Below are 135,249 nucleotides of genomic sequence, written 5' to 3'. Positions count from 1 at the left end.
GATCGCCCATTCTCGCAGGAGATCGATTCTCAGCGGACGGCGTCCGTCTCTGGCGATGAATCCGTCGATAATGCATCAATTTCAGACATAGATGAAGAGGAAATTGCCGCGATTTGCCAATGTACGAGGGGTCGAACCAATCAATGGGGTTCAAATCATTACTATGGTCGTCGCCGTGTGATTCAGGACTTTTACTCATCTTTATTTCAAGACAGTGTTGGTACTGTAGTAGAAAGTGACTTCATGAATGGGGATGACAATGACCTGAGTGTTGAGCACAACTTAGCGCCACCTGATAGGCCGCGCGTGGACGATGAGCATTCCACAATGTCTAATAGAGGCCTCCCTTCCTGGACGTATGCCCCAGCCTTTAAGCCAGTTACTTTAACTGTCGACACAGTTGATCTCGATTTGTACCCTCCCTATGTGAGAGAAACGAACTCTATCCTAGATAATGTGTTTCAGCAGCGCCCTGGTTTGGCAGGAAGGCAGTCTCCAGAAGAACGATTGGGCCGAGTGGAGGCTTTCGATGCCTTTTTGCCGCTCTATTTGTTAGAGAAACTTCGTTTATACATTAAGTACTCATCTCTCGCATGCGCTTGCCCTGCTCAACGGCTGAGTTGAAAGGCATCATTATTCTTCACGAACTGGCTGCATCTTACGGTGCTTGTGTGTCTACAATAACTGCCCCAGAGAACGAACCATTCTATTTTCAAAAGGGAATCTCGGGTAAAAGGTATAATGAGGTATGGAGTGCTCTATCCGGGACGAAAATTTTAAGGGAGGCATGCGAGCAGATGGCATATCGTTGGTTAAACAAACCGACCGCCGGCAATGCCCTGATCAATGAAATGGAAGGTGAGCTGGCTGCCATTAACGGAAGGCTTGTGAATGTGGAAGGTGTCACTATCTACTCCGTTGATGACGATCACAGCCGATTAAGCTCCAAAGCAGTTGTACAATTGACAAGCCTATCTATCTCATGTGAACAACCCCGTCAAGGCCCTCGGACCTGTCAACAATGCCGCCTGCTCCGCATTAACTCATGCTTTTATTGCCTCACACTACTCACGTCCGCACGAAAAAGCAATACATGTTAGGCACAGATTGGTCCAATTGCTTCAGGGTGTACCTACAGTTGGGGCCTTGAGGCCCACGGTGGATTCCTTGTTTGATGCCGACAGGGCCTGTAACGAGGTTGAGTCAATTTCATTTCTGAATGAGACGTTAGGAGCTAGCAGCATTGGAACGCATAAGCGTTCTTTAAGTTACCCATTTGTTTTTGGGGAAGGACCTATCAGAAAGAAACATATGGGATGTTTGTGGCAGAGAAGGGTCGCAGGGCGATATACAGTGCACAAAGGACACCTTGTGGGAGCAAAGGTCGTACTATTGAAGCTTCGGTCTAGAGAGAAAGCTACTCAGGCCGTATTGCTGCAGTGTACAGCAACGACCCTGTTAGATTTTGGGCACACCAGTACTGCCTCATTCCGAAGAATAGCTTCAGGCATAGATTTGATAGTGCTGCAGTCGAAAATTTTCAACTCATCTTCGACAATAGAGTTGCTCGTCCAGAAGGCAAGGGTGGTGGATACTTTTTGCGTAATCCATCGACGCAGGAAAAGGCACTATCAAATATTGCTGTACTTAAAGTTGTGCAGTTACTGGGGAGGCTGTGCCAATACACAGTGTTTCAGGCAGAAGACGCAGGGTGGTTCTTGGCCAGGGCATTTAAATTTACGTCAAGAACTGCCAGCAACTTTATTGGTGCTATTGCCCGGAACTATACTTCGAGTATATCTAGTTTATCTCACCTACTCCGGGGCGCCACACTACGGGCTGGAACACAACCTCTCACAAATGACATCAAAAGGCTTGAGGAAGAGTTGATGATAAAATGGAAGGGCATGGCGGCAACTATTTGAATTTCCAATCGTGATACAGATGTTGAGATCACGATCTGCACAGCTAAACGCTTTTTGTCAGCAACAACTACTAGTGTAGCCCAAATGCGCAAGGAGGAGATACTTTCTTCATTGAACTCTGTAGGCAGGCGGGAGCGAGTTTCTTTGCGCAAGAACGACCTGATATCTAGATGTATCTAACATCAGAACTGCGTTCGTCGAGGGGAGATATTTTTGCCTGTTCGGAATTTAGCACGTGAGAATGAGATGACACTGTACAATAACAAGGCGGTCAAGCTGAAAAAGGAGCTTTTAAAAGCCTCTTCAGAGTCCTGGGCAATGAAGCCCCCGGTTGCCACTGCAGGGATGAAAGAAGGTACCCTGAATGAGATGCAGGTGTTGAGGGCCTTACCACAATTTTTCCAAGCGAACCAAGCCTCAAATATCACTGTAGGTCAGTCTATAAATTTCTGTGAGAGGGACTCATACACAGTAAAGTATATCAGGAGCGTAGGCCTAATAGGCTCACCAAGCTCTGACATGATGGCCGATAGCACAGATGAGATTCTGGGCTATTCGAACAATTTTGAAGCACTCGTGGCCTCAATTGAGGTTAAGACTATGACCACTCCAAACATGATTCGCAATGCTAAAGATATAAGAGAAAGGTTTGCCACTTTCTCTATCTTAAAGAATATTGGCAGGAGCGAGGGCGTGGATAAGTACTTTCGTGAACTTATGCCCAGGACTGCCTATCGGTTTCAATGTATTCATCACGCTGCTACCCTCGGCATATCTAAAGTTCTATTCATAGTGGCGAAGGATAGCAGGGGGGAGTGGGTGAGGTGATATATGCAGTTCTTTTGCATATTTCGGAACAACTACGAAACTATTACCTCATGTTCATGGACGCAGTGCGTGTGAGTGCATTTGCTTGGGTCGGAAGGGAAGCCAATTTTATTCCAGCAGAATACAACAATACACTATCCGCCAGTCATGCATCCGATATGCATACTTGGGCGTCATTAGATAGTCTCTGCCACGCCTACAAGGACAGGGTCCAACAACACGGCCCCATTCCTCCGAGCATAATGATAAGGCCCATATTGCTTGTATATTGGAACGCCTTAAAAGGCGGTGTAGACGAGTTTAGCAGGGCCGTTACAACCCTAGCATACACCAACACCAGCGAACATCCTATTGTCAGCATTATAGGACGGCTTTTATGGGCTCAGGTTACTAACGCAGACGTAGTTCATCGCCTTGGAATTGCAAGGGATGAAGAAAAGTTGCCACCTGTAATGAAGAAATACTCTACTGGTGAAGAGTATAAAAATCTCCGCCATACTGTAACCGGATGTGAAACGTTTCGCGCATTTGCGCAAGGCCTTGCAGCAGAGTACAAGATTGAACAAAAAACATTTGTTGCCTCGCATGGTAATGGTAGTCGCTGCCAGAGCCTAGAGTCAGGGAACCGAGCTTTGCGCGAAGCACAAACTGCAGTTGTAAGAGCCCTCTATCCCACATCGGCAGTTAAGAAGTATAACCGCCTTGCAGATGCACTTCGCCGGCTTAATAGTGACCTTTCGCATGAAATGGTTAAAGGCAGAGCTACCTACTGCAGTCTATGCTCGTACTCTGAAACAATAACGTTTCGGAACAGGAAGTTCCAAAAGAAAGGAGGTTCAAAAATGGTACAGTGGTGTAGTTGTTGTCGTCAGCCATTGTGTTCGAGGTGTTGGGAGACATGGCACACACAGAGAACATTGGTGCGAGCATCAATTCCTGGCCATGAATTAATTATTCTGAGAGAGAAAGCACGTCAGTCATGCAGCTGAATATGAAACTTTCTAATATTTGAACAGCCCCGTCCCCCGCCCTCATCCGACCCCATTCGCCACGTCAACACCAACATATACGTCATCCGCTTCAACTTCCTCATCCATTCCGCACACTAATTATTGGCACTCCCACCCCCCACACCCACAGCCGTACCTTCTCACAGCTTCGCCGTGCACTCTCCCCGCACACGCCCCTCCTCCCCCACAGCCGTACCTTCTCAAAGCTTCTCCGTGCACTCCTCCCCCCCTGCACACGCCCCCCCGACAGCCGTACCTTCTCACAGCTTCGCCGTGACTTTCTTCTTAAGAAGTCGTAGAACGTCTCTTCGATGTTCTGTATTCTACGAATTTAGTAGATCCTCTTCTCGTAGAGAGAAATAGAGAGAATCTACTTCGATTTGGAGACGTTCTCCACCGATTTGGAGAGCATTTTGGAGAACATTTGAAAAATGTTCTCCACTTTTTCTCTTTGACGTAAAATAACTCCAGTCGTATTCATCTGTTGAAAATGATTTGACAATAGCTGGAAAGAGGGTCTCTGGGAAAACGTTTTCCGAGTCTCACAAAGGAGGCTAGCGGCGAAGCGAGCTCGTAGTATGCAAAAACTGATTTTTGAGGTCTTCAGAAATATTCTATTTTCAAGCACAGGGGTATTGAAGGCCCCCTGGCAAACTCACAGACGGCGGATCAATGGTGTACGAGTCCGCACTCCGGGCCCCCTGAAGAAAGCTTTGTCATGTGCACTGTACTGTATCTTCACATACTGTACTGTATCATACTGTACATAGTAATAATGAGAGCACCTCCGCCAACACAGTAGCAAACGAGCAAAATACCAAATTTAATCAAAATTGCTCATTAAATGAGGGCAAATTTTACCCACTAGTGTCTATTGGACGGACGTTTTGCACTCATTTGAGGCGAAATGAGCCTCATCTGAGGACCGAAAAATAACATTCTCACGAGTCAGAATATTAGTTACGCCCTGTCAAAGAGTTGAACATGACTGCTGTACCCCGTTACAGGCCGCCTCACTACAGCTATAGTTGCCAGCACGAATTGAAGTAGCATCGGTGCAGTCGCTATCAAACCATATGTCATGTAACGTTCAAGCTTTTTATTGTATTACTTAATGCATCAAGTTGAAATGCCTCGTAAACCAGTCACGGCCATTCTTTGGATGACAAAGAAAACTTTCGCTTCCCTCCTTCACTCCGCACTGAGAACAGACCCACGTTGACTTCTTTTCTTTCCTTTCGGACAGACAAAACACAGTCCTTGCTTTCTTTGATCCAACTCCTCTCCGCTGGAGGTACGCCAACGTTGTTTTGTGGGAGATAAATAAATCTCGCTGCCATCGGTCCGTATTTCCTCATCCATCGCGTCTTCACGCTCAACATGACTTGCACGACAGGTCCCTATGAAATCAAACGAATTTTGAACCATTGCAGTACCGAGTAAAACCCAAAAAGAATTCAGATCGAGTAAATCTCTCCCACTGTTTCCAAAATGATAGAGAAGGTAGCAATCCGTCAGCACAATTCCTAACAGAGTACAATTAATTCGAAATGACCACTCCTTAACCTCCACAGATTTTTCGAGGTCCAGACTATCCTGGCGAAGTCTATTGTGACTGTCAATGACCCCGGCTGCCGCAAAATAATCCGCGATCATCTCTGGCATCGAGATGCCGATATCAACAGGGCATGCTCCATTTTCGTGCTGCCTCCATCTCATGCGTTGCTGAAGTACTGTCGTTTCGACACGACCGGCTTTAGCAATGAAGTTTCGTCTGTTTCGATCAAGCCAGCAAACAGCAACTATCTTCTTATTTTCTCCGTTTGCTTCTACAGTTGACTCCAGATATTTAAATCTCTTTTAGCATAAAGCCTTTGGCTCCCAAAAAACCGCACTGGGAATCGTTTCGTCGCCGTTTTCACTACCCCAATAAATCGTAAGTTGTTCTCGAATAAAACTTCAGAAGCCTCAACTGAGGCAAAGTGACTATCAGCGCAAACAATTCTCTCCCGATCAGACCATGGTTTGCAAAGTTCCAGTAAGACTCCACGGCCATTGTTCCAGTTGACATTTTGCCGAACAGTGTCAGATTCTTTAGCAGATTTCACCAGCTTTAACCCGAGCATGATCCAGGATTTTTCGCAGGCCACATTTTGAATTTCCATGCCATTTTCTGGCTTACGTTCGAGTTTGACGTAATGAGGGCAGCCGACATCAATCCACGAGCCTCCTAAACCGTACCATCTGGACATGGACTCGTCTACACAAAGGAAATGAGACGGTATGACATGCTCTCTACGGTGAGCGTTTATAGCATCAACAAATTCCTCGCAAAGGCTCCATTGGGTTTTTTCAGTGTAGCAGTGGTCTGTTTTATCTTGACTGAATTGCAAAAACTTGCGTATGATCTCAAATCTTTCACGCGACATGATTGAGCCAAACTTCTGCTGTCCGAGAACAGGTGACAACGTGCAGGTACTCCAAAGATCTCGCCTGTTAGAAAACTTGCATCTCGTCATGAGTACGAGCGTACCAAAGAACTTAATAATTTCTCCAGACGTCGTAGGCCTATGACAATTTGTTCTTAATTTTTTGTTGGTGAGAACGACCATCCTTGCCAAATGTGGAAGTGGAAACATCAAAAAAATAGTCCAGCAACTTCATATTCTCAGGGGCACTGCCCTCCTGCATAAAATATCCTTCAGGCCCTCTTACACGGCCGGAGATTGGCTTGACTTCTCCATTGACCCAGTCGTCCACTGCGGTAGAATTCCAGCGCTGGTCATGGCATTCAAAAACAAAATGTTCGGCATCTTCCAATGTTGATGGTGACGAAGGGGGCAAGAATTCATCGTCGGTCTTGACTGTGTGTTGTTGTGGGATACTTGGGGCACTGGTCTGGGGATTTAACAACTGAGGCGGCGGGGTCCTGTTTGAGGGAGTTTCTTGAACAGCATTTTCGACAACATTTGTTGCTCTGTCGGCGATTTTCTGATACTCAGAATCCAAGAAAAAAAGGGGTCCTCCGAAATGTCTCGAGGCTGACGCTCTGGAATATAAGTTGGTCCTGACCGTACACTTCCTAGCGGTAACGTGACAGTCTTGGTGTTGGGTCCATACGCAACAAACGTTTTAGGTGCTTGTAGTTCCGCCCCTTTTTCTGTGAAACGATCACATAAAGGACTTTCCCATCAGCATTGGTCTTGTGAAGTGATAGTCCGAAGTGGTTTTGGCTACCGAGTGCTTCAGTACTCTTGTCGCGAGAGCATGAATGTGCGCTCCTCGCACTAGGCGCGGATCTGAATTGGCAGGGGCCATTTGATTGATTGTGAGGATTTTTTCTGGGTGTCGGAGCTTTGGATAGATCCTCTTAAATACAGTGCATTCTTTGTGCCTTCAAAGGACTTGGACATTGTTTATTACTCTTACTGTTACTGTTTCGCGGCAACTATGGGTTTCGGTTCTCCCTCTTTACGCCAGAAACAGCGACGGAAAAACGCCTCATATGAGGCGAAATCCTCAAATGAGGCGCATTGTCCAATAGACACTAGCTAGATTTCATCCGCAGACCAAAAAAGTGCCAAAAGTTATAACACCGCCAAAATTGCCTCGAACAAATCAGTCCGATTTGCTCAACTGACTCTCACCCGAAGTGCTATTTAACCCAGTGCTCCGGTAGTAGACGATTTAGGGTGTCTCAAAAGTTTGTGACGATTTAGCACATTTTAAGGAACACTGCTTCCAACAATTGAACAGCATCCTTCCACTGTTACGTCGTCACAAACGTATTATGATTGGCCGGAAGAAGTGGGATACTGTTTGTGTATCTCATTCGGTGAGTCTCTCCTCCGCCGTCGCCAACATCACAACTGGTATGGGATCTAGATATCAGTGAGACGCCCTTTTGAGACCACGGAGAGCACTGTTCTACCACCAGTCGCTCACCTCTCCCTCTTAAATGCACTTCATCTAGTTGTGTGTCCATCATCTCCAACATCACAAATCCCCACCTCAGAAAACCGACAAATTGACATTGCCATTTCGGATTTTCTTTCCATCATCCCCAAAACGTTCATGCCATATTTTAATGGCGGACAAGGACGTCTCCACAGACTTTCTGAGTCCCGTTCGTGTCCCTCCGCCTGTTGTACGCGATGGATTATGTGCAGCATCAGAAGAGCCGGACGAAAATATTAGTGATTCTGTGAACGACCTGATGAGCGCCAATCCGACCGCTGGTGAGCCAATCCCCAAAGCACGCCAAAAGGCTGCTGTATTAGTATGTGTTGAGCCTTCACAGTCACCGGTGTCTCCCGAGACTGCCTCACACGCCATGATCGAATTTCAAAAATCCCCCATTGCAGAAGACATTGACGACCGACATTGGAGTGGCACACAAAGATTCCCCTCCTGGCTTGGCGAATATTCTCAGAGTATGTCACGATTCAGCGGGCTGAAAGTAGTGATGAACATCCCATTCAGAGACAGAGAGAAGGAACTAATTTGTCCTATGAAACATTAGAATGGGGGCTGATACAATTTCATTTCCGGCCTCCATTGCTTCAGGAGATGATGTAGATGATATTGATTTCTCTTGCTCTTGAGTTTCCAGCAGCTCTTCATCCCTTGAACTTTTGGATTCTGATCTTATTGTCTCTACTGAAGAAGTGGCTGGCTTGCGACGTTCCGCCTTCATGAAAGACTACTTCTGCTCATCTGCTGAGTCTGGTCCCTCACTCTGTCGGGATATCCACAGCAGAATATACTATGACTATGACGACAAACGTTTTGTCGGAGGACCATGGGAAGACGTGCAGAATGCCCAAAATAATTCATTACGCTGCGCTGTGTCTAGTGCGGAACTTGAGGAAAGGGCCGAGTCCCAAAGAAAAGGCGGACTCGAGAACTGGACGTATGATAATCCATTCGCAGAAGTGTCAGTGCAGGTAGATGACGTTAACGACCTGCTTGAGAGCAGATTCCTGAAGGACGCCCATGTTATTTTGAAGATGAAATGAAGAGCTGCTTTAATGGAGGTACAGGAGGAGAAGTCGAGGACGACGAGGGCGATTTTACTCCGCTTGAATTCCTCCTATCATTCGTTTCGGATTGCTTGCTAGAAAAGCTCCGTTACAGTGCTACTCGTGTTCTACATTTACGATGGCACAAAGCTACAAAAGAGGAAGAGCTTCTCGGTCTCTTCATCCAGCATGTCTTATGTGCATTTTACGACGCCTCTCCAACAACTGTTTGCAACGACGAAGAAGGTGATTTTTTTTATCAAATGGGAATCCGTTCTGAAAGATAAGGTCAGGTATGGGGGGCGCTCTGTTGTCGACGGATAGGCGGGCAACGCACGACATGTCGGCGACAGGTCGGTGTCGCAGTGCAAATAGGACAATGAATCTGGTCACAGACGTCGAGTCCGAGATTGCGGCCATAAACAGGGAACTTGTTTATGTTCCTGGTGCGACCGTACTGTCGCTTGACGACGATCACCTCCGCATGGCGTCACGGGCCTGTAGCATAAACACCCCCAGAGATAGGGGTGTATGCACAGTTCGACCGAGACCCTTGTAGATTGGGAAGACGGCGGTGAAGCGGGACACCAGTTAACGACACTGGGCAGCGGGCCCGGGTAGCGTGGTAGAGCGGGACGGGGAGGACGCGGGCACGCGCGAGCGATTCGACGCCTCGACGGCCCTGCGCGGTACTATTTAACGATCCAGTACCCACGGGCGGAGGCGGAGCCGGCTCGTGGGCGTGCTGCGCGCGTCCTCAACCGGCGCTCGGTGCCGCTCTAAGGTAATTAGCAAGCGTTACCTTAGAATACGCGGGAAGTCGGACCTTGACGGTCTGTGGGTGACAAATCCGTGCTTGTCCTCCTCCACCGCCGCCGGTCCGCTCCATATTTAATATACAAAACAATCTATAATAACACTACAGTACCGAAGTACTGTAGTGGACTACTGTAGTACAGATCGGACCGTACTGTTATACTGTCAGCCATCGAAGCTGACCGTACACGTGTGTGTGCGCTTCCGTCACGCGCGGTACACGTGTGCACGTGTGCACGCGTGCGCCCTGTACCCGAGGGGTACACGTGGCTACGCGCAGTTATACTGTAGAGTGTCGGGCTCTGCAGTGTTGGATCCCGTTGTTGATCTAATCTAACTAAAAAGCCCCTGGGGGTTATACTACAGGGCCATGGTTGAACTGACGTATTTGCAACAGTTTGACAACCCGAAAAAAGGTCTCGGTCCCGTCGGTAACGCGCTCTGTTCAGAATTGAATCCATGTTTTATTGCTTGTCATTTCACAAGGTGCAGAGAGAAATTGTTACACACGTGGGAACGGTTGGTACAACCTCTACAGGGAGCATCCACAACGGGGGCCCTCCGTGCGATGCCATAGGCCATATTCGCTGCAGATCGTGGCAATAACTCTAAAGATACAATTTATTTTCTCTCGGACCTTGGCGCTACTTTGCTTGCAACACACAAGAGAGACTTGTGGTTCCATTTGTTTTTGGAGATGGACCCATCTCAAGGAAACAGAGAGGTACGAATGTTTCAGAAACGGGGTGCCGCGCTGTTTACTCTGCGCGCTTGAAGGGAGCGGCCAGGTGTGGCCGGCATGTGCGCGCTGTGGAGGATTGCTTATATCGTGAGCGTTTTCCTGGGCACGTGGCTGCCCTCATCCATAACAACCGCACGCTATTCCCGTCTAGGGCCTTCGCCATCGTTTGTAGGGAATCTTTTCGTGCGGATTCTGCCCTTCAAACTGGAAGGGATGATGACGGCATTCGACGAAAAGCTTCCGGGGTGCAGGGATGCCGGGAGGCCCACTCGGTCCTCCACTCGCTGGTTGCCCGTCGGTCTAGGTAGGAGTAGAGTGGATCAAGTTCTGTCGCGCGTGCGGGTCCTCACTTATTTTCCAGTCTGAAGACCCACTGTGGTTCCTTCTTCGTGCATTCCGCTTCACATCTAGAACCGGGCACATTTTTTTGGCTGCCAAGGCCTGTAATTACGTTTACCATATGAAAGGGCTTTCAGAATTACTACGTGGGGCTGTATTGATTCAAGGGGCGGCCGCCCCTTGCTGTACTTGCATGATGTCGTCTGTTAAAGCACCCGAGTGCCTTACCTGACGACATCATGCAAGTACAGCAGCACATTTGCGGCAAATGGGAAACCGTGTTAGAGATCATTGGTTTGAAGTTGGCAGATGCACCTGGGCGCACTTCGAGGACTACAATGGCTCGTAAGATTGCTGGCATAACGTCCACAAGGCTGAACAGTTGTACAAAGTCAGAACTCCAGGCCATGCTCGTCGTGTTGGAAAGGACTGTAGAGGGCCGAGCTAGTAAGGCCAAAATTCTCGCGGCAATGCAGTGACTCAAAGCAGATATTCAGGCCAACACTGTAGACCTGGATGTGGATGCAAGGGGGAGTCTGGCTGAAGACGAGGTATTACAGGAAGCCGCCAACACCGTAAGCAACGCGTTCCGTGAGGCGTCCTTGACCGCGTGGGTGATGAAGCCTCTCGTCTCGATGGCAGCGATGAAAAAGGGCACTAGAAACGAGGGTAAAATCGTCAAGGCGTTGCCTGCATTTATGATGAATAGCGGCGGGGCGTATCGATGCCCAATTGGAGCATCAAATTACGCGTGGGATGAAGCCTACGGTTTTGAGGTGAAGCACATTCGGCGCACAGGTCTACTAGAAAGCAGGCGTTGTAGCATGCTAGCAGATAGTCCGGACGCAGTGCTGGCGGCATTTGACGAGGATAAAGATGTCTCTGTATTTGCTGTAGAGGTGAAGACAATGGTTTCAGTAAGAACGATACAGGAGGCGACTTCATTGGCAGCACAGTACGGTAATGTTACATACCTGGAGAATGTGGGTGTGAACCCAACGAGCACGGCACTGTTCAAGGAGCTTGATCCTACCGGTGCCTACAGAGCTCAGGTACTGCACTACGCCTCAAACCTCTCCGTCAATGACGTGTTATATGTAGTTGGGACAGGTGGAAGCATGACTGAGGGTTGTATTCCATATATGTGCCATATCTGATTCTCCGAAGCACTCAGACACAACTATACGTACTCCATGGATTACGTGAGGGTATCATACTTTCGTTGAGTGGGTGAAGACAGCACAAAGGTTCGAAATGAATACCATTCTCTTCTGAAAAACTCTCACACCTCAGAACTTTACACATTTATATCGTACTACAATTTGAATCAGGACATCCGTGCAAAAGTAGAACAACACGGCAGGCCAATCCCTCCCGCAAGGATGATTCGGCTCACCCCTGCTGTCTATTGGAACAATTTGAAAGGGGGGGTCGACGTGGTATCTCGCTGTCTAAAAACGTTGGCAAGCCGCAAAATCAGCGAGAATCCAATAATGCTGCTTTCGCTCATAGACTTTTTGAAGCACGTAAGGCTGGAGTCCTTCCGGATGAGAATAGCAATTATGGAGTAATTTTAAAAGGCTATTCAGCACTGCGGCATAGAGTCACACAGTGTCAGTCGTTAGGGTCGTTCACGCGATTATTGGCCAAAGACTGGGTGATGAATTTTAATCGAAATGAAACCCCCGCAGACGAAGACTCTAGTGGAAAGGGAGGAAAGCTCGTGGCAACATTTTCCAGAAACGCAGCTGAACGATAAAATTTGGGCACGCACAAGGCTAGAAGGCTGAGCAAACGAACTACACACAAGCGCATCTCTGGTCCAGCAACTTATTGCGTCCTCTGCGGCTGGTCTTTACGTTCTTAAAAGATGGGAAAGTAAAGATCAAACGAAAAGGATCACGTCAAATACAGTGGTGTGAAACGTGCAAGCAGGCTATTTGCTCGTCTTGCTGGGAGGATTGCACAGCCGTGGTACCGTAAAGCGTTCAAAGCCGTCAGTTGCGGAGAAAAGAGCTTTTGATCTAAGCCTCCGACTAACATCAAGGGCAAGAAATGTGTAGGAGGTACTTTAGTCGCTGAGTATAGTTTTGCACACTGCAGTAAACGTTTCTTCCTGTTGAATTAGGATACCTAATTTAGTAGTTTGAGGCCAGTTTCAGTGAGCATCAGTTTATGGTGAAGCACTGCAAGGAGAGGTAGTGCACTTTGTGGTGTGATAATAAACTCTAATAAGGAAGATGCAGAATACTCATTCTAAAATATATTAATAAGCATGTACTACAGTAAAAAAAATTACACGTCTTCTATCTGGAATATTGTACTACGCATGACGAACACTGCTCTTGTTTTCCATAGTTCAACAATGTCATCATGGAAAACTTTTTGTGAGGTTTCTGGCCCAGTGTCCCAAGTGGCCCAGAAAGAAAAGAAAACCCCGCGCCACACCGGTTGTGTTCCACTCCGTGTAATAAAGGATATATCCGTAGAAGCAGAACAGGAAAGCGGTTCGAATGAACATACTTTGAGCTCTCAACTATGAGAACTGATCGAACTAGAGGAAAAGCCGCTCGGGGCCAAAAAGCGTCTACTATTTGGAGCACAGCGTTAAGGGAATGTTTTGTTTAGTACAGATGCTGCAATACGATTTGTCTATAAGTGGCGCTACAACTGAAACACCTCGACATTCGAGAACAACTCAGTCCTTCTTGCTTTCACCTGCGAGCAAACATGCACCGAGCACTATTCTGCTGTGCTGCATGTTTCCCGGTCTCAATACCACCATGGCCAATTCACTTGCAGAGAGCAATGCAAGTGATATTGCTAGACCGTCTCCAGACTCACTTTACCTGCCAATAGCTCTAGTACATACATCGAAGTCTTCCAAAGGAAAAAAGCTGAAATCTGCGCCAGACTCCAGGTAGACTCAGGCTGAATATTTAGTAACAGCAAAAGCGTGCATTGAAATCTCCTATAACCCAACTGTCGACACATAACTGAATTCCGGTGATCTATCGCATCCATCGGCAACATATATAACGAGAAGGGCAAGCCAGGCAAAAAGAGAGCCCCAAACAGTACGGTCCGTGACGGCGAGATGCAAAGCAATCCAAAACGAATTCATGCCAATCTCTGATGTTTAAGCTAGCGTTGCTCGTTCCGAACCGACCGTGATGTCGCCCGATGATACTATTATAATATCAACAAGCGTTTTCAATGACATAGGCATGGAAAAGGTTGATGATGATTTCAGTAAGCCGTTTCGCTTTCTGCAGGCCTGAGATGTATCATAAAAACCGCGTCAAATTTATGTCTGCGCTGAATTTCTGGCCAAACACGCATATGGCAGACCCCGATATCCCTGCGGAAGTTACTGCAAGCACAAGTGAAGATGCTACATCCTCGTTTCGAGTCACACATGAAGCAAATCACTCCATTTCGGCCAGCGCAAGACCAACGAGAAAGAATAGGGAAATGGAACAGATTCAGAACGAGCGGGACGCATCGAAGAAGCTGAAGTTGGCGGCAGAGTCAGTAGTGGCGCATGTGGAACGGAATGTGGCACTTAAATCATAACAAATTAGTGCTGTTTACAACTCCACCCGCCGGCTGCGAATACGCAAAATCGCTGGAATAATTTCTAACAATGACACATCACCATTAAACTCAATTCGAAACAAAGAAAATGCAACCAAAAAAGATGACGGCAACGGCACTGTTGAACTTTGACTCGTCGCAGCGCGCCAGTGCAGCGAGAGATAAGACGGCAGGACCGGCGTGTATCAGAATAACGGCTCTGTTCTATTACGACTCAGGACGTCAATAACGCAGGGATCGCCCACTAATACCTGCTGTTCACCAGCTGCTCTCTTTGGAAATATATGATACACACTGCGGATATCTTTGCCTTTTTTAAACCTCGTTTGCTGCATCCCGGATATGTTTCGCGTTTTTGAATACGTAGCAAATCATTATGGTGGTTGCGGTGAGGAATGAGGTAACGCTGCGTATTCCAGAAGGCCCAAAGCCTTTGGGCCTTCTGGAAATAACGGCCCTTTGGGCCGTTATTTGGAATCTGCGAAGTGTTTGTCGTGGAAATAGTTTGGGATCCGGTGCATTTGTACATGCACACTTTCACACCGAACTGTGTGACATCTCGCGGAACTAGCCTCGGGCCTCTTGTCCATCCAACATAAAGCCTTAACAGCGCCCCGCCTCCACTCATCCCTGGGCTACCTTTCTCTCTCAGAAATGCCCGGTCAGGGCATTTCCGAAGAGAGAAAGGTGTGGTATGTCCCTCTAGAGATGAAGCCATCGCCTTTGATATGCCCCTTCAAGAGCGCGGACGGGCACCTCGGTCGATGGTCTTCCTCTGTGCAAAGGACAAACGCACTCGTCTTCGGATCTACTGTGTAGAAAGGAGGCTTCCTCGTCGTCGATGTTACGCGCAGCGGGAAGACGTGGCCTTGGTTTGAGAATTTTTATAAAAATTAAGTACAACAAAGGACCTTATCTATATATACAAATGACCATCGCAGTATTCGTTCGATGGCACTGACCTTATTAAAAGTGAGACTCGACGGAAAATTGCGGGATGCAGCCCAGTTTATATATCACAGGCAGACTCGGCCTGTGATATATAAACTGGGCATTACCACACACTGGGTGGCTCCCAGAGAGCCACCCAGTGTGTGGCAATGGTATGGGACGGGAAAAGTAAAGTGCTTGACCCGCAAGAAGGCCGGAGAGAAGAATTTGGCGACCGTGGCGGCATGCGCCCGCCCGCAGCTGACAGGTTACGAGCGGTGCCCCTGGCGCTTCTCAGTCTAACTGGGCCGTCGCTGCACGGCAGCGATGCCGTGCGGCGCCGCAACGGGCCTGTCTTCCGCTCGCACGTGTCAGAGGAATTCCTGGCGGACGCATGTGAGCGCAGCACGAGTCTTGCTCCCTCCCACAGCAGGGCACTTCTTCGGTGCATACGTTACCCTCCTCCTCTTCCGCCGCCTCTTCTCTCCCCTCGCTTGCCCTTAAGCGCGATGCCGCCCCGCTACGTTTATGCGCGCGCCCCGCCACACGCACGCCCCGCCCACGATGCAGCCGCTCTCCGTTCACGCTGCGCTCACGCGTCTGCATGGGCACTACGCCGTGTTCCTGCCTGCGTCGACGCTGCTGCCAGTCGTGCTGCTGCTGTCCCATCAGCTTGTCGCACTGGTTGTCGCAGACACCTCTGCAGCTGTGCGGCGCTGCCGTAGCCGCACGAGCCGCGGCTGCAGGCCGACAAGTGCTCGTGCTTACCACTGGCTGGGTGCGCGTAGACGTCGCGTGCTGCAAGGCATAAAGCCGATGCACGGCGTCGTCAGAGGTGCGCTCGCTGTCTTCTCTTCTAGGGCCTGCGCCTGCCGCCCTTTGTGAAAAGGTGTCGGTCAGGTCGGTAGCAACGGCGAGGCGCTACAAATGCTGCGCCGGTGGCACCCCGGGGAGGGAGGCGACCCCCCCTGAGAGAGTGCGCGGACGTCCCCGTCGGCAGCAAGTGAAACAGAAGGTTCAATATTAGCGAGACACCCGTAGAGTTGAAGAGAGAGATGGAAGACACAAAGGAGAGGATGGAAAGGCTCGAGATATAGATAAAAACGGAGCAGGTAGTCAAGGGGTTCAACTTGGACCAGCTCATTGCCGTGCGTGAGGACGATGTCGAATACGGGGTGGCCATTTGCGGAGTTGTATGCGCTGCCATAGATGGATACGGTGTTCCTTTATGTCTCTTGTAGCTAGGCCCATCGACACCAAGTTGAACAATACACCAACCTTTCTCCCTTTCCACGACGTGTACCTCCCCGATTTTTACCGCCAATTGCACCGGTCAATTTATACTTATCGTATACACAGTAGATGCGCAACACAGATCCAAACTTGAGCGCTCCCAAGGAAAGAGCTGCCATATACGCTCCAAAGATAATTCATAGCAAGCGAGCGAGTACGAAAGTACTCCGACTCGTTACATATAAGTTTTAGCACAGCGCAGATGGTACCCACAGACCCTGGGGCGGAATTAAAAATCTTTCGTCGAAATGAAGCGCCCACATCGGTGTGACACTATATCCGAGTAATACGTTTCCACTTTGCCCATCGTTTTTGCGTCTCCTGAAACATTGTAGACAGTCCATCTCGATCCTCCAGAGACATGTTATTAAGAACAACGCAGAATCTCGTAACCTCCGTCATAGCTCCCGTTGTCCATAACCGCCTTGGATGGACAATGATGTGCCACTTCGCTTGCCAAACACAAAACGCCCTTTTCACGTCTTTCCTCCTTGCCCATTGACAGCTCGCCAAGAGCTTTTCCTTTTAAGTGACAGGATGAGAGACTGTCTGTAGAACGTATGGCCATTTTGGATATATGCCATCCGCAAGCCAGGGTGGGATGCTGCGCTTTTCACCTGCAATGTGTACTCTATTGGAGGAGGATACGCTCTACTAGCAATCCTAATGCGCAATGGAGAAGCATCCAGTACGTTAATATCGTTTCCACATCCAGGCATCCCGAAGAAATAATGCTGAATCTAAAGCCTACCGTCCGCTATAGGCTCCAGAGTTATGGCCGATACTCCTTCTTTCCTTTGGAACTGACCATTTTATGCAGTTGGGCAAATTTTCGAGGTCCACTTACAATAGTCAATACTACCTATCGTACATGGGAAACCGTGGACGGTGGACCGAGCAAGCATCTTTAGCATGTCATTATCTGTAGAGCTGCACAAGTAGTCGTCTCCAAAGCATTCATTCACAGCACTGCAGAATTTTGCTGGGCACTCCAACGCTGCAGATTCGCCCATGCGGATGCACTCGTCAGTCGAGTCTGCGCAGCAGCCGTACGGTAATAAGCGAAGGTCTGCCGTAGCCTTTTTAACAGACTCGAAACTTTTTCTACCTGTGCAGTCCTCTCGCTGCGTGAAGTATGGGTCGTGAGTTTCAATACGTTTAACAAGTCGGGTGAATACTGCAATAGAGACGCGAAAACGTCTGGAAAGTGCTCAGAAGAGTACACCGGGCATTCCTAAAAGTAGTCCAGATGTAGCCTGTGAGCTGCTTCTTCTCGATTGCGATTCACGTTTGGAGACTTTTCCGGGACCGACCCACCCCAGCGCCTCGCTTCTTCCTCCTCCTGACCTTCGATTCCAAGAAGTGTCTCTGTGATGCTCTCCAGTTGATCTTCCGCCATTTCTTGAAACCAGATCCCCTCCATAATTTGAGCCCTGGGCCTGCATGTCTTTTAACCGATGGAATAAAATGTCATATTTTCAGCAAATGAGCAAATTTTGAAATAAAGACCAGCCAAAAAAGCTTGAACAACTGTGCAATTACCTTGCCCTTTTACTAATTTGTCACACGCCTAGATGGAGATGCTCCAAGCTCAAGGATCGTAACAGTGGGGTGGTTGTAGTGCACTGTACACTATAGAGGGACAGCTGTCCCTACACCGCCAAAATCGCGCGCTCCGCCGCCACGGGTGCCAAGGGTACACGCGGACTTACCGGTCTACCCGTCGGACCTTACCGGTGGACACTTGTCACCTCTCCCCATCCGTCGGGCCACTGGGGCCCTACCTGGTCCCATCGGGGCTACACCCGTTCCATTCTAGTTGTTCTAATTAATAGTATGATTTAGCTTTCGCCATCACGGTGACGGGGACTAGATAGTCCAACCGATACTAGAAGTAAAGAGGCACGAAGCCTCGGGTCTTGTACCTTTGTTTCTGAAATCTAGTGAGTAGCCTCGCCTCGGTACTGGTACGTCCACACCGACCGAGCTATCTACCCCCTATACTCCCAACTTCCTTCCGCCGCACGTCGCCACCCCCGCGCGAGACCTACTGCACCGCCCTGCGTCCCGAATACGCCTACGCTAGCTACTGTATCGTCGCTCCCTTTTCCCCTTTCATTTGTTTCTTTTCTTTCTCTTTATTGCTGACAATCTTAGTCTACCCATTTACTGCACACGCTGCGCCCGTCTCCCGGTGCCGGTCATCATCGGGTGGTCTCCCGAAACACACGCGCTCGAACCGGCGTTGCCCTGCATACGGTCACGTTATACGTGGCCGTACTGCAGGACAGTGCTACGTATTGTGGCAAAAGTGAGAGTCTGATCAGGCACCTGGCGGAAGATAAATGGGTTGGAGTGAATAAGATGATCAGCATAAACGCTGAGCTTAGTGACTCCGATCTTTCTTCTCATGTTCTATGCCGCATTATGTACTACGCTGCTGTGACTCCTCGTTTACCGCATCTCATCATTGGCATACATGAATTGCGATATGCCTTCATTGCCACACGTTGCACTGCTCGCTTTCCTTCGCTAAACGGTTTTTGCGGCCAACGTCTGCACATATTCATTGCACGATTGCCAACCGTTCGCGTGTAGTTCTTAAGTACGTTTAACGCTCTTTTCTGCCGCTTCTCTGTCTGCTAGAGGGGTAGGCGTCCTTTTTCGTATGTTTGTTTCGCGTACATTCCTCTTTGTTCTTACTGAGGGCAACTGAAAATGTTTGATTCACTTGAATGCCGGTTGCTCCCATTAAATACTGCTATACTGTCAGACCGATTCTCACAACAGTACCCTGAAGAGCATCTCCATCCATGTTTAAATTTCATTTTCAATGAAAGTTTGCTCTTGAAGCGCTGTCCACAGGACAAGTCCGACTGAAATACGGTATGATAAAATCTGTTTACATTGTGAGTGGATTTTTGCCCATCGCGTTCCAAAAACACTGATTTGGAATACCATTCGCAAATTTTCAATCCATTTTCAACCATCATAAAATAACTCATTTTCCGCGGGAAACCAGAACAATAAACCACCTGACAGTGTCAAAGTCCGCATTTTCCCACTTGACATTTATAACGCATCCAAAAACACTCTCCATAACCCTCTTCCTCTTCTCTGAGTTCGCCTCCTCGTGCTGCAGAGGCCAAAACACATAATGGGAACAGGGAAGGGATATATCAGCAAAGAGACTGTTTCCGCGTGCGAGGTGTAGTGCAGTGCATGTACTCGCCAACGATGGCTTGCTGTAAGAGGGAGCAGTACGTACAGTCACCATCACGGAGTTCGAGGCCCTCTTTCGACCGCTCTGAGCTAGCGGACGCGCGCGACAAGCCAGTGAGCCCAGATCCGCCTTCGCCCGTCATCACAGGTACGTCACCTAGTGCCGCTCCGGGGCTTCGAGGCGTCGACCCGCTCTCGCTTGCGCGTCTGCACTGCCGATCCCGCTCCACCCCGGCTACCCGGGCCCGTGACTGGTTGCGTTGAATGGTTGTGATCTTCAGCACCGCGAATACGGGATCTCTGCGAGCTGCGCAGACACCATCCTCCGCTTGAAGGTGTCTCCGTATCAGGGTGCCGTTAGACCATGAAGCGGCATTTTAAAAGTTCCTGATCAGTGTTGACATTCTTCATAGCGAGCACGAAACGCCGTCGGAGAATTTTAGGATTCGCCGGTGTCTCCTCCTTTGGAAAGACGTTGTAGACGCCGCGTTCAATGAGGCCAGCGCGTTCCTCGTCCTTAGCTTCATCGAATATAGTGGAGCGTGCTCCGAGATCAGCAACAAGAATGAATTCAGGGATCAAAATGCCCTGTGAAGGGCTGGTGGGGAACTTTTCCATTCCTAACAGTAGACACGGTAATTCACTATCGCCCTCTGCAACGTGTGCTTAAATGGCTTGTGATGAATTGTATTTCTTCTCCTCTCCGTTCCAATTCACAAACATTTCTTTCCTCGTGATCTTCTTCACTTGATGCGGACCTCTCTAAGCCATTCCTACTTCTCTATATACCAATACATCGTCACTGAGACTGATTTTATAGCGCGATGCAGGAGGAAATTTAGATCAGAGAGCTTTCTATATGCGTATCTCCGCGGCAATCGTCTAACGCGCTGGATCGAGAGCGGCCATACGACCGCGACGATGAAGAAGTTTGAGGGTAACGACATCGAAGGCTGGGACCATTCTAAGTACCAACTTTGTAGGCAGATGTCTACGCAGCCCCAGGGTACCATTTCCAGCTTTCACTGCTAATCGCAGTGTACCTTCTGTATCGATTCTTTGGTATTGTGGTCGTCTGCTAATCGCAGTGTACCTTCTGTATCAATTCTTTGGTACTGTGGTCGTATCTTCCCAAATGTGCGACGCAAGGGGACATGGCATCGCTCACCGATCCCTTGAGAGTCTTGACTTTGGTCACCGGAATGTGGTGGCTCCATCACATACACATCGCTCATGTAATGCAACAACTTAGAAGTAACCACCGAGCCTTGATCTGCGCGAATACGAATGAGGTATACGACGCTAGCTGTGATCCAAGCTTCAATGAAAGCGTTCCATATGTTTTCACTAAAGATCCTTGGTAAACAGACATTTCGAAACCATGTTTTCGTGTCAGCGACGTGTAGAACAGGATTCCCTTCCCCCAGAACAGATCGGTATCCACTTCATGACTGACACCTACTTCATCGCTTGGAAGAGAGGCACGGAAGCGATTTGTTCGTAACTGCCATCGCTGCCTCTCTCCCAGCCGCTGTCGTGCCCCTATCCATCACCTCTGCGCCTCAACCAGTCCATGCTGGGTTTCGACCAGCCGCTACTACGTCCCGAACATCCCCCGAAACTTCAGAAGCTGGCATCGCCGCATCTCAAAATGCCCGGTTCGAGAAGGCCACCCGTCAGATTCTACACTCCCCGAAATGCGTTCCCAGGAAAGTCTTTGGAATACGCCTGCATTGACGAGAATGAAGTGGTTGCTGGTGCATGTCGGATGCGGTAGGTGTAATTTGCGCTGCTAAGTAGGCACGCAGTACACAGTGGATGAATGCTGGGTAAGGCCACAAAAATCCACCGCAGTTATGCTGGCGCACATCTACACTACAAGCTGAAGTACTTTTGGACGGTGTATGTTCCACGTCCAGGTACATGTCAGTGTGGACAATAGGATCTTGATAGGCCGTTTGAACGGAGATTTAGTATGTTTCGAGCTCTGCTTTCCAAAATATGCACTGCCCTCGTTGCTTCGTCAGAGTATATGGTACAAGGACTTTATTCTGGTGCTACTGGAAGGCTAGGCATTACCCCGCTGCTTATGGTGATTTGCGCATTGCGACAAATATCCAACGGCCTACCTTCAGACATCCGTAATGAATACTCGATCTATCCGAAACGACAGGCTCTTTATGGGTACAGGGATACTGAAACGTGTTGATGAATTCTTTGACAATTATTCTCTCGTGGCCCACTAACGAGGATACTGCGCGCATTGAAACGCATATGGCAGCAGTTAGTTTCCCGGGCTGTATTGGGTGCTTGGCCTTCGCGGGGTGGTGTTGGGAAAATTGACCCAAAGCCTTACAAGATATCACTTTCAGCAAGGGCAGAAAGTTGCGTTGAGATGGAAGTGGTGCGTTCTTTGGATTTGCGGACAGGTCCTTCCAATTCGGACTACCAGGGGGATTGAATGACCTTCACACGCTAGCGATGCTACAACCATGCCATCAAGTTCTGTAAGTATATCACCCGTCAAGCCAACCACCATTTGTAGTGGCAGGGCAATATTTTTATTGGTACTATTACCTGGCTGTCGGGATATATCCAGGATGGGTGATTTTGTAAAATCGTCTACGAAGCAAATAACCGACAACCGGAAACACTTCTCTACAATACAGGAGGGAGTTCGAATATGTGTAGAAATGTGTGCTATTTGGAGATATAAAATTCTTTATTCAGCAAGTGAGTTGTGGAAGGTTTCAAGTATACAATTCATTGTTCGAGCTTCTGCCATAATACAGAACAGGATAGTCAAAACGAGATGGCAAACATACAACGGGGATGGGTCAGGCCGGTGGAGTGCGATGTTTGATATACACGAGGACGAATAAGATGTTTTCCATCAATCTGTAGAGTCAGGAGATGTTATTATTCTGTTCATGGGATGAAATACGTATCAGATGACATACAAGTTAAGGCAATTCATCTCGAGCTCACTGCGGCTCTGGTGGATGATGTGTTGGGTAGCTAACAAGCAGCAGCACCCCAAAAGTTATTGCCGTCTTGGGCTGACTATCTTTCCCCATCCGGGGGTTTTCAATAAAATGATTTTGAAACGTAGTTTCGAAAGGTCTCTGTGCACAATGTGTATAGCTTTGCGCTATTTGTACTGTCCAGACGCCCTGTAAAGTTGTCACCGCGCCTAATAAAAAAGGTGCAATCACCCTCAAATACCTCCCTGTCTCAGTTCAGCCCTCGCGAAAATTCTCCATACTGCAACCGACCGGCCTGAGAACTGGTCCATGTTCTCAGGTGTCCAGTTTGGATCTGATTTTAGGACTAAGCTTTCTGCGAGAGCTGGGAATAGTCCCTTTATCATTTCAGCAGTCTCGAGATTCATACTGTCGTGAGCCGTGAAGACAGAATCCATCTGAAAGCAGCTTGGAGATGTCAAACATCGCAGCAAAAGAGAAGAAAAAAGTCGTAATGACCGCAATTTGGCGGCTGAAATGCTGCGAGAAGGGAAAGACTGCGAGATATGGCCTGTCTGCAAACTTTCAATTGGCACAATCTTTCCCCTGGAAAAGGCAATGTCAAAGCCAGACAAGAGTTTGCTCCAGAAGCTGCTTGATTCGAGCCGTAATCTCACCGGTGTGAAGCTGGCTTTGACAACGGAAGAGGAGTAATTGATCAAGGCTAAGGGAGTGAGGTTTGCGTTGAGATGTTTTCCTAGGGCCGTTCATGAGACAACGAGCATTATGGGCAAGTTGCTGCGGACGAACGGATAAGAGTGTTTAAAATGGAGTTCCGACAGGGGATTAATAAGGTCGTTGCGAGCACGAAATAGAGATAGTACGTTACGCACTTTTCGGAGTAGGGGAAATGAGAAGATCAATGAGGAGCAGTGCGAGCATGTAAAGACCTACGCTAACGACCTCAAACGCATATATGTGGATAACTACGGAATGGTTGCAAGCGGTGATTTACGTTGGAATTTGGATGAAACAAATTCGATGGAAAATGGGTCATAAAACGAAACTCTTCGAATACCGGTCTACCCGCCACGAAGAGTTCCTTGTGTCAGCGACTGCTGCAGGGCCCGGGAAGTATGTTTCAGCTTGAGTGATAGCCTCTGCCTCTGAATGATAGTTTCCGCCCTTTTTTGTTTCGGCGGGCAACAACTTGATTGCCAGTTTGTTGGAGCCACTAAATGATGATGTGTATCGCGATTCCAATGGAAATTCACACTGCATTTCGACTACAGGCTGGTTTCCAGGGCGCCCGCCGTTCTGTCGCACCGATAAAGAATCAACAGAAGCGATTGGTCCCGTTTGCACTACAGCATGGAAATCACTGTGTCGGAATAGTAAACGGTCTGGGCAGTAAAGTTTTGCTCTCACAAAATATGGACTTGTCGCCAAAGGGGTATGATTGGCATGAGAACTGTGTGACAAAACGAACAAAAGTTGTTTAAAGCCCTGCAAATACGTCCCAACTTATCCCCGTGCCAGCTTCGTGAGGGAATTCCATCACGCTGGAATTTGGGTGAAAATTAAGTGAACTCGGTGAATCGCCGTCTGTGCGTGAAAGTCACCGGCCACCTCACCGGCATGACTCAAATCTTCACCAACTTCACCCAAATATTCAATGACCTCACCCAAATCCTGACAAGCCTCACGCAAGCCCTCACCATGACACCGCTCAGGGACGCCTCAAAACCCCTCCCCTGTTCCTCGTCCGTCCTCAACTGCTCCCGTGTTCCCTGTCCGTCCCCAGCCCATCTCCTGTTCCCCCTCCGTCCCAGCCCTCCCCTGAGCCCATCCGGTATTCCCCGTCCGCCCAGCCCTCCTCCTCTGACCCCATCCCGTGTTCCCATCCGTCACCCGCTCCTTCCCTGAACCCATCCCGTATACCCTGTCCGTCCCTCGCCCCTCCCGTGTCCCCCGTCCGTCACCCGCCCCTCCCGTGTTCCCCGTATGTCACCCGCCCCTCCCCCGTCACCCTCCGCTCCCTGGATTCCCGCGACCTAGTCTCAAACACGCTTTCTGCGCCCTATCGGCGCCTGCAGAGCACATAGCACACACGTCTCACCGATTTGCCTGTGCCCTTACTTCGGAGCTCCGCCCCGCCTGTAGCTCCCACACTGCTCCTCTGCTGCTCTGTGACGCACGCCAGTACAAGACAGAGACTTTTTCTCCCTGTGTGGCGACCAACATTGTGATGACCAACATCGATAGCGCTGGTTCGGCTGTGTCTGTGTTTGAACCCTCTCCTGTCAAAGAGCAAGAAGCAGACGTGCGAAGGTCTGTTTTCAAAGAGTTGCAATGTAATGTATTTTTACCTTAAGTCACTACCTGCGCATTAGTTCACTTGCTGCCAGCAAGGGAGCTTCTTCGGGAGGATCTCGGACCCCGCTCTTGCGTATTGGTAAGTCAGTCTACTGGAGCGCCCCGTGCGTCGGTTTTAGACCTGAACTTCTCCTCGAATGCTGCTCGATCATCGCAAGATATCATTTTTCTGACTAGAATCTTTTCTGAATGCCAATTCTCTCAGCAGCGTTTACAAATTGCCTGTCTGCATGTCACACACCACTGTCGCATTCGTGCTCCCCCTTTCTTCCTGAGAGTGCGTCCGTTCAGCTTTAACGAATAGCTGTATGAACATAAAGAACAGTAGCTATCCTTTCCTTTCACTCTCTGGTGCGAACTGTATCCTGTCAATCTTCGAGCAACGTCTGCTGGTCGAGTATACTTGGATACCGCATCCTTGACGTACAAAGACACAGAATTGAACTGCACGCTCCTATTTCTACTTACATGACTTTGACGCTCTGAAGCTATACAATCCCTAGCAAGATGGCGAGCAAAACTGGATATTGTTGAGCATCTTGACACATTGTGTCGCACAGCGTTATAACCTTGCAAATAACCTTTCTTGTAGGTCTCAAAATCTGGAAGAGCACCTTGCGCTTTTGCCACAGAGAGGCGATATACTACCGCGGCGTTGTTCACCTGAGCACAGAGAGACCTTCCCAACACGCTAACAATTGGGTTTTCGGAAGCGTTGTGGTTTGCCAAATGTTTTAAAGCCCGACTAAACTCGTCTACACCCCCTTGACATGATTCCAAAACACCAAATTTGATGGACTTATCATTCTGGCTGGTGGAAGTGGCCCGTGCTGTCCGACCAAATGCTTGTAGGCTTAACTTAAACTATAAATAGATCCCAAGGAATACAAGTCCGTCGCATGTGTATTTGTGAGTAGCTCGTCGTAGTCTCCTGGGATCAGTCTTGCGGACTTCTCGACCCATTGAAAGCAGGAAAAGCGCAAGGATTCTAGAGAAAACTTATAATTGACGATGAGAGATTCATGAAATTCGAGAAGGACAGAGTAAATTATTTTCCCAACTCCCAGTTCGCTGCTCTTGGCAATCACTAGTAAGATCCGCAGTTTCCCGAGAACAGCACAATGATGTAGGCATTGCAATCTGTGCTGTGTCGTGGGAACCACATCACGAAACACACGTAGTGTTTCATCACAGCGACCAACAGAATTTAAGAGTAGAATCGGACCGTATTTCTCTCGGGTTTTCTCAGCTTTCTGAATAGTTCCCAATGCCGCCATAGTTTTAACTTCAATTGACCAAACGTTTATATCGTTGACATCGTCCTGAATCTCTGCGACGCCATCTGGACTTCTGGCAATAATACTTGAAGACTTTGAGCCTATCAGGCCAACAGAGCATATGTATTTCACACAGTAGCGCATCGTCAAACCACTAAAAATTCCCACAGCCATATTACGATCAAAGAAATATGGCAGACCTTTTAGAACTTTAGTTTCGTTCACGGAGCCCTCTTTCATCCCCGGAGTGCTTACCGATGGCTTCATAAACCATGACCCTAGAGACGCAGTATACATTGCACGACGAAATCTCCTCGAGCTTGCAGCTCTACGCTCCTGATGGGTAAGGTTGGTCTGCTCTGTCACATTAATTTGAATGGCACCGCTGATGAGACCCTGTCTTAATTCCAACAATTTCGAAACAAGCTGCGGGCGGCGTGTAGACGCAGGTTCCCTGTATCTTAGCGAGCACAGAAGGGATGACAGATGTCTGTCAGTGACTCTTCTGTTGCTAAGAGATTCGGGACTGCATTTCCGCAGCTCCTCGATGGCATCTGTAGTCGTGCCCTCGTCTGCACCAACTCGCTTTTGAATCCCAGCGGCTGTCACGTCATCCCATTTGAATTTGATGGTAGATTTCGCCTCTTCGGCGTTTCGTGGTAGTGCTTCTGTGCCTCGAATGACGATTTGCCCACGTATCAACTCCGAGATACCATAAGTGTGCTGGCCAAATGCTGCACAAAACCAGTTAAAACGCATGAGTGGTTTTTAATGTGAACATAAAAGCTCTCGCCAAGAACCACCCCGGGTCTTCTGATTGAAGCAAGGTCAGGTGCTTCACACCTGAAAGTGCAAAGCTGACTCGCAATTGATCCACAGACATATCCGAAAAATGGGCACTCCTGCTATAGCTCCGCGTTCTGTTAATGCTCTGCTCTACTCCAGTAGCACTGCAAATTTCCTGAAAGTGTTCAGCCGTTCTCTCACCATCGCTGCGGCGAGTCTTCCAGCGATACTCACTTTTTGGGATTAACGTAAACAACTGTGCACCAAACAAACTCGTATTGTTGTGGTACACTGCCGCCACACGTCCTGTAAAGCTTTCCCTGTACACAATCGATTAAATCTTTTTCCTGATGCTCGACATTGCTTTCGTATTGCGCTATAAACCGCCCTGCAGCCTTTTTCACTAATTCTCATACCCTTGTGTCTTTTCGATATAGGTCCGTCACCAAAGACAACGAATAATCTAAACTTCGCTTCTGCTTGCCAATTCCAGTGGAACCGAGAGTGTCATTCAAGAAATCTACAGTTGCCTCTGCATTTTAGCCTCTGTCAGCAGCAAAGAACGCGTCGCTCATTGGCTCTATTGCGCCTGGTGTTGCGGCGCCTTGCAACAGTTGGACAAGTCTTTGCCATACGTGAATAATTTTTTCTCTCGGCCTTGAGTAGTGACTGGCAAGAAATGCCGAGGTCAATGCAGATCACAGGGCGTTATTGACGGGCCCCAAGGCCTTCTGAAGAGTGCTAAGTTGGGCCAGGCTTGTAAACTGAGTAGGCGCTCGTGAACGTAACCGCTGATGATCGTCGTCTAAGCTCAGAATAGTTTGACCGGGTATGTAAAGTATCGCGCTGTTGATCGCTGCAAGTTCATTTTCCATCTCTGTAATGAGCTGGTTTCCTAACACGGGCCTATTTTGCCATCCGTCTCCCAAGTGGTGAACTCTTTGCCTCCGTTCCGTTGTCCCACTTAACGCCGACCAGATGTCATTGTACCGTTGCCTGCTTAGTTCTGTTTGAAAATGGAAGTCCTGATTCTCTGGGGCTGTTATAGTCGCCACGTTGCTTCCATATGATGCTGCCAGGACGCGGGTTATTATGACTTTTCTTATCTCGTTCACAGTTGTGGGAGAATTTTCCATGCCTTCAGTACCCTGTGAATATGTGCTTTGAGCTTACAATGCAAGGCGTAGAAAAACGTTCAAAATCCCCAACCTCGAGAACAAACTCTCTGTGACGATCTGATCTTCCTTTGCGGTGACCTTAATCTCTCGTACAGCGTTTTCCAAGACGCCATTCGCCTCCCGCACAAAGCGCTCCCCTAACACTTGATCAGCGTCGTCCAGCTTGATTTGTACGTCGTCAAAAGCAGAGGCGTACTCCCACCCAGTCTAACCACCATGCCGCTGTGCTAAAGAATGTGCAGGTGCGCTTCCTCAAAAATCGCGGTCACCCTCCGACGCGGCAGCAATTGTACTTGGCGTATGCCCTGCCAATCATCCCTCACAATTCCTTCTATGTCAGTGGCTTCCCATAGACTTTCCGTCGGCTCAGAAAAAATGGCAGACCAAAAGTCTTCAGTTGCGAGTCTTCTCACCACTTTCTCGTTTGACGGAATTAATTCTCTAACATTCGGCCGCTCACGAACTCCATCTCGGTAAAGTTGGTCTATTTCATGGTCCAAAATGACGCTTTCTGCTTGAGAAAGTGATTCATCAGAGCTGTGTTCATTTTCTCGAGAGCAATGGCCGTAATCCTTCCCCCCTTCATCTGCCTCAAAAACTGATGACAAAGGAGATTCCATTTCGTCAGAAAAAGGACAATCAGACCACGATAGGACATCATCTGTAGCACGCTCGTCTCGATCTAGGTGTATGCATACGTCCTCAGAAGAGAGGTCCAGCTTACGGCGAATGCCTGCAGCTCTATCTGTTACATTTTTTGCTTCCAACTCTGCCCCTGCCTCGAATCCATCACATTGCAACTCTTTGAAAACAGACCTTCGCACGTCTGCTTCTTGCTCTTTGACAGGAGAGGGTTCAAACACAGACACAGCCGGACCAGCACTATCGATGTTGGTCATCACAATGTTGGTCTCCACACATGGAGAAAAAGTCTCTGTCTTGGACCGGCGTGCGTCACAGCGCAGCAGAGGAGCAGTGTGGGAGCTACAGGCGGGGCAGAGCTCCGAAGTAAGGGCACAGGCAAATCGGTGAGACGTGTGGGCTCTGTGCTCTGCAGGCGCCGATAGGGCGCAGAAAGCGTGTGGGAGACTCGCTCGCGGGAATCCAGGGAGCGGAGGGTGACGGGGGAGGGGCGGGTGACATGCGGGGAACACGGGAGGGGCGGGTGACGGACGGAGGACACGGGAGGGGCGAGGGACGGACGGGGTACACGGGATGGGTTCAGGGAAGGGGCGGGTGACGGATGGGAACACGGGATGGGGTCAGAGGAGGAGGGCCGGGGCGGACGGGGAATACGGGATGGGCTCAGGGGAGGGCTGGGACGGAGGGGGAACAGGAGATGGGCTGGGGACGGACAGGGAACACGGGAGGGGTTGGGGACGGACGGGGAACAGGGGAGGGGTTTTGAGGCGTCCCTGAGCGGTTTCAAAGTGAGGGCTTGCGTGAGGCTTGTCAGGATTTGGGTGAGAGCAGTGAATATTTGGGTGAAGTTGGTGAAGATTTGAGTCAGGCCGGTGAGGTGGCCGGTGAGTTTCACGCACAGACGGCGATTCACCTAGTTCACTTAATTTTCACCCAAATTCCAGCATGATGGAATTCCCTCACGCAGCTGGCACGAGGTTATACAGCGGTGCGACGCATGTATCAACGAAATATTTAAGATTACTATTCGAACTTTGAGAGATGAACTTTGTTCTATTGAGATAGAGGAAACGAAGGCGATGGCCTTTAATTGAAAGCTGGGGGGTGTGGTGTACCGAGCTCTGTGAGAGGGCATTATTCAGTCATCATTCACCAGTCTGGGCCTGTGGCCAAGGGAATACAGGTTCTTGGCTAAGTTCAAGTATGAAAAATCTATGCACATGAACGGAATGAGGACAATGAAAGCACGTCTGTAATACAAGATAGGCAGGGGTTCCATTGCGCCAAATATCCATTCATACGCTTCTCCGCTTTAAGAAATTACAATTGTGATGTATTAGAGGTTTGGACCATCTACGACTATTGCACGCTTGTCAAAGATTTTGTCGGAACGTAGGACTGTGCATGCATTTTTACCTGCCGTGCCGCCCCTACATGCTCCCCATCAGGCCACGTGAAGCCAGTGGAGGAAACACGAGCTGCGACTGCCACCAGTATGGCTCTTATGTGGGTAGGTTTGTGCCTTATATGACAGAGGCAGAACTTATTCAGCACCTGAAATACAAACAAGCCGAACAATCTGTAATGCAATGGACACACTCGCCAACGAGGGCGTAAATCTCGCTATGAGGGAAAGCGGTATGTCCAGTCACCACCAAGGTGTTCGGGGCCCCCTGTCTGTGGTAGCTCAGAGGTAACGCGAGAATCGCGGGTAGAGTCGCGGTCAGCGCGTGAGGGGGTACTCGGGATGGAGTAACTAGAAGGAGTGGGTGTGGCGGTCGCGTCGCGGACCGCTATCGACGGCGTCGAAGAAGAACAACACAAGAAGGCAGAAGAAAGAAGGAAGGAGAAGTGTAGCGTAGAAACGTAGAAAATAGGGAAAAAAGTAAAGGAAAACAAGAAAAAGGATGACGACGAAGGGTGCAGGTACCAGACTTAGCCAACTAGATAGGAACCGTAGAGGATCCTACACTGCGGAGGCAAAACCGTGAAAAACAATAAAAAGTATTGTTTTTGGACGATAGTTTTAAAGAAATAACGAAACGTTGTCCAAAAGCAATGTTTTTAACATGGAAAACATTACTATTATTGTCCAAGGACGGTAATTAGATTGCATTAATAACAGTACTATTGTATGTGTGGCGGCAATACATATAGACCTAAGAAACATTCTCAATGTTGTCTATGAACGGTACATCGTCACTTTTTCTGAAACAACAGAAGTTTTGTTTATGAACATTCCAAATATTGTTTAAAAGCGAGGAAATGACTTGCAATCACAAAATTAACTCGTCAAATGTTAACGAGGCGGGTGACAGCATTTATGAGGTTTCCGAGGTGATTCTGATGCGGAAACGCAAGAGGCGAAAACTGGACTTGCTAAAAGCAATGCCTAGTGCCAATCGTCTCTTATTTATAGACGATGGTAAGGCCGTCAGAGCGTCTGACATGGGGAACGACAATGAAGACTCATCAGATGAGAAAGACCTTCATGGTATATCTGACTACGCAATGACCGTGTCATCCCGTTTGACCCAGAGTGTCGGCGTAGGGTGGGGTGCGTTGATGTCTTCACATGTGCGGCTTGTCGGGCCTCAACGCGTGATGGAGGGGTCCAAGCTGGAGGCTCGTGTTGATGGAGTGCCACTGGGTGTTGTGAAGAGGTTATCGTCCAACTGCGAGAAGCGAACAGGGGAGCAGTCTGAGAAGAGTGCTCCTGAGGTTTGCGTGATTGCGTATGGGGTACCGTGGAATGCGTCCCTGTATGACGATGGACAACCGCATCTGCTCACCATTCATTCAGCTTCGCAGCGGCATGCTTCGCACCCGTTTTCGTTTAACGGGGTGCCTGAGACTGGGATGAAGGCGAGATTGATACGATTATTGTCTGCTTTGTTTTCGCTTTCTGACTTCGAAGCAATGTCGCCCAAGTTATGTTCTCTAGGCTTTCTCTTTACTTTTGCGTTTTGCATTCCTGGTTTGCTGCGAAAAAGAGCAGCGACGTTTGTTCTGTTTACCATGGCAGCGCTTCTGAGGTTCGGGCCTGCCTTTATAGTGACCTATCAGCTCAGAGAGGCTGATGCCGGTCTGGGGATGGCAGGACTGAAATCAGTGTGGTTGCCGTCTTCCTTTCATCCATCGGGCGTGGATTTACCGTATATGTTATCTGTAACCGTGTTGTTTGGGAGCTTGGTTCCTGTATCGTTTTTGGTAACAGTAGGTACAGCAGGGCGGAAATCTGGGTCAACCGTGCAGTGCTGTCGTATCACATGCGGAGTGCCACCGCAGTAGCATCCCCCCGCCGTTTCTTGTGCTGAGTGCCACCGGAGTGGCCTTCCCTCATCTCTTCATAGCTCGTCGAATTTCGCAAGTCGGGTGCCGTTATTCTTCGTCTGCAAGAAGCCCACTGGCTGGTGGACCGTGATCCGAAGAGCGCCGTCAGCTGGATGGCCGTCAGCTAATACTCCTTCGCGTGCGGCAAGACCGAGGTCGTGCGCCGGTTTCTGCACGAGGCTACTACGCTGGACGCAGGCTTGGCACCAGCGTGCGTCGCCGTGGGACATGCGTGCGGCCTCGACCTCGATGTTTCACTAAGCCGCGACGCGCCATCGTGCGCCGCACGCTCTCCATCCTCGTCGTCTGCTGCCTGCTCTACTCTAGCGTCCTTTCCCCCCGCGCACCATGCAACACCCCCCCGCCCCCGTCACCTCACCGCCGCCCTATCCCCCACCGGCCACCACCCGGCCACGATCCCCCACACGTGCGTGGTCACCCGCCGTCCAAACACCGTCCAAGACACGACGCCCTGTGCCGCCTGGGCCTGGCGGATGCGCTGCTTGACATCGACGCCCAGGTGATCCGCGGCTACGCCCTCTTCCTGGGCCCGCGCGCCGAGCGCCTGCCGTACCACCAGCCTTCCAGAACAACTAACTGGTCGTATACCTGCTGGCCATCGCGGCCGACTGGCTGCAGGGGCCCTACGTCTACGCGCTGTACGCCGAGTACGGCTACGGGAAGGAGATCGCCCAGCTCTTCATCGCCGGCTTTGGCTCGTCCGCCATCTTCGGCACTTTTATCGGCTCCATCGCCGACAAGTATGGCCACAAGTTTAACGTCCTGGTCTTCGTCATCACGTACGCCCTGTCCTGCATGACCAAGCACTCGCCGAACTTTGCTACCTTGATGGTCGGCAGGCTGCTGGCGGGCATTGCTACCAGCATCCTCTTCTCGGCCTTTGAGTCGTGGCTTGTGTCGGAGCATAACAACCGCGGCTTTGATCCCAACCTCATCGCCGACACTTTTTCAAAGGCCCAGTTTGGGAATGCTGTCGTCGCCATTGTCGCAGGCCAGATTGCTGGCATGGTCGCTGCCCAGTTTGGAAAGGTCGCCCCGTTTGATACGGCCGCTGTCATCCTCGCCGCCACGGGCCCCATTTTCATGTTGTCCTGGTCCGAGAACTTTGGCGATAGTAGGCAGACCGTCACCGGCGGCTTGCGCAGTGCCTGGCATATGATGATTGCCGATGAGAAGATCTTGCTTGTCGGCATCATTCAGTCCTGCTTTGAGTCTGCCATGTGTCTCATGGTCTTCAGTTAGACCCCGGCGCTACAGGCCGCGTCGCATGCCATGTCACTTGGCGAGATTCCGCATGGCATGATCTTTAGTTCCTTCATGGTTTGCATCATAATTGGAAGCATTTTATTCGTCTTTCTTATGAAGACACAACCCGCTGAGCTATTCATGCGCAATATGTACATCATAGGCGTCGTTTGCTTTGTCGTCACCACCATATCATCCAATGTATGGGAGGTGTACGGCGCTCTGCTTGCGTTTGAGGTCATTTGCGGTTTGTACTTTCCGGCTATGGGTACCATGCGAGCAAAGTATGTTCCTGAGGTCACCCGATCCGCCATTATGAACTACTTTCGTCTTCCTTTGAATCTCATAGTCTGCCTCATTCTGTACAAAAACTATGAGAATACTACAGTCTTCTGCCTGTGTGCCGTCATGATGGCCATTGCCGTCATATGCCAACAGCGCCTTTTCAGTGCTTCAAAAGTCTCCATCGGCACCAAAGATGAATGGACTAGAGAAGAGCGCGCCGAACTCGTCGAAGAGGGCGATAGCACTGTTGAAGATGCTGTGCGGTAAATCAACTTGCCCGCCTACCCCCCCCACACCCATACTATCGTGGGTTTCACCTGGCAAAACATGCGCTGCTTCTGAGACAGCTCTGTGGCAAAAAAAGGCTCGCCACAATGCTCGGAATTTAGAGATGCGAGTTGGTAGTACGCAGTAGAACAGTGGAGCGTAATGTTGTATTGCATTGAATGTGTTTCAGCCCGATGGATAAAACGGCCCGCGTTAGAATCAGTCATTGAGAGGTCTGACATCTATCAGTGCGAGTATGGTGCGTCCCAAGCGTTTTCCCAGCACGCTGCAGAGCAGCACGCTGTTCTTCATGCAAGGTTGCGGAGAATTTGTCTCTCTGTAAAGAGCTCTCCTCGCTTTGCGTCTAAAGTCTTCAATGCCTGCCAGTTGACTTTTGTTGCCAGCTTTGATTCGCGTGCAATGTGCCTTTCGAAATCCAGATAATCAAGCCACAAGTCCACATTTGTGTTCGCCGATTGCAAAGCCGTTGCTGCTTTAAAAAGTTTTCTTGTTTGGAAAGGGAGCTGAAGCACGTCTGCACTAGATAGTTGTCCCTGACTCTGCATGCGGTCATAATTTTTCATTTGAGACCGGATGGCCGAGTGTAATGACTTCAATGTGAGCGGGGGCAGGGAAAGCATGGTATCGCAAATGCCCTGCAACTGTTTCAGATTGCCCTCTGAAGATAACCATGCGCAGAGAGCTCTCTTCTCATCGCGCCCTCGAAAGGGGATGAGAACCTTGGCCGTCAACACATCGTGCGATTTTCTTGACAAGGGACAAGTTTTTGATTCTAGCATGTTCGCAAAGTGGTTCATAGACCAGGTGTGAGGGTCTTTGGGATCCACACCGTCGGGGCCTTCCGTTCCGCTACTAGAAAAATCACCACTGAAAACTTTTCCAGACTTGATGAGGACAAGCACTTTCTTGGCGAGGGAAGTAGCTGCCTGGTGCTGTTCGCAAGTGCTGATAAGGGCGATTAGGTTTTCCCAAGCTGTTGGTGGTGGGTTGGTGGGAGTAAGGGAATGGGATGGAGTAGTGGAAGGTTGGCCGGCCGGCGCAGGCACGGGAGGGAGAAATTGGAACAATTTATTCCGAATGTTGTTGGGATGGAGACTGATCTTGAGTCGAGCACGGGAGGCGTTTCGGCAAAACCTTCGGCCCTCCAAACGGCACTCGGCGTCGACATGCAAGAGACGGGCTCCCTCGCCCCCCCCGGCGTCAACGCGAGCGGATAGGACGAATAAGTACCACGCGCACTACTCTACGACGCCCATCTACAATACGATAGTCCCCAAACGCGGGCCTTCCCTCCCCTGGCCCTCCGCGCGGTAATCACGTGAGCAAGTCGACGATCTAGTCGACGACGGCGGCAAGAAACGGGGGCGTCTTCTGCGCGATAGGGACGACGACATCGACGACCTGGTCCACAAGCGACGGATGTTCGGGCTCGAGCACCTCCCTCGCGAAGCAAAGCACGAAGCCGAGCGCGGCGGCGCGACCATTGACGCTCTCAGCGGCTTTCCAGAAGGAGCACGCCGGCCTGACGGCGGCGCGGCCATCGCCTGCGGCGGGGGTGGAAGCGTCGACGGCGGGCGCGACCGTGCGCGCGGGCGGGGCTCGCTTGTGCGGCGGGGCGTTGGCGATCTCGGCGAAGGCGGTGGCGAGCAGCTCGCAGCGCTGGAGGCCGGGCAGGGTGACGAAGTCGTCGTGCGAGAGGCGCGCGGCCGAGGCGATGCGCTCGTTGTCCAGCTGTGCCACGGCGCGTGCGCGCAGCCCGTCCAGCTGGGCCACGGGGTCGGGCGGCGGGCGCGCGGCGGCGGGCGCGGGCGGCGGGCGGCGCGACGCGCGGCGCGACGCGCGCGGCAGCAGCAGGCGCAGGCGGCGCGCTAGGCGCGGCAGCGAGACGCGAGCGCGCGGCGGCAGAAGTGTGTTGAAGGCCAGCGTCACCGACACGGACACCACCGCCAGCACGCCGACCAAGACCGGCGGCGGCAGCTCGAAGGCCGGCGCGGGCGCGCAGCGCCGGCACATCGGCCCCGGGGGTGGCGCGCGCGGGCGGCGCAGCGTGCGAATGGTGGAAGTGGCGGGCATGGTAGAAGCTGTCTTTGCAATCAACTCATACATACTTCTGAAAACTGTTTTCCCGCGAAACAGTTAAGTGATCTGCACAAACAGTCGCAGTTCGAGTTTGCCGCGCTTCCCAACGTGATGGGCAATTCTTTCAGGCGGTATGTACGGAGTTTTACGCATAGTGGTTCCGAAAACATCCCTTCAACTTCGAAGGCACTCCTCACACCCCAGAAAAACATTTCGACTTCCGAACGCACCACTTGTCCTCCTCCATCAAATCTGCGATCTTCGTTACCCCCTCGCGCGAAATCAGCCGTTCTCGCATCTCACCGACCTCGTTCTCCAGACACGTCGTCGCCTCCTTCATCACCGCGCCAACCTCTTCACACTACAGAACCTTCTTCCCTTCAATCACACACACCAGCGTCTTCGGGTGCAGATAAGACACGACGGAGGTCTTCCCGTTTGCGATTTCGGACAGATTCTGTGGGACCTTCATTCCAAGTCATAGCTTCGCCATCATCCAGCCCCCAAAAAGAAGCACAAGGAAACATGGGTCTGCGACGTACAGTGTCCGCGCATAAGAGGCGTCCATTGCCATTACAGGCCGGAATTGGAAGCGCCGAGAAGCGTCGAAGACTAAGACCCTCTCAGACTGAGACCACACGTTCGAACCCTACTGCGCGGGTACCCCTGTCGAATTCATCTGCGCTTGGGAGCACCGAGTTACAGCCTGCCGCACGTTCCAACCCTACCTTGCACCCACCCCGATCGAATTCATCCGCGCTTGAGAGCACTGAGTTGCAGCGATCCATAGTGGCAATGCACAAGAGGTTGGCAGAAGAGCTGGCCAGCTGCAATGCCACATTATCGGACCTAGTGAAAAGCAATGCCAATGCGGCGTCCAGTTTAGAGGACATCAAACTCCTCATTCTTCAAAGCTCTGCAGGTAGTTCGCGAATACCATCTCGATCAAGGGTGCAGGGAGGGTCTCGGAAAGGTGCAACTAAGAACCTGGAAAAGGACGTTCTCAAAGACAACCCCACAGTTATTATCGAAATCAATGCGGCAGTGAACGCGGATACCGTGTCAAGATCGCTTGCACAGACTCTATCTTCGTTTATGGATGTCTATCACAATAACCAGGATGACCCCCGGATGACATCGCGTGTCGTCAGCGTCCTCTTGTTCGGGCTCAAACGTAACAAATCTCGTTCAGAATTCAAACACAGACTGGGCAAAAAGCATGCAAGTTTTCGCTTCAGTACAGCCAAACGTGCGGTGATGAACGCAAGAAATCTCTCCGACGAAAGTATACGAGCATATGCGGCAGAATTGACAACAACCAAAGCCTTTATTGATAGGGATGCTGACCGCAATGGAATTGATGTTTATGTTTCTACGAAGCCTTCTTGGCTGCAACCAGGTGTTTTGGACAAGCAAGCGCTGCACACCGCGCGAATGCATCACGAGTGCGTGAAGGCCGAGTTACCTCCGGATCCCTCCTGCCCGACTAGGCGCAAACATCTGTTCATATGCAAGAGGATCGTCACTATTATTAACGACTGTTTGAGAATCTCTCGGGATCGCTCAAACGTCAAAATGTTCGAGAGTGGCCTCTTTCTACTGGTTAACTGGAGTGAATATGACTCTTTCCATCGCTCTCACTCGTCACCCACCTTTCGATTTTTGCACAGTGATGCGGAATCCGTCCCCGCTTCCGAGATCCCTGACACTACTGTAGGGTGGGATACACACACATCCGTCACCAATCGGAAGCTTCTGGCTGCTCTTATATCTGAAAGCAAAGACCTGGTGATACAGGCGACTTATCAGGTCACCGTCACTGGTGGTTCGAACGGCGAAAACCGTGTCACAGAGATCAAGCGCAACATTAACATCTGGCGAATTGCTCTGCGCTTCGTCTGCGCCTATTGCCATTGTGGTGAGGAAATGACTCTTGGATCACATGCGTCAATGCTTCGAACAATCTATCGGATTGCTTGGTTTCTGAGGCAATTGTTCTCTGTTCGGGCGAACTACAATCTTTCAGGTATAACGGCAACGCATGATGAGGCAACAGCTGTCAGTGGTGACGTGACAAGTGAGAGGAGCCAATCTTTGATACCCGAAATCACGCTGCGAGAGATGTTACCGGGTAGATCGGAGAAAGAGAAGGTTATCAGTGGGGTGTTGAAAATCTCCAAAGAGACATTCGCCAGATTAAACATTTCTGCACCGCAAGACATTGACAGCAGCGAAAGCGCTGTGCTAAGCGGCACCAATGAGTGGAGACATCAAACAGAAGATTTGGAAGATGATTTCGACAGTGACGATGATGATATGGCGGGAATGCTAGACTAACATTTCTGCCCTGATAGGTTACGTAAAGTTCGGATTTGCACGACCAGTGTCAAGACGGGTTCAGCAGTACGCGCTAAGCTGCATGCCAACAATTGCACGCCTTTACTATCAGAAGCTGCAGTATTAGAGCAGGTGAAAAAGTCGGAGCTCGTTCTAGTGGAGGACATCACTCGGGAAAATCGCATGAGGGGCGCGATCAGCATTCGAAAAAATCATTTCGGCTGCTCATGTCGGCAAGAGTGAACAGGGCGGAACCGATATAGTTTATCCTACCTCCATAGTCACCCAATGAATGAACGAATTGCACCACCATGTATCCCCCAACTTTTTCCGAGCAGCATCTCACTCGCTCAAACCGAAGAGCATGTCCAAGCATGACCCATTCTTCGGTCTTAACAGTCTCCCTAACCCGGATCTCCGCCTCCTCCAGCTTAGACGGGTCCAACACGACCTCGCTAAGCACCCTGAAAGCAAAGTCCGTGACGCTATGAAACTCGTCCGGGCATCCCTTGACGCCGCGCATGGCGTCCTTCGTGACAGCGGCGTGGTTGCGGCAGATGGCGTTGGCGGCCTGCTTACGGTGTTGGGCGCCCTCATGGCCATCGTTGAGCACGTGCTTGCTGCGGGCCGTCTCGACGGCCAGCGACACCGGGCTCCGCGTGCGCAGGAAGGACACCGGACCGATCTGCGGCGGCAGGGCGCCGATGTGGGTTCAGTCGTCGCTCTGCAGGTACGTGGCGAGCTCGCAGGCGTCCCGCGCGGCAAACCAGCGGCGTAGGTTCGGGCGGCCGTCGGCTAGCTCCAGGTTGCGCCAGAACTTGAGAGAGGAGCGCGCGCGCTCGAAGATCGTGGCTGGGGAGGAAGGGGTGTTAGGATCAGGCGGGCATTGTTTGGAGAAGCAAAAAAAGCGAGGACAAATGTGATGAGGACTTACAGAGATGTCGACGAACGAGAGCTCCGGGCCCGGGTAAAAGAAGTAGCCCTCAAAGTCGCCGAGGCAGGTCTCGATGAGATCGAGGGTGTGGTTGACCGGTTCCAGGCCTCTCCCGGGGCTAGACATGGCGCCTCGCAGGGCGCCGAGCCACGAGCCGGTGAAGACGCGCTCGAGGCGCATGTAGCGGTGAAAGGCCTGCATCATGTCGTTATCATCGACCGGAATCATCTGGCGGTACGGTGTCTGAAACGTGTCCTCCAGCAAGAACATGATATCCATGGACACAAATTACAGTGAATGTACACAAAAATGGTGATTTGTGTACACACATTTTGTGTATTTTGGGTTTCAGGAGGCGCCCATTATTTCTTCGATGACATTGCGTCGCAGAAAGTCAACAAAAGATTGCCAAGGCCGTGCAATAATTTGTTTGCCAAAGAAGCATGTTGAAATCGTTAGCTTGATACCCTCTCCAGAAGAGCGCGACTTCTATGCAGCCTTGCATGACCGCACCAAGACCCAGTTTAATACATCTGTCAGAGAAGGCAAAGTCATGAAGAACTACGCATCTATTCTTGAATTGCTGCTCAGGTTGCGCCAAGCTTGCGATCATCCGTACCTGGTATTCGCTGCAGCGCCCAGTAAGGATTCAGTCGTCATGAAGGACAGGGACAAACTTTTCAAACAATTTTTGCAAGCGGGGTTCTCATCCCAATTTGTTGAGAAGATATTTAACGACGCTGAGTCTGGCACACTGCAGAGGTCTAAGGAGTGTCCACTTTGCTTGGATGTGATTGATGATGCTGTTGCACCGAGAGAATGCGGCCATCCGGCTTGTAGAAGTTGCTTGTTAGAATGCGTGCAGCGGACCAAGAGGTGCCCTGTCTGCAGAGCTGACATTACCTTCGAGAGCATTGCTACGCTGCCAAGGGCTACTAGATTTTCAGTGGATCTCAAGACGAGATGGAGATCCAGCGCTAAAGTAGACGCGTTACTGAAGGACCTTGCCGAAATACAAACTCTCCGAAAACAGAATGGTGCTGAGGGAGTCGGAAAGACAGTCGTTTTCTCTCAATTTACGAGCATGCTAGATCTCGTCTGGATGGCTCTCGACAGAGCGAAAATTAAGTCTCTCCGTATCGATGGATCTGTTCCTCAAGCTCAGAGAGCAACAATTTTGGAGCGTTTTGAGAACGAGAAAGAGTTATCGTTGTCCACTTCAAATGTCTTGCTTGTATCCCTTCGGGCGGGCGGCGTTGGTCTAAACCTTTGTGCTGCATCATGTGCCATCCTCTTAGATATTCACTGGAACCCTCAAGTCGATGCGCAAGCACAGGATCGTGTGCATAGGCACGGGCAAACCAGAGATGTGGTCATCAAGAGGTATATCGTGAATGGGTCGGTGGAGGAACAACTCCTAAAAGTACAAAAAAGGAAGCAGGATATCGCAAATGGAGCCCTCGGAGCAGCTACCGAGAAAGACAAGAAGCAGGCTAGGTTGACCGAGCTCAAGCTTTTATTCGCCGAGGCCTAAATTGTCGCTGCAGCTGTTTCGCCGGCACTCTGCTTGCCACGAACGCCTTGGTTCTTACTGAGATCAGTCTTCCTTTTTTGCTAGAGCGTTGAATGACATCATCACACTCACTGAACAGGCAATGAAGAGCGGTACACATGACGGACTGATGAGTACAGCCAGAATGCCATGTGCTTCAACAACCTCTAAACACCACGAAAGACTTTTCAATAAGTAAAAAGGGGACCAAAACTCGCGCAACGGTTGACCGCTGCAAGATTGTAGCCTGCCGTGATGACATCACAGCTAGGTAAATACTACGATTGCACCCCTAGTCCCCTGATCACACTGAGGTTGCCCTACGAACGCCTACAGTAGGGTTGCTAGGGACGAGAGGGCTCGAAGGATGGCGATAACTCCTCGCAGTTGATCCCAGCTCGCATCATGTCCAACCGCCAACTTCTGGCTACTCCTCCAGTTAGTAATACCTCGCACAAGATTGTCGACATGCTCGACAAGCTCATCTGCAGCGCTTCCACAATTCCACACTGTTCCACTCCGGCTAGCGTTGGTAAAAAACTGACCTCCGTCATACGTACGTAGAAGGTGTCGGACTCTTCATCGCTCTGGTAAACGAGGCATGGACGGAGACTGCTCCGTCGCGGGTAACCCGGGCAAATTGGCCGTGAAGATGGTCCTCGGCCCATTCAAGAACGTCCACAACAACTACTCTTTCGCTCCCGCCTATCCGAACCACCAATCCGCCCCTCCACCTCATCAACAGTCTCCCCCGGTCCATACACCTGCATATCCGCCCCGCCAACCCCAGCCGTACGCACACCAACCTCATTCCCAACAGTATCCACCCCACGATCAGACGTACCACCCGCACGCCTCGCAGTAAGAGCCCAGCTCGCATCATGTCCAACCGCCAGGATATCCCAGCGTCGGAGGAGCTCCATGTCATAACATGTAAGAGCTCAACCACAAAAAAAATTACCAAATGGCCTTGCACTGAATCATTTAACGCGTTTGTACTGAAACGTTCGACAACTTTTTGAAGTCTCTGAGACTTTCACAATTCATAGATGTGTCTACGACGACATACGTGACTAGGTGCTCATGTGTGGTTGACCCTTTGTACAAAATACGTGCGTCAAGTACTCATCTGTAACCAAATAGCTGACTTCGGACACGGCCTGAAAGCCTCTAATAATGAAGTAGGGGAGCTCAACTTCGAGAGACCCGCAAACGTGTTCAGAAACGGATGTAGCTGTACTCCAGAATCGACTGTTCGGGGGAACCATCGGACGCCACCGGAAAGAGAAAGTTTTCAACTCCGAGAAAACAGTCTTTACAGCCTCGTCCTCCGACACCTCGCTCGGTGTGGCTGAAAGCCTTACCGCGAAAACCTTGCTTACAAGGTCAACTGCTTGAAGTGATGAACGTGAGAGAGGGTGAGTGTACGACATACTTCGAAAATCGAAATCTCGGCTCTTTCGGACAAGGGCATCGACCGTCGCCTTGCGACGAACGTATGGCATACATGTTCCCACCAGCAGTGCCGCCGCCGAATTCTCATCGGTCTCATCTGCGACATACAGCCCCATAATGCGAATTGCTTCATGCACGGTTCCTTCTTTTCCTCCTCCTTTCCTCCGTGGCACAATATTTCTCATGTCCGCGACAGAGTTTATGCCAATAACTGTGCACAAATCTTTGCATGATGGGAAAATTATCTCTGCGAGCTCGGTGCACGCTGCGAGAGACTGGGTTCCTGGAACGAGGGCTTGAACTGGGCAGAATCGGACAACGAATGAACAGCGCGGGCCAAGTTCTCATACTCTTCCAAGGTGCAGTCTACCACTGAACGAATGCTTCCGGTAGAGCTCTCTTCGTAGTGTGTGTCCTGCTCCGTATCCCCTTGTCGCGGTTTGAAGTTTGGTACCGGCTTCTGGATGAGTACCAATGTTTTCTGTCTCAAAGTATTTAGGAGACGTGCACATTGCCGTTCTGCCGTTGATCCAGACCCGATCCGAGAAAAGAATTGAAACTGGCCAACAACCATGCGCTCGATTTCTTCAACTCGAGATAAAAGCGTAGCCACTTTCCCCTCCACGCTATACATTCGCAGATTTTGTACCGCCTCCCCATCACCAACTCCATTTTCGCTCTGGCGAATAAAATTTTCTCCGTCTGTTTCATAGCTCACCTGTCCTGAGCACTCATAATAACGCCATCGCAACTGAGTGGCGTCATCTTCCACCAAGCGAATATAATCAGGAAGAATCCACACCATCGCTTGTTGTTCATCGAACCCCTCCCTTGCCACGTATTTCAGTTTCCCTTTCACTCTTCCCTCGACCACTTCCTTAGTTACTAACTCTGCCCGCCACCAGACGGATGCAAGCGTTCTCTCACCTCGCCTTCGTCCTTCCCCTTTGGTTAATTCGATGTCCCAGAGGACCTCAATTAGTATCCCAGGTACCAGAGACTGCATTTCGGTACAGTAGTCTGAGCCTTGGGAAAGGCTTCCTGTCACTATGAATTCGTCATGAAAAAGCACGCTCGTCTTTTTTTACACGTGGCAGGCAAGACCCCCAAGTTTTGTTTCCCGAAGTCACCAAAGGACAAACGGGGCTTCGTCCCGTCCTTTCTCTCCGCAACGAGATTCCGAAGTCGTGCGCAACCCTGCCGACTTACCCCAAATACCACGCACATCCCCCGCCATGGTCGAGCAAAAAGAAGTCATCCGCCCACCCCCTGATGTGTATCTGATCGACCCTCCTCCGCCCCCCTTCACCGTCCCCTCTGCCTACCGCGCCCCGCGCCCCGCCCTCTCATCTCAACTCGCAAGACTTCATCTTCGATCTCGTGTCGTCCACATTGTGGCCGCCTTCTCAGGCTCCTCCATGCCAATCTTACAAACCCCACCGTATGTCGCCCGCATGCGCCATGCTATGATGCCGAGTGGAAGAAAATTTGAGAGGAACCAGATAACTTTGACGAAGTGTCAAAGACAGTCAAGGTGGAAACTGGGGAGGCGAGTGATAAGCCGGCGACGAGCGCGGAGGAGCAGGCGAGAATTGATAATGGGAGGAGGTTGAATAAATTAATGCAGGATAAAAAGAATTCAAGAGCCGGCGGAAGGGATAAGGATGTGTCGGGGACAGAGGCAGAGCCGGTGGACACGGTGGAAGATGTCAAGAGCCGGCGGAAGGGATAAGGATGTGTCGGGGACAGAGGCAGAGCCAATGGATACATCGTATACACTGGAGGAGGTTGTGTATTGAAGATATGAGGGATATAGATGAGGACAAGTACTACATTTCCATGTGCGTCGGACAGTGGGAATCGTCGACAGCGCTGAACCAAGAGATCGACAAGCGGCAGCTGCTCGTGGATGACGAACGTGCCAAATTGAGCGCGGGAAAGGCAAGGGCAGCGGAGGTGGCGTGGTAGAAGCGCGTACGAGCAGACGAGCTTCTGTCGATGTCAGAGCTGAGCGCGCCGTAACTCAAGCAAAAGCGGCACGAGCGCGCGCTTTGCGGGGCTACGGAAGCACGGTTACGGGGGAAAAGGGTCAAGCTCGCGGCGGAAGCGTAGAGGAAGGCTGAGGATATAGAGAAGATGCGCATGGAGAGGCCACAAGAGTATCTGACCGAACTGCGAACGGAGCGAGATGAGCTAGCTGAGCGTTTAAATCGAAAGGACGCCGCGCGCGAAGCGAGGTGGGATCGGCGGTGGCAGACTGCAAGGGAACGAATGAGGTTGTTGGCACAACAAGCAGGAAGCAATGCAGGTTTCGACGAAGACCCAGGGCGAGGGAACTCAAAGGGGCGCGAGAGAGGAAATGGGAAGGGAAGAAGGAGGGGCCAGGGGAGGGGACGAGGGAGAGGGCGTGGGAAGAAAAATGTGGAGGAGGACACGTTTGGGGTGGACGATGCGGACTGGGATGTGTACAGATCAATGAAGGTTGGAAACGATGGGACGGATTCTGAAGACAACTCTGGAGAAGAGCGTGTTCGTTTGAAATCTGTGCGTACTGAGATTATGATTGAGTGTCTCGTTAAACCTGTCAGGAAGTACCGCTTCTACGAGGTTATCACTGAGGATGGAATTGCTGGTTTCACGGAGAAGCTTTTCGACATCGGCGTGAATAGCACGCATCTCGCTGTCGTGGTAGTGATGTTTGGCAAATATGAAGTAGTATAGCGTGAAGAAACCGAGAAGAAGAAAACACATTCGATACATGGTGAGTAATTGCTGCCAAGCTCCGAGCCCTGAGCGAGCCTGTGTGGGGTTTGTTGGTCGCCATCCCGCATGAAACGATCGAGAGGATTTCCTCTCCCGCTCAGATGTAGAATTCAGCCGTGGGAGGCGCGGTCAGTGGGAGTCATGGAGGCCAGATAATGTTGCAGCTGGGTGCAGGTTACGAGCGGTAGTGCGATATTGTGTCGGGAGATCGGAAATGTCGAACGACATCGGAGAGTGGAACTTATGTGTGCTACGTGTTTTAATTGGCTGTCTCTACAATGACTTCATTCATCTATTTTTAATTGGGCCCTCGTCGTCTGCCCGTGCCGCACGTCGCACGGGCCGTGCGGCGCGCGAATGATCACAAGTGGCTCCTTGGAAAACTCCCTATCGCTTGCGGCTCGTCGCGCTGAAGAGCTACACCGAGCTCGGTGTTAAGGAAGTCGGGCTGCCGCGTGCAAACGTGGTTGTGCGAATTACTGGTGTGTGCGTTGTACGCATCTTCGGTGCGCATGTAGCGATGCTGGCCTGCTCCGCCTCAACACGGCGCTGCGACTCAGCTTCCTTCTCCGCTTTTTTTCTTCTGTTCCGAGCAGCTTTTGATTCTGTTCCACCCCCCAATCTCCGGGCGACTTCATTGCCTTCGGGTAATTGGGGATTAGCGTTGTCCGCCGGTTCTGCTTCTTCCTCTTCGACAACGCTCTCCAGTCTCTCAAGCGCCTGCGCTTCGACTAGTCGCTTTGCAATCTCGCGATGGTCATCACTGGCGACTCCTTGCTCATCCGGAACTACGGCCGCTCCGATTTTCAACGCAGCGATAAGTCAGGGAACACATGCGGAGAACTAAGCCATTCGAGGAGGGTAACCGTCGTGCCTGGATAAGCAGTAGAAAATATTCCCCTCCATGATCGAGGCAGTGCAACTCAAATTATTCTCTTCGGGTTTAAGACATTGTGTGGTACGGTCACTGTGACAGGCGTGAACTAGTCCAACTCTTCTGACAGAGTCCGTGAGCTTCAAGAATTGAAATGGCTTGTGGACGTCAACATAAATAAATCCGGAAGTGAACTGGCATTTCTTGACAACAGCGAAAGGTGTCTCTTGATATGCATCCTGCATTTTCATAAATGTTTCGATTGCAAAGTAAGCTACGTGCAGCTCATCAATGTAAGCAATTCTTTCATCTTCCGCAGGTGTAGGTACAATTTGCGGTTCGTCATCGAACACGAGTGCTTGAACTGCAGAGCCTTTCGAGAGCATGTCGTGCGGTCTTGAATGCGATGTAACAACTCCAAACCCGTACAGGGATTTTTTCATTCGACATGCCTTTTCGAATAATTTGGGGTCATTGGGACCCGCTTCTACAATGAAGTCGGCAGCAATACAAGTCATAGTCGCATGGAATGAACCTTCAGCATCTACCGTACGTTCACTTAGGACCCATTCCGCCCTTCTTGGGTTGTTGTTAATAGTAGTAGATGGAGCTCCGAGTACGTGCTTCAACAACCCATTTCTAATAATACTCAAAGCCTTCTCTGCCTCACCGTTCGTTTTCGTTACATAGTTATGTACGTCTCTTCTTCGTCCGCAAATGAGATTGACCACTGAAGAGATTGCCTTGCCTTCCATTTCACAACTGCCGTCTACAGAATAAAGAGCAGATGAATGCCGGTTTTTCCAATCGTTATTAATAATGTGATCCATTCCCTGTATATGGGCGTCATGACCGTTGGAATCTGCCATGGCCTGCTTAAGGGGCTGGTGAGCCCATTCGAAAACAAGTTCGGCGAAGTGCTGCACGTGACCCATTGCAGGGATAGAATGCATATAAAGCTCTAGAAGCCGATGGATATTCGGCTTGTCCAGCTCTTTCCCCGCCATAGTACTGCTTCGACAAAGGTCATTGCAGTTTCGTATGTACATCTTGCAATGGCGTTCCAAGTCTGCCATATGCGCCGTGCCATCTTCACGATTGTACCTTTTCACCTGCTCCAATCCATCCACATGCAGCTTAGGATACCAGTATGTCTTGCTGACAAGTTTGCTAAACAAACTGAGGTTCTGTACAATTGAACACAGTGCTTGTTTGGATACATTAGATATTTCTTGAGGGCAGGATAGGGTATCAACAATCTCTTTGAATACAGGAGAAGCAATCAATAATATCGAAAACGTTGCCGATATGCTTGCCGTGTACATACTATTTGTACTGAAATTGTAGATCCGTGTCTCAGTTACCAGGCGGTTTGTTCGCAACAAGGAACAGATTAACCCGTCTACCTGCTTTCTTCTAGTCGCGGTAGGAAGGGACTTAAAGGCAAGGGTTAAAATATTAATTGCGTTACCAGCCAGGAGATGGTCGGGGGCAACAAGCATTGAGCGATACGGGTCAAACCTAGGGTTTGCGACTGGGACGTTGTGTTCGGTCAGCGGTATCGTGGTTTTTTTCAACGCGTTCTTCAAATCCTGAGAAAAAGAAACAAAAGGACTTGCTTTCCTTGCTGCATCGTCATTTCCGTTCAGGCCCAATGCGTTCAGCTCTACATCCGAGATACCAGAGGCTCGTAAGGCCTTCGTTCTTTCTGCATTTCTCGCGAAACATGCGTCTGCGCTGTGAATATCCGTGGTGTATGCATATCGCCATGCGAGTCCTTTAGGCCCTTTAAATCGCATGAACAAGCAGAGGTTGCATGGTGCTGTGCCATTCACTTCCACCACATCCAGGACATGCCCAACCTCGTGGTAGTCGCTCACGAGACCAACCACATCGGTAAACAGCAGCAAATCCTCCCCATCGGCACTTCTGGCAGGTATACCCTCTGTTGATGATTTGACGAGGTCTGCTACTACTTGCTTCAGACCTTCCTTCGTTGACACTCCAGGTTCAGTCAGGGCAAGAATACGTACTCGCTCTCTACTACTTCTACATTCCGGAGGATAGTTTAGGGAGAGACAATAGACACCCCCCGCTGAACCCGTTTTAAATCGGAACGGGGAAAATCCATCTGAATATAGTAGGATATGGTCAACAAAGTATTTCCTTCCGTCTTTAAGCTTACCATATTACGGTGAAATTGGGGGTCGGGAGTGTTGAAATGAAAGAGATGGCTGGTTGCCGGCCACCATGACGTCCACCACGGAAACCTTCGAAGCTGTATGAAATGAGATGCGTAAAGGATGATCAGCTCCATCGTCTCCAACCTCGCAAGCGAAGGGTATGCACACAAGCTCAATTTGCTGCCCTCCCTGTGTTGATCTGTTGTGATGCTGAATTAGTACCATGACATAATCCAGCTCAGCACTGATATGTAGAACTGTGCTAATGTCACCAGCGCGCCACAGGTCCGTTGTTGGCCGCCGAAATCCCTTCCATGTTCCGTAACGTAACTCCGACCTCGACGCTTCGGTCAGGGGTGGTCCGTCTCTCCATGACACTACGAGAGAGGTTGTGACAACCCTGAACGTCAATTTGAAACATCTTGGATCTGCTCCGCTACACATATCCAGAGTGCACAATACTTCATGCGGAAATGGCGGTTCCTTCCGCAAGTGCAAGGTGACCACTCCTCCATCTCCCCTGTACGCAGTGAGCAATGGGCAGGAGGGCGCGGTTTCGTCGCCGGTGCTGGGAAGGACGTTACGAGCGATGTCCAGAATGAGATCTCTATTTCGAACCATGGGAACGCTTTCGATAGTGGAGAACAGAGCTCCCGAGCTAGGAGAGATGGAGTCTTTCGCAGCGCCTTTCAGTACATTCCATGTCTCGCGGCACGCCAAGTCCATCAAAGACCAAGATGATGGCAATATGACTTTGAAACGGCTTGAAACTGGCCCAACTCCCTGCAGTGACTGAAGAGTGTCTGGAGCCCGATTTCGAAGTATCTAAAATCGCCTCGCATTCCATGCTCATCACAAAACCCCACTCTCTAAGCAAAGGGGACAGAGTCCGATAAACCGTAGAGTAGTCAGGAAACAATTTCCCCCCCGGCTCGTATTTCTTTAGAAGGTGGTTGAAACAGCTCCGAAAGATGTTATAACCAGACTTAGAGTACCGAACGGTCCCGGACACAAGTAAAACAGCCATTATATTTTGCCACACGCTAAGCTTCTTCCATCCACGACGGATCTCCGCAACATCCAACTGCAGTCCTATATCATGATGCATTTCATCTTCCTCGTCCTGTGCACTGAGCCCGACCACCAGTTCATTTGTCGTACCCCTCACGTGTTCAAGTACCATATCTACCATGCCACCCATGTCTTGCCCATTCGTTTCATGCATCTCCGCGACTGGAATTTCATCTGCGAACTGCATTTCGTGGACCATAGGGGTTCTGAACCCCTCTATAGTCTCAAAACACACATCTTTATGATCTCTATCCTCTGCCTCTGCCATTTCTTCTTCTTTTGTTTCCGCTGCACCCGCTCCTCGGATTTCATCGCAACCTTTCTCCGCACCCGTACAGTTTTGTGTCGTTCCATCAGCACTGTGTGTTGAGGGAGCGGATGTATCTGCCAGATGAAATGTCTCCTCATGATGTTCTCCCCACCGATCGTCGTACGCAATGCGACCCCTTCTTCCCCGACTCCCGAGCTGGAACATGTTCCGTCGCTTCCGATTTCTTTTCTTCATTAGCTGTTAGAAGTGAGGAAGACATCGGATGAGAGTGCAATTGGAGCCACCTCATACCAGACTCGTATTTCATGAATGTGAATGTAATCCAGGCTGATATAAGACTGTTGACAGTCTGATATCAGCCTGGATTACATGCGTGAATCACACCTGCTAATTGGCTCACTGAAATTCTGTAAACATATTTTGCAGGTCATTGGCTTCCAACTCGAGTTGCTGTACACCTGTGCTGTGCTTTACGTGTTCATCCCATGGACAAAACGGAAATGACGTTTTATTGGTGCAGCATCATCCGTTTCGTCGTAAGAACCCAATTTAGGTCACAACCGGCTCACGTTTATAGCGCTTGAGGATACATTCGAGCTCCAAATGTATTCACGAATCCCTATAAGTACGTTGCACTCATCCTTTGAGCTGACCTTAAGCCCAAAACATCCATGAGCAGCGTGATACCAACGCCGTAGTGCCGCCACCCTCCCAGTGGATGAGATCCGCAATGTGCTATCAACATTGAGCTTCCATCACAGCAGGCGACACGATCCACAGTGAGCTACCATCACAGCAGGCGACACGATCCACAGTGAGCTACCATCACCGCAGGCGACACGATCCACAGTGAGTTACCATCACCGCAGGCGACACGATCCACAGTGAGTTACCATCACCGCAGGCGACACGATCCACAGTGAGTTACCATCACCGCAGGCGACACGATTCACAGTGAGATACTAACGAAACTTCACAACTATCCCGCACGTGATATGATCCTCCTAGTGCCACGAAACAGAGGGACCAACCGCCGGCAAAAGTCAACAACCTGAAAGTGCTGCGAATTTCAGGGGCACAGCTAACAGGCTCTACCCCCCAAAAACCGCCATATGCGGCAGGACGAAGACGACTATCCGCAGCCATGTCGATGAAAAACATCCTCAGGCATGACGAAGACGATCATCGACAGACACAACTGTTGTGTCTGTTGCAGCTGCATCAATATTGATAATACATGTAGGTACTGGCCTATGAAACGCTTGTTTTCACATCCATCAACAGTGTCGTCAGGCAGCGATTCCGTTATCATTCCTTACATTTAATTTAGTGCTTTACAACCATTGCAAATGTAGTCCCCAAAACATTACATTACCAATTCCTAAACACTACAAATGTCGTCCAGCAACATTATATTGTCGTCTCAGAACAAGTATCAACTACCATCCAAAACCAATATAAGTATTACTTCTGAAAACCACGATTATAGTGTTCACGAAGGATACGTTTATTGCTATTCCGACATATTACATGTAACTTGCACAGAACGATGAAAGTAATAATTCAAAATATTACTAATATATATTGTCGTTGGACAACATTACCAGTGTTTATTCGAACGTTATATTTCACGTTTCTGTACGATATAAGTAATAATACAATTAATGAATATTTTATATTGTCGTTGGACAATGTTTAAAGTGTTTCAAGGAACATTATATTTAACGTTTCTGAACGTTGCATTTAGTGCCATCTAATATTATTATATATAGTGTGCTGAAATGATTCATTTATCGTTTCCACAGACAGTGCCTATAATGTTCACATACGCTACGTATAGTGTTTCAATAACACATTATAAGTAACGTCCATTGTTGATGTTTTAATGTTTACAATGACATTATATCTATTGTTCACGGCTGATGCAAGTGGTACCCGAATTCTGATGTTTTCATCGTACACGGACGTTTTATTATCATTCCTGGAATGCTGATGTATTGTTGTCCGGACAATACTATTCTGGTATCCCAAAAACGTATCGTCCAAAAACATTACATATATCATGACACGATATTACTTTAATGTTTCGGAATACTACAAGTATTGTTGTTCCTAGTACTTTGCCTCCGCAGTGTTCGCGTCGCGCTTGTTCCTCCGTAGCGGTCGAGGAATTATTTTTGTTCCCTCCCCCTTCCTTAGCGTCGGCCTCTCCGGGGACCGGCACGCCAAGTGTCAGGATGTGTGTGGGGGATGGCAACGCGAGACCGACAACGGTATGCTTGGGGACGTGGGCCGCGCGGCTTCCGAAGTTGCTAACAAGCACCGTAAACGGCTCGCCCGGGAAGAGGTCCATGACCCCCTGGGCCATCAGGCATAAATTCTTATGCGCCGTTTTGGGGTGGTTTTGCAGGAAGCAAAGCCCCCCAACCGGTGTTGCGACGCGTACCATCGCTTGGGTCATCGGGGGTATCGTGACCCCGTGTGACTCCCGTCAGCGCTACGGACGGCGCATGATGGAACAGCACCTTCCTCTGCGGTGGCAGGATCGCCTTCACGTGGCGATCCAGGAACGTGGTTCCGAGGATACAGTCCACCGCGAGGTTGGTGACGACCAAGAACGGCACGCGCGCGACGAACTCACCAATCCGGACGTACAGTTTGAGCTCGCCGAGGGCCTTCATCGACCTATTCGAAGCGTCGATGAGCGGCGGGCTCCGCGCGGACTGAACGGCACGCGCGCCACGGTTCTGCCACACAGCGTAGGTGGATTAGATTCGGGCCGGCGCCCGAATCTAGAACCGGCGTGATGGCGCGCATCATCGCGCGTCGTTGTCCGACCGTTGCGGTGACCTTATAATTTTGCTTCTTGAAGAAGCAAATTGCCGCTTCGTCCGTTCGGCTCTGCGATGGCGCGCGTACCGAAGCGGTCGACGGGGTGCCTTGTTTATTGAGGCTTGGCACGGGGAGGATCGTCGACGCCTCTACGCGTCCTCCCCGGCTTCCCCCGTCAACCCAAGGTCCTCGGGCCCCTCGCCCGTCAGCGGTAGCGCGGGTTCTTCCGATTGGATGGCCTTGCGCGGCTGGACCACGTTGATGCCCGTGGGAGCCTGCGCACGCGAATTTCGCCACGCGGTCGGCGGTTGGCGCTCGAACGGCGAACCCGGGCGGAGACCTTGGCGGATCCGAAGCTTTTGATAATTGGCCTCGCGGGCCTGCAAAAGCTTCGAACGCAGCGCGCTATCCGCCACCACAGGACATTGCTCCTGTCGGTGGGTCAGGTCCAGACAGAACCGGCACGGCGGGGGTCCAGGTAATCCTTGGTTGAAGAACCGGACCCGCTGGTTCTGTACTGGCCTTCCGTACGGATGTGCGCGCGCGTTACCGTGTTGGGCGGGCGCCATCGGCGCGCCCGCCGGGGACGAGGCAGGTGACGGATGGTAGCTAGTCGGCGGCGAGCTAAGCGAGCTCGGCGTCGCCGACTGGTCCGTCACCGCAAGTATCTCCTCCGTTTCGGTTCCGCGTGCTGTCGGGAGTTCAGACAGGGACTCGACCGACAGCACGGGCCTTGTCCGCGCGTTGCGCGTGAATCTTCTCACCGAATCGGACGGTGCTTGCAGCGGCGCGAAGGAAGTCGCCTGTCTTCGAGCCGAGCGGTGCGTCTCGCCTATCGCTTGCGCGTAGCGTGCCACCGCTTGGTAGTCCACGCCCGGATGCGTCGCGAGATAATTCCGCACCTGCGCGCACGTCGCTGGCAGAAGTCCCTCAACAAAAAGGGACTTCAGGCGCCTGTCCGAAAATACGGTTCCGCAGCGCAACGCCTTGTCCCACAACTGGTTACTGTACACCTCCTCCGTCATATTAGAGCTCTGACGGAAGGAGGTGACATCACCGACCGCTTCGGAAATAACTTCGTCGGTCGCGTACGTGCGCAATAAAAAGTTAATAACTTCCGCGTAGGTCTCGAGCATATCGCGCTGCTCCGCATCGACCGCCATGGTGTTCCCGTGTAGCCTGGACTGGAGCAAGGCGTGAGCCTGCCCAGTCAAATAGAACTGGAAACACCATACGGCCGCGCCTTCGCTGACCCCATTGTGGTCGCAGGCCATCTTGAAGCGCGCGAGGAATCCTAGCACCGCGATTGGATCTTGACCACCGAATGTGTGGGTTTTCAGCTGGACGTCCAACTTCTTCCGATATCGGTTAACTCGCCGCGCCGTACTCGCGTCGTAGCGCGCGCTGCGATTTTCCAGCCTATACGTGCGGTAGTCGACGGCCTTGGTGAACAGGTCGTTCAGCGGCCTGATCACCGGCAACCGTTTCGGATCCCGCCTCGGGGCAGACCGGCGGTCTCTGCCCCTGCGATGGCGGTCTCCTTCTTCGCTGGGGCTACTGTAGCCCTCCGGATCGGAGTCTTCTCGCCGGAACCGACGTCGGTCGCGCGCATTGCGGCATCTGCGGTCGCTTCTGCGCGATCCGTCCGACTCGGTGTCCTCGTCATCGGAGGGGTATCCACCTCCTCCGGCATCGCGGTATCGCGTGTAGCGTCCGTCGCGGTTATCATCGGAGGGGTAACCGACCCCTCCGGCATCGCGGTATCGCGCGTAGCGTCCGTCGCGGTTCTTGCGCGTCGCCCTGTGGCGACGTCTTGTGTCTTCTTCCTCGGAGGGGTTTTCTGTACCCTCCGAGGTGTAACCTTGAGCGCCGGGTGCGCTTCTTCTGCTCGACCGATACGGCTGTCGCTTTTCTGTCGCGAAGCGCCCCAGGCGGTTTTCTGTCCCGCGGGGGCCAGCCGTATCGGCGAGTACGGGAGGGCCATTTTCTGTGGGCCCTCCTGTAGCACCATAAATTGGTGGGAGGTAAATGGTCTTACCCTCCGGGTGAGGGGCCATTGTACCGATCCCGGGTGCGGCGCCGATCGGTTCAGCGTGCGTTAGCGTAGGATCCGGAGCGGTTGAGTCGCGCTGTTCGCGTGCGTCGACTCCTGCTCCGGCGAAGGTCGTGGCCAGACGATTGGCCACGGCGGAGCTGATCGCTCCCTTTAGAGCCGTACCGGACGGGGATTCTTCATCCACAGTGGTGAGCGCGGTCACCACCTCGCATTGGACTTGAGCGGGTAGAAGTTCGTCCGAAAGCGGTGGTATCGCGCTGCGTACGTGCACGTCCACGAGCGCGGGCACCGTTCGGTCGAGGCATACGCGCGCTACCTGGGGGAGTTCCGTAGCGAGGAACTCCTCGACCCAGGCCTGGATGCGCGGCTGAATCGCGTCGACCATCCATTGGACGCGATTCTCAGTGCCTGCCGACCCGGCCGGCGTAACATCCGATGCGGACGCTCGCGTGCGGCCGGGTCGCGGTGGCGGTCGCAGCAGGGCTTCCGGGTTCTCCACCCGGGGGCGCGGTGCGCCACTGCCACTGCCGGTGCTCAGACGCCCGGAGGCGGAGTCTGCCCCTTGATCCGGTCGGTTCATCGTCGAATACGCTTCGCGATCGACGCGGTGATTTCTCAACCTTTTCCGTCCGTACGGTTCTGCGCAGAGCGGGCGTCAAGGCGCGCGGCTCTACCCCGAGAGTTGTGCCCCTCCACAAGAGTACCAAAATGTGGTACAACTCTCCTCAAACCCTAGCGGGCGAGAGGCTCGGAGGATGAGCCGAGGGAGCTCGCGACGCGAGACGCGCGGCGCGCGGTTACCGAACGGTCGGACTTGCGAAAAGGGAGTGGCACACTGGCCGGTTACGCGCAGTCCTTTCCAGCACACTCGGAGACGACCGGTAACGGGTTAGAAGCCAACGCGCGAGAGAATACCGAAACGGCAGTACGTAGGCGCGAAAGGGAGGGGGGCAAGTCTGCCCCCCGTGTTTACTGCGAGGACGGTGTCCAGGTCTTAACCCCTCAGAGGGACGCCCGGGACACCTGTCCAATACAGTACCTGTCACTTACTGTGGACCAGGTACTGTACGCGATTGAAAATCTAGCGCCGTCATTACACTACCGCACGGATCCTCACACTACGCGCTTGCATTACACTGCGCGCGCATTATCCCCACACGGTTCCTTACACTACACGTGTACCCAAGCGTACACCTGTCACTTGCTGCGCCCGTTCGGTAATCATACGTATTACACGTGGGCCACGGTGCCCCGTGCCCGCTGCGCGCGGCCGCTCCTACTGTACACCGACCGCGGATCGGTCGTTGTACCACACCACTCAGTCCCGTCCGGATATTACATGCTCTATTGCACAGGCAGCTCAGGTTACTGAAGAAATCTTCAACTCGGACCCCACGAAGTACTGTAAGGGACTTAATTCTGTGGTAAAACATCTCCTTACCAGTACAGATCAGGTCCTCAAATTCCCTAAATTGGACCACAAAAGTCTTCGGTTACAAGCCTATTCCGATGCATCATACGGAAACAACCTTGACGGATCTTCTCAGTTAGGATATATCATTTTCCTTGCTGATGCAAATGATAATTGCCAACCATTGTTCTGGTCGTCGCACAAATCCAAACGCATTTCCAGATCTGTCCTAGGAAGCGGAACAATGGCCTTTGCTGACGCTTTCGATATGGCCTTCGCAATGAAAAACGATCTTCACACCATGACATCGCTCGACATTCCGATCGTTATGCTTACGGATAATCTATCCCTGTTTGATGTTATCACTAAAGCAAAGATAACATCCGAAAGGCGACTAATGATCGATGTTAAAGTTGTCAAGGATGCATACCAGAGACACGAACTGCACGCCATAGGCTTCATTCGCTCCGAACACAACCCCGCAGATTCTTTGACCAAGGTCAAGAAAAGTGATATACTGATCGAAATGATACAACGGTCAATTCTTACACATCCTATCGAACAGTGGATCAATCGCAATTCGTGAACACATGACATATGTCACGAAAAAGTTTGGGGAGTGTTAGACTTATTGACTAGACTACAGTAGATATCACACTTCTATGTTCTCAATATCGATTCAGGGACTATGTGGGCTACATTTAGCTATCAACGATAGAGTCCCTTAAGAACGTGCCACCTACAATTCTACGTGCCACCTACAATTCTACATGTTTTAGGGTGTAACCGTTTAGACACATTTCGTGGGTGGGGCAACCTCCGTTTTACGGTAGTGCGCCTACTTTTGTTGTAGAGTCAATAGGACTATAAAGCCAGGTCGAAGACGCTACTCGTCTTCGACCTCAGCACATTCGATCACCTGAACCATCAACCCGACAACCCCGTCCCCTGACTGTGTTCACTCTCTGTAGCGGTTCTGAGGCAATAGCCTGCCGCTCCTCCCTCCCTTTAAGGTAACCCTATTTACCACCCTTTTACCCTCACCAAAATCCCCCTCCGGACCGCCCCTTTCGGTCGGTCTCCCGACAGTTTTACCTTCCATTTTTACAGTAGAGAAAACGAGAACTTTCATTATCATATGCCCGTACAGCACAGAACTGTGCTCTTTGTCCCTGCTGGGTTGACGCAGGTGTCGGTGAGTAGGGGCCCAGCCATTTACATGAATCGTAGTGCTATCGTACTCATGTACAGCACTCATGTGCAGTATGTGAGAAGTAGATAAAACACTGGGTTCTCCCTGGTTGTAAATAAACTTTGTCACTAATCTGAAAGCCCTTACAAAGTGAACCGTCACAGAGGTTCATTTCTGTATATAAACAATGTGAAAAGGTGGTACGCCCTGAACCTCAGGCTTCGAAAGTTCTGGGGCCATTGCCATTGTAAGTCTTGCTTCGCCCAGGCATGGAATTGATAGTTAGTGTCATGCACTCCATGCAAAGGGCACCCGCATTCCGCTCGTACTTGCATATAAAACGGAATGGCGGAAATGTCCGATTTCCATGATGTTAGCTAGTGAGGAAACAGGATGTTCTTTTTGCTGTAACCGCCCCTCCGGTCCTGTTTGCGATTAATGGGCAGGCGAAGGAAGATGTAATTTGAAGAAAAGGCCCCCAACTCTTTCCAGAATGTGCCTGCTGGAGAGAAAGCTTCTACAACCTCCCGCCTTGTGGGCCGCTCGCAGTGGCCCCGGCCATTGATGGCACGGTTGACCCCATGCCCGGTAATGTGGGACCACTCATTTTCAGCACTATAAATGTAGGGGATTTGTTTCCTCAAGCATAGCATTTTCGCAGCAAAGCAAGTTCTTCAACCTTCATATCTTTTCATCTCCTTCTGCTACCAACAGAAGTCATCAAAATGAACACGACTACCTTTTTTGTTGTCGCTGTCCTCCTCATCTCTGCTGCCTCAGCAAACCCCGTCAAAGACAATTTCTTTGACCTCCTCAAGGCTACACCCACCTTCGACTATTGATGAGTTGACTTTTCGCGACAAGCTCCTCTGGGCATCAAGCTCGGCGACGTGTTATTCAAATCTGGGTATCGGCCATTGGGAGTATCGCTAATTTATTGAATTCACACTGGAAGAAAGGACGTATCGATGTCTCTAGCGTAGAATAAGTCCGTGGTTTGAAGTAAATTGAATTTCTTTCCTGAATATGAGACCTATGCATACCAATTTCTTGATTTCTCTTGCTGTGCTGTTCATTTAAGCTCTCTTCAAATTTCGTGAATTCAACCCGCTTCATTGCTCGCCTCTCTGTAGCATTCAGTATCAGACATGTCGCAAGTAGGATCTATATCCCACTTGCGACATGTCTGATACTGTACTGTCTTATAGTTGAGAGACTCTCCAGCAATGCATGAACATTCATCCAATAGAAAAACAAGAAGTAGAAGTACACGAGGCGAGGAGGGATGCCATGTGCCAGCAATGTGGTGCATCATACGATGTGTACTTCAGGGCACATCTGTCCCAAGTTGGGACGTTCAATTTCGCAGGCTTTATCCGCCTTGCAGGCCCGGCCTTCCCAGTTGTCGTTCATCTTCAACCCTGACCCCTTTAACCGCAACACACCATAATTGTCCCATTCACTCACTATTCTGTTGAGCCCTTCTTCCTTTAATGTTCCCGCAACCACCACGTCACCCCTGAACACATCTATCGCCAAGTCTTGGGAACGCGAAACTGCCTTGACTTCGAAACTTGACCTCCCTCCAACTCACACAATGTCGACACCACGGCCCAGACCCCCGCAAATCCATGTTGACGAGTCGCTCCCTGTTGCCGGCATTCTCGCCGCCTGCGCCGCCTCACAGTCCCCAGATCCCACCTGGCTGCGCTCCTATCTCTCGCGCACCTTCACCTCGCTCTCGCTTGCTTCCGGCACGCGCACCGCCATGATCGAGCAAGCTCTGGAGATCTCCAGCTCCGACAACCGCATCTCCAATGCGCTCCACTCCCTCGATGGCTACCTCTCAGCCTCATCTTTCGGACCCAGTACGGCTGTCCCGCTTGTCACAGCCCTTCTCTACGCAGACGTTTCTGCATCAACCGCGTATGACGCTCGCGCACGCGAGACTCTCGCGAGGTTCATTAGCGCTTTGCACTTGTCGCCTACCATACTCTATCTTGCAGAGCGAGATCTGGCATTGTTGGTCGATGCATTGTCGAAGAATGCAGATATTGATGGAAAGAACGTCGAGGCCGTTGATCATGATGAAGCTGAGAACAAGCGCCGGAAAAACGCAAAGTGGTTGAAGATTGGTACTGCTTCAGTTATAGGAGGGATAGCGCTCGGTCTATCGGGAGGCTTAATAGCCCCGGCCCTGCTTCCTGCTTTGGGAAGCGTAGGTTTGGCTGGCGTATCCGCTCCTCTGGCAGCCTTGGGGGGCGGTGGCGCTGTGGCTGTTGGTGGTCTTTTTGGCGCAGCAGGTGCTGGTGTTGGGGCGGCTGCAATGGCTAGTAGAACGGGTGAAGTAGAAGAGTTTGTTTTTGAACCGTTCTCAATGCTTCAGGGAAGCAAAAGATCTACATATGACACCGCCATAGTATCTATGTCGAGGAGAATCCATGAAGTTGTCGTCCCGCTCAAGGAAGAAGATGAGCTTGCGGGGCGAGGGGGTCTACTTGTATGGGAACTACTCACATCTCAAGAATATGCGATGATCGTTCCGGGGGCAATGGCATTTGGTGTGCAGTTTAGGGCCTTTCCTGACAAGAAAGCAGGAAAAGGCGCCGAATGGCTGCTTCCAGAGGAAAAGATGGATGCTGGAGGGCTGAATAAACGCGGCGACGGACGAAAACGGAGGACGACTGGCGCTGTTACCGTGCTTGGAAGTGGCGAATACATCCTGCGGTTTCGTTTGTTACCAGGGTCTTTGCCTGTGAGAATCTCCTACCGCGTTGCGATTGTGCCTCCGGGCAAAGACCCACCAATATGGGTGATGGAAGAGAACGAGTATCAACCGGCAGACCTTCTTACAGGCGACGTGCGGTCGCTTTCCATGGCTATTTTTGTACCGGGTCTAATCGCTGCAGAGGATGTCGGGTCATACCCGGGAATGTTTGCTGATCAGTTCTCGTCTGTCGAAGGAGCTCTTCAGCAGTTCAATGTTCAAGCATTCGCGGTACGCTGGGAATCCAGTTTGTTAATGGAACTGAGCGAAGCCTTGCGAAGTCTCATCGGAAAGATGGCGGTGTCAGCTGCAGCGCAAAAGGGGGCAATGATGGTTGCTCCAGCGTTGATTGGGGCGGTTGCGCTACCGATTTCAGTAATTGGAGCCCTCCGAACCATCATTGGAAACACTTGGGCAAGGACAATATCACGAGCAGCAGAGTGCGGATATATGCTTGCGGCGGAACTCGCGTCTCGATCGTTTGGTAACCGACCTGTCATCCTTGCAGGGTACTCTGCGGGTGCGCTGGTCATATTCTGTTGTCTTGAGGAACTTGCACGAAGAAATCTGGTTGGCATAGTGCATGATGTATGCCTGATTGGAGCGCCCTGTTCCGCGTCCCTGGTAAAGTGGAGGGAGATAAGAACTGCAGTTGCAGGGAGACTCGTGAATGTCTACAACCCGAGTGATTGGTATCTCGAATTATACCATCGCGGCACAAATCTGGGTGCAGTCGCTGGAACCCGGCCTGTTGAGGATCCATCAGGAGTCGCGAACGTTGAAAATGTTTGTTTATCGCGGGAACAAGTTGGAACTCATATGGAGTATGCACAACGCTCTAGTCAGATCTTGCTGGATGTTGGCTTTGTCGGCGCCGACTGCTGGAGATCATGGACAGAAGCTGATCTAGAACAGGAGTTTCAAAGAGACGAAGTGGCTATGCCTGTCATGGATAAACAGGATTGGTCTGAGACAGAGTTCAAAATTTTTGACGAGAGCACAGAAGATGATGTCGTTGTGTTTGAGGCGATCAGTCATTCAAAGCGAAGACCCCATGCCAAGACAGAAAGACCCACAATATCGGCATAGCAAGAAACATGGGGTGGGCCTGTATCATACTGCATATTTCGTCGCATTTCTGACGCTCGAACGGATGACTGCAATCCTTGCAGCCTTCCATTCACAAAAATTTAGAAATCCTGTATATACCTATTAGTCCTGCGCCCGACGATTTCGTATCAACGTCGTGTTTGTAATTAATGACTGGTCCCAGCTACACATACTTTAAGCAGCTGGATCAAACCAATAGCTAACACACAGTTTTCAGTTTCGGTCTGAATCGAAAAGAAGAAGTAATTCACTGAGCATGAGGGGTCATGCGAATCAAACAAGAGAACATTCGAACATTGTTCTTTATACCCATCTCAATGCATAAATAGTAGTGCGAAATTATGTTTTGAAACTACTGGAATCAGTTGTTGAGGTACCCAACGTAGTCGTAAATGCACAGAATGGCGTGCACGTTACAGCCAAGAGCCACGGTGTTCATCCATCTAAAAATTTGACATCGACCTCTCCCTTGAACTATTCAAGTTTCTGGATACAGAACGGTACCCATGCCAGAATACCATTCAATCGCCAATAGTAATTTTGTCTTATATGAAAGGCCCGAGTGGTGTTTAGCACAGATGCGACTTGCTCTCAACCCGCATCAAGAATTAGGGAGCCCCGAAAGAGCATTCCAGCTCAGTAGGGAAACGTATCACGTGTAGAGAAGAGGTTTCTATTAGTAATTGACTCGCATCCATCTTATTGCTGACAAATTTTAACCTATCCATTTCAAAACAGGCTGAGTACAAGGACCACTGAAATACAGAAAAACACTGGAACTGTCGTTCGAGTTAACGTCAACCATTCCACACAGAATACACAACATGCTGTCTTTCAAAACAGTTGTTTCATTAGTCATTAAATAATGGAGTGCGAAAAGTCCTGCATTTTCTTAATACAGGATCTCAAGGCTCTCATACTTAGTAGTAAGTACCAAACTTCATCTGAACAATGAAACCTTACGGCACAAGAAGTTGTGTTTTGACATCATGAAAGCATCTGTAATATCAATCTGGCGCAAAGTTGTAGGAGCAGTTTTGTTGCTATTCTTCACTTTGCAAGAGTGTCATTGCTTCGACATTCCGGCAGGCGCCTCTCAACTTTCTCAGGAGGGTAGCGAGAATCACAATCAGACAGAGCACCGAACAGGTGTCCCCGCTCTCGAGAGCTCTCTGACTATTCTCACTCACAATGGCATCTCAAAGAACAAAGCCTTCTGTGTAATCAAGGGAGCGTGTCGCGTGGGAGATGGATCTGTTGTTCTCCCACAATGGATGAGGGCTTACTCAGCGCACATCTCCAACTGTGGTATTAAGAAAGTTTCATATCACATTACTGAGGTTTGGAGCAAGGGCAAGACTCTTTTTGAGGTGCAGGGCATGTCCAAGAATATTAGCCTGAAAGATGACTACCAGAACTTCGATGTCATTGGAAATGAACCTCCACGAGGAGAACGAGATCTTCTTGTTAACGATCTTACTCAGGTATCTCTTTTACTCGATATTCTGGATCGGCCTCTCGCCTATTCACAGGGAACGAAATCGCTTTGCACAACAAAAAATGGAGAGCCGTGCCCAGCAAAAAACGGCACAGGTGCTGGATCACTTAAACCTCTGATCCTTGTAGACTCCCGCATATCAGATACTAAGGACTACATGTGGCCAAAGAGTCTTTTGAGACTTGTGAGAAATTCTGTCTCTGGAAACTTAGAGATTGCAGATTTGAAGGACGTGTACGCATGGAAAGTGTACTCTGAGGCCTCATGCTTTCGCTCTTTAGTATCTACTAACGTCGAGATATCAGAAATTCCGAAAGAAGTCATGACCCCTCAGAACATATTCTTTTCGAAAAACAATTTGAACCGGGTTCCCTTAACCGCCATGTCTGCGCAGCAAGGGAGATCTTGTTCAGTAAAAGTATTAATTCTTAATCGATACGGGAAACGGTACATTGAGGGGAGCGAGAAGCTCAGTGCAGCTATTTCGGCGTATGGAACGAGGGTCCACCGCGGAGATGAACGAGTGCAAGTTCAACCAGAGGTTGTATTTTTTGAAAACTCATCTTTCCACGAGCAAGTTTCGGTAATGCAGGAGGCAGGGGTGGTAGTAGCTTCCCACGGCGACGGTAATGCCAATTTTATTTTCTTAAGGCCTGCCAGTAGGGTTTTTGAAATCCTACCTTTCGGGTTTGCTTCTGATGTATACAAGAACATTTCACGGGCATACGGCTCAATACATTCATACGTTTGGAGTCAACCAGATGATGAGGTGTTCTCATCTTGCGTCAAGCATTTTAATCCAATTTCGTCTAGTGAAAGACAAGCCTTCCTTTCGCACTGGCGCACCTCTGCGACCCGGTTTGCTCAAGAGACAGTGCGAAGAAGTACAAATATTCTCAATGAATATACTGTCCCAGAAAAGGATGAGGATAGCTCGCGCGCGTTGAAGCGTTTGCGGCAGTGCGCTTCATACCAACGAATTAGTGTTGACGTGAGAGATCTCGCGAAGAAAGTCACAAAGGCTGCAGCAGAACTTTGTCACGCGAAGGGAGATTTAAGTTATCTGAAAACATGAGGAGTGAGGGCAGTCGCTATACACCAGATGAGTAAACTTCTTGTACATGCAGTTGCGCTACGCTTAACCGATGCTCCAGAAGAAATGCGATAGCAAATGCCTACAAGCTTTCAGGATGCTCACTCTCTATTCCGGCGCTATTGTGATTGCGTTGCTGTTGGGGCTTCTTGAACTGTTTGCGCTCCTGAAGTAGCACCGGCGGCGGGCGTTGTAGGTGCATTGCCATGCTCTGGCTGCGCAAGGCCCGTTTGAGCCATGAGAGTTTGGAAGCCGCCGGTTATCGCGGCGACACCTTGGTTAACAGCAGGCACTTCGCGGGCCTTCTCCGCCAGCTTGCCTGTGTTTTCGGTTATGTGCAGTCTGTTGTCAACTTCTGTAGCCATTGAAGTTGTTTGCGTTGCGACGACATTTGCGACCTCCGATGCTTTTGCCTTCCCAACTTCGGCCGCATTTAGAATGTTATTCCGCACATGCCACTTGTCATCCAAGTCCACAGCAAAATCGCGTGTCCTTTGCGTTGCAAGCGCGACCTGGTCTTTCGCTTGCTTCAGTACCCCGCCGTCCGTGGCAGAGTCGAGCATTTTGCCGGCTTTGCCGACTTCAGTTGCGACGGCACTGCCCACGCCAGCGAACAGGTCTCCAAAGGCAGAAAACCCGCCAAACATTCCTTGCGGTTGGGCAGTGGCTGTTGGCAGACTATCAGACATGGGTTTGTTAAAGTCGTAGTCCTGCGGCACGCGAGTTATGGACACAGGTTGGTCGACGATGGATGATTCGTTCATGACGAGGGCGTCTTCGCACACGCGGTCGTCTGCAAAAATGACCACGGCTTCCAAGGTTGGGTCTTCGCCTGCCTTGCTGGGTGGAACAGTACGTAAGCGATGGTCGACAACAGGACCGCAGAATGAGAAGAACTCTTCGATCGCTGCGGAAGTCGCAACGTGGCTTATATTTTGTACCAATACTGCCCGCGAACGCTCCTCAGGAGATGGGTAGGGTGCTCCTATTGTAGACATGGTGATGCGGCCGTTTGAGCTCCGACGAGAGACGGCAGGTGGTCACCCTTCTAATTATGTGGATACCGGAAAAGGGGGATTGGGGGTTGGACAGCAAGCTTGAGAGACTCACTCCATTGATAGGAATGGCGCAGTTGTTGTGTTGCTGCTTGCGAGTCCGGTGTAAATTGGTTAATTTTTCATAATTTGCTGACACCAAGTTGAGACAGATGTCTGCACACTTCCAGTTCTTAACGGCATTGGAACTTCTTGATGTCAGCGCTTTACGTCATGACCAATTCGACTGCACATGGCCCCACTTGCATGCTTGGACACAAGGGGTATTCTACTGAAGAGACGCCTTATGTCCATGCCATAAGAAGTCTGCATAATCGAATTGATCATCACAAAGAATTAGTCCACACATAGCAGTCCTGTGCTTGTGGTCATTCAAGCGCGCTGGTTTCGCACTACTGTAACGTAAGGAAAAAGGAGATGAATAAGGTTAGCTTTAGTTAAGTTTCAATGCGGCCCGGCCAACTTTTTCCTAAATAATCGATCCGCACCTATGTCCCAGTCGCATCTCGTGGACCAGAAGGAAAGAAAAAGACAGTATGACAGAGGGCCGGGATTTGGGACTAATATTGACTCCACAGTCGTAATTGCGTGAACTGTTGATATTTTCATATGAAGATGTTGCCAAAAGAAAACATGAACGCACTGCACACCTCCTAGTTAGGAGTAGAGGCAGCCAAACGCCACCGCACCAGAGTCAGATGCGTAGGCGTATAGGTCTGCAGTGGGGTGTGCGTCAATTCCATTGATTCCGAGAGCGCTGTCCCACCCGACAACATTTCTCACATCACTCTGCGTGATCATGGATCTCCAGAATTCACCACTCTCAGATCCCATAGCCGAGTCTCTGCTGGCAGCAGCAGCAAAATCCATGAGCCAGACTTTCGAGTCCTCACCGCAACTCAGCAGGAGTCCCGGTTTGGACGAGCTCACAACTCGAGTCTCCCAAACTACGCCATCATGCATTGCGACTCGATTTAAGGGGAACGGCTCAGTTCCCCTTCTGTCCCAAGTACATAGTTCTCCGTTTCTGGTACCTCCGATGACGAAGTGTGGCTGCGCTGGATCTGTTGTCACGCATCTGGTAGCCACTCCAGGAGTAGGATGACCCAGGGTCTGTACGTTTCCGCGTCCCGTTTGTATGATGCGTGTATCCCACACACAAACCTCGCAACCTGCCCCCGCACTAACCACTTCATTTCCTGCCTCGGCATCGACAGCTGTGCCATCGAAAAATCCAACTGGATCTGCCATTTCTGCTCTGCCTATTTCTTGGCAGCGACTAACATCTACGACGATGAATGTACCGTCTCCACCCAATGCAGCGACTCTTCCGTTTACCACAGGTGCCACTCCAGTGACAAGTTCCGGTCGGGCTGCACGCCTTGGCATCACCGACAGGGTTTCCAGACTCGATGTTTCCCAAGAGTCCAAGGACAGGGTCCTTATTGATCCATCAGACGAACCCACGAACAAGGTCTCAGATGACAAGCTGGACGCAATCCGTAATACTTTCCCAGGGTGGTCAATATCCCTCGCCACGGTGGCACTGACATCTCCACCTCTTGTGGAGACGCGATACAAACTCAGAAAATCTGCATCTGGTGCTCCATCGCCAGTTCCCACAGCTGCGATCGCGTCACGGCCTGGAGCAGGAAGCCATCGGACCGTTGTCAACGGTGCCGGTGCGTAGGCGAGCGTTGGTACTGATGGTGAGGGGGAAAGGGCTTCCACGCCGGTTCGGATCGGCGGCAAAGCTTGGGGTTCTATCTTGGCAGGCTCATTCTGAGAACTTCGAAACGCGGGTGCGTACCGCTCTGGACTGAAAATAGTTTTCTGGGATGCGGGTGTGCGGGGCGTGGCTGGGAACTGCGACACGTCCTGGCGTGCTGGCGTTCGTCGAGCCGATCGCGGAATGGTTCGTCGTATTCCTTCCATTTGGGGCGGTGCCAATCCTCTTCTAAGACGTTGCGTAGGACGATCAGAACGTTCCGGTAGCCGAGCAGCCAAGCAGACGCAACAGAAAGGAAGGCAGGGCAGCTGTGAGCAGGCTCAAAAAGGGAGTAGAATGTACTGTACAATACGGATGGTGCACTTGAGAGATGGGCCCCAAGATTGCTGGTTGATCCTCTCGATGAGCACGGGGCACATGCCCCGGTCACTTCTCGACATTCGATCCGGTCAAAATTTACGAATATTTAAGACTTTCTATGTCGTATTGGAAGGCGCTCTCACCGGCTATTGTGGTTGGGAACGAGACTATTTCTCGCTTGAAGTGCCATGCACTAGCACTGTCGGCGCAGGTGAACCTAGCTTCGCCGCTACCCTTGGCGCATTGCACAGCAAGTCGCAATCGCGTGATCTCTTGCCGGTTCCAGATTTTATTTGCGAGACCCCGCTTTGCAAAAGGACTGAGTCCACGCTTGTTCTTTGCAGACATCTCATCATGAAACGGGTCCGTGGCACCGTCTTTCACGTCCCTGTCGTCCATGGCAGCTACGCCAAATACTTGCAAGACCGCGGAACAGAAGCACGAAGTCACCACTGGACCGTGTACCTGCGACCGGTGAACAATGCCGACATATCACATTTCATCCACCATGTTGATTTTGTTCTGCACGAGTCCTTCAACCCGCAGGTCCGACGTGTTACTGAGATGCCGTACGAGGTCAGCGAGTATGGCTGGGGTGAGTTTGAAATCATCATCCGCGTTTTTTTCAACGACACTGCGGAAAAGCCTGTTGATTTATATCACCCGCTTCGCCTGTTTGTCGAGCGTACCGAAGAACCAACTCTCGACCCGGTGATCAGTGAGTTTTATGACGAAATCGTTTTCCAAGACCCGTCGGAAAAATTGCTCGACATGCTACAGACTACGCCACACGGGCCCCAGATTCAGATCAAACAATCCATGTACTCGGCTTACTTCAAGGATTTCTCCAACGCTGAAAGCGTAGACCTCAAGAAAATTGAAGAAGCCCGAAAACGGCTTCGCGAAGAAACCATCAGGAAGCGGGAGCGCTACGAGAAGCTAGATATTGAACGCTCTGCACTCGTAAGGGAAATAAACTCGAGAGGAGGGCGGACCACATGAGCGGCCAAATTTCACTCTTGCCCTGTAAACCACGATCGTGCAGTGGAAAATTCACTAAAAGGACTAGGATCTGGCAAAGACGACTCCCAAAGCTTCAAGTGTCTCGGCACTGTACCATGATGGTCCTTTAACATGTACACACTACTTGCTTGCTGTTTCGCAAGATGTCTTCTATCCGGGGCCTCGCAGTCACCCGAGCAACGCTCCCACATTGCCTGGATCCGCATCTTGCTTCGAATCTTCAACGTCGTCATCACTCTCATCCCCTTCGGGATGCTCGTTGCCGTGGACTTCGCTGTGTTCATTCTTTCGACGCTTCCTGCCCCGTTTGTTTGGTACAAATTGGGTAATTTCCCCGGCGTGGTATTTCCACCAGCACTCCCTAGCCGTCCTATTACACAACGGCACCGGTCCCGGTGTGCAAAGTTTACACTCGTAGGTTGTCTTTGCACGGCATACCCAACACCGTCCTCGGGGTCTACGCTGCGCGCTGGCTTTGACGTCGCCAATGAAAGAAGCTTCATGGAGATCAAATGTGTGCCCCAGCCCCCCGCGCCTCGTCTCTTCGACAACAGGAACCATTGCATGAGGAGGAACAAGCGTGTCTGGATCGCCGATTTTCTTGGGGTGGGTCAGGCCCGGCATCGCCACTTGCGCCGGCCCTACAGCGCGGGCAGTGTGGAATGGGGATGGTAAAGAAGGAGCGCGCCTGTTATCTGTCACCACATGTGCTGCGGCGCTACCGTCGAACGAAAAAAGAGCGGTGTAGAGGTCTGGGCGACGGTCGCGGAAAATACCCCACTGATGCCTCGCTGAACGCATCTCATCAAGGTTGTATGTGTGCATTAAGGTGCTATCCTGGTGACGACCAGCGTCGGCGACGATTGCGCCGTAATGGTCGGTGAGAAATGAGGAACCGTAGAAAGTGACAGATATGTCAGACGCCATGGAAAGTTCTTTTCCAACGCGGTTTGAAGCGATAATAGGGATCATGTTAGCAGCTGCATGCCCCTGCATACAGCGCTGCCATTGTGCACAAGTGTCCATCGCGGGGTATTGAGGCTCAGACCCAATGGCGGTGGGATACATGAGAAGCTCCGCTCCTTGTAGAGCCATGCATCGAGCAGCCTCAGGGAACCATTGATCCCAACAAATGCCGACGCCAATGGCGGCATATCTAGTTTTGAAGGTGCGGAAACCGGTGTCACCAGGTGTGAAGTAAAACTTCTCCTGATATCCAGGGCCATCTGGTATATGAGACTTTCGATAAATTCCTAACTGTTGGCCATCGGCATCGATCATTGCGAGCGAGTTAAAGTAAGCATTGCTGCACGTGGCACAGCAAAAGGTAACAAAAAAAAAGCAAAACGAACAGAAAGACGTGGGGTTAGTGACACAGGTCATAAACACCTGATAAGAAGCAAAACCGAGACGGGAAGAATAAAGGACAAACATACTTGGACCTCTCGAAAAAACTTATGGGCAGCACGACGCTCAAATCTCTTGCAAGTGTCTGAAACCGAAGGATATACGACTTGTCATCCTCGATAGAGACGGCGAGACGCATGCAATCCATCTGGTCAATAGGAAAGTAAAGGCTCGCGAAGAGTTCCTGGAGAAGGATGATGTTAGCACCCTTGCGAGCGGCATCGCGGATAAGGGCCTCTGCCTTGCGGCAGTTGGATTCTACATCTGCACCGCATTGAAACTGGATGGCGGCGACAGTGACGACACGATGCGCGGCAGTTGCGACGGCGGCAGAGACATTGACGCCACTTGCCATGTGGCGCGAATGGCGCCCGAAAGGCGAACGCGGGGACGCGATGGTTGCAAGTAACAGCGGGGCGAAGAAGCCGCCGACTGGAGATCACAAGCAGGTCGTGTTCGGTCCGAGGGCGGTGCTCTCTCGCTGGCCGGCCCCGATGAGTCCGTTGTATGCAGAGTCGGTCCGGTCCGCCTTGCGCCGTTTTCTCAAGAAACGAGCCTCCGCCCTGAGACACACCACATTTCAAAAAAAATTTCACCTTCCCGCCCCCGCGCCCACCTCACCTACAATTACTACCTCCAGGGTCATCTCGTCCTTGCGCATAAATTTTAATGATTTTGGCCAGCCTTTGCCAACAATGTACAGTATACATATCTGTATGGGAGCTATCCTTATTCTTACAACAACTTTACACTGTCAGACCATTTTCTACAACCCTAGCTAGATACATCAATCCTCTACCTTCACCATGATGCGCGGAGCAATTGCCATGGCCATTAACTCTTGGAACAACAGCTTGCACGCATACGGGATGTACACCTGACTAATGCGCGTCTTGTTGTTACACCCCCGACATTGAAATACATTTTTGGTGAGGTCTGCAATCGCAATTAATCCACAGATGTCGCATACATGAACCCTCGATTTGTCGCTCATTTCCATCAACCGCTCCTGGATGAAGTTGGCACCGCCGTGTGAAATCAGGCAATCACGCTCCATTTCTCCAAATCTTAGACCACCACCACGTGCTCGACCCTCTAGTGGCTGACGTGTAAGCATAGTGCTTGGCCCTCTGGCTCGCGAATGGATCTTGTCATCAACCATATGCTTCAGCCTTTGGTAGTAAGTTGGCCCTAGGAAAATCTGCGCCTCCAGTGGTCGACCTGTGTGCCCGTTGTGCATCAGTTCCCACCCATGAGGCTGATAACCGTTTTCGAGCAGACGTTGTGCGATATCTTCCACTGTACCTTTTGTAAAAGGCGTTGCGTCCCCTTCTGTTCCTCGGATGGATGAAACCTTGCCCAACAGACACTCAATCAGTTGACCAATCGTCATTCGAGACGGAATGGCGTGAGGGTTCACAATGATGTCTGGGATGATGCCCTCGGATGTGAAGGGCATGTCTTCCTGTCTGTACGTGATCCCAACCGTACCTTTTTGCCCATGCCGCGATGAAAACTTGTCACCAATTTGCGGCTTTCTCACGGACCGTAGTCGCACCCTTGTGAAACGGTGCCCTTCTTCATTCGTCGCAAGAAGAACTTTGTCCACAATGCCCTTCTCCGTCGATTTCGCTCCCAGGGATACGCATTTCTTCACCTTCCCCCCGGCCATTTCCGTCATACTGCGAGTACCACCACCGTTCTCGTCTTGCTCCACTTCCTCCATTGGTTGAACTTTCCCAACAAGAATCGTCCGCCCGGTGATAGCTACTCCTTCTGGGACCAACCCATCTTCCTCAAGCAAAGAATAATCATCCGGCTTCATTGACAAGCACGTCTTCCTATCAGGAACTTCAAATGACTCCTTCACATCTCCATATTTCCTATTCTCCTCTTCCTTGTAACTCCTGAAATACACTGATCGAAACAGTCCCCGATCAATTCCTGATTGTGACATGATAACAGAATCTTCTTGGTTGTAACCAGAGTAACAAGCAATCGCAACACAGGCATTGATTCCAGAAGGCAATGCGCGGAACTTCAAGTGTTCCATTGCGCGAGTGCATACGAGTGGTTTTTGAGGGTAATACAGGACGTGGGCCTGAGTATCCATGCGCAAGCTGTAGTTTGTGATATATACACCCATTGCTTGCTTCCCCATTGCCGACTGATACGTGTTTCGAGGACTTTGGTTGTGATCCGGGAACGGAATGATCGAACCACAAACACCTAAAATCATCGCTGGGTGAATCTCACAATGGGTGTAGCCAGCCGAATGATCCTTCTTCTCCAGGTCGCTCATCAACATTGCAATCATGATCGTCTCTTCCTCTTCGCAATCCACATATTCGATGAGGCCAAGATTTATCAAAGCATTGAATCCGAAAGTTTCGTCGTCCGCGTCCTGCGCATTCATCAACACTTGAACATGCTTTTTTCGGATCTTCAAACGCGGTTGACGCCAACCTGCCGCGTTTGGAACACGATCTTGTTCCACAATGAACAGTGGCCTACAGATTCGTCCTGCATCCGTGTAAATGCGAAGCTCTTTCCGCTGATGATCCATAACAATGGAAACTTCAAAGTGAATGTCTCCTTTTCGCCGTAATCGACGCAGAGTCTCAGCAAGATGATCCGCTCGATGATGAATTCCAAACCACGCGCCATTAACGAACACCTTCGTCGCCTTAGCCACCTGACCTGCATTGATTTCCAGCAAAGAGTGAGTACTCCATTCTTCCAAGAAAAGTGTGACCGGGCGTGAGAGGGACCCTACTGATATGTACGCCATCAGAGCTAGATTTTTCACAAGCCCACAGGACTGACCCTCTGGGGTTTCCGCCGGACAAATCATGCCCCAGTGAGTGTTGTGAAGCTGCCTGGGTTTGGCCAGTTTGCCCTCTCGCCCGATAGGAGAGTTGAGTCTTCTCAGATGTGAGAGTGAGGAGGCAAACGTTAGACGATTGAGCACTTGCGACACTCCAGTCTTTGTCGGCTGACCACCTGCTCCAATCCAGTTTCCAGTTGCCAGCGCATACTTCAAGCCGTTGGTAATGATAGCCGACTTCACAATGGAACTTAGATCAATGTCCTGACCGGCGTTTACGATTCTTTTCGCATTTGCTCGAACATCTTTCATCAGCTTTCTGAGCTGCTGTCGAAAGAGCCCGGCCATCAAGGGACCGGCTAGGTCCAGCCGCTTGTTCCCATAATGGTCGCGATCATCTGGTGGCTGTCTTCCGAGAGCAACATGCAACATTTTGTTCACCATGTAACCCAGATAGTAGCCCTTTTTCAGTTCTGAGTTTGGCTGAGTGCTGATGTGAGGTAGAAATTCGAGCTGCAATAGTTCCCTGGCATACTTAATGCGATGCTTCTTCGGTGCAGTCGCGCTTTGTTGCGGTCCTCGCTTCGCGATAAAATCCAGGGCTACCTCCTGGTCTTGGATGACCTGAGCTTCTTCAATCGACGGCATCAGGGACGTCATTAATTCGTCATCGTTGAAATCGTAGCATATATGTTTCATGACTTCCTTGTCATTCTGAAAACCAAGTGCCCGAAATACTATGACAATAGGAATATCCTGAGTGATATTCGGTAGTGTGGTTAAGATTGTCTGTCCCGTTACCCCGCCTTTCGAACCAGATCGGGAAGACAGCTTTACCTGTAGCTGTGAGGCGGGTCCGCTGCTGGTATCCGCAACGGAGCGCACTTCAGCAATGTGTGAAAATTTAGTTGGCGCCTTTTTGACAAAGACGAAAACATGGTTGCCTGACATGCGCTCTTGTGCCAACAGGACTTTCTCCGAGCCGTTGATGACAAAGTAACCGCCTTGGTCAACGTGACACTCACCCATTTGATTAAGGCCGAAGTCATTCTTCAGGGGATCTAGGAGACAGTATCTAGACCGCAGCATAATAGGAACACGGCCCATAAAAACAGGCTTGCTAGGCTCGTGGGAGACATCTTCTTCCCCAGTTTCAGGGTCGATTATAGTGACTGTGCTGACTTTGGTCTCGCAATACAGCGGCGCTGAATACGTCAGATTCCGCAGGCGAGCCTGATTTGGGTACAGCAGATGGGTATCACCAGTAGACTCTTGGTAGATAGGCCGTCCCATCTTCAGCTGACCAAAGTTGATTATGACCTTTTTGTCCATTTCTTCCTCCTCATCGCGGACACGTCCGGGCAGATGTTGATCCTCGTACATAAGCTCAATATCTGCAGTCTGGTCGACCAAATCCTGTAATACAAAGGATAAGGATTAGGCAAGGTCAAGGTTCAGTAAGTAAGCTACATACTGATAAATTCCGTGCAAACAGCAACAACCAGAGTGTTTGATTAGTGGCAGTTTGGTAGGTGGCACACGATAGTAGCTTACCTGCATTGTGTGCGTCATGAAGACATCGAAGGAGTCCAGTTGCTGACTCACTAACCCTCGCTCGTAAAAATGGGACGAGATGACTCTCCAGCCATCTTCCTCGCTGATCGACTTGTCCCCATCCTCAACCTCCGTGTAAACATGCTCGGCAAAGTCATCGTCATCCGCATAACCATTAGGATCAGCCATTTTAAGCTTGTCCATTTTTCTACCTCGTGGACGATCTCCGAAAAACTAATGTGGGATGGTCCACGACGGCCACAACTCTCGTGCAGTAACAAGTCACTAATGAGTTAGATTCCCTTTGAAACTTTCAGAATGCTTCTGGGTGAAATTGGGCGGCTGTCTCAGAACTTGAAGCAAAATGCGGAGAACGGGGGTGGGGTTGTTTTGTTGTGGTGAAACCTGGTAGATGGCGTCGCACGCGTGCCTGACGGAAACGTCCCACAACACACGCGGCCCGGGCAAAAGTCCAAACGTTCTTTCCGCACACTTAAATTGTCCCACAAGATGCCGTCGGAACGTGTGCACGGCCAAATTTATCCAACTCACGACTACCGACGACGCCTGGCACGGGAAGGTCTGAGAACCGACACGGTAAACTTAAGCTCCTCCACCGCGCGCATACAGGAAAATTAAAATAAAAAAAACATAAAAATTTCTCCGTTCGATTCAAAATCCAAGTGTGCCAATTTTACTGGCTTTTCTGTATTATCTTTCGCTGTCCCCCCACGGTCTACAGTACTGACTTCTCCTAGAAACCCAAAATCTTCAGCATAGCGAAATCATTTTCGAAGTCCTGCTAACCGCCTTTCCCCGCTTTAAGTTGCCCACAAAGGTGCTCATTTCTCTACGTCTGAGCCTTCATCAACTCGTCGACAACCCGCTTGTCTACACAACCACACATTTCTGCACGTCCCCTTCAGACGCAATGGACAATTTGAATTCACGAAATGGCCTCCCACTTGGCACACTTGGAGAAGGGGACATCGCCAAGGCGGCTGCAGATTTTCTGGCGTCATCCAGCGAACGACGGAAACGAGCGCGGGTTTCAGCAGCGAGTAACGCAGAACTGCCCAGGAAAAAACTCGATACGTCAAAGCCTCCATCTATCAATATTGATGTCGCCAACAAAGCGGCGGCAGACCTCATTCGTGAATCGCCCTCCTATCGAAATCTTGTCAGAATGGAAGAGAAGCTTGACTTGGCTATCATGCGAAAACAGCAGGATATCAAAGAATCTCTCAAGTCGCAATCCTTCTTTGAATCGCGCGTCTTTCGATTATATTTGTTCAATACCTACCGATCACAGCCCGGAGCACCTGGAACCACTGAGGATGACGTCGCTTCATGGTCGTTGCGCATTCAAGGCCGACTTTTGAAAAAGAGCGAAGAGCGACCGAGAAAGTCAAGCAGCTCGACGAATCAAGACAGCGGAGGCGGTGCAAATAAGGCGACACGCGGCGTTTCAAGCGCGGTCACAGATCCAGTCGGCCCTGGAGTCCCTATTTTGCAAAATGCCCCAGCCGTAACCCCTTCGGGCGTGAATCAGAGTGCGCACCTTGCGAATCCCAACACACCTCTCATGCCTATCCAAGGACCCGTGCTGGGAGAATCAAATCAGAGCGTTATCACAGGGCAGCCACCGAAGTGTTCCGATATTTTTAAGAGAATCGTCATAGAGCTCGATAAGGAGTTTTATCCTGAAAATAACCTGATCGAATGGAAACGAAATGACAAAGAACCTTCATCCGATGGCTTTGAAATTTCTCGGTCGGGAGACAAGGAATTCACTGCAAAGATTTTCTTGTATATAGATCATAAGCCGGAGCAGTTCCGACTCTCTCACGCATTGTCAAGGCTGATTGGCGTGAAAACAGATACGAAAAAGGGAATCTTCGCTGGCGTATGGCAATACATCAAGAAGAATCGTTTGCAATGTGTCGATGACCGAAGTGCTGTGCGGCTGGATCAGGGACTCAAGGGCCTCCTAGGACCCGCGAATGCCAATGTGGAGGTTTTGAAACTACAGCAACTATTCACAGTGGTCAAGAGCCATATGGGTCCGCCTGAACCCCTGATGATTGAATATGAAGTGAAGCTTAACGGCGATGTTGTGGACAACCAAGATTGCTACGACATTCAAGTCAGCGTTCAAGATACCAGCCTCATTGAGACTGCAAGAAGGGCAGGTGTGTTCGGACTGCAGCTTCCGCAATCCACTGAATTTGAAGCTCTGCGAGAGAAGCATCTACTGGCTCTCGTAAAAATTGCTGAACACAAGAAGAGACGAGACTTTTTCAAGGGCTTTTGCTCAAATCCAGTCCAATTCATAAACCACTTAATTCTGAGTCAAACGAGAGACTTGAAGGTTCTAGGCGGTAGTACTGGGCGGAATCCAGAAGAAGAGCGAAAGGCTGCCTTTTACCAGCAGCAGTGGGTACATGAAGCGGTACCAAGATACCTTCTGCGAAAAGCCATTGCGGACACAGCAGATGACACTGGCGAAAGTGCCTTGAAATAAATTTTTTGGTTGAGCACCAAGATCTTGTCGTGTTACCCTCATAGTTTTCTGCTCATACAACCAAGTATGAGGTCTAACGTCAAATTTCGTCTGGGTTGCGTGCACTTGTCGAGAGAGAATGTCCTACAACGCATTCCCGTGGCACTGCATGATGATCTCAAGGGAGCATTCCGTTCGAAGAATTGGACGACATCTAAATTACTCCTTCGAAATGTAGATAAGTCAACCGGCTGCTCTTTCATCATAGGTGGCTCAGGAAACGGTCCTTGTGCGAAAACCGTGAGCATCATCCATAAATAAGAAGCGCAGCAGGACAAGCTGATTCTCATTCCTTCTTGCTCTGCGAATATGCTGTACGTGTTGATATTCAGCCTTTTTCCTCGGTTTTTGCAGACATAGGGCATTAAACCGGTATTAAGGGATTAGGGGTCGTTTCGGCACACGCCGTTTCTTCACGTTCTACTCATCGTATTTTCGAATTCACCTAATCTCCACCGCCACGCTTCCCCATCGCCGCTTCGAAGATTGTTAACAGTCCATCACCGAAGCATTCGTCCGCGGAATTTGAACCACTCAAATCTTTTGCGAGACATGTCATACTCCGACAAGAGTAAGGAACGATCTATTGCATTTGGGACCTTTTCTGTTGCTCAGCGAGATGAACACCGGCTCCAGTCATGTCCCTGCTTCACCTAACAGCGAAGAATCGAGCGCACTCGTCAAGAAGCCTGCTGCAGATAAGATTGAGGAGACGTCGGAAAAGAGAAAGCGAAGAGCATCCTTCCAGTCCTGGACACCCACACCGCACGTCGCCGTCTCGGTGTTGCATGAGAACGAATATGTGGAATGCATAAGCGATCGAGTCGACATGCGCGACCGATATCCTTTCGAAGGAAACGAAGAAATTATGGAGCAAGTTATGAAGAGCATATTATCTGGAGGCTCCGTACTCGTAGTCGGCGAGCCAGGGCGCGGGAAGCGGACATTATCGCTCGGACTCGCTAGAAGATTTGCCGACCTTCAAAAGCAAGATCCGAAGAATTCTCTACATTCTCGTCAGGTTTCCACTTTAGCTCTCGGGCCCTCGTTCTGGGACCACGGCTCACAAGACGACATTTGCAAAGTGCAAAAACAAATCCAGGAGGTGTTACGTCTCGTCGAGGCGGCCGGGCCGGAAAACATAGTCTTCTGTATCGACGATGTTGACATATTGAGCTTTGTCGACAAGCTTGCGCAGAAGCAGTCGCCAGTATATGGGTCTCCCCTATCAGGGCCTACTGGTGGGCAGGACAACTCTGAAATATCATCCGAAAACATGCTGCGGTACCTCCTCTTCAACCGCAAGGTGGTGTGTCTCTGCACGTGCATCCGCGGAGCGTATCAACGACTAATCTACTCGGACACATTCTACGACGAAAAGTTCACGAAAACGTTTCGTGTGCTGCACATGCCGGAGCCTTCCGTAGCGCAGACGCTGCAGATAGTGCGGGCGCATCGCAAGAGAATCGAGACGGAATGTGGTGTGGTTTTGTTGGACGAGGGCTTGAGCGCAGCGACCGCATACGCAAAGCACTACTTGACACATAGAGAAATGCCAGAGAGCGCGTTAGATATCGTGTATGAGGCTTCCAAAGCGGCAGCAACGCAGGCGACGGCAGAGCGGGATGTGGCGATAGGGCAGAGCACTGGAGGGGCCAAGACGTTGACTGTTGTGGGTAAGGAGCGTGTGGATGAGCTAATCAAGGAATGGTGTGGCTACTCGGGGGAACAACTAGTTGTTGCACTTTCGAAGGCAGACATGCGGTGATAATGCAATGACAGCGACATACCTCATGGAAGCCGGGTATGAGTTTGATAGTGTAGTCGGGCAACGGGTGAGGTTTGTGTATATGATTTATTTGCAGCGTCGCATGAAGGTGAGGCGAACAAAAAGCTACTTGGATCTCTTGCCCGCTCCCTTTTTCGGGGGCCCTTTCCCAGCGGCTCTGAGCCCCTTGAGTTTCTTTTGCCATCTCTCCTGTTTCTCTGTGAGCGTGATCGGGCTCCCCTCCATGCTCTCGGTGGGTTTCGGGTACCAGCTTGTGTACAAGGGTCCCTTGAGCGGGCGGCGCAGAATCTTTTGGCCGGAACGGTGTCCGGGGCCCACGGGATTCTTGAGATGCCCCCACACCTCACGTGCGACCTCGTCAAGCGAACGGCCCGTCGTCGGACATGTGCCCGCACGGATCTGCGCTATCTTCTCATCATCTGAGAGAGAGGACAATGCGCGCGCGGGGATGGTGGGGGGCACGGTTGGGCGATAGGGGAAGGAAGTCAGGAGACGACACGATGCCCGTGAAAGCATCACGACGAAAATGAAGGTGATGGCATCCAGACAGGCCGGATGTCCTCTGGCAGCAATCGGGAATGTGGTTCGATGAGACAAGTGAGAGGATCATGGCGGAGGCAGACTTTCGCCAATACTGTATACTACGGCATTACAGTCCCGTATGGTATTACAGCGGAACACTCGAAGGAGTTACACCAAGACGGTTTTATTTGGGACAGCTACGGCGGTGTGGATGAGCCAATCAAGTCTCACGAATACAGGGCGGCAACGCGTCATTGCTGGCACTTGGCCACGTTTTCCCAGCGCCAGCCGTTGAAAAGGAGGCGACAAGTCCTATCAACCCCCCCCCACCTCCCCCGTCCATTCCTCAATTCGCGACCTCTGCGCCTTCAACCCCAAGCAACCACCCCTTCCACCTCCGCCCTCCCAAACGCAAACCCCATGAATGCCTTCGGCCGCGCCGGCCGTTCCAAATCGTCCCGCGAAGCGCGTCCCACGCCCGTTGCGCCCGCCGCGCCGCGCACGCCGCTGCCCTCCACGGACGCGTCCGTCTCCTCGCGCACGGACCGTCTGCAGGAGCGCCTAGCCGCGCACGACCGCGAGCTGCTGCGCCTCCGCGGGCAGCTACGCGCCACGAAGAAGGAGACGCGGCAGCACCGCTTCTACGCTAAGCGCGCCGCCCGCGTGCTGCAGCAAAAGAAGGCGCTGGAGAAGCGCCTCGCGGCCGCCATGGACATGCGCTACAACCTCACCATCGCGCAGGACGAGGCCGAAGCCACCGCGGAGCTCTCTAGACTGCAGCCTCGCCGCACGCACGCCGGCGAGATGGCGCACACAGCGGACTTGCTGCGCGATTTGAACCATCCCGCACCGGGGGAGGTCGAGGATGTGCTGGACGATGTTCAGGAGCAGATGAGGGAGATACAAGAGGTCACCCAGATCCTGGGGAGCGAGGACTTTTTGAATGAGGGAGGCGTCGATGATGCCGAGTTGGAGGAAGAGCTGATGAGGGAGATGGCCGACTTCGAGGCGACGGAAGGGCACGCCGGTGGTAACGAGGACGCAAATTTTGTCAACAATGACGACTATATGAAGAGAATAGATGGCCTTATGCCCTCGCCGCACCAAGCAGAACCACACCCATACCGCCCGCCTCCAGCAAGTCAGGAGCCGCGCGCGAAATCATCACGACAGCAAAGACCTGCCAGACGAGGGGCTCACTAGTCGGAATTCTCTTGTGTTTCTAAGCTTTGTTGACTAGCCCACAATGCCCAAACTCTCAAATACTGTCCCCCTTCCTTGTGGGTTCTCGAAAACCTTTCCAGTACTTCGTTGTTTGCTGGCGCAGGGCAGCCCAATCAAGCATCCTGCCGATTTCTGTGACTAGTTTATGATGTGATTCTCAAACATGTACATCCCTTGAACTTGTAATGTAGTCCCACAGTTTGTGTTTTCTCTCATGACGGCGCGTAGATTGTTCTCAGATGCATCCCAAAATTCAAGAAATGAATTGGGAAACTATTATTTACAACGTAGTTTTCTACCCCAGTCGATGTATAAAATCACCAAGGAGCACCACTCTTGTGGTAAGGAAAACGGGACTTCCGCAAATGGACTTTTTGCGTTCGCCCTTACCTCAGAACTTTATGTTATATCCTGCCGTCACATTCCGACTGGAGTGTTCCATTGCAGGAAGGAAAAAGAGAAGTGAAAGTTGAAACTATTATACCGCTGTCAAAACGTGTTCTGATTTGATTGTTCACTACTGGGAGCTACGCTGCAAGACTAATGCTTATGTCAGTGAGTGGCCCTGTGTCTATTGGGCCTTAGCCATCATATGAGGACATTGTTCGACCTAATTTATTCTTGACTTCCGCTTCCTCGACAAGTAAGAAAAGATGCCCCTGCCACCGTACTTGACTTCTGACTTGGGGACAGAAAGAACTTTGTGAGAATTGCATGATCTTCCTAGTCGTTTTTAGATATGTCTGGAAAAGAAACTTGTTTAAACCACCTTAAAACCGCATGTAAAATAACTTTGAAACCAAAAACACCATTTTAAAAAGGGAACTAGATGCTCAATCTGCATTACATTCTTAATCTTTCTGCGTATTCAAAGCTGTTATCCAGGTGTTCTGCAATATGTTACAGTATTGGTGTGATGTACAGAATGTATGCAGTACTGTCAACGTGCGATTGGTCTCTATTTTTTATAGTAACTCGTTTAAAAAATAACCTAACGCTACCATCGTGACTAATATAAGCGTAATGGCCTTACTACACCAAACGGTTTAACTCTTAGAAGAATAAAGTTACTCTTCTAGCACCAGTGCGTGCCGTTTAGTAGAGCGGAAGACGCACGATGATGGCAGCGTGTGATGCCATGCTGTGATAGCAGCCATGTCCGTCCAGAGACTGTTTTTGTGCAGCTCCGAGATTCGCCAGGAATCCAGTTGGCCTGGACCTAAACTTTATGAGGCGAGTGAGGGTTTCTTGGCGTGTAGCTGGGTGAGCGGGGCAAACGAGGTGCCTGCTCTCACCAGTGGCTGGCTTGTTGTCGAGCAAAAACCCTAAATGACCCGAAAGACTTTTCCAAGCGCAAAGGACTGGCAGTTGAAAGGGAACTATGAGAGGGGGCAACAACCTGATGTGTTTGGGAGGAACGAATGAGCGCACTTTTGCATATGCTTGGAAATCCCAATTAGAATCTCGAGAGGAAAGGCTGAACTTTTGTGAGCTGGGGGCGAGCCCAACCCTGTGGTTGTTATGATACGTGTACGAGGCTGGGACAGAGCAAATATCTCTACGTAGCTGCTCAAACATCCTGCCATACGATAATACTAAGTGCTTTTACAACAGCGTCTTGCTAACGCGTCTGGCCTCCTTCGCAGCGTCGAGCCGCGCTGGTGCCCGCGAAAAGGGCATAGTCCAAGCTACTCTTCTACAAAGAAATTAGCGACTCCTGTTCGTGGGGTAACCGAACGACAAGCCTAAAAATTCTCTATCACGTCCCCGACGCAGCGAGCAATACGACGTGCAAGCATCCCCCGTGCGCACTGCCGGGGGAACCCCCATATAACTCACAACCATAATTCCCCCTTCGTCACCTGCAACAAAATTGTCCTGTACATTTCGGAAGCCCTATTCCACATCATCCCAGTCTTCGTCCTCGCTCTGCAGTTCCAGATCACTCACGTTGTCGTCCTCCTTCTTCCATTCGTTGGCCCTTGCTTTCATCTCCATCCGTCTTCTTTCCTGCAAATCTCTTTCCAGCAGCCTATCCACCACGACAGAACAATTGACGCTTTCATCCCCTTCAGCAAACTCTGCATAAAGCTTCTGCCTGAAGCGCATCACAGACGCGGGGTACATCGCGTAGAAGTTCTTCAAATTGTGCACGATAGCGCGCTCGACAAACCAGCCCACAGTGAGAATGCTAACGCGCGTCTCCCCCGACACGACATGCACACAGCGCTCTTCTGCCGGCAGGCTTGAGATCAAGCTGGTAGGCTCGTTCTGCTCGCAGTCGCTGGTGTCGCTAGCCTCGCCGTTATCGCTACCATCCGGATCGGTGGTGCTCCCCGCTGAGCTAGAGGCGTCGACAAGATCAGAGGCATCGTCCATACCGACGACATCCCGATCGACGTCATCGACGCGCAGAGTGCCATGTGTCTTGCTCAGGGTTGCCAGAAAGCTGGGCTTGATGCGAAATTGCAGCTGGAAGGGCTCGCGCTCATCGTGCCATCTCTGATGGTCGTCGACCTCGAACATGGTATCGCCGATGACGGCGCGGATAAAGTCCGGGCAGTCGACTTTTGCCGGGCAGTAATGCTGGACGCGGGTCTGCCAGCCGTGCGCGTCCTCAGCCGCGTCGCTGGCGTGCATCTTCTTGAGCAACCCATCCTCGACGATGAAGGACAGGAAGGCCGGCGACGCGCGCAGACGCCAGAAGTCGCGGCGCGAGAAGGGCAAATCGCACTCGATGTTGAAGGCGACCATGGTGAAGCGGGCGCAGAAAGGTTTTCGCGAGGCGCGGTGATAGTCGAGACGGGTAGGGCGGTGGGGCAGGAAGGCTGCGCCGGGTGACACGAAAGCGCACGACTCTATGGCTGCCACTGTAGGAAGGGTTGCGCGGGAGGGGAGCGGCGGGCGTTTACCGAGCGGGTATGGTGTCTCTGGCGCGGGCGAAGGAGCTTAAGGGGCCGAATGGGGGCGCGAAGCGAGAAAAATATCGTGACTGTATGATGAGATAAGGCAGAGTTCAGTGGACGCGTGGGATGAAGCCAATTTGTTTGGCGCGGTGAGTGACGGATGGCTGGCGTCAGTTGGAGCCGTCGGCGGGAGGTGGACCGGGGAGGGCGGAGCAGAGGTTTCCGGATCGCGCCTGGAGAGCAGGGCCTCCTCCGCCACCCGTTACCGGTGTGACGGACGCGCCTCGCGCCTCCTGCACGCGACACTTGGCAAAAAACCCTCATCGGCATTGCTGGCCAGAAAGTGATTACAGTACATATGCTCCTCGGTTACCTTACAGTTCGTACATACTATGCAATGTCCCTCATGCTCTGTCAGGTTGCACTTCAGTTTCGATGACGCTGCCGCGTTTTGCTGTTTCCGCAGAGTCTCGCTCACCCTTCCAGCAGAGCACTCGGACACCATCCTATCGGTTATTACTGGTCTTGCTGAGGTTTTCTGTTCTCCGCAGCTCGGATGTTTCCAATCGCCTCCGCCACCAATTGCTGTAATGTTTACGCGATAGAGAAACGATTTGTCCTTCTTGTTGCATTGCACTTGCTCTTCGACAAATTTACATCCACAGCACAACGCAACGCTAACGAGACTCTGTAGGGACAAAACACACTTTCGGCTTGGTAAGTCGAGGATGAAGAATTGCGCCAAGCATCGTGGGCGCCCGGCAGTGTCCCAGTTTGACCATTCCCAGGTCGCGATGTATAATATGTAGAAGGCGGCGTAAAACCTAAACGCCAGCAGCACGCCTCCCTCACAATTGCTCCGTACACGTGGAATGGGAGTGTTTGCGAGGCATGCACTCATTTTCATCATAACTCTTTCGATCTCGTCTTGTGTGGAGACATTTTATGCAAAAAAGTTTTATCAGGTTGAGTTTTTCCAGCCACATGTATTACGGTGTCAAAAGTGTACTTGTCCCAGTGGTGGGGGGTGTACGGTATTTGTGCAAATATTTCGAGCACTGTACTGAGTCAGTACAGTGCTCGAAATATTTGCACAAATAGGCTGGGATGGGAACTCACTCTCTCAGTACCTTTGTGCTGGAGGATGCAGACCGCCCTTCAACTCCAACTCAAAGAGATACAGTAGGACGCTTGCCTCCTCACCGTGGCCACGTGTATAGAATTCACAGGCCTATCCGCATGACGCCGGAAGAACGTGTACGAAAGTGGCCCCTCCCAATTTTCAGGGGACCACCGAAAACAGCAGAGCATCTGTACACCCATTCGATATCCCAGGGACCTCTGACGCTGCCTGTGGACGCAACTTCGCCCAATTAAAATTTTCATCCGAAACGCTTCCTTTTCTCTACCCCTGCTCGACCGCGTGCCCTCTGCCAGAATACCTGCTCCAAGCCCCGCTGCCATCCACCAGCCTTCTTCGCTCGCATTCCGCCCTGTCATCCATTTGTCACAACCCCCCTCCCCTACACGCCATTCTCGCATCTGCAACCGCCCCCCATCCCACCCGACTTTGCCTTCGTCTCCACCCCGGCTCCGCGAACATGCTCCGTTCTATGCGCGCGCTGCACCGCGCCGGCGGCGTCCACTCCCCGTTGCGCCGCCACCTGCACGAGGACTCCCGCGGCGACTTCCTGGGCTTCGTCAGCGCCAACGTCGCGCGCGCCGACCCGCGCTTCGGCATGGACATGACGCGCGCGCCGGGCTATGAGCTGGCGGCGGACGAGGACCCGCCGCTGGTGGGCAACCAGAAGCTCGCCGACTTTGCCGCCCGCCACGCACGTTTGTCGTCCGCGCAGATGCTTCAGGCCGACGGGTACATGTGGGTCGGATCGGTACTTTACCCAAACAGCATTGCCCACCACGACTTTGACGTCGAGTTTTCCTGGGAGCGTGATGTGCCGGAGCGCAAGGTCACGCTGGAAGTGCAGGACGAGAAGGACGAGGTGCTTGCATCGAGACGGTATACGGGCGGCCAGGCACGGAGAATACGGAAGGATAGGGAAAGGAATGCGGTTAAGAGGGCCTCGAGGAGGTTGAGGAGAAGGGCCTCGCCCACGCGCAAGCCGGAGAATGATATCCCGGACGGGGACACTTAATGCAGTTTTGCGGAAGACGACTGGGTTTTGACGTCGTTGTCACTAGAGCGGCACTTCCTTCCACATCGTGGACACCAGCTGTAGAGTACCAATATCAAGTAAACTTGGAGCACACCGAGTTTTATACGGAAGTAGCGATTTCAGGCGCTTGTCATGTACACGCCAATAACACACTTTCCGCGTTTCGCGATGAGATCACGTGCATATCACGAGGTGTTCAGTGCGGTCCTCATTTGTTCGAGTAGCTTCCAATTCCCAGATAATTACCGGGGTGGAGATGCACCGCACTTCTTTCATAAAGTAAATCCCTGAGGTTTGCCCGGCATATCAACCAGGTACACATTTCTGTCCGTACCCAGCGAAGTTAGATGCCATCTGAAACCCTCACAAAAGGAAACTAACCGTACGCAAGGAGGCACAATGAATCCCAAAATCACCACGTTTCAGTGAGTGGCCACAGCGTCAATCGGGAATGTGCTGAGCTGATACTCGGTGGATTTTTACTCGATCTTCACGCAGTCAAATGCTATTGATGTCTTTGTATGTACCTCGCTACGAAACCCATCACGGCGGAGTCCGAATCACCGCGATGCTAGAAAACTCGCACCTAGAGGATAGCTTCCTGTAATTGGAGAAACTCAACTCAAAGCTCTGGAGAGACTCCGGTTGCACGCGTTGTCGCGCGCGTACACAGAAATTACTGGAGCTCCTTCACGGCGATGACCTTCTCGGTGTCTAGGGCAGAAAGAACCGTGAGAAGAAGATCCTTCCCTTCCTCAAAGTCCTCCTTGGCCTTCTTGTGAATGTCATCGTTCTCAAAGTCGAGGCGAAGGTCGGAGCGGGTCTCATTTTTGTCATCCATGATCGTGACGTAGCCCTCCTCGTCAATATCTATGAGCTGGAAGTCCTTGCGGGTGACGACCGGGGACATCATGTTGTGAGAAGACGGGGAGATATCCTCGTACTTCTTGCCAGTGAAGATGTCGATACCGACGATATTGGCCTTAGCGTGGCCGTGTTTGCCGGTCTTGGAGGTGGAGTAGTCAATGATTTTGCACGGAAACCCCTTGATAACAACATGTGAGCCCTTCTTCAAGGCACCTGTACATCACAAAACAGGAGAAAGTCATCCCAATCACAAAGTCTAACGGTTAGATACTGATGGGCATTACGTGTTTTTAATAGGCAGGAACATCAACGTTGGTAGCCGTGCGCGAATAAGGTCGACAACTCAGCTCAATCCGCCGGCGGATTCAAATGCCGGAGCGCATACGGAAGCAGCCGCTCTTTTGACTACGCGACGCACATGGCAGGACCGTCGCAGCGCAGGACCACCGTCCGCTACGCACGTGTTTCGTAAAAAGAAAGTCGTCGCGTTAGAAAGAATAGACCCTGTGAGGTCTATTCTTTCCGACACGGAGACTTCTGCGGTTTGGCCGAATCATCTACCTCCGAAAAAAAAGAAAAACAGATATGAGAACGTCTTTCGAGACGAGAAACATACCTGCCTGAACGGGGACGGTGTTGGAGGCACCGGAGGAGCCGGAGTCGTGCTCAGACATGATGTTGGAGGGGGGAAAGGCGAGAAGTCGACGGAGACGGGAGAAAGGAAACAATAGACGATGAGGTGATCTCTACCGAATCGGCCGACGGCGGGGAGCAGTCTAATACGGGCAAAGTATGGGAGGGAAGCTCAGCGGGCGAGGGCGTCAGGCGATGACGGCGTGTTTCAGCGAAAGCGCCGCGCCAGCCGGTTTGGCGGCAGTGCCCCAAACATTCCGAGGGGGTCGAGCGCCATGCCCCACAACCGTTTCGACCCTATCTGTGCCCCGCACAGAGGCTACTTATCGGCCCGTTAGGTCCATATTTTTGCGCAGTGATGGCAAACATGTTGCCCCAGTTTCGGGAAGTAGCCATATTTTGACCCCTTCAGAACCTCCCCCCAGTTCTTCTGGTCCATGTCGCCGAAAACACCGCAGGCACCATGCTGAAACGGACACGTGTTTTGCCAGCTGTTCACTAGCCCTTCATTTTTTCCTTAAATTAAGCAATTCTCTTCTGCTTTCCACCCCTTCCATCCTACGGCACACTCCGCAATTGCACAGTCCACTCTCACAGACATCCCATGCTTTGCCCTTAACAGAAAGGGCAGAAGCATATCATATGAGGCTTACAGTCAAATCCGCCTCGTTCTGACCATTTGAAATCCTTAAATTTAAATTTCCCCCCTCATACTGCTCCTCTTTGAATACACCAATCATCTTTCGTAGTTTGAAATACCGACTTCCCACCTTTCGTTTCAGATGCCTATTGTTCCCTTGATTTCGCTTTAAGCCCCCGCCTGTGTTAGATCCATCAACCATTATTTCACTTCATTCATTTCAGTGCTTTCTTTCCTTCTCAGCAGCCAGCGCTTTCGTCTTCAGTGTTCTCGAAGGTCTTCTTTGAAAGCGACTTCAGTAGCAAGATAGCCCAGCCCTCCTTCCGTGTCAGCACGGCATCGTTCAAAGCTTCAAACTCTCGAAGACAGGGCTTCCAAACCCTCCCAGCTATTCAGGATGGCGCTACGGGAGTCCAACGCCTCTAACTTCGACATCGACCTCAACTCCCCTTTTCGCCCGTCTGCCTCTTCACGAACTAAGTCTGGGAAGACTATTGAGGAAACATATTCAAAGTTATCCCAACTTGAGCATGTCCTTCTTCGCCCAGACACTTACATTGGTTCAGCCGAGCGTGTTCAGCAGCAAGTTTGGGTTTGGAATGACTCAAAAGGCCGCATGGAACAAAGGGAGATTACCTTCCCTCCTGGCCTATACAAGATTTTCGATGAGATTCTTGTCAATGCTGCAGACCACAAACAACGAGACCCCTCTATGAACACGATTAAAGTCGAGATTGACACCGAGAATCAACTCATTTCTGTCTGGAACAACGGTGCTGGTATTCCAGTGGAAATTCATCAGAAGGAGAAGATCTATGTCCCAGAGCTTATCTTCGGAAACCTATTAACTTCTTCCAACTACGATGATGACGAGAAAAAGGTCGTCGGTGGTCGTAATGGATTTGGGGCCAAACTTGCAAACATTTTCTCTAACGAGTTCACTGTGGAGACTGCAGATGCCCAGCGTGGGAAGAAATACAAGCAAGTCTTTCGTAAAAACATGAGCGAAAAGGATAAACCCAGCATCAAATCGAACGGCAAAAAGGAAGCCTACACCAAAATTTCCTTCTCCCCAGATCTCACTCGCTTTGGCATGACCCATCTAGACGACGATATTGTCTCTCTCATGAAGAAGAGAGTGTATGACATCGCCGGTATTAGCTCTAATCTCAAAGTCTACCTCAACGGCAAGAAGATTCCGGTCAAGTCTTTCAAGGATTATGTCGCCTTGTATAACGACAAGGGTGGTCCCAGCACTGTGATGTACGAAAGAATCAGCGACCGATGGGAGGTGGCCATCACAGCAAGTGAGGGACAACTCACACAACTTAGTTTTGTCAATTCGATCTGGACTATCAAGGGCGGAACTCACGTGACCCATGTCGCCGACCAAATCGTGTCCAAAGTTGCCGAGCATATTGCTAAGAAAAACAAGGGTACTAAAGTCAAACCCTTTCAGATTAAGAGTCAGTTGTCCTTGTACATCAACTGCCTCATTGAGAACCCATCGTTTGATTCACAAACAAAGGAAACGCTGACGACTAAGCCGAGTAAGTTTGGCTCGAAATGGTCTCTTTCTGCTGATCTCACGAAGAAGGTCATGAACAGTGAAATCATTGAAAACGTTCTCGCCTTTGCTAAGTTCAAGGAATCAAAGGAACTCGCGAAAACGGATGGAGGCAAGCGAGTGAGGCTTACCGGAATCACAAAATTCTACGACGCGAATAGAGCAGGTACACGTGAGGGTTCAAAATGCACGCTCGTTTTAACAGAGGGAGATTCGGCTATGGCCACAGCCTTCTCAGGACTCTCTGTAGTTGGGAGGGACTACTACGGTGTCTATCCGTTACGTGGAAAGATGCTGAATGTGCGAGAAGCCAAGCATAAACAAATCATGGACAACAAGGAGATCAACAACCTCAAGAAAATCCTTGGTCTGCAGCACAATAAAAAATACTGCAAAGAAACCATGAAGTCTCTTCGCTATGGTCACGTCCTGATCATGGCAGATCAAGACCATGACGGCTCTCACATTAAGGGTCTCATCATCAACTTCTTCGATCACTTCTGGCCGGGTCTTCTGCAGATAGATGGCTTCTTACAGGAATTAATTACCCCAATCGTGCAGTGCACCAAAGGACAGAAGAAAAAGGTCTTCTTCACTATACCCGAATACGAAACATTTTGCGAGAGTTCAGAATCAGCTGGATGGGAAGGCAAGTATTTCAAGGGTTTGGGAACTTCAACGTCTGCAGATGCGAAGTCATATTTTTCGGATCTCCCGACACATTTGCATGAATTCAAACACACAGGGGTGAATGACACAGACATGATCGAGTTGGCGTTCAGCAAGCAACGTGTGAATGATCGGAAAGACTGGATTGCGTCGTATGCTCCTGGGACGTATTTTCATCACGGAGTTGATGAGCTGAACTACGCAAATTTTGTGAACAAAGAATTGATTCTTTTCTCCGTGTACGACAATGAACGATCAATTCCGTGTGTCGTTGACGGTTTCAAGCCATCACAACGAAAGGTTATGTTTGGCTGCTTTAAGAGGAAGCTCACGAAGAAAGAGCTGAAGGTAGTCCAACTTGCAGGCTATATATCTGAACAGACTGCTTATCGCCACGGAGATGTATCTTTGCAATCAACAATCGTTGGGCTGGGGCAAAATTTCGTGGGGTCCAACAACCTTAATTTTTTGGTTCCGGCGGGTCAGTTCGGTACCAGACTAACAGGTGGAAAAGATGCTGCGAGCGCTCGGTACATCTGCACAAAACTAGCCCCGATTGCTCGAGCCATGTTCCCTGAAGCAGATGATGCCGTTTTGTCCTATCTTGTCGATGAGGACAAGGTAATCGAACCGAAGTGGTACTGCCCAATCATTCCGACAGTCCTGGTAAACGGATCAGAAGGAATTGGTACTGGTTGGTCTTCGTCCGTGCCGTGCTATAACCCAAGGGAACTGATAGCAAACATACGAAGATTACTTGCAGGAAACCGGATGGAACCAATGATGCCATGGTACCGTGGATTCAATGGTTCTATTGTACCAGTTCAAAACTCAAAATCCTACGATATTTACGGGACTTTGCGAAAATCATCAGAGGAAAATGTATTCAAAGTTGAAGAACTCCCCATTAAGGCATGGACATCGGCATACAAGGATTTCCTTGAGTCCGTTTTGATCGGGAGCTCTGAGGGAGATTCTCCATTTCTGAAAGACTTCCATGACAACAGCACTGAGAACACTGTCAACTTCACCCTCATGACGACTCCAGCTGTTAGCAGGACTCTTTCATCATCAGAAGGCTACAAAAAGCTCAAACTGACAAGCTCCGTAACAACGAGCAACATGGTCCTTTTTAACAAGGATGGGCGCTTGCGAAAATACGAGAATCCTGAAGAAATTCTTCAGGAATTCTTTGAGACGCGGTATGCCCTTTATGAAGATAGGCGCCTTCATCTATTGAAAGAGCTTGAACAAAAGCTTCTCTGTCTAGACAACAAACAGCGCTTTATCCTTTTGGTGATCGACGACAAATTGAAGGTCGCCAAACGCAGAAAGGATCAGCTGCTTGCAGATCTGGTGCGACTGAAGTTCGACCCTATCCACACGGGTAAAGCGAAGAAAGGCTCTCCAGCAGATACTCCGGCCAGTGATAGTGAAGAGAACGATAATAGTCCGCAATCTGGGGACAAAAGGTACGACTACTTGCTTTCCATGCCACTATGGTCTTTAACCGCTGAAAGAGTTGCCAATCTTGCTGACCAGCGCAACAAGACCAAGGCAGAAAAGGATGCAATGGAAGAAGTTACCGTAGAAGATATATGGGAGGCGGATTTGTGTAGGCTAGAAGAAGCTATCGTTCGAGAAGAGAAGGAGACCGCGGTGATGGCGAAGGATCTTGAGAGGGTTGCGAAAGTAGCCCATGCACGTCAGCAGAAAGGGCGAGGCAGGAAAGGTGCCAAAAAGTATGATGAAACTATCATTGGCGATTTAGAAGTCGTGCCGTTGCCAAATGCGAGAAGTGCAGCTTTGAAGAAGGTCAGAGCACGGAAAACGACTGCTGAAGAAAAGAAGAGTATCGTTAGAGGCTCCAACACAGCTGCGAGAAAGAAGAATGCAAAGGACAGTCCTGATGATGATATGGTCGACATAATTTCATTGCGGGACAGCTCGTCCGAGGAATCCGACGATGAGGAGGACATTGTTCATTTAATGGACGACGTGGCACTTGACGACGACGAGGTAAGAAAACCTTCTCTGCCAAAGACAAGAAGGCCACAGAAAAGGTCTGCTAAGCGCGCAGCGGACATCCCTGATGATTTGTCTGAGGATGACATGTTTGAGACCCAACCTAAAGCCAAACGCACAGTGAGAACTACTCGCACAAAGACGAGCAAGCGTGACGTAATCGATATCTCAACTTCTGAAGACGATGATAAATCGACTATGAAAGAGAACAGGTCAACAGCAAACAATGTCGGTCTTGACTTTTCTGTCGATAGCGATGAGGACGAATCGCTCTCATTGAGTCAACGGTTGGCGAAAAGGCTAACCGTCTCTGATGATGCACCAAAGAAAAGTGGAAAGGCCAAGACGCCTTCCAATAACCCGGTTCCGAAACAAAGGCCTAGCCGCGCTGGTTTCACAAAGAGGTCCCGCGAACCTGCGCCGAAGAAAAGCGTGGGAGAGGGTTCGGTATTTTCACCATCTCCATCTCCACAACAGAAGAAGACCCGTGTCCGCAGTCCACAAGCTCGAAAAAACTCAAAGCGGCCAACAACGAGCGCTCGGGGCAGTGAAGATCTGACAGAGGGCGGCGACGTAGGCACCGTCGAAGTTGAGACTCGTCCGAGACGCCAACGCGCAACGAAGAAAAAAGTCGTTTTCAGTGAATCAGAATCCTCTGGCGAGGAGGACGATGATTTTCTGTGTTCTGATGACGATTTTGAGGGCTGCGCAGACGACGATAGTGATTTTGAATAGACAATCGCGGTAGTGCTATTTTTCAAATGATCACATAATCCCATTACTCGTAGGTGTCCTGCCATGTGAGATGTGCACTTGCTTACTAAAGCTCGAGGTGACGGTATATTTTCTCACCAGGTCGTTGCGCCATCGCCCGCACTGTCGATTATCTCTTTCTCTATAGAGTTTAACGCAGCTGACTGCAGCTCCGGAGCATTCTTCGCAGTCACCCTCTCCACGACCTTGCACACTTCGCAGTCTCCATCAGCGTTCTGTAATTCTATCAGCCATGCCTTTTGCTTCTCCGACAGGGCATCCCGAGGACTCTTTACCTCGACGAGCCGAGTGCTAAACGTCTCTTTCTCTTGAAAGCCATTTGATTTCCACAAGGTCAGATCGGGAAGCCCACTACTCCAGTAGGCATAGTCTACGGACAAAAGTCTACAGCAATGAGACAATACAGGGCCTCCAAGACCGGCGGCGATGTCAGCGAGGTCCTCTGCAGTGTACATTTTCCATGCACACCCAATCGCCATGACGGAATCATACTTTTCATACAACTGCTCTACCTCAACGCGAAGATCCTTGGGATCTGAACTTGATATATATTGCACTCGCTCATCAATTTGCTCACGTCGAGAGCCGTAGAACGCTTCCGTAAAAAGGTCCAAAGGGTAGTCTTGATATGGGGTCTGAAAGACGTCCTCAACAGGAGCAAATAATGCGCACTCCCAAAACAGCAGAGCGTATAGAAATCGAAGCGAACCTCCTTCGTCATGAACACCAGACCATCCTTCTTTCCCGAGGTACCATTCTAAACAGTAGTTTTCAACTGAGGACAAGTCCTGACTGGACCCTTGGCTTTTGTATTTGGACTTCCCCATGACCGAGATGGTGAGTTCTTGATCGCCTTCAATAGAATCCCTGCTACCGTCCATCCGAAAACGGTCCCACGGATCGCTTCGCCTCTGTTGAGAGCTCCGTTCGCGCTCTCTGTTTGCAATTTGCATAGATACGCCGTATATTTTGCGAAACCTCGGTTTTGCCCGATATCGTGCTAGCATTTGATCCAAAATTAGTGGCCTGCTCTTATTGACAGCTTCGTCAGCTTTTCGTTTCCGATCAGACTTACTCTTAAGCGAATGCTTTAAGTTCTCCTCTATATAGGCACGTCCCAGCTTTCGATGTATGGCAATGCCTCGGTGCACGAGAGCAAGGCGATCTCCTAAGCGTAGAGGAGTCCCTCCCTCTTCCAAAGTAGTTAAGATTAAATCGAGAGCCTCTTGTAGTCTTCCGAGGTGCCTGTACAGATTGATCGTGAGTCGATTCATGCAAGCTCCTCGTCTCTTGGGCACTAATCCTGTTGAAAGCAAGAGCTTCAATCTCTGAACTGCACCCCCGTGTTCTCCGAGTTCTTCCAATGCACGAACAGAATGCCAAGCAGTTCGGACGTATACCCATTGAGCAGTGTAACGCCTGAAGAAAGGGTGTTGCAGTTGCTTGCGAATATCTTCTCTGAAGGAGTTCTTCGTTCGCAGAGTCCGAGCTGACCCCGCCATAGGGCTGCATGACGAAGAATACGGTTGCGAATGGCGTTTTGAGGCGCCCGATCGACTACTGTTTTTGGCCCATCCCGCCACTAGTTGTGAATCTTTGTGGTTTTCAATGATGGCTACTTCTGCTATGCTTCCAAAGTGTGCAACTTGCAATAAATCCCTTTCCTCAATTGCGCGGTTCAAATTCTTCTCCACTATAATCGCTGCTTCATAATCCTCAAACGCCACAGATGATGGAAACACTCTTCCTCTGCCTCGGCATTCATAGTCTGGGAACCGTACCTTTCCAGCCCGTGCCAGCAGTACTCTTGAAGAATCATGACCAGCCTCCAAAAAGAAAAGGGAATGTACGCGCTGTAGCTGCTCCAGGACATCTTCAGGGATCTTGATAGAATACCCAGCCCTCTTAATGATTGCTCTCGACAAGCAGTCTGCTTCAGAAAATCCACTAAGCGTCATTTGCTTAAGCTTTCTCTTGCGTTCTGCACGACCTCCTTCTTCAGAGAGAACCGCTCGAAGGGCAGGCAGCAATTCTCGCTTTCTCATCTTCTTTAGCACTTTTGAATCAGCAATTGCTGCCGAAACTGCTTTCAAGTCTTCCTGCCAAAGGTTTTCCAAAAGCTCTTGTGCAGTAGAACGCATTCTTTCCTTGCTTTTGTTTACATCGTGAATACTTGAAGCGACATATCCGTGCTGGAACAATTCAACCGCACCTGCATCTACATCAATATCTGTTCCGTAAGAATCTCGTAATCCCGAAATTGAGTACCACTTTGGCTGCTTGCGCCTATAGATTCGAACGAAGAGAGCCAAGCCATCTCGAGATAGCTCTTTCCTCATCGATTTTGCTAGATGAACTTCATGCGGACGAAGAACATCCGAATACCTGGCCACGACCTCTTTCAAGACGTAGTCAAATGCCTGGGAATAGTAAGGATCTCTCGCTCGGAGCGGAGAGTCATCGGTCGCCTCAAATGGCTCACTTTTGCCTCTACCAGTGTCATCCTGCAAAATAAGCTCTTTGCTTTCAATTAACTTCGCCTCTTTCGTGTAAGAAAAGCAGGCGCTGTCTTGGGAAGCTTCTGGCACTTGATGACTATCTGTTACCCACGGTCGCCGCTCCGGGCCATTTTTCTTCATGTCTTGTGTTATCGGCTGTTCAGCGGCGACCGGAGTCCTGGCCAACGCCCTACAAGAGGTTGACCCTTGCTCCATACCCTCATCCTCCTCAAAGTCTTCAGACGAGAGTGATGGGGGTGGTGGAATGACGAACTCCTCTGGCATCTCAGTTGAGTCGAGTTCAATGCACGGGATATCAACCTCTGAACGAGGCTTGTCGTTCTGCGTGTGCCACTCCAGTTCAACTCCAAATAACCTCCGTCGTGCTCTAGAGCGCACCTGTTCGGGTCTTGAGGGTGGGCTCTCGCACTCAGTCTGTCTGAGAGTATCAGAGGAAGGGTCTATTTCTTTCGAACGAGTTTCGCCGAGAGCTATGCTGTGGCAGTTCTCGACATGCGCCTCTCGTTTGACGCTGACTGGCGTTTCTCCTCTTTGACCATCCTGCATCCTGTCTTGAGAAGACAGTAAAATACATTCGCCTTTCCCGACGTCAGCTGATAAGCGGTGGTGAGGTCGGGATGTGGGTGTACGTGCGTCATCCTCCGCCTCCAAAGTAAGGTCAACATGTAAAAGCTTCCGTTTCCGCCCTCTAGAGTTGGATAGTGGTTTGTTTGGGGACACTCGAGTTGACGAAAGGTGTGCAGCTTGGTTCAATAGAACATCAATGTCGTCTCCAGGTGATTTGGTTCGTTCGCAATTGTTGTTCTGAAGATTGCGAATGGGCATGTGCGAAGAGGAAAGAGCGATTTGACTGCACTGTTCAGTATCGTGATCAGACTGCATTGTACAAGTAGCAACCGTGCGCGAGTCGTTTGTAGAGAATAATAGCTTGCTTCTCGCTCGTCTATTACATACCGTCGAGACCTAGCGCATGACTATCCTCGAAACATGAGATTAACAAAAAAAAAGCTACCTCGGAGAACAAAGTTGATGATGTGGCCAGTGCGGGGGACTTAAAGGCACCGGTTAATGAAGGATTATCTTGTTGCACAAACAAATAATGTCGACGGGGAAGGTGAACGGGACGGTTAGCCGAGATGAGAAGCCAAGCCCGACTACCCCTCACTTCACATATTATTGTCCAACAAGTCCTCACTATTGCAAGCCTCCAGAGCTTGCGCAGGTGCGGGTGTAGTGACGTGCTGGCTCGTCCGATAGAGGGCCAGAAGTGGTAAAAGCAAACCGAGCAGGGTGCCGTTGCCCTCTTTCCAGCCTCTTTACCTGCTATGCTTCAGGGAGCCAACGAGTAGGACCTTGACCACAAATGATTTGGAGAGTATGTATGAATACCAAGCATATTTTTATCGAATTACATGGCGACACTTGGTGAAAGCAAGCAATGAAAGCAACTCAGAAGTCTGCCATTGGTTAAAACCAGAAGATGCAAGCAGAAATTTACAGTGCAAATAAGATTAAAGATACGCCAGGTCTTGATCTCAGAGGGAAAAGGACTCCTCTCCGAATGCCTGGGCCACCTGCGGGGCTTAAACGTTTCCGAACTAAATCGTCCTGCGACCAAAAAGTATTGGAGATCTCCACAACGAGACGTGCGTGTGATGCTGACGCTTTAGTTTGTTCTGCAACGCCTGCCCACATTTCAAGCTTCTTACCTACATTATTTGTACGAAGAGCCTTCTTTTTTCGTCATTGCTTAGCTCCCCTTCGCGCTTTGGTTCAGAAACGTGTTTAGCATGGCATTTTTAGTACCTCAACCGATTTTCAATGCATCAACCGTGTCCAGCTCAGATGCTTTGGTCTGTCGCAAACCGCGTCGACTATCGTCCTTCATCCCAAGTTCATTTCGCCAATCAACCTCACCAGCCTGGTCAAACTCCCTGCGAGCGTCTCCACTCCAACCACGCGTCATTCGAGCTCCACTTCTCGCCTCGGCCTCTGTTGCCAATCCACCACCACCCCATATCCTGATATCTGGCGCTCCTGCTTCAGGAAAAGGTACGCAATGCGAGTATATTGTGAATAAGTACGGTGTTGTCCACATTTCTACTGGCGACATGCTGCGAGCAGCAGTCAAAAATAACACCGCCTTGGGTGTCGAGGCAAAGTCATATATGGATTCTGGAAGCCTCGTTCCGGATGATCTCGTGATATCAATGCTAAAAGAACGCATTGCTGAGGACGACTGCGCGAAAAAAGGATGGCTCTTAGACGGATTTCCGAGAACTGCGGTGCAAGCAGAGGCGCTTACGGAAGCCAAAATTCTCCCAGATGCGGTCATTGTGTTAGAGGTCAAAGACGATGTTCTTTTGGAACGGGTTGTCGGTCGCAGATCTGACCCGCAGACCGGGAAAATCTATCACATCAAATTCAGTCCGCCCTCAGACCCAGAAGTGCTCAACAGACTTACTCAGCGCTCTGATGACACCGAAGAAAAAGCCCGCGTTCGTCTCGAAAGCTATTACAAGCATGCTCGTTCCATTGCAGACCACTACGAGTCTACACTCCGCAAAATTGATGGAAATCGGGACAAAGCTGATGTCTTCAGTGACATTGCGTCAATTGTGGATAGTTCGATGACCGAAAAGAATGACGATGACGACGACGATATCACCCCGTCAAGTCCTGGTGTAAAGTCAAACACTGAAACAAAATCAAATCCCGACAGCACTGTCGGAATTCCCGTCGCAGAGTTTGTGAGAAGGGCCGAAGAAGCATACGAGAAGGGAGTTCTTACTAATGAAGATGTCAATTGGAGCGGACAGGCAGGTGTAGACACCCCAGGTAGCTCTGGAACCTCAAACTACAGTGACTTGGGGAAAAGACTAGATCTTGCCTTGGGAGACACTGCCGCTTTTCTTCTCTTTGCATACATTGGAAAGGCCTCTCATGGCGATAAAAGCTTGAATTTTGGCGTTGTGCAGACAGCAACTCCTTTTATTGTGGCATGGTTGGCAACATCCCCATTGCTCGGGGCCTATACCAGAGCTGCAACCGCCAATGTCGCGGCAACTGTTAAGACCTTTGCAAAGTCATGGGCTATTGCTGTGCCGATGGGAATTGGGTTGCGAGGTAAGTTTTCTAATTTTGATAATATATCAGTACTACGATTCGTGTTGGACCCTTGCTCTAGCAAACGTGAACAATGATCTGACTGTTTTGTGAACAATTTTATTCAGGTGTATTGACGGACCACGTTCCACCAGCTGTTTTCGCCGTTGTCACTTTGGTATCAACTTTTGCTATCGTTGGTGGCTGGCGTGTCTTGTACACAAAGATTCGCGGAGATGAGACTGATGAGGCTAGAAGGGGTGGCATTCTGGATGGATTTAACATGGTATCTACATTACTCAGGAGATGGTAACGCGGACGCATCTCGTTCACGAACAATGCTATCACTGCCGGTGAACTCTTTCGTAGCCTTTCGTAGCCCTATGACGTATACAGTGTTTGCAGCCTAAAAGGTAGGGGGCAGCTTCACGGCAGATCATCTCCCGGTACATTTCTCCTTGGCCATGGCGGCAATTTTCCTGGCAGTGTCATCGATTGCGACTTCAATATTTTGTTTCTGTGCACAAACTCTGGCGTAATAATTATTGACAGGACGTTGAGCCGTGAGAACATCGAAGGCTGAGGACCCAGATAAAACGAATTCACCTACGGCCGCATCCCATGCCTTGACCGTTGGTTCCTCCCAGTCTGGCAGCTCTGTGTAGGACAGCGTTCCTTTTTTGCGCAAGTTAAAAATTTCACCCTCAAGGCAGTTCTTAAAGGAGTCTTGCGGCTTACCTCTAATGTTGTTGTATCCAATTCCCAGCACACGAGCCATGCTTTCATGAGTATTTGGTTTAATCCCGAATGGCATTAGTTCGATTGCAACACTCTTGGAACGCAAAAAACCCATACTACTCATCTCATCTCCGCTGCCTCCAACGAAAATGTCAAGTTGCTGCATTTCTTTGATGTGATCCTGGAGACTGCCTACGGAAGAGAAGATTATTGTCTTCGCTTCTATTGCCGAGCCGGGGATAGCGAGTTTGCTCACTGCTTCGATTTTCTCTCGTAAGTCGTCTACACCTTGAATCCCGCCGTCTCGATCATGAGAGCTTGCTATTCCAATTGTGATTGCACACGCTCCATTCACTTCCCGTTCTTTCGGACTCTTGTCAATTCTGTTCTTGAGAGAGTACATATTTGAATGTTGCAACCCATTCGTCGGCAAATGTCTAAACATACCATCAGTTGTCATGATTGAACGGAAGCCAGTTCCAATCAGGTTTTCTAATTCTCCCTTGTGCTCCTTGAGGAGAACAGTAGATGCATTCAAATGTATGAGATCTTGTCCGTGTCCATGTGCCTTTCCAAGCATATCCAGGAGCTGTTTAGACCATAAGGCATTTGGGCCATTTTCAATACGTTTGGGAACAAAGATAGCAGGTTTTAAGATCGTATGAACAGGTCGAGGCAAGGCGCATGTGGAATCCTTCTCGGACGTGTAGCAGTGATGCTCTTTCACCTCTTCAACAAACTGTGCATCTCCACCGAATACATCGAAAAGGTAGCTTGACTTCAGAATATGCTCGGTCAAGTACACGGAGGCTACGTGGGTCGGTTCCTGGAAACGCTCAGGATGAATTGTTAACACAAAATCTGCTCCAACATCCTGAATACTTGCCAGTCCCTCAGGTCCTTTCTGTGAAGAGTAATAGGAGTGCGTACCCAAGCCGCAGCGTTTTAAAAGCTTTTCATAATCTCGCATCCAGTTTGGGACGAGGATTGTGCCATTGCTGAGGATGTATGGCTTGCTTATGCGACACATCGGCCTTGTCCCGTCCTTGTAGTCGCCTCTGCTATACCATTCAATTCGTTCAGGTAGCTCCTCAAATACTGCGGGTTTATCTTCTGTTTGGCTCTCATCCGAAGTTTCGGCAGAAAGATTCAACGCCTGGGCGTTTGAACTCGTGCTCCCAATAGAACTTGTACCACTTGCTCTTGTCTCACCATGGATTTTATCATGCTCGGTTTCATCCCTCTCCGCATCGATCTCTGCTATGGTCGTGCGATTTGCCGTTTCGGCAGATTCTTTCGTAGCCCCGCCCTCATCATCACGGGAGTCATACTTCAATGTCCTGCTCTCATTTGCTTGTGCCTTCGCCGACTGCCAACGACGAAAACTAAAAGAGAAGCGAGACGTCTTAGGTCCGCCAAAATTCGCATTTCTTCCTGATACATACGAAACCGTTCTTTTTGCAGTTCTTGATCGCCATGAAAACATGGTAGAAAGAAAGATGAAAAACAAGGCTACCACGGCCATTCCTCGCATAGCATTCTGCACCCTCTTCGCCTTTCGAGGGTAAACCGCTGGATGGGGCAAAGAATCATTCTTCTTCAATTCTTTCTTTGTTGAGAAACGCCGTCCAGTCTTCTGAGATGAGCGACGGCGCTTGCTACTTGAGACTGGAGTCTTTAGGGGTCCCATTAGTCACTCTTAGCGCGCACTTAACGTTATGAATAATCTTTTCACAAAAGTAGGCGGTGCAGATGCGGGTGAAATCCCGCTGAGATGAAATTGATCCCCACAACTTCAAAAGGGATGGACTATGTAGAATACCCTTCGAGCTATACTGCTCTTCACATACATCACGCGTGAACAAGTAGGGCGTTCCTGTGCTTACTCTCGGGCTGCTCTAGAAAATGCATTTAGTCGTGGCCAGCGGACAAGGACCGTAGAGCAACTGTCACCATTTCATGGAACCATAGACCCAACCGGTCATTGTCAGCATAATAAGGCAACCAACTATGTCTTGTCGAGAGCATCCTCTGATAATCTCACAAGAACACTATCGATATACACAGCAGTACTGAAGAAGGGACAATCACTCATGTGAACCAAAAAAAAAAAAAAAAAGAGCAAGATATCCGGATAATATGCTTTGAGGCAAGACTGTGGACGTGGTTGAAGCGAAATTATAATTCTCTAGCGAGTATCTACATCGTGGTGGGAGAATATTACAGCTCGAGCTCTGTTGCTGCTTACGTATTCAAAATAAAAAAGAGCATCTGTCGAAATGCAGCCGCCGGACACCAGAGACTCCTTGCGCAACATATGTACCCGCGCAACCGTTCGGTCCCGACTTCCATTTTCCAACAACAAATCCATCTATACAAAGGGTGACAAGCTCTCATTAGTACACTTGCGCCTTGGGATCAATGACACTAATGGGATTAGTGCCCGCCTTCTTACAACTTAGCAATGACACGGCAAAATCCACAGTCGCGTTACTAGGAATCAGGGGCATCCTGCCTTTCTGTCCGAATGCTAACTCTGGCGGCACAGTCATCAACCTCAAACCCCCCACCTTCATGCCATCCATCCCTTCACTAATTCCCCTCATAATGCTGCCCGGCCCCGAGGTCGCGCCAAATGTAAACCCGACAGGACTAGCTGCTAAGCCCTGGCTCTCTCGGCTGCTTTCCACTTCCAGATCCTTAAAAAACAAAGAGTAGTGAATGGCAACAGAGTCGCCCGGGCGGGGTGTATAACCCTTGCCAATACTGATGTCGCGATACGTTATGCCAGAGGGGAGGGTCACGGGCGGCCCGGCCTTGGCGAGGATGCGCTTTTTGCTCAGGGCTTGTGCGTGCGGTGGGAGCAGAACCATACCGGTTAGTGCGGCGGTTAGAGAGAGCAGCTGTCTCCGTGGGATGTGAGCGGAAGTGCTCGTGCATTCCACGGGTTTTTGGGAGGGGTTTTGACAGGCGCGGATTGCCCTTGGTCGTGGTGCTTTCACGATGGTACAGGGTAGAAGTTGTCGTTTTGGGGTGGTTGTCCGGAAAGGAGCGGCACAGAAGGCAGTTGGCGGCGACATGGTGCTTGAGGGATGCGTCTCTAGGCCCTTTCGGTGGAGACTTTCGCTTGAGTTCAAATGCACCGGCGATAGGTGCCTGACGTTGCGCTGCTGTGAACTATGGCAGAGACGCTTTGATACTCTGCCTTTGCTCTCGAATAAAAGAGTGTGAGAGAGACTCAAGGGGCAGTAAAAGATAAGATACGCAGTGAAGACGAGCAAGCAGTGCCGCTGCTGTTGTGGACTTCGGGAAACGAAGAAAAGAACAACTCTGTCCCGGGATAGAAGAGGACAGAAGTGGTGGAGCAGGAATTATTCTTTGCTCCTATGATGCATCGGTCCTGGCTGTTCGATACCTTATGACCCCACAGTCGAGATCGGGATCACAAAGCTCCGAGGACAGAATCCCAGAAACCCGTTTGATCATCAAGCGTGTACACGTGTACATGTCGTTGCATAGTATGCTCTGCATATACGGGAGACGCAGTTGTGCTTGTGCGCCAATCCGTTACGGAGCGGAAAGAGCGGAATGCCTCTTCCACGGAGGACATGCATCTTTGATCGCTATGATCACAAATCACAATAACCACGACATAACATCTACAGTAAAGTGACGTTTCGCGGGCAGTCGCGCGTCTGGCAGAGTCTCCACAGAAGATGTAAATTAAATGAAGGATGGGCCACGTGCATGTGGCTCTGCAGGTTTGTCGTGCCCAATGAACCTGATGAGTTTAGGCGAGCCATACTGTTCTAGAGCCAGTACTTGTGTTTTTCCCCCAGATTTCCCAGAAATGCTGACGTCTTCGAACAAAGAGTCCTTAGAAGAGGCTTTCAGGCGTCTGGCTGAGTACATCTAAACGCACTTCATGGTGGAGCCAAACGCGCCTTTTTCAAACTGACCAGTAGCGAACAGTTTTGTAGTCTTTTGACGGCGGCCCAGTCGCCTTGCTGATCTCGAACATCTGGTGCGTAGTCTAAGAACTTCAGCCGCAGCAGAAGAGCTACACATGACCACTGCCTCGCCACAGGTTACGCTTTGCGCTACCAAGCTCGTCGACTGTAACAGAGTACCATCAACATAATATAATCCTGGACAGCACGACTCAAAGTGCTCCTGCATACTTCTGCGCTTTTCAAACGCTCCCGTTTACACTTCAATTGCAACTCCGCTACTAGCAAAACGGTCGTAGCCTGTACATCTCGACATCGCCAACAAAAGCTCCTTAAATCCACTACGTAGCACTGCTGTGTATTTCTGGTCTACTTGCCGGCTTATCATCTTTTGCTTTCGCCTCAGTCGCATTGCGTTGCTCTTGCTCTATCAACCCACCGCTGGATTTCTGCGCATCCCCATTAGCAATTGATCCCGCACCTTCTTCTCTTGAATTATTTCCGCTTTGCTCAGCAGTACTTGGCCTCTCTTCGCTCAGTCGCTTTGCGCTCGAACTGTCCGCCTTGCCGCTGTCTTGGGCATCGCTTGCTCCCATGCTGGAAGGAGGTACCTGCGATTTCAATTGCGAAGGCAAAGGCGTTATCGGAGCTGATCGAATAGGAAATCTGGGGGGGCCCTCAGCATTTCCAGACTTCCCGCCAACCGCCGAACCGGAGCTACCTCTTGAGGCCGTTAAATTCTTTCGCTCAGCTCGAAATGACGGCAAAGGTGTGTTTCCAGGCAATGAAGGAGGACTTGCCAATTTCGATACCGGTTTCGACAGCCTTGGCAAATCAATGACTTGTGAGCCCATTCCTAAATTCTTTGGACCTTCTTCTCCCGCCTTCGATGGACTCTCGCGTTTCGACTTTTTCTCTGGATCCGAACTTTGCGAGTTGTTCGGTCCCCTCAAATCCGTTTTCGCGTCTTTCACAGATGGAATGTCAGGTTTGCAAGATGCGGATGCCTTTCTCGACCCCTCGTCATCTTTGCTCCGCTCGCTTTCGGTGTGTGTGACGCTTCTTTGTTTGTTCTCTCCATCATGATTGTAGGACATGTTGTGGTCTGAGTCATTCCCCTCTTGGTGTAGTCTCGGGCGCTTAGCCGTTCTTCCACTTTCTTCTCTTGACGCATGGTCCCGCTTCAATGTCCCGATGTTTTCTGAATCATTCCTTAGGGTTGACCGATTAGGTGATTTCACCTTATCCTCCTTACTTCTATCAGTTTCAACAGTTCGTGGTGCTGGAGCCGACCGCAAGATTCCATATAGGGGCTTGCTTCCGACAACCTCATCGCTTTTCCTCATGCTTAGCATATCTCGCCCGCCCCTGTCGTCAGTAGCCTGATCTCGCGGTCTAGCATCAAGCTTGCGCTCCCCGTCATCCCGTCCCATATCTGGTTCCATGATTTTGTCTTTCGAAGAAACTTTTTCGGCCTCTCCATTTGACGGATGTGACGCTATCGCTGGAAGTACTGGAAGTGAAGACGGCGATGGGACCGATTCAATTTGGGCTGTACTACTGGGCGGAGGGACTGGTACAGACTTGAATACCGAGGGGTTAGACGGTTTGGATAACCGTGGGGATCTTGCTGCATGCACGACTCCTGGGACGCTTGGTCCTTTTCTAGCTGGAAGAGGAGACGGCAGTGATGATGGTGTAACAGAGTTATTCACTGGGGTCGCTGGAGTACGTGTAAACCCCTTTCCAAACTTAGTCAATGAGGAGGCGGGCACTGACGCCCCATGCGTCTCTGATGAGTTGGTTGGTTCCTTCCCTTCCTGCGACAATCCAGAGATGGTCAGAGGGCGAGATGTAAGTGAGGGAAGAGGTGCACCTCCATCAGGTGCTGCACCTCCACCAGGTGCTGCACCACCAGGTGCTGATGACGCTGGGATATGGGCAGGGGGTGGGCTTAACTTTGGACTCTCAGCACCCCCCATAGAGGGGATAGGTGCGGATGACGGAGTTGCCACTGATGACAACAGCCTAGCGTCTTCCCTGGTCTCAGGTGAGGGCTCTTTCCGTGCAGGAGGTCCAGAGCTCAATGAGCTCACGCCGGCGGGATGTTCAGAAGCCTGTACTGGTGCCTTTTCCCCATTCTGATGCACCTCTTCAGTTGCCTGCACAGGGCGAGGACGGTCATTCTGCTGTCTCTCTTGCTCCCTCAGCTCGTCAAACCTTCTGATCTGCGGCTCCTGCTGCGGCTCCTGCTGTGGCTCCTGCTGTGTGATCTCGTGCATGGACATTGATCGAGATGGAGCAGGGGCCGAAGGAGGCCCACTCTCACCGGGCTCGCGAAGTGCAGGAAGTTGACTTCCAGACCCTCCTAGTGGATGCGGGGGACCAGTAGTTCCGCTAAACGGCGTTCTAGCAAGCGAAGGATCCTCCGGCCCCGATGGTCTCTTCATTGCATCTGGTTCCGAAATTTTTGGAAGTCGAGATTCTTCCGGGCGTTCATACTGGTGCTGCGGCATCGGGCCCACGCCTGGCCGCCCGTATGGTCCTCTGTCGTTCTCCTGTTCGCGTCGCTGTACATCTGCTGCACCAGGACCTGCGTGTTGTTGACCTTCAACTCGCATGTGCGGATCAGGATGCGTCTGCATCGGGAGAGACTGAATCTGGGGCAGAGTCTGGAAGTGTGGCAGGGCGGTTGTCTGGGGTTGCGAAGGGGGTTGATGGACAGGTTGAGGTTGCGGCTGCGGGCCTTGTGGTTGGGCATGAAGTGGGCCTGGTTGACCCTGTCCTGACTGCTCTTGCGACTGAGGATGGGACGAAGACGCTGTTTGTACCTGAGGCTGCATCGGCTGCACTTGAGGTTGTGATGGGACTGGACCATGCTCTTGGCTGTGCGGTAAAGGCTGAGAGTTCACCAACGCTGGGAGACGGTTGTGCTGCTGTTGGTCACCATGGGACATCTGGGCCTGTCTGTGCGGATCCTGAGATGGACTATGGTTATTCAGTGGAGCTAGCTGCGAATGGGGCAAGGGGGCAGATCTGTGGAAGCCATGCACTCCTTCGTGCTGCGAAACCATTGCGTTTGGCGGGGGAAGAACGCTAGACTGCCGATGTGCGTGCAGTGGCTGTGACATCATCGTCGATGGCCTCCCTGCCCCCGTTCCGTTTATGCTGGGCAGCGGCCCAGGCAAGGATGATCGAGCGTCGTGTGGGAATCCACGGCTTTGCATCTCACCTGACGGTCCTTGGGGTTGCCCATGCGGGCGAAGAGACGCAATTGGGGCAATATCGACTTGACCACCGTGCTGTGGAGGGCCGCCAGCAACTTGATCCAGGCTTCCCGAATGGGCAGCCATCTGGTGTGAGGGTGGAAGAGGGCCTTGATGAGCAAGCTTGTGCTGCTGCTGCTGCTGCAAAGCATTTGTCATAGGACCCAGCGGCGCCATCGGTCTATTCATCATCGCGTGCGACTGAAGATGGGCCTGGTCGGCGAGGTGCATGTCAGATTGCCCTTGTCCCATTTGCATACCTTGCGCCTGCCCGCCTGCCTGGGATGCAGCCATAGCAGCGGCTTGAGCTGATTGCTGCTGCTGCTGTACGGCAGCTGGGGTCATGGATCTGTCTAGGACAGCGAGACGCTCAGTGATCTGAGTATTCTCCGGTGCCAGCTCGGCTGCTTTTCGGTACGCGTCGATGGCATCGGGGTCTTGTCCGCAGCTTTCATACAAGGTTCCAAGGTCATACCAAACCTCGGACACGTAAGGGTTGAGGCGAATGGCACGGGAATAGGCATCCAAAGCGTCGCGAAACTGGTTCATCTGATAGTAGAGGACGCCAATAGAACACCAAAACGTAGCATTCTTGCCGTCCCGATAGACGGCTTGCTGATACGCGTCATAAGCTTGTCGAAACTCCCTCAAGGCCATGTAAACTCGTCCCAGGAGGTACCAGGTCTGGCCGTCTCCTTGATCGAGCTCTGCTGACATTTTGAGAAGACGGATAGACTCTGTTGAATTCTTGTTGTGTTGATGCTCCAGCCATCCAATGTTCTGCAATGTCTTTGCATGCTTGGGATTTTCGTTCAAGGCGGCTCTGTACATCTCAAATGCGGCACTGAAATCTCTCTTGAGCTCATTGACATGGCCGATCTGGTACCAACCATCAGCGCGAGTGAGAGGAGGTGGGGGATTTGCAGCGGTGACGACTTTTTGAAAGTATTTGAGTGCCTCATCAAAGTTTTGCTGTTCTTTGTAAATAATGCCAATGCAAAAGCAGACCTCATCGGCTCGTTCAAATTCCGGGGAAATGTTGAGCACGGCAAGAAAGGCTTCGAGTGCGTTATCCAAACTGCCATAGCGATCGTAAAGCAGACCAATTCCATACCAAAGATTTGGATCTCTGGGATTCGGCAGATGAGTGAGTGCGCTTTGATATGCCTCGTAAGCCTTTTTCAAATCATCGGTCATTACGTAACAATGGGCCAGAACGGCCCAGGCCTCACCGCATGTGGTATCGGAAGAAGTAGCGCGCTGCAAGTAGGCAACGGCTTGCGGGTAGCACTCCTTCTTCGCGAGGACGGCGCCCGCCTGTGTCATGGCGCCAACGTTGGTGGGGTTGACGTTGAGGACACGTTCAAAGGCGTCCAGGGCGCGTTCGCGATCATTCATAGCGCTTTGAAGGACGCCGATCCGAAACCAGACGGCCTCTTTCGCGCTGTTCATGCGCGAGGCGAGGGTGGCGTCGGCTTGGATAGGGGCCTGGAGATGCTGCGGGGGGTATTTGTAGTCCGACATGATGCGTGCAACGTAGGCGATAATAGGGTTGGACGAAACGCGCTGCGGAGGGCGAGATACAGAGCGCGGTATGAAGGGTTGACTGTGTTCGCGGCGGAGGAGGGATCAAGCTTGGATAGCGGGCGTAGGCGTAGAAATGGGCGCAAATGGGAGGTTTTGCAGGGTGTGCTTGTTACACGCCGCGCCGCGCAAGCCGGAAAAGTAAACTCGCGCGGCGAGGCGTAAGCGGAGGGGCGGAGGATGGACGTCGTGTGGGATTGCCCGTTTGTGGAAGAAAAATGTGCGTTGGGGTCGCGGAATACGAGATGGAGTGGGAAGGTAAGCGTGGGAAGACGAAGCTAAAATGCGTTGTGTGCAAAGAAGTTGGGGGGCAGGCCACTGGCACGTGCGGGGCGAGGGGGGCAGGTAGTAAAGGAAACGTAAGTGACGAGAGCGGAAGGGCCAAAAAGGGTAGCGTGCGAGAGGAGGATAGCGGAGAAATGGGAAAGATTGAAGGTGGGGAAGGGGGGAAGGCGTGTTTTTTCCAGGAGAGTGGCAGAAGAAGAGATGGGGGAAGGAGAAGGGAGAGACGAGACGAAGGGAGGGGGCCTCGAGGAAAAGTCGTGAGGGCGGGGTGAGGCCAAGGTGGGGGGGGGGGGGGAGCTTCCGGGTTTTTTTGGAGAGTTTTTTTTTTATTTTAGATTTTGTTTTGTTTTTCGCCAGTGCGTGCTCTCGCAAGGGAACAGGTGTGCGTGTGAGCAAAGGGTTCGCGCGTGGGACGGCGTGCAGCGACCGGACACACAGCACAAGTAAACACACGGGGGACGGCGCGCGTGTGGGCGCGAGCGTGGCTTTCCGGCAACAAACCGCCCCAAAATTTCCGCAAAAAAACGGAGCGGCAACTTGTCCGCATCCACACTTGTCGGTTTCCCTCCAGGGCAAACCCCCCCCCCGCCCTTCCCCGCACCCACCCCTGCCCCCTACGCCCCTCCCCCTCTAACCACCACCGCCTTGTCACTGTCAGCCGCTCTCGTATGCTCATCACACGGCCCCGGTTTTTACAAGGCAAAACAGGCTCCGCGTCTCGCGGCGCCCATGGAGATCTCGGCTGTAAGCTCTCATTAACCACTGGATGAGGGCATACAGCCGGCAGCAGAATGCCAAACGGGCCGTGGCTACATGACGCCATTTCAGAGGGCTGCATGAAAGGCGCGAAGGTAACTCTGTCGATTTAGTTTCCCTCGAGGCTACTGAGGTGGCGGTGGCGGCGGATTGTTGAAATGGCCAAGTTTAAGTTGCGTCAGTCTAAATTGCCACGGATGTCCTAGACTCGAAGTGCCATTGACCCAACCTTTACAGGTACCCTTGGGTACAGTATCATACACTTACTGTAGAAGATGGAATGCAATTAGTCGTCGCCATGTTGACGAAGGGTGCAGGGAGGGGGATTGACGGGTTGCTAGCTGTTTTTTGGAAGAAATTTGGAAAATTAATGGTGGCTGCAAGTGGATGAAGACCATCGGTGAAAGCATCGTGTTTCCCTTGCTGCGCCCTCGGCCCACACACAACGTGCGCATCAGCAAAAAAATTAAAAGACGCAGTGCCGCCATCTCGAGTCTTTCCCAGAGTCTCCCCTCGCTACACCACAATATTCGCCTCAACGTGTGGCCGTTCGCGTGCTCCTCCGCTCGCCTCCACAACTCCACCACTCCCTGCGCCGTGCGCTACAGTACGAAAGTTGAACACGCCGCCTGTTGTGGATTTTAAACCACCATGAAATTGCCATGATTCCAATTCTCTTTGCATTTTTTCCTTCTCCAGACGAAATATTTCGCCTTTTTGCGTCCACGACAAGAAAAATGCATCAAGCTAATATTAGCTGATATTAATATCTCATCAAAAGGTATCATAGTGAGGTACCCTAGGGGGTACAGTATAAGGTTGACAAGGACGTACATGGACGTGCGTACATATTTAAAGCAAGACAGGTAATTTTTGGATGTAAGGAAACAGTGGGCATTCTCCCGCCCAAACAATATTTGAAAAAGTCGACGTGTGCGCCATTTTTAGGGGAGGTGTAAGGCGGTGTGAGGACAAAGGGAATCTTACAGAACGAGTTTTTGGAGGGACATGGAAGGAACACGTAGTGCGCACCATGGCGCTGAACATTACAGTTGCGAGGATGTATCAATATCGCGAGTCCATCACGGAGAATCTTTTCCTCCCGTTACAATTCTTCCAAGAAACAGCCTCTCATTGGATGCGGTTGACAAAGTTTTCGCAACTTTTAGTCAAAAAAGGTGGTAGTAGGCGCGGCCAATCGTCGGCTTCCTTGGCATACCCACGTCTCTCGCGACGGCATGGCCTTCCTCGCGCCCATATTTTGTCTTGCTGCCCTTGCCATCGTGTCCCTCGGGCAGCATTCATGACTTCTTCGACGCTCCCCGGAATCTCCGCATGACAGCGGAAGTTCATTCTGTAGGAGATTAAATCTTGAGCTGGCTGGCTTCACATGCGATGGGCCTGGTTGTTTTTGTCGGTTAAATTACTGTAAAGGGGTACAGTAGAGTAAAAAGGGGAGCACACCGTTTGCCGCGGCCAAACGCGGCACGGGGTGCAAGGGGTACGCACAAGCCGGGTTGGCATGGGGTGCGGTGGTCGGAGGGCGAGCCAGAGGGGAGAGACGGGACGCGTTGGCGCGAGGTTGTCGGTGGTGGTTGGTTTTTGTTGATGGCAAGATTTGATGCCGAGTACCGGGGCCGTTTAGTCGTAGACATTTATAGTACTCTAGAACTCGAGGAGATACTTACCAAATAAACTAAAAGTGTCACTACGCTACCAAAAGGAGGATTGCTACCCAGGAAGCCTTTCAAACGTACCTAAAAAGTAGTTCTTAAAGCTAGGTAACACATTCCATAAGGGAATAGTACACCTGAGGCCTAATACGGCAAAGGTGGGTGGTAGGTGACAAAAAGGTGTAGGATACAGCTAATTTGTAGGCTACAGTGCGAATCAGGCAACATATTATCATAGGTAGTCCCAATCTAAACACAAATCACTTTAACATTCCGGCAACTTTAAATGGCAAAATTCATTTTGTTCATTTCAGTGACGTTGGATCCATTGCTCGACGGGGTGGATGAGTTGCGATGATGATAGGATGGTTTCCAAGATAGAGTTGGGCCTCACTTTTGTTAACGCATCTGCTGGGTTGTACTCGGAACGGATAAAACCGATATTTTTGATCTCGTTGCGGTGGTATGAGTCTTTAACAACCTTAATGTCGATCATGAACCTTTTCTCAGTCGTAAACGTGGCCTTTGTTACCACATCGAACAGTCACAGACTGTCAGTGAGCATTACAATTGGAAGTTTTTGCGATAGCATGTTTGAAAGATCATTTCTTATGGCAAATGCCATGTCGAAGGCATCAGCGAACGCCATAGTTTCGCTGCCAAGTACTGAGCGAGATACACGTCTCGATTTGTGGGATGACCAGAAGATGGGTTTGCAAAGATTGGTATTATCGGCGAGGAATATGGTATAGCCGAGCTGTGACGAACCATCGTGATTGTTCCCAAATGAGGAGTCAGAGTATACTTGTAGCCGAAGTGACCCTTTATCAAGTGAAGGATATTTTAGCGACAAATCCGGGCTCTTGCGTAAGTGTCGGACTACACTGTTCAACGATTTTGTCAGTTTTAATGGTTCTTGTCGAAAAAAAATTCCTTTATTACTTGTGCGGACTGAGCAACAGCGCAGCTTATATCTGGTCAAGTCTGTGTCAGCCATGCATGTCGGGCCCGTAACGAACGAAACTTTGTAAAATCAGCATTTTTGGGAAGTATTTCGAGACGACTCATGTATCTCTTCTGATGCATTATGAATACAGACTCGTCTTTGTCGATTTGTACTCCTGCGAACTGAACGTGATCGTATTCTCTTTTTCTGCACTTAAACGATTTCTCAAGTTTACGTGACGTAGTGCGGAACTTTTCATCTCCTGTTTGCAAGCAGTCGTCTACATATGCAGCACACAAGCCGGATAGCTTTTCATCGATTTGTTGGAGGAAGAAGGCGCCGTCGGTGATATTTTGTTTCATGCCAAGTTCTTCTATGAGATAACGTTTTACGGTTCTTCCCCAGTAGTCACCACTGTCAGCCCGTCCGTACAGGGGTTTGAGAAGTTTGAGTACTTGGTGTGGTCCTAACGCAAACTCACGAGAAGGTTTAATGTAAACGTCCCTCATAAGATTATCAGCGCTTTGTAGGTAGGCTTTTGTAACGTCTGTTGAGTAGAGCCTAAAATCGCACAGAGCAGCCAAACCGACTATCATCTTTACTGTAAACTGCCGTGTGGTGGCGACGTCGTGGACAAGGGAGGTTTTTAACTTATCCTTGTGTCCTTGGACAACGTAACGCGCTTTCCAAACTTCCTTGTCGGTGTCGGAGTCTTTAATAGCTAGGACAAAGCGTCCACCGAGGATGTTAGCATTATTCGGAACTTCATCTCTCATGATTATTTTTTATGTTCCGCGTCTAATTAGACCTTCGATTTCCTTTTTCTTCGCAGAGTCAAAATGTGCTGCTCTTGGATCGCTGGGGTGAATGACTTCTGTCACATAGATGTTCGGTGGGGGCTTTGGGGCTTCTGGCGATTGGGACGGCGAGGACATGAAGTGAAGGACTGATTCGGTATCGTGGTAGTATGGTTTAACTTGAAAGGCATTAAACGTTTGTCGGTACGTGGCATTCCGAGATTGGACTGTTATCATTCGACCATGGGTATGAATGACGACAAATGGTCCTTTCCGTTGTTTTTCTAGTTCACTAAAGACTAGAAATTCGTCACCGAGATTATAGTTGCGATCTGAAGCTGGCGGTATGTTTCTTGAAAGTGCAGTTGCGACTCTTCTTTCTGCAACAATAGCATTCATTTCCATTTGTGCTGCTGCAAGTATGGCCGTTCGCTCTTTTTGTGAGGGCAAATTGGTGCTTATGATCGGAAATCTTGGTATAATACCGAATACAAGAAGTGTGGGTACGAGACCGTTTTCACCAATCGAGTCATTCATTGCTTTCACTGCAATTTTTAAACATATGCTCGGATCTTGTTGGGGGTAGTCCGCTCGCACTTTTCTAAAAATTCTACGAAGGGGGTCATGAAGTTTCTCGCCTATTCCGAGGGAACTATGGGCTTTGACGCCTGAAAGGCGCAATTGGATGCCAGCGAAATCTGTCAGGTTTGGCCATCTATCCGATGTGAAAGCAGAACCTTGATCAACTCGTAAGCGATTCGGATAGCCGGTATAGAGTGTGCACCAAGTTTCCAAGAAGGCTAACCAGATTCCATCTACAGATTGACCATAGCTTGACCCGTGGGCATCGAGAAATGTAGCTGCGGAGAACCTTGTGCCAGTGTTAATGATGTGAAGAACAGCCTTGCCGTCAAGGAACATTAGGTCCATCGATAGTTCTTCAACAAATTTGACGTCATCCATTGATGGAAGGGAAACTTTGAAACGAAGAGGAGTAGGTCCTAGACGTCGAAAATTGTCACAGGCTTGTTGGATTTCCTCAAGCGTCTTGACAGTATCGTGGTTCATTTCATGGGGACGTGCCAGTTTCAGGAGGTTGAGGAGCTTATCGTTGGTGGGGTGAGAGAATCCGCGGTGCATTTTGAGTAGTTCGGATCTGGTAAACAGAGCGTGAGAGGTCTTTGTCCAATCTATGTAGACGTGGCCAAGCTTTCGAGATACAGGAATGGAAAGTTGTAGTGACGGACAGTAAAGAAGGTTCCGTACTGTGTCTACAAACATTTTGTATTTATCTATGAAGTCCAGCCCGAGCAAGAATGGGACGTCAGCGTGTACGACGTCGACTTGTTCTGTGATGAAACGGTTACCTGGTATTGGTATACGGATAGGGATTGAACCCAGTGACTTCTATTTGTCACTTCCAAACTGATACTGGTTGTCGTTAGGAACAGGTTTGAATTTGGTCCCTCTATAGCGACAGTAAGACTTGGCTTGCTTCTTACCTATAACAGTAGTTTGTGCCCCTGTGTCTAGGCAGGCTCATTGCCAGGTATTTGGGCTCTGACGAGAAAGGTAAGGGTTTCCGTGCTGGTGTTTGGAAGCAACGGTGTATGTGGGGTGGCATGCCCTTTTCTGACGTCGGAATAGTCTGCTAAGTGTTGATCTACACGAGATTTTAAATTTGCACTGCTTCTTTTTCCAATCAGCGTCAAAGTATATTTCTTTACTTTGTGAGTGCGCACTGTTGCTTTCTAAAAATCCGTGGAATCCGTTCCGCTAGCAAAGACCATGGGATCATCATTAAGGTCAGCTGAGTTGTAATGACTGGGAATAGCTTGGTCAGCTTCTTCAGCCGAGTCATTCTCGTCGTTGTCAGATGCAGTTGGTGTTGATTCCACATCGAAATCGCTTTGATTAGTGTCATTTGTGAACAATTCTTCTTCTGCCTGCTGGCAGAGCTCGAATAGAATACGCCTGGTATGTCTATTATCAGTAGGACGGTTTTGCAGCATTTTCCCTATGTTTTTCGTCAGTGATACAGGGCGATTGCAGTCTCCGATGAAGTGATACTTGCTTCCACAATTATGACATGCACGAGTATTACCGAAACGGTCCTTTCCGTTTGCCTGGTTACGGCTTCGGTTAGGGGGCTTCGCAAAATTGCGTCCAGGGTTGGAAGAAGAAGAGCCAGGGCGACGTGGGAAGGCGTACATGCTCTGTCCTTTGAATGCGTTCGGCGAATAAGCAGGAAGTGGGACGTCGTAGTGTATGCCGGGAATACGATACGAATTGTTGTTCGGAGAAAAGAGTTGACGATCCTTTCTATTTACATCATTCTGCTTTTGTTCCTGAAGCCATGCGGCATCAAGAGCCGTGTAGAGTTGCTGAAATGTCTATGGAGGAGATGCGGCAATGCTTTGAGTAAGCACGCTCTTTGCCCAGTCGAGGCCAATAACGGCATCGTGAAGATATTCCGTTTTATCTTGCTCCGAGCGATTAGTAGATGGGCCTTGTGGCGTGAACTTGGTGATGGTTTCGCGAAGATTTTCTAGGCCTTCAGTCACGGAGCATTTATTTGTCGACATTACTTGTGCCAAGCGGAGGTTCTGGAGAAGCTGCCTGACGCGATTTTGTCTAGTAATGCTATTAAACTCGTTCTGCATTAGCTGACAAGCGGTCTCCATGGTATTGGCGTTATTCACAACATTGGATCTAAAGAAGCGTTTGGCTTCTCCATCAAATACATTGTGAAAGTATTTGCGCATTTGCTCTGTCGAAAGCTCTTAATCAGAGGCTGTTTCGCAGTAGGTGTTAATGACTTCGTTGATGTCTTCTCCAATTTTGCCCGTATAACGATCTTCCAGGTTGAAACGTGAGGCCACGTTGTGTGCGAGCTTCTGATCAGACGTCACATGAGACATGGTACCTTGCGTAGGAGACGAGCTAGCTTGGTTATGATGAACCGAATTACTAGCTTGAGGCGGTGCGAGGTTCTGCATTGCGAGATGCTGGTCGTTCGGATCATCGTAGAACATATTCACTAAACCATGCGAGATCCTATTACTCATGGAGTGCTGAGAGTAAATGAGGCCCTTAAGTGAAAGGTAGTCTCGTAATATACGGTATAGCGTAGTTGGACCTTTGATAACTTCATTAGTGTACAAGACTTCAGGTGGAAGGTCTTCTCGTAATGAGTTAAAACATTCGACATTAGGAGGCTGAGGGTCCTCGTTAATGTATAGCTCTATTGTAGACTTAATGTCACACTGGGCATTACTCCTAGGATTGTGACGAGAAAGTTCATCACGATCCCTAGCTAGTGAGGACATGGTGCCATAATTTGAGTAACCTGGATTTAGTTACGGAATTTAGTTGTGGACAGTTTTTTTGAACCTATATAATCCTTCTGTGTTGGCTGGAGTTTTGCCTTTTTGATTAATCCTTATTTGTTGGTTAGATTACACCTTTTTTGTTCGATCCTTATATGTTGGTTGGATGATTACCTTTTTAAAGAATTTCTTTTTAATTAGCTAATGGGAGATGCTTTACTCAGTAACTCAGCTAATTTTGCATCCTAATTTCCTTTAATAAGCGTAGTTTAGCGTGGTGGCGCGTACTACGGCAGTGGACAGTGTAGTTATGTACAGTAGTGAAAGTCTTATTACACTGTACACAGGTCCGGTTTACACGTCCTTCGTGTAGTTCACGTTGAACAGCGCGCGCGTGCGGTGGGCCTGTAATGTGGATCCGGTACTGTTGGTGGCCCGAAAGGGTCCTCTTACAGTACTGACAGTAGCGGGTCCGGGGCCTTCGGGGCGGCGGATTAGTTCGGCGAGCTTCTCGTTGCGTTGTTACTCTGAGGATATAGCGTGCGCGGCGCTCAGAAAGCTCACTGTCCTCCTGAATTAACGATACGCTAGTAGCCGGGTGAGAATTAGAGGACGGGGTCGCGGTAGGTGAGGTAGACTCAGAGGAAGAAGGCTGTTCTGTTTCAATTTCTACCAGCGGCGGAGCGTCAAATTCTGTACCAGAGCTACTGTAGTTCGACGGGGAGGACGGTTGCGGCGATGGGGACAGCGGCGGCGGAGTAGAAACAGGCGGAGCGGAGCGAATCGGCGAGCGGCGGCGGTGCGAAAGCGGCGGTGCAGTAGCGGCGGCGAGCTCTGCGGCTTCTCTGAGCACGTCGGGGTGGTTTGACGGTCGCATCAGGTGTGCCATCCACTGCGTTATATAACGCCAAGCGTGAGCTCGCTGTATCACACACAGTGTTAAGCTATACTGTAGCAGTAACAAAAGTGAGTGAGGGACAGAATGGGTCTTAGACCTGAGGTTTGAGGTTGAATTAGAACACGTGTCACGGCGGCGGCGAGATATTTCCCTGATTTTTCCAGCTGCAAAAAGATAAGGCCAATGAGAGAGCAGAATTTTCCGTTAACCTCGAAGTGTCGGAGAAATTACTGTAAAGGGGTACAGTAGAGTAAAAAGAGGAGCACAGGCCAAACGCGGCACGGGGTGCAAGGGGTACGCACAGGCCGGGTTGGCATGGGGTGCGGTGGTCGGAGGGCGAGCCACAGGGGAGAGACGAGACGCGTTGGCGCGAGGTTGTCGGTGGTGGTTGGTTTTTGTTGATGGTAAGATTTGATGCCGAGCACCGGGGCCGTTTACTCGTAGACATTTATAGTACTCTAGAACTCGAGGAGATACTTACCAAATAAACCAAAAGTGTCACTACGCTACCAAAAGGAGGGTTGCTACCCAGGAAGCCTTTCAAACGTACCTAAAAAGTAGTTCTTAAAGCTAGGTAACACATTCCATAAGGGAATAGTACACCTGAGGCCTAATACGGCAAAGGTGGGTGGTAGGTGACAAAAAGGTGTAGGATACAGCTAATTTGTAGGCTACAGCGCGAATCAGGCAACATATTATCATAGGTAGTCCCAATCTAAACACAATTCACTTTAACAGTTTTGCCATCACCGAGTACAGTATCCTGTCTGCGTTGAAGGAAGGTACAGTCCGTGCGGTACTCCTGCTCTCAGTAGCCTTGCCCCTACTAGCGGACATCCCGAAACGTCGAGCACGGCTGATTCGGCTGGTACCAAGAGATCCAGCGCAGCCCCAGACGGACGATTGTAGCCAAGGGTGCTCAAAGCCCAGTGATCTAGTAAGCAGGTCGCACATGGCAGCCGCACCATGGTAGCTATGTACAGTAATGTTACATATGGACAAAGAGAAAACAGATACGGTTTGGCATTGCGGAACGTCCGGCGGTTTTTCTTTGAGACCTAGGCCGTCCTAAGCACCTCGACACACGTGCGTGGCGAGCGGTGTGGAAGGGATTTTTTGCACGCCGCTTGCGAACACAGCGATCACCAGTGCTCGCACCATGACCGAGGCCTTTTCCGCAGGATGCAGAGGCCAAAGCAGGGTGGACGAAATATTGTATAAACCGCAACTGCTGTGGAACTCCTCGGCTCAGCCAGCACACAAGACACAGCACAGTACCACCACAAATGGCGCTACCCGTCGAGGAGTCGCACCCCGAAATGAGCAGCACCAAAATAGACCGTCCACGGGCAGCTGACTACATCCCCTAGCGCGTCTACATTCGCTACAGTGCGAGGAAGTTTACCAACTGGTCCAACACAGCTGCCACCGTCTACGCTCGCATGCCGTTACATCATGCGGACCATCTACAACCAGTGCAAGTATGATTGACCCTGTTCTGCATATGTGGATGGAATACTGTTGCGACTAAAAAGTTATATGAAAACTGCTCCTCTGTCTTGCCAGTGCCGCACCGTTGGTCACAACACGTACCCAACCCGTGTTATGTTTCAGAGCCGCAAGCACACCCCTTGCAAACCCTTCTTCTTCGTCCCACACCACGGGACGCCGCAGTACGGAATCTTGTACAAGAAAACTACATTAACCTGCTGCACTCTACCGAACAGCACATTGTAGGCAATTGCCAGTGAATGAAAACCCCGGACGTGAACAAACCCGCCTTACTTGAATACAAACCTCGGATCCCGAGCGGGGACCCTTGAATAGAGATCATCTATGGGGCACTTTTTGTTATACTTGATTGAATATGGCTTGATTGCTTGTTTCCATTACTCTGAAACCACTAATGTACCAAGGTACAGTACTGTCCTTGACGCGAACTCATCTCTTCTGTAAGAAACCACATAACTCTCTAATATACCAAATAGAGAGATATTGTGCGCCTGTTTGTGATAAAACACGCTGTCAGAAACGTTGTCAGTCCTCGTCCTACAGTAGGCTCCCCCGGGAGGCAAATTTCTACCATATTTGAATACAGAACGACTTCCGTGCTAATGCAACTATCGGGGGATTGTGACTGCACGGTAGACCTTTCAATCACCTCCCAAACACTCGGCTACTCTACTCTCTAGCGACTATCCGACTGGGTCTCGTTCTCATACAGTATGAGGACAGCCCTTTTTTGCAAAGATGTATACATTAAATTGAACATCTTTGAATACGCAGAAATATTAAGAATTTAAAGTAGATTGAGTAAATACTTCCATAAATCCCCAATTTTGGCCCAATTTCACGAAAAGTAATGGCATTTTAGCTGAAAACATGTACAGAGAGCGGAACTCGGCAGCTGGATGGAGGGCTATACTAGCTTTCGAACGAGTCTTCACTAGCCCAAATTGGTCAATAGAGGGTTTACGCAAAATGACATGACTAAATGCGCAAAAATGAGACATGTGCTGTTCTGAATTTTCCATCGAAAATATTGGTTTTGGTTGTTTACGCAGTGTCGAAAATGGTTTATCTATGAGAACTACACATAACCTCTTCGACTGGTCGACATCAAACGCCATCACACAGTCATGAGACTAACAGACTATGCCGTCGGCCGTTCCAGGCTTCGCCTTTGCTACCGACGCAATCGGCTGCAGTTTGCCCTTGCGGCCCGTGCCCCTACCCACCTGCTCCTTCACCTTAACGAGTCACTCGAACGTTCAATGTGTGGTATAACTACCTTCGTTCCGACCGCTCGGAAACGAGGGGGAGAGGTAACGGAGTGCGCGCCGCTGGGTAACCCACGGGCGAAGGCAGACCGTACAGATGGACTCGAAAAGAGGGAAGGCTCACCTGGCCGGTAACGCGCAGCCCGACGGTGGTGTTAGATCCGGACGGCCAGTCACGGGTTAGAAGCCTGAGACTAAAAGGAAAACCGGAACAATGTTAGCACTTAGTCGTAAAGGGAAGGGACGCTAGTCTGCCCCCTCTGTACTGGGACGGGCAGGTGTCCCCGACTTAACCCCTAAGTGGGACGCCCGGACACCTGTCCCTCTACAGTAGCTGCCACTTACTGTGTACCAGCTACTGTACACAATTACTTAATTTGTGCCATTAATTACTACTCACTAGTTAGCCACCGTACGGATTATACACGTGTGCCCGTGGCCACGATCCCGACCAACGGTTGTGCCACGTGTTACCCGTGGCCACGCCCGCTGCTACCGGCTGTCCCACGTCGGACCCTTGGGGTACTACTGTACACAGCGGCGGGCGCGTGTACGCCCGCACGCTACAGTAGCACCCACCCTCCCGCGCGGTTATCATCTCGCCGGGGGTTTTTGTAGTAGAACGAGCCGCGCTAGACCGGCTTCGGGTGGCGGGAGCTGCGACACGTTGTACTTTAGTTCGACGCGTGCGAGACGCGACGAGTGCCCTGCACACGTGTAGTAAGAACCACAAAACAAGACAGAAGGGAGTTCGGTAGCTGGTTGGTAGAGGTTTTGGTAGAACGGTGTGGGTTCGACACAACGATGCCACGAAAGGCAGATCGACGTCCTCGACGTGGTAACGCGACGCCGTGCGGAGGCGACGCCGTCACGGAGGACGAATCCGGGCGCTATGCGGAGCGCTCGTCGTGCGTTACCCCTGCGGTGGAGTACTTTTCGTTGTACTCGATGTACAAAAAGGGAAGACGAAAACGTAGTCAGGCGAAAGACTTAGGCACAAAACCAAGGGACAAAGGGGTCGGCCCTCGAGATGATGCCACTGCGTTCATCGATCATTCCCTCGAGTCCTTCCCCTTCCCTACTTTATTATATCTACTACTGTAGTCCCCGTTCTTACAGTGCCAGACTGTAACGGTACGAGTTCACGTCGGGCAGTAACGGTCCTGCACTTGGCCGCCAGCGAGGTACGCCGGTATCATACATTAGACGGTATGATTCGAGTACAGTACGTACACGGACGCGAATTGCGCTGCCCAACTTACCGGGCGATAAGGTTATTACCTTTCGAATTGGGAATTAACCAATGCGGTCCTTGTCATACACCATCGGGTGCTCGAGTACAGTATGTACACTAGTGGACACTTGGCGTTATACCACAGTTTTGGTACGGAATTGTACTACACAAAGCATGACGTCCGGCTTATAAGAATGCGCTCACGACATATCAGCGGAATTACCTAGGTAATTCCGCTGATTTTCATCCCTGAAAATGTTAAGGTTGAAGCTTCAACCTTAACATTTTTAGTGATGAACGGGCGCTTGCGGAGTTTCGTTTTCGCAGAAGCGAGATCAGTCAAGTGCGAGATGTGCTGGCGTGGAGTGGGCAAGCAATGCAGAGATGAACTAGGCCTCTGCGGCCGATAGCCCAGATGTGCAAGTGCGATATATATAAGCGTGCTAACGAAGCAGTTAGAGCCGGAGCAGGGGAGGTGCGGCTGCGATGGGAGATGGGACACACTTTAGGGTCATCAGCTTGGAGAGGGGCAGGCGGTGTCGTAGAGCGAGATACCGCCAAATAATTAGATGGAAAGGTTCTCGAAGGCGAGACGGCGTGAATTAATTTTGAGTGTGCTGGTGAAGTGGAAAGGTTCCCGAGGGCGGGATACGAGTGCGGATGTTGAGCGTGCCGCTGAGGTAGGAAGGTTCTCACGTACGGGACAGAATGGGTGGAGGATGAACGTCCTTTCGGTTTGGTGGTCACTAGTTTGAGAATGATAGTGAGCGTGAGATCTCGACAGGACGGCGCGTAGATGGTAAGGGGAGAGGACAGAGATACGGGTGGGGTTGCAGAGCTCGCCGTGAACGCGGTGGGAAAGGAAAGTGCAATGGGACGCGGGGAGGAGACGTAGAGTGCGTCGGTCGTTTCGCTATTTCGTCGATTTAGAGAAAAATGAGTTGGCCTCTTCAGCGTTTTGTGAGACACGTATGGTGGGTGGCATACGTTTCACAACATTTGACCACGTGACGAAATCATTTTTTTGCGTAAACCCTCTAATGCTTCTAAGTTTTTCGAGAATCGCCAGTGTGAGGTGACAAAAGTGCTGATTTGCGCAAACCTCCTCAATTTTGACTCATTCCAAAAATACCAATTTTTGTTTTTATTTCATATACTTTATGCTTATATTGTTTCAATGAGGATTTGGGAATTTGATGCCAGCAGTTTGCTCATTTTTGTAAAAGGGGCGTACTCTGTTTGCTTTTGTTGCACATTTTCGCTGCCGAATGCATCAATAGGTGTATCGTAGTGAAAGCTCAGATCATTACCGATGTATGGGTGTGTCCAAAGCATCGTCAAAACTTATTATAATATATCCTGGACCCAGCAGTCTCCAAGATAGATGATCCGTTAATCACTAGCATGAAAGATAAATAGTTCGGATTATCTAGTATAATCAAATCATACAGGGCCTGCTCAAAGTCTCAACTTGAGACTGTATCAGATTATTGATGTCACCTTCATCCCGCAGATCATTGTTGAGATGCAAACATAGTTGCGACTCTAAATTGGCCAGCGGAAGACTCCGTCTTCTGTTGTTAAGAATGTATGCGGCCTTTGACAAAAGCCTCGCACGTAAATGTGAAGTTGGAAAAAGGAATCTGAGCTCCGTGTACCTCTGAGATGACGTTCCACATATTCTCTTCTGCTTTTTTAAAGCACGATCGGCAAAAGAGAGCGCCTCGGATGCACTGTCTTGATCCGCGCCTTCATCCACACAAAACGGTTTTAAACATGCCTTCTCCTCTTCAGATAAATTATTCGGATTCCCGAACTGTACCTTTACAATAGTACTCTCCAAGTAAGGACTCTGCACTATAGCAGATGATGGTGAGAGCTTGGATGCTGTCTCGGGATATTGATCCATTACAGCATCGAAGAGAACTCGAACTTTCGCAATTGTAGCCGATGCCTTCTGTAACGACTTCGACACTGACTCAAAATCCTTCAAACGAACTCGGAGAGCATTTACTCTCCTATTTTGTGATTAATTCAAGCATAAATCATCAATATCAGAGGAGGCTAGATCTACAAGAGACTCTCTCAGCCTCACGTACCTAGAAATCATATCAAACGTCGAGACCCTTCTTGTGGTGTTGCGTGTGATAGGACGTAAGGGAGCTAATTGCAACAACTTAGCTCCGAAGAGCAGCGTCTTGAGCTTCGACCTCAACCTGTTGATTTGCTCTAGCAGTTCTTCCTCCTTACCTATTATCCGGATAACGGCCGTTAAACCGCTAAATTAAATCGATGGGTTGCGCACCCGATCAATGGCTTACATGCCTTATTGGCGATAGACTTGTTCGTCCCACAGTTGTCACCTATAAGGGAAGTGACATCATCCCAAGAGAACTTGAATACGCCCAAAACATAGGTCATGAAAGAAACGTGATTGTCCGCGTTCAGAGAGCATTCATCGCCCAAAGGCGAAAAGGCGAGCAACCGAACACTGTACCCAGCTGCATTAGACATTGAATAAGATGCGAATATAGTCGAGTAATGCGTACAGCCAACTGACCATCCATCAAATACAAGAGTATATTGTGTTGGCAACAGCCGAGACACCTTCTCTTCTACGCACTCTACTAGTCGGGAAGGTATCTCATAAAAGTAGCCAGACTGATTGGGTCATGCTTGATATGAATTCGGATTGTTTCCTTCTCCAGAACTGAGAACGGAAGCAAGTTGTTGATGATAAAGTCGAACCAACCCATAAACCTTTGTGCCTTTGACGATGAGAAGTAATGATCAATAGTAGATCTTTCGGAAGCCTGCTCAGATTCCACCAGTGTAGAATAGTCTGGATGTGCACTGCGTATGTGCGATAAAAGGTTCTCGTAACTAGTTGACTGCTTTTTGCGTTTTGTGCCACATTTTCATATCCAATACGTACTTTTCCCTCCGTTGCGAGTGAAAAAAGCTCAGCAAGACGACGTCCCTTAATGGTTGATTTCGGCATCCTCGATGGTGAAGGAATGGATTCAGTTTTGGATAGACTCGGAGGTGAGGGAGTGTTGCTTCAGATTGGTGTGAGGGGCGCCGCAGGAACTTGCGGTCATTTCGTGCTGGTCCTCAACTCGACGACGGCGAAATGGATCAAAACACCGGCTCAGTACAGTATCAACAAAAGAGTGGCGAGCTCTGTGGACACGTGTCCACGGAACCTTTATACTGGAGGAAGATTATCTGTGCTCAACAGATAAATCATCCTCATTCCGAGGAACAAAAATATATCATTTCCCCGCTGGATTATCTGGATAAATCCTATCCGGATAAATTTTGTCTTTCCTTTGGGTGTGTCCTTTGTCATGTAGTGATGGAAAACAGCCGAACGGTATGCATTTGAAGTGAAATGAGTCAAAATTGGGGATTTATGGGAGTAGTTCCCTTTTTAAACAGGCGTTTTTGGTTTCGAATTTATTTTACATTCGGTTTAAAAAGGTGATTAAAAAAGCTTCTTTCCAGACATATCTAAAAACGACCAGGAAGAACATGCAATTCTCACAAAGTTCGTTCTGCTCCCAAGCAGAGGTCAAGTACGGTGTCGGGTGTATCGTTTTCGTTGTTCTCGAGAAAGCGAGAGTCAAGAAAAGTTATGTCGAAAAGTGTCCTCAAATGAGGACGGAAAGTTGTCCTTCTATGAGAGCAATGGTCCGATAAACACTAGTAGACCTCGCTTTTCTTAAATCCACTTTTTCAAATAGAATGCTTCTAATCCTAGTCCATATTTAAACATCGCAGCTCCCTACTGCCCTCTTCTTCACGAACCCCAACCACTTAACACTCCAGTGAACCGTACTGCAAATCCAGAACCACAACACCTTCAGCAAGAATCCACAGTCCAGTAGGCCTGTATCACACTATTTAAACCCTACACCGATATCTACAGTATGCATTCCCCTCCCTCCACACCCATCATCCACACATGTACAGGCCCCTCAGATAGTTCCACGTCTCCGTTCAAACGACCATCCCCGCCCATCACGGCCCGAATAAATCACCACCGAACCGATCACTCCGCATCAAACACCCAACATCCCGACATCGACCATTGCACGCTTCCACTTCATCTGCATCCCAGCCGTCCACAGTTTCCTTTCCAACCATCCACCCAGGCTTGCTATTTCTAACCCCACCCTCTAACCTTGGGCACACGCCAGGCATGTCCATCCGTCCGGTTTTAGCTCCCGCCTACATGTTCATACAGCTGCTCTTGCAAGCGCTTTGTTCGCACCAACGTCCCCCCGTCTTTTCACTGAACGCATCCTCTGTTTCAGAGAAAGTGTACCCACTCTTGTCACCCCACCGCTCCGAGATTCTCGTGCACGAAACAGACCATAGCCAGGAAAAAACACTACCTCGCGACATGGTACCCTTCCCGAAGGGGCAATTTGGTAATTCTTTTGAAAGTGCCACACAAATATTGTATGGCACTATCCCGAACAGCCATACAGCATCTGGTGCAGGCAGAGAGGTGTCCCCCTACTTCCTACACGCGGATAACGATGGCAAAATAGAGCTTTTCGAAGCAATATGACCTTTTCACAAACGCGAAAATAGCTCCCAAATCAAGAAAAGGAGCAATTTGGTAATTTTACCTACGTACGCGAAAGCGACAACAGAGAATCGGCAACATCATTTTCACTGCTTGGGTCCTTTCTCACGGCCTGCTTAGAAGGTGTAGAGGTCATCGCCGCTTCACAATTTGCAGTAGATGCAACAACAGTATGCGCAAGGGGTCGCAAAGATGGAAACCTTGGATCCACGGCTTTCTCTCCCATCTTACTGCCACCAGCTGCTTTCGCCACTCGTCGCTGCTCGCGCTTGCGATCACGACCTGCCTTTTCCTCGGCCTTCGGCACCTTCGCAGCAGCACCAGCTGCATCCTTCGCTTTTCTGATTTGGATAACATCGTCCAAGGTCAAGTATATCGCTGGTGTCCCTTTTTGGAGCTCCACACTTTTTTGCTGAACCACTTGCCGAGAATCACCGCTCCTAAACCCAGTGCTTGACATTAGAATGTTTTTGACGCTTCTGTTCTTACTCAAAAGAATTTCAACATCTCTTAGTCCCGTGGTCGGGTCAGTCGCTGCGGCCAAATTGTTGCGGAGACTTCGAAAAATCCTACTGTCACTGTTTCGGGTTCTGCTTGCCACATTCTTAGATGATTCTTTGATGAGTTCGGGGTTGTTGACAGCCCCAGTCGGTCCTTTTTTCAAGAACATGTCAAGAAAAGAGTAGTTCATGTGCCATAAACCGTTTTTTCGAAGTTTGACCCTATCTTATCCACGGTAATATCACTGTAAGCCAATGCAGTAACCATCAGATTGGACGCACGGACCGCATGTCTAGTGTGGTTTCCTTCTGCAAGAGGTCTCTGTGCCTCCGCATGCTTTTTAAAGCCAGTGTTAACGTCCTGATCGCAAGGTTGAAGGAAATGGGTCGTATTTGACGGCGATTGTACGACTTCGCATTTTTTTGCTTGCAAAGTTCAAGCCATTCATACCCTTCACGGGAAGAGTGGCCATCCAGAGTCATATAGTACGGCAGCTCGGCAGGGACTTCCTTTCTCACACATCGATATATGTGCTCGACGACATGAGATATGAGACGTTTTTCCATACTTCCTTTATCCGCTGTCATGATTACTGTTCCCTCATGATACCAATGTTCGGCTGACAATCGACTTGTAGTTGGTGAAGGGCATATTATTTCCGCAGGTTTAAGTGGAGAGATCCACCCACTCATCACGATTTTTTCCTTCCACAATGAAAAGCCGGGGAACTTTTCGCCCAGAAGCAGAAACTGCCACTACGAGTGTGATGTGTTTGTTGGTTTTTCGGGCCTGACCAGCCATGTATCCGCCATGGTGAGTCGCACAGGACCCGAAATCCTTCTTCCGTTCGCCGTATTGGCAGTCGACTGCCGTCTCGTCGACGTTCCAAAGCCGGGCGGGGTCCCGAAAAATATCGGGATTGGCATGCTCGACCTTTTTCAATGCGTCTGAAAAAGTTGATACATGTCCGAACATTTCGGCCTTCAACTTTGCTATGTCTTTGTTCTCGGCTTTTCGGTATGTTACGTCTCTGTTGATCGCCCGCCAGTGCCATATCGTGTCCTGAGACGGACTACCCGACTCCGTCTGGAATCCGGCACGCCCATCGGACGCTATGCCGGTCATTATTTTCTGACATCGCCGTTGGAGAGTGCGAATCCCTTCTCGGCAGCAAATTTGATCCTCTTTTTTATCAACACGGACTCTTGTTGGCTGATAACTGTACGTCGACCTCTGCGGTTAGCTTCTGAGGACAAAGGGGCATCGAGTGTAAGGTCATCATCGGCCTTCAAGGCACGATAAATGCGATCAATTGTCGCTCGGGGTACTTTTGTAATTTTCACAACGGCAGAACTCTTTTTGCCGTCACGGAGGAGGGAAGTGCCCTTTGTTCTTTGTTCTTTCATTATGGCGTCGCGTTCTTGTGTTTTTTCTCAATCGCTCTCTGCATGCGCATAGACAGACCCATGGTTCCCTGAAACCCGAGGTCACAGTCATGATGTCAGAGCTGCAGGAAGCAGATGGGCGAGCGTAAAGGCACTGTGGGAGTGCAAACGTTTGAATTTTGGCGGACTTTTCCCGTCCGCAGCAACGAGGGAAGACGGACCGGGTTGTACGACTATTGTCAGCAACTTGTACGTGCGTTTGAGGTAAACTGGTACAGGGGGGTACCCGATTTAGTGCCTCTATATATAGTGTATGTCCCGGTTTAGTGCTACTCTAACGGCTCTACACCAAAAGGTATGATAAACAAGTGCCCCCCGGGCCCATCCAGCAGGCTACAGGGCACCACTCTGCTTGGTACTAAGATATGAAAACTGGTAGATTTTCTGTGTCCGTTACAGTTCCGATAGGCATGATGGAGGAGATTTCTAATGCTAGTCAGGCTCGTTCTCTCTCTTTGATCGAAGCAGCGAATGAGTTCTCAAAATTAGAGGCGGCAGCGGTAGCTCTCTCGCTACCTGATGCGTCTTCACATTTGCGCAAGGCTAGACGCATCATATTTGAGGCTCTCAAGCCACAGAAGAAGCAGAAACAGACGACCATGACGAGTTTCCTTAGTTAAATACTATATTCAGTCTTCTTGTTAAGTTACCGTTCTTGTGCCAAACCCGATTTAGTGCCTATTTTATCACGCTACACGGGGTAGCACTAAATAGGGTACCCCCCTGTAGGGGAATAATAAAAATTACCAAATTGCCCCCGATTACCAAATTGCCCCTTTCAGGAAGGGTACGGCATTGCTCTTCGGATTCAATAGCTCCGTTATGCAGCATACAGTATTCGGCATGTCCATATCCATTTTTTAAAATAGGTCGAATACTTAACACCACACCACTTCCAGGCTTCACTCTATGATCACAGCCCGGCATTGTCCATCTTAGAGTCAATGCCGGTCGCCCATGTCTAGAGAGTGGGGAGGGAGTACAAACATCAGTACCTCTGTCAGGCCTGAAGCTTTTGGCCATCTTGCCGCAACCCATCCATGTTGATGGTTTTCCTAAACGAGGTTCACGAGAAAGGGCGGGGCGTCATACCGTAGTAAAGCAATACCAAAGCTTAAGCAACGTGTGAGCTTACCCACAAACCTTCATCACGGGGAGACTGCGATCCCGCCCGTGGGATGAAGAGCTGCGCTCTAGTGTCTAGACGACAATTGACCTCAGATGAGCCTACTTTTTAACTTAAGCCAGAGGTCAAGTACAGTGACGGGGGTATCTTTTTCTTTCATGTCGAGGAAGCGCAAGTCAAAAATAGGTCGAATAATGCCCTCATATGGGGACAAAGGTCCAATAGACACTCGACACTAGTACTGTAGAAATCCTTCCGCAACGCACAGGTCAACTGCGGTGGCGAGAGTACCTTTTTCCTTGTTGTTGAGCAAGCACAAGTCGAGAAAGAATAAGTTGAAAAGTAGCCTCATATGAGGTCAATTGTCGTCCAGGCAGCTGCTAACTCCCAACATTCTCCAATCTGCTCTACGGTATACTGTACTCATGTACAGCTCTATTGTTGGATTGCTGTAATTGGTATACAGCGGCTGAGACGAATAAGCACACATACGAAAGCCGCAACGGCAGTCTGGTGAGGGCATGTGAACCCTCACCAGACTGCCGTTGCTGTGAACAGCAGTGGCTGGACATCCTCACCTTCCATGACTCAACCCCAATACACTACTACAGTAAAATCCTACACGACTTCACACCCGCTTCGCCGTCATCCGGACACATTTTCAAATGTCTTGTGCTTTCAGGCATCTTCCAGGGCATAAACAACTGCTCATCCATACATCTGCAAGCGGATTGTTCGTAACTCATATACAGTACTAGCTAATCCCCCTGTTCCTTCAAATTCACATGCTTCGTGGTCATTTCACGGGCGTTGCGTGCGCATGACGTAAAGTCCCAATTGCCCAACTTCCACAAAAGCAGTCGATGCAGTTTTGTAGACACCGGTGCGAATTTCGTGTCTTCGGATTCGATCTACGTAGCTGTAACCCTAGTTTCATGCAACTCTCGAAGAAAAGAAATGATCTGGTCTCATGTCGTACTACGATGTCGTACTACGACAGTCGTACCTCCTTGTCCTTGCTTTTTCACGGCAGTGTTTTCTCTTCGCTCGAAGAGCAACGTGGTTGCCCTTCAATGCTTGGAAGGATCCGTGGCGCAAGCGACTTTGGTTCCCAATGCTGATGTGTGTCTAAACCTCAACTATGATCACCTCATTGACATCAAGGTACAGGACTTTATCAACCATGGCCTTGCCTTTCAAGGACACATATACATGTTTTCTCGTTTTAAATGAAATAGATATTTTTACCGTGGATTGTCATCGTCGTTTACACCTGGTTCTTGCCTTGACTCTCGTAGTCGCCCTTAATAAGGGAGATGAATCCTCAAGCTCTTTCTGTTTGCCTGAAGGGCAAGAATCGGAAGACAGTTTTCGACAGCTACGTATGATACTGCAGCTGATGAAAACAATCCGATATCTCTACAATAGTATTGAGTAATGCTTCTACCTCTCTAACTTCAACTACGGTGGTTTCCGTAGCCACAGAATTTACAGAATTCTCGGACGTCCATCAAACAACTGCAGCCGCTCTCCATTCACAAACGCTTATCATTTGGCCCGAGCGACTTTCAAATCAAGCAGCAAAGGTAATCAGGGGTCTCAGTACGGTAAGTACATACCCACTTCCCATATGCTCTCAGCACAATTTAGAGATCATGCCATGGACAAGAGGCCGTGTTTTGAGAGCAAAAGGTTATTTCCGTCACAATGGACAATAAATAAGGGAAGAGGGATTTCCTCCACTGGAACCTTCAATTTTTAACACGAAGAAGAACGGAGGAGGGGATGAGGGCGATGCAGTGTGATTTTAAATTTTTATTTTTATTTTTATAACACACCACCCTTTTGAGCTTTGATGGAAGGTTAATGTCTTGACAACTCGACACGGGCGCATTGATATTCGTAATTCAAAGAGTTCTCATAGCAAGTTTGTGTCTTTGTTTTTATAGCAGCCGAGATTAAGCACGCTGCCCAATCCTAGTTAGAGGGTCTCTGTTTGTTTTGTTTTTCTCTGCATCCGCATCTGCTTGGTGCGTATACCCACAGAAGGCGATAATTGGCCAGGAGGACAACTTTTCGATCCCCAGGCATTATGCATACTGAAAACTGCAAGTGGAGTCACGCTTCATTTACGGGCCTTGGCGGCAGACGAGGGATTTCCGGTACCCCATTATGCTCTCAGACTGCCAAACAAGCAGTAAACCCTCCGACGGGAATCCATGCGGGTAAAATCGAGGGACAATGGGTGCGGGTCTTCACTTGTCGGACTTCTGTTAAATAGATTCTAGAAGAAACCGTTCAAAACATCATGCAGTGGGAGTATGGTTCTTCTTTTTCTCTGTAGGATGTCGCGAAGAAGGAGCCTCGCATTTTTGGACATCCTAAGACAAGATACTGTAGTATTTTTACATCGCTTATATGAAAGTGAGACGGACACTTGTTTTCGACTCATCCTCGGGATTTGTAACGGTTTCATGACTTGCTGCATTTGCCCCCGCCAAATTCCTTGATATGATTGCACACTGATGCAGCTACACATATCGAGTGCAGGGGCGCTATGGAAGATCGAACAAGGTGATTCCTTTTTTCTTCTATACGGTCCATAGAGCTTGATGTAGATTCGATACTATATTCTTATAAGGAGCGCTGAGCCACCTCATTCTTTTTTTTGCCGTCGTCGCCGAGGCAATGGTGTAAGTGTCTGAACGTACCTGAGAGCAGACGTACTGATGTATTTGGAGAACGTGTTGTATCGACCTCTCACACTGTACGTCCCCAGCTTCAGCTGATTCAGAAGTTTTCGGAAACAGGGATGCGTTATTGTCTAAAAGATATGTTATCTTAACATATACATTTTCAGACGATGTGCAGCTCTTCCCAGCAAGCTGGAGGAAAGGTCGCGAGATCTAGCTAGAGACAATGAAAGTGAAGATACATATCCATAAATCAGAAGCTGGACAATTGGAATTAATGTCATCAAAACTCTCGCTGCATGGACATCGGTCCGCAAAGCTCGCGGTCCCCATCACCTTAACCAGGGACTGCTCTGCTCTACAAGCAATGGGGTTCATGTTTAATTTGTGTCTGTACTCGAATTAATGCGAAACGCACCACCACAACTCAATTTCTCAACAGAGCCATTCTCACTACGACCTGACCTTCAAGAAACTGCATGAGGTGTGGCAGTCTTTACCCTCATTCAGCAAGTTCTACATGGGCTCCCAGGATCCCACACGCCACTCTGTGCAAAAGCGGTGAGACCCTCACTGATGGCATTCGAAGCCACTGCTTTCCGGCTACTAGCCCTGCTTCTTGTTTTCCGTCTCGCTCTCGCAACACCCCTAGACGACGATCCCGCTTCCCATCCCCCCCGCCGACGCACTGCCACTAAACCTTCGCGTCTCTCTTCGCGGCCACTCCCCCCTCAGCGTGACATCGACGAGGACGCCCCGCCCGTGTCCGAGTCATGGCGTCGCGACTATGGCATTGACGAGAAAGACGACGACACCGCGGACCTCAAGGCGCGGACGGTTGCGCCTGCTGATTTTCCGAACGAAAGGGAACACTCTGGCAAGGGCGAGCGAACGGCGTCTCAGCATGCACTTGCTGGAGGTTTCTTCGAGGCAGTGAGGCGATTTCTTGGCCTTGACGAGAAAGGCGGCAAGGGAAGACGCAAAACCTCGGCTGACGAGGGCGCACACGACGAAGACGACATTCCTTCCGGGGCACAGTACAGAAAGGACAAAGCAAGCAAACCGCACCACGGGTTTTCAGTGTATGACGACGCGGACTCTGACGACGTGGCCGACAATGTCCAGCGGATGGCCAAAGGGGCGATGGCTTCGACACAACCGTCGTCTACGCGGACACGCGGTGGACGCTACAGCGACCAGCCATCGGTATCTGAGCACAGCGATGGCGGCTCCGACGGCGGCGCATCGCGAGTGCGCAGCGAGGAGGAGAGGGAAACGGAGCCGCTCGTGCGGCGGGCAGAGAGGCCGAAAACGCGTGCGGATGACCTGCTGTCCACAGCGGAAATGCGGGAGATGGTGCGGGTGTTCCACAAGCTGTTCCAATCGCTGGAGTGGTCGCTGGAGCGGTCGCCGGATGCGCAGGCGGGGGTGAGGGCGAGCCGGACAGTGCTGGGTGCGGCGAAGGAGGAGGGGGCCGTGAGGAAGTCGCGCGAGGAGTTGCCCGACGTGGACGGGGCCCTCGCGGAGGCAGCGAGACTCAACAGGAAGCGCGAGGCGGAGCGCGCGACAAGGATGGCGGCGGACGACGCGGGGAACAGGGGCGCTGACGGGGAGGAGGACGAGGGAGAGGAGGTGGCGGGGATGCCGAGGTCGGCGCCGGCGTATGGCGTGCGGCAAAGGGAGCGCAGGGTTTTGCGGGGAAGAGAGAGGACGAGGGAAGAGAGTGAGGAGGAGAGGAGGGTACTCGAGACGGCCGTGCGGCTGAGTGAAGTGGGCAGCATCTCATAGAGAAGACTTTCTCATCGACATCGAAGTTGGTGACTGTACTGTATGACGTGTTTCTGCGAAAATGATCATCACCATCGGTGTATCGCAATGCGCATCGTACCCCGCCGTCAGACCAGAACTGCCCGCCACCAAGCCGCATCCATTGCCTTTCTCCCCTCACTCCCGTCGCCATGCCCACCTCCACGCTCCGGCAGCGGCGTAAGTCCGGCGGCGGGTCGCGTCCGTTGAAGCCGAAGTCGTCCGCGCGCGGGCGGACCTCTAGCGGTGCGGCGGCGGCTGTGCTAGAAGTGCTGGGCGTGCGCAAGCTGCGCGGCGACCCAGCGCGCTCGCCCGACGAGCGGCGCGCGTGGCGCGTGGATCTGCTCGTCGCGGCGATGCTCCTTCTAGTCGCGCTGGCGACGCGCTTCTACCGGCTGGCCGTGCCGGCCAAGATCGGTACGTGACAAACCGCGCGTAGCCACCGGTCCCCCCATCGCCCCCCTTGACACAACACAGGGCACCAGACAGCCCACTGACGATCGCTGCATGCGCGGTGCGACGCGCAGTGTTCGATGAGTGGCACTTTGCGGCATTCGTCGACAACTACCTGTCCGGGAAATATCTGTTCGACATTCACCCCCCCTTCGGCAAGCTGACGCTCTCGCTAGCTGCCAAGCTTGGTGGGTACGTCAACCGGAACTACACGTTCAATAACCTAGGGCAGCCGTACGGTGACCTCGTGTATTACCCGCAGCGCGTGGTGTCCGCCTCCGTCGGCAGCCTGATCCCGTCGGTGATGTACCTCATCGCGCGTGCGCTGGGACTTGACCCGCTCGTCAGCGCGACGGTCGGCGCCATGCCGCTACTCGACATGCTGCTGTGCATCGAGAGCCGGCTGATACTGACGGACTCGCAGCTGGTGCTGTACAGCCAGCTGGCGTTGTTGTGCGCGCTGTATTTGTGGGCTACGCCCAAGTCGACGCCGAAGAGATACATGTGGCTGACGTTGACGGCGGTGTTCGGGGCGTGCGCGGTGTCCACGAAGTGGACGGCGATCGTGACGCCCGGCTTGATCGCGCTGGTGTCCCTGACGGGAGCCATCTTTCCGCTGGAGGGACCCCTCGACTTGCTGGAGATGGCGTACGCGGGCGCATTAGCCATCGGGATCTACATGGGCACGTTCTGGGTTCATTTTCGGCTGCTCCCCTTATCTGGCCCCGGGGATGCATTCATGCCGATCGAGTTTCAGCAAACGCTGGTGGGCAGCGAGTACTACAGGCAGAACGACGCAAGCAAAGTGGCGGCGCCGGGGTTTGTGGAGAACTTTCGGTACCTTAACTGGGAGATGCTGCGCGCGAACAGCGCGATCGAGATGCGGCATCACTGGGAGAGCGCGTGGCACGAGTGGCTGTACAACGCGCGTGGCATTCTCTACATCGACGAAGACGCGGGCAGTGGCAACCGGGAGATGATCTACCTCATCTCCAACCCTGTCCTGACGGTAGTGAGCGGGTGCGGGGTGCTGTTCGGGTTGTCCCTCCTCCTGGCGACGCCCGTGATTCTGTGGCGGGGCCGCATGTCCGGGGCGCTGTCGGCCGTGCGCAAGCGCGCGGGCGTCGTCTTCGTTCTCGTCTCCGGATGGGTGCTCAACCTCGTGCCTTACATCGGCGTGCGGAGGTGCACGTTCCTGTACCACGTGCTGCCCGCCCTGCAGCTGGCGAGCCTTTTGGCGGGCGTGGCGCTCCAGACGGTGCCAAGCCGGCGCGTGCGCACCGCGCTCTGCGTGGCGGTAGTGGCGGCTATGGCCGCCGCGTTCTGGTACTGGCGCGCGTGGACTTACGCGTTGGAGAGGAGCTACGACGAACTCAAAGCGCTGCGATGGATGCCAAGGTGGGATTAGTCGCGCCGGAAGGGGGGTACGCGCCAATTACGACCTCGTAGCTCGCAGCTTGGTTGCAATACCCTAGTCTTAAATTATCTCGTTTTCTGCCTTCTTGGCACAGGCCTCCCTCTCACAGATTACTCGATGCACCTCCCCAACCAACCTTTCTCTCCCACCTCACCATCCCCCTGCCGCCAACCTCTCCACCCCAACCGCCATGACGACCCCCTGCTTCGTCCCCTCCATCCCCGTCCGCACCTCTCTCGCGCGCCCGCAGAGCCTCTGCCGCACGGCGCCCCCTCTCCCGCGGCGCGCGCCACGAGCGGGCCTGGACCTGATCCCGGGCGTGCCGCCGGGCGAGGACGTGCGCGACAACGCGCCGCTGCGCGACTACGTGCCGAGGCCGGTGGAGACGTACGAGCAGCGCGGCTTCGCGACGGTGCTGCCGCGCAACTGGGAGGGCGAGACGAGCTCCATCGGCGTGGCCGACGTCGCCGACCTGATGCCGGTGCGCGAGGACGCCGCGCAGGCGCTGGACAACGTCGACGCGGCCTCTACCGGCGCGTTCCTGGAGTACGCGCAGAGCGTCCGCAAGGAACGAGAGATGCAGCTCGACGCGCTCAAGGAGAGGAATGCCATGCCGACGACCGGACGCGCAACCTGTGGCGAGGAGGAGGGTAAGGCGTTTGTTAGCAACTATCGCACCGTTTTGGTTGAAGGGGTTAAGGCAGTGGAGTATTGGGGCGCGCCGAACGGGCCGGTTCCGAGGCTGTTTGGGGGGCCGACCGAGTGAGAAGTGGTTGTGTAGCGCGAATTCGTAATAGTTTGATTTCTGTAAACAGGGAGAGTCTGTGTGAGTATGGTTTTTTACGTTGTGATGTGTACATTGATACGAGAATGTGCGGAATGAGTTTCTTTTATGTGTTTATGTAACTTTGTCATAGAGTGACTACAAGTTGCCCCCTTGAGACAAGTGAGGAGCGGTCGGAAAGCTAATGAGCGATCGTCTGACATAAGGCGATGACCCAAAAACAAGTATGCACGAAATCAGGTGGAGCCGTTGACAACTGGGGCACCGTTAGCCTCGGCGGCTTCTGCCTGCACGGGCTTCTTCGCGGGAAGAGGAACAGGTTCCTCCTCCCTGGGCTGAATAATGCCCTCAGCGACAAGATAGTCAAGGATAGCCTTGGCGCACTCATTGACACTGAGCTGGGAAGTATCGATCTTGACCTCGGGCCTGATCGGGGCCTCATACGGATCGTCAATACCGGTGAAGTTCTTGATCTCTCCCTTGCGGGCCTTCTTGTACAGGCCCTTGGGGTCGCGCTGCTCGGCGACTGAGAGCGGGACGTCGACGTGGACCTCGACGAACGGGATGCCCGCCTTCTTGTGGATCTCGCGGGCGACAACGCGGTCGGCAATGTACGGCGAGATGAAGGCCGAGGTGGAGATGACGCCGATGTCGCCCATGA

General features: G+C 50.6%; 31 protein-coding genes; 16 read left to right on the top strand and 15 right to left on the bottom strand.

Moving 5' to 3' along the window:
* Positions 1-38,875: 38,875 nt before the first annotated feature.
* On the bottom strand, positions 38,876-39,130 carry CHC_T00006323001 (hypothetical protein). Its single transcript, XM_005717953.1, has one exon. It carries the CDS (start codon positions 39,128-39,130, stop codon positions 38,876-38,878), a length of 255 nt encoding a protein of 84 aa, XP_005718010.1.
* A 710-nt stretch (positions 39,131-39,840) lies between these two features.
* On the top strand, positions 39,841-41,001 carry CHC_T00006322001 (hypothetical protein). Its single transcript, XM_005717952.1, has one exon. It carries the CDS (start codon positions 39,841-39,843, stop codon positions 40,999-41,001), a length of 1,161 nt encoding a protein of 386 aa, XP_005718009.1.
* Positions 41,002-58,353: 17,352 nt separating this feature from the next.
* CHC_T00006321001 (hypothetical protein) lies at positions 58,354-61,376 on the top strand. Its single transcript, XM_005717951.1, has 4 exons — positions 58,354-58,467; positions 58,668-60,626; positions 60,805-61,095; positions 61,260-61,376. Exons 1-4 carry the CDS (start codon positions 58,354-58,356, stop codon positions 61,374-61,376), a joined length of 2,481 nt encoding a protein of 826 aa, XP_005718008.1.
* A 1,864-nt stretch (positions 61,377-63,240) lies between these two features.
* Positions 63,241-64,593, bottom strand: CHC_T00006320001 (hypothetical protein). XM_005717950.1 is given in 2 exon segments: positions 63,241-63,714; positions 63,715-64,593. 1 exon segment carries the CDS (start codon positions 64,591-64,593, stop codon positions 63,715-63,717), a length of 879 nt encoding a protein of 292 aa, XP_005718007.1. The 3' UTR covers positions 63,241-63,714.
* Positions 64,594-65,066: 473 nt separating this feature from the next.
* On the bottom strand, positions 65,067-65,259 carry CHC_T00006319001 (hypothetical protein). XM_005717949.1 is given in 2 exon segments: positions 65,067-65,094; positions 65,095-65,259. 1 exon segment carries the CDS (start codon positions 65,257-65,259, stop codon positions 65,095-65,097), a length of 165 nt encoding a protein of 54 aa, XP_005718006.1. The 3' UTR covers positions 65,067-65,094.
* A 48-nt stretch (positions 65,260-65,307) lies between these two features.
* On the bottom strand, positions 65,308-66,585 carry CHC_T00006318001 (hypothetical protein). The gene has a single exon (XM_005717948.1). The coding sequence runs from the start codon at positions 66,583-66,585 to the stop codon at positions 65,308-65,310; it is 1,278 nt and encodes a 425-aa protein (XP_005718005.1).
* A 130-nt stretch (positions 66,586-66,715) lies between these two features.
* Positions 66,716-67,741, top strand: CHC_T00006317001 (hypothetical protein). Its single transcript, XM_005717947.1, has one exon. The coding sequence runs from the start codon at positions 66,716-66,718 to the stop codon at positions 67,739-67,741; it is 1,026 nt and encodes a 341-aa protein (XP_005718004.1).
* Positions 67,742-67,825: 84 nt separating this feature from the next.
* CHC_T00006316001 (hypothetical protein) lies at positions 67,826-69,043 on the bottom strand. XM_005717946.1 is given in 2 exon segments: positions 67,826-67,930; positions 67,931-69,043. 1 exon segment carries the CDS (start codon positions 69,041-69,043, stop codon positions 67,931-67,933), a length of 1,113 nt encoding a protein of 370 aa, XP_005718003.1. The 3' UTR covers positions 67,826-67,930.
* An 85-nt stretch (positions 69,044-69,128) lies between these two features.
* On the bottom strand, positions 69,129-69,524 carry CHC_T00006315001 (hypothetical protein). The gene has a single exon (XM_005717945.1). The coding sequence runs from the start codon at positions 69,522-69,524 to the stop codon at positions 69,129-69,131; it is 396 nt and encodes a 131-aa protein (XP_005718002.1).
* A 298-nt stretch (positions 69,525-69,822) lies between these two features.
* On the bottom strand, positions 69,823-73,379 carry CHC_T00010010001 (DNA-directed RNA polymerase). XM_005717944.1 is given in 2 exon segments: positions 69,823-69,956; positions 69,957-73,379. 1 exon segment carries the CDS (start codon positions 73,377-73,379, stop codon positions 69,957-69,959), a length of 3,423 nt encoding a protein of 1,140 aa, XP_005718001.1. The 3' UTR covers positions 69,823-69,956.
* A 1,102-nt stretch (positions 73,380-74,481) lies between these two features.
* On the top strand, positions 74,482-76,094 carry CHC_T00010318001 (SWIB domain-containing proteincomplex). XM_005717943.1 is given in 2 exon segments: positions 74,482-76,074; positions 76,075-76,094. The coding sequence occupies 1 exon segment, from the start codon at positions 74,482-74,484 to the stop codon at positions 76,072-76,074; it is 1,593 nt and encodes a 530-aa protein (XP_005718000.1). The 3' UTR covers positions 76,075-76,094.
* Positions 76,095-76,732: 638 nt separating this feature from the next.
* On the top strand, positions 76,733-77,881 carry CHC_T00006312001 (hypothetical protein). Its single transcript, XM_005717942.1, has one exon. It carries the CDS (start codon positions 76,733-76,735, stop codon positions 77,879-77,881), a length of 1,149 nt encoding a protein of 382 aa, XP_005717999.1.
* Positions 77,882-77,888: 7 nt separating this feature from the next.
* CHC_T00006311001 (hypothetical protein) lies at positions 77,889-78,377 on the top strand. The gene has a single exon (XM_005717941.1). The coding sequence runs from the start codon at positions 77,889-77,891 to the stop codon at positions 78,375-78,377; it is 489 nt and encodes a 162-aa protein (XP_005717998.1).
* Positions 78,378-78,457: 80 nt separating this feature from the next.
* CHC_T00006310001 (hypothetical protein) lies at positions 78,458-79,627 on the top strand. The gene has a single exon (XM_005717940.1). It carries the CDS (start codon positions 78,458-78,460, stop codon positions 79,625-79,627), a length of 1,170 nt encoding a protein of 389 aa, XP_005717997.1.
* Positions 79,628-81,112: 1,485 nt separating this feature from the next.
* Positions 81,113-82,027, bottom strand: CHC_T00006309001 (hypothetical protein). XM_005717939.1 is given in 2 exon segments: positions 81,113-81,544; positions 81,545-82,027. 1 exon segment carries the CDS (start codon positions 82,025-82,027, stop codon positions 81,545-81,547), a length of 483 nt encoding a protein of 160 aa, XP_005717996.1. The 3' UTR covers positions 81,113-81,544.
* Positions 82,028-82,069: 42 nt separating this feature from the next.
* CHC_T00006308001 (hypothetical protein) lies at positions 82,070-82,489 on the top strand. Its single transcript, XM_005717938.1, has one exon. It carries the CDS (start codon positions 82,070-82,072, stop codon positions 82,487-82,489), a length of 420 nt encoding a protein of 139 aa, XP_005717995.1.
* A 1,666-nt stretch (positions 82,490-84,155) lies between these two features.
* CHC_T00006307001 (hypothetical protein) lies at positions 84,156-84,841 on the top strand. XM_005717937.1 is given in 2 exon segments: positions 84,156-84,710; positions 84,711-84,841. 1 exon segment carries the CDS (start codon positions 84,156-84,158, stop codon positions 84,708-84,710), a length of 555 nt encoding a protein of 184 aa, XP_005717994.1. The 3' UTR covers positions 84,711-84,841.
* Positions 84,842-85,078: 237 nt separating this feature from the next.
* On the top strand, positions 85,079-85,111 carry CHC_T00006306001 (hypothetical protein). Its single transcript, XM_005717936.1, has one exon. It carries the CDS (start codon positions 85,079-85,081, stop codon positions 85,109-85,111), a length of 33 nt encoding a protein of 10 aa, XP_005717993.1.
* Positions 85,112-85,135: 24 nt separating this feature from the next.
* CHC_T00009569001 (Translation initiation factor eIF5A) lies at positions 85,136-86,386 on the bottom strand. XM_005717935.1 is given in 4 exon segments: positions 85,136-85,407; positions 85,408-85,811; positions 86,215-86,272; positions 86,273-86,386. 2 exon segments carry the CDS (start codon positions 86,270-86,272, stop codon positions 85,408-85,410), a joined length of 462 nt encoding a protein of 153 aa, XP_005717992.1. The 5' UTR covers positions 86,273-86,386; the 3' UTR covers positions 85,136-85,407.
* Positions 86,387-87,583: 1,197 nt separating this feature from the next.
* On the top strand, positions 87,584-91,867 carry CHC_T00006305001 (hypothetical protein). Its single transcript, XM_005717934.1, has one exon. The coding sequence runs from the start codon at positions 87,584-87,586 to the stop codon at positions 91,865-91,867; it is 4,284 nt and encodes a 1,427-aa protein (XP_005717991.1).
* A 113-nt stretch (positions 91,868-91,980) lies between these two features.
* On the bottom strand, positions 91,981-95,250 carry CHC_T00006304001 (hypothetical protein). Its single transcript, XM_005717933.1, has one exon. It carries the CDS (start codon positions 95,248-95,250, stop codon positions 91,981-91,983), a length of 3,270 nt encoding a protein of 1,089 aa, XP_005717990.1.
* Positions 95,251-96,021: 771 nt separating this feature from the next.
* CHC_T00006303001 (hypothetical protein) lies at positions 96,022-97,964 on the top strand. XM_005717932.1 is given in 4 exon segments: positions 96,022-96,215; positions 96,216-97,551; positions 97,659-97,843; positions 97,844-97,964. The coding sequence occupies 2 exon segments, from the start codon at positions 96,216-96,218 to the stop codon at positions 97,841-97,843; spliced, it is 1,521 nt and encodes a 506-aa protein (XP_005717989.1). The 5' UTR covers positions 96,022-96,215; the 3' UTR covers positions 97,844-97,964.
* Positions 97,965-97,966: 2 nt separating this feature from the next.
* On the bottom strand, positions 97,967-99,238 carry CHC_T00006302001 (hypothetical protein). Its single transcript, XM_005717931.1, has one exon. It carries the CDS (start codon positions 99,236-99,238, stop codon positions 97,967-97,969), a length of 1,272 nt encoding a protein of 423 aa, XP_005717988.1.
* A 1,426-nt stretch (positions 99,239-100,664) lies between these two features.
* Positions 100,665-101,141, bottom strand: CHC_T00006301001 (hypothetical protein). Its single transcript, XM_005717930.1, has one exon. It carries the CDS (start codon positions 101,139-101,141, stop codon positions 100,665-100,667), a length of 477 nt encoding a protein of 158 aa, XP_005717987.1.
* Positions 101,142-102,180: 1,039 nt separating this feature from the next.
* Positions 102,181-102,447, bottom strand: CHC_T00006300001 (hypothetical protein). Its single transcript, XM_005717929.1, has one exon. The coding sequence runs from the start codon at positions 102,445-102,447 to the stop codon at positions 102,181-102,183; it is 267 nt and encodes an 88-aa protein (XP_005717986.1).
* Position 102,448: 1 nt separating this feature from the next.
* On the bottom strand, positions 102,449-106,882 carry CHC_T00010126001 (TPR repeat-containing protein). XM_005717928.1 is given in 2 exon segments: positions 102,449-102,559; positions 102,560-106,882. The coding sequence occupies 1 exon segment, from the start codon at positions 106,880-106,882 to the stop codon at positions 102,560-102,562; it is 4,323 nt and encodes a 1,440-aa protein (XP_005717985.1). The 3' UTR covers positions 102,449-102,559.
* Positions 106,883-106,978: 96 nt separating this feature from the next.
* On the top strand, positions 106,979-107,233 carry CHC_T00006298001 (hypothetical protein). The gene has a single exon (XM_005717927.1). The coding sequence runs from the start codon at positions 106,979-106,981 to the stop codon at positions 107,231-107,233; it is 255 nt and encodes an 84-aa protein (XP_005717984.1).
* A 23,374-nt stretch (positions 107,234-130,607) lies between these two features.
* Positions 130,608-130,826, top strand: CHC_T00006297001 (hypothetical protein). Its single transcript, XM_005717926.1, has one exon. The coding sequence runs from the start codon at positions 130,608-130,610 to the stop codon at positions 130,824-130,826; it is 219 nt and encodes a 72-aa protein (XP_005717983.1).
* Positions 130,827-132,086: 1,260 nt separating this feature from the next.
* On the top strand, positions 132,087-133,795 carry CHC_T00008595001 (Dolichyl-phosphate-mannose--protein mannosyltransferase, family GT39). The gene is made up of 2 exons (XM_005717925.1): positions 132,087-132,351; positions 132,462-133,795. Exons 1-2 carry the CDS (start codon positions 132,087-132,089, stop codon positions 133,793-133,795), a joined length of 1,599 nt encoding a protein of 532 aa, XP_005717982.1.
* Positions 133,796-133,921: 126 nt separating this feature from the next.
* On the top strand, positions 133,922-134,458 carry CHC_T00006296001 (hypothetical protein). The gene has a single exon (XM_005717924.1). The coding sequence runs from the start codon at positions 133,922-133,924 to the stop codon at positions 134,456-134,458; it is 537 nt and encodes a 178-aa protein (XP_005717981.1).
* A 205-nt stretch (positions 134,459-134,663) lies between these two features.
* Positions 134,664-135,249, bottom strand: part of CHC_T00009458001 (Adenylyl-sulfate kinase, APSK) — an 860-nt gene continuing 274 nt past the window's right edge. The window contains 2 exon segments of the mRNA XM_005717923.1: positions 134,664-134,824; positions 134,825-135,249. The exon segment at positions 134,825-135,249 is cut by the window's right edge and continues 274 nt beyond it. Coding sequence (XP_005717980.1) covers positions 134,825-135,249 — 425 coding nt within the window. The 3' untranslated portion in view covers positions 134,664-134,824.

The sequence above is a fragment of the Chondrus crispus genome, genomic scaffold (assembly GCF_000350225.1).
Source record: "Chondrus crispus Stackhouse genomic scaffold, scaffold_4, whole genome shotgun sequence".
In the NCBI taxonomy this organism is placed as follows: Eukaryota; Rhodophyta; class Florideophyceae; order Gigartinales; family Gigartinaceae; genus Chondrus; species Chondrus crispus.
Note: the sequence above shows the minus strand (reverse complement) of the source record. Positions and strands in the feature narration are given on the sequence as shown.

What these genes read in the sequence shown, in the direction of transcription:
- CHC_T00006323001 (XM_005717953.1), bottom strand. Translation starts at nt 39,130, where the DNA reads ATGAGGGCGCCCAACACCGTAAGCAGGCCGCCAACGCCATCTGCCGCA.
- CHC_T00006322001 (XM_005717952.1), top strand. Translation starts at nt 39,841, where the DNA reads ATGACATTGCGTCGCAGAAAGTCAACAAAAGATTGCCAAGGCCGTGCA.
- CHC_T00006321001 (XM_005717951.1), top strand. Translation starts at nt 58,354, where the DNA reads ATGCATGAACATTCATCCAATAGAAAAACAAGAAGTAGAAGTACACGA. An exon ending in GTGTACTTCAGGGCACATCT is followed by an intron (nt 58,468 to 58,667) that starts GTCCCAAGTTGG and finishes TCTATCGCCAAG; the next exon opens with TCTTGGGAACGCGAAACTGC. An exon ending in GCGGCACAAATCTGGGTGCA is followed by an intron (nt 60,627 to 60,804) that starts GTCGCTGGAACC and finishes AAGCTGATCTAG; the next exon opens with AACAGGAGTTTCAAAGAGAC.
- CHC_T00006320001 (XM_005717950.1), bottom strand. Translation starts at nt 64,593, where the DNA reads ATGTCTACAATAGGAGCACCCTACCCATCTCCTGAGGAGCGTTCGCGG.
- CHC_T00006319001 (XM_005717949.1), bottom strand. Translation starts at nt 65,259, where the DNA reads ATGAAAATATCAACAGTTCACGCAATTACGACTGTGGAGTCAATATTA.
- CHC_T00006318001 (XM_005717948.1), bottom strand. Translation starts at nt 66,585, where the DNA reads ATGGAAGGAATACGACGAACCATTCCGCGATCGGCTCGACGAACGCCA.
- CHC_T00006317001 (XM_005717947.1), top strand. Translation starts at nt 66,716, where the DNA reads ATGTACTGTACAATACGGATGGTGCACTTGAGAGATGGGCCCCAAGAT.
- CHC_T00006316001 (XM_005717946.1), bottom strand. Translation starts at nt 69,043, where the DNA reads ATGATCGATGCCGATGGCCAACAGTTAGGAATTTATCGAAAGTCTCAT.
- CHC_T00006315001 (XM_005717945.1), bottom strand. Translation starts at nt 69,524, where the DNA reads ATGGCAAGTGGCGTCAATGTCTCTGCCGCCGTCGCAACTGCCGCGCAT.
- CHC_T00010010001 (XM_005717944.1), bottom strand. Translation starts at nt 73,379, where the DNA reads ATGTACGAGGATCAACATCTGCCCGGACGTGTCCGCGATGAGGAGGAA.
- CHC_T00010318001 (XM_005717943.1), top strand. Translation starts at nt 74,482, where the DNA reads ATGGACAATTTGAATTCACGAAATGGCCTCCCACTTGGCACACTTGGA.
- CHC_T00006312001 (XM_005717942.1), top strand. Translation starts at nt 76,733, where the DNA reads ATGAACACCGGCTCCAGTCATGTCCCTGCTTCACCTAACAGCGAAGAA.
- CHC_T00006311001 (XM_005717941.1), top strand. Translation starts at nt 77,889, where the DNA reads ATGACAGCGACATACCTCATGGAAGCCGGGTATGAGTTTGATAGTGTA.
- CHC_T00006310001 (XM_005717940.1), top strand. Translation starts at nt 78,458, where the DNA reads ATGTCCTCTGGCAGCAATCGGGAATGTGGTTCGATGAGACAAGTGAGA.
- CHC_T00006309001 (XM_005717939.1), bottom strand. Translation starts at nt 82,027, where the DNA reads ATGGACGATGCCTCTGATCTTGTCGACGCCTCTAGCTCAGCGGGGAGC.
- CHC_T00006308001 (XM_005717938.1), top strand. Translation starts at nt 82,070, where the DNA reads ATGTGTCTTGCTCAGGGTTGCCAGAAAGCTGGGCTTGATGCGAAATTG.
- CHC_T00006307001 (XM_005717937.1), top strand. Translation starts at nt 84,156, where the DNA reads ATGCTCCGTTCTATGCGCGCGCTGCACCGCGCCGGCGGCGTCCACTCC.
- CHC_T00009569001 (XM_005717935.1), bottom strand. Translation starts at nt 86,272, where the DNA reads ATGTCTGAGCACGACTCCGGCTCCTCCGGTGCCTCCAACACCGTCCCC. An exon ending in CACCGTCCCCGTTCAGGCAG is followed by an intron (nt 85,812 to 86,214) that starts GTATGTTTCTCG and finishes TGTGATGTACAG; the next exon opens with GTGCCTTGAAGAAGGGCTCA.
- CHC_T00006305001 (XM_005717934.1), top strand. Translation starts at nt 87,584, where the DNA reads ATGAACACGATTAAAGTCGAGATTGACACCGAGAATCAACTCATTTCT.
- CHC_T00006304001 (XM_005717933.1), bottom strand. Translation starts at nt 95,250, where the DNA reads ATGCCCATTCGCAATCTTCAGAACAACAATTGCGAACGAACCAAATCA.
- CHC_T00006303001 (XM_005717932.1), top strand. Translation starts at nt 96,216, where the DNA reads ATGGCATTTTTAGTACCTCAACCGATTTTCAATGCATCAACCGTGTCC. An exon ending in GATGGGAATTGGGTTGCGAG is followed by an intron (nt 97,552 to 97,658) that starts GTAAGTTTTCTA and finishes AATTTTATTCAG; the next exon opens with GTGTATTGACGGACCACGTT.
- CHC_T00006302001 (XM_005717931.1), bottom strand. Translation starts at nt 99,238, where the DNA reads ATGCGAGATTATGAAAAGCTTTTAAAACGCTGCGGCTTGGGTACGCAC.
- CHC_T00006301001 (XM_005717930.1), bottom strand. Translation starts at nt 101,141, where the DNA reads ATGGTTCTGCTCCCACCGCACGCACAAGCCCTGAGCAAAAAGCGCATC.
- CHC_T00006300001 (XM_005717929.1), bottom strand. Translation starts at nt 102,447, where the DNA reads ATGCAGGAGCACTTTGAGTCGTGCTGTCCAGGATTATATTATGTTGAT.
- CHC_T00010126001 (XM_005717928.1), bottom strand. Translation starts at nt 106,882, where the DNA reads ATGAATGATCGCGAACGCGCCCTGGACGCCTTTGAACGTGTCCTCAAC.
- CHC_T00006298001 (XM_005717927.1), top strand. Translation starts at nt 106,979, where the DNA reads ATGCTGCGGGGGGTATTTGTAGTCCGACATGATGCGTGCAACGTAGGC.
- CHC_T00006297001 (XM_005717926.1), top strand. Translation starts at nt 130,608, where the DNA reads ATGAGGTGTGGCAGTCTTTACCCTCATTCAGCAAGTTCTACATGGGCT.
- CHC_T00008595001 (XM_005717925.1), top strand. Translation starts at nt 132,087, where the DNA reads ATGCCCACCTCCACGCTCCGGCAGCGGCGTAAGTCCGGCGGCGGGTCG. An exon ending in GGCCGTGCCGGCCAAGATCG is followed by an intron (nt 132,352 to 132,461) that starts GTACGTGACAAA and finishes TGCGACGCGCAG; the next exon opens with TGTTCGATGAGTGGCACTTT.
- CHC_T00006296001 (XM_005717924.1), top strand. Translation starts at nt 133,922, where the DNA reads ATGCACCTCCCCAACCAACCTTTCTCTCCCACCTCACCATCCCCCTGC.